Genomic DNA, 122,862 nt, shown 5'->3' on the forward strand with positions numbered 1-122,862 from the left:
GTAGTCTCAAGGTGGCCTTGAACCCACAGTGATCCTCCACACCTGGCTTAATTTCACAGTCCTTTATGATGGAAGTGGATCTAAGCACTTCAACACTCTTAAATCCATGGCTGAACCTATGAAAGGTGAAACCTTGTTTGTAGGGTTTTTTTCTTTTTTACTTGTATGGATGTGTGTATTTAATGTGGTGTGTGTGGTTGGTGGTATATGCATGCGTTTGTAGCTGGGTGGTACCCATGTGCTCATCTGGGGTGTAGGTAGGGAGGTGCCCACAGTGGCCAGAGCAGAACATCAAGTGTCCCACTCTATACCTCTACCACCTGGCCTTGTTTGAGCCAGTCTCTCCTTTTTTTTTTTTTTCCCCCTAGTTTTTGTAGCCCAAGCTGACCTGGAATTAGCTATGTGGTTTCATGGTGGCCTCATGGTGATCCTCTTACTTCTGCTTCTCAAATACTGGGATTAAAGGTATATGCCACCATGCCCAGCTTTGATTTTTCCAGAGAGAGAATTGGTATGCCAGGGCCTCAGCCACTGAAATCGAACTCCAGAAGCTTCTGCCACCTGGTGGGTATGTGCGAACTTGCGCTTGCCTCACCTTTGTGCACCTGGCTTACGTGGGATATAGGGAGAATCGAACATGGGTCCTTAGGCAAGTGCCTTAACTGTTAAATCATCCCTCCAGCCCATGCCCAGCTTTTTTCTTTTCTATTTTTTTTTAATTAATTGATGCCAGAGCTTGCTGCTTTTCAGTATTCTCTGGTCTCTGTCACAGGCACACATAGTCATGCCCAGCTGTTTACATGGATCCTGGAGACTCACACTGGGGAAGTTTCAGGCTCCCTCATGCATTAATACTTGTGCAGGAAGCATGCATAACCACTGAGTCATCTCACTAGCCCATAATTATTGTGAGCTTAGAATCTATCTCTTTTTTCTATTTAGACTTACTTTTTGACACATGACTGTATTCTCAGCCCTAAATCCATATGTTGCTGTCTCAGTGTGACCACACCTGTGATAAACACCTTTCCCGTGAACTTCCATCCCCGACTCCAGTACTACCCTATACCTAGATCCACTCTCAAATCATGCATCTTAGCTCTTTGGCCAAGACTCCCTCCCATGGTGTTTCCATGCCAATCCTGCACCACTGCTACTCATCCTGAATCCTCCCCCTCATTCCTGGAATTGTCAGGGTCAAAGTCTAGGCTCTGGCAGCGCTACAAGCAAGGCTTTGTCAACCCTCCCCAACATGCCAATGAAGCAGACAAGGTATAGTGACAGGTGGAGAAAGATCTTTTTTCAGCGTGGCCACACTGAAAGAAGAATCAGATAAAGGGGTCCAGTGACCCTCACATGACCAACTTCAGGGCACTAACCTAAGGTCTAGGCTTTAAACAGAGGGCCAGAGATACGCAGAGCTACTGGTCACGGGATGGACCTGCCCATCGTGGATCCATCCTTGTCTTGACTCCAGTCTGCACTGCAAAGTGTGCTAAGTTGCCAGAACCCTGTGAAACTTCTTCTTCAGAGAAAAACTTCCCTTCCAGCAGGCGCTGGGGCTTCAGTGTTTCCTCTCTCTTGTATGACATTGCTGGAGGCCCTGACACGCCCATTCTCTCTCTCTCTCTTCCTCTTTCTGTTAAATAAATAAAATGAAAAAGAAAGAGAAAGAATGAAAGAGAGAAAGAAAGGAGGGAACAAAGAAAAAGACCATTGTGTTGTCTTGCCTCAAAAAAATTTTTTTAAAGAATATTTTCACTCCTGCCAAGATGTTTCATATTCCCGCAAACATTTCATTCTTATTGAATCCTTTTTTTTCCCCTGACTTTACTGTTCCCCTCTCTCTCCTCCCAATTCCCACATCCAATCCAATAGGTCCTTTATCTCTGACCAAGCAATTAATTAAAAACAAAATAATACAATTTGGGCTCCAAACCCAAAGAATTAGTGGCTATTGTGTGCAAACAAATGCAATCCTCACTTTTCCTGACCACGTTGCTCGAGAGGTAGACAGGAAGGGTCTGGATAGCACTGAAGCAGTCCTGGAGAGTCGAGAGCAATGCCCTTCCACTAGGAGGAATTATTCCAGCCCCAAGTCCAAGGCCTTTCTCTTCACAGCTCCTCTGCACACCCACAGAGAATGCTCTAGCTTTAGAGTTTGGAGAGATTCCACAAAGCCATCTGTTCCTGCAAGTACTGAGCCACACATTCAACCAACTTGGATTGACAATATTTGGGGGTGAGGGGGTGAACAGGATCCATGCTTAACATCAACATACTTCTTCATTACTCCCCTGACAATATAATATACCAACAATCTATCACATTTACATTGTCTTACATATCAAGCTTTAAGCTTAATCAATCTGTTATGGTTTGAATCTGAAATGTGCCCCACAACAGGTACATGTTTTAAACACTGGTGCTATCGTGTTTAAATTTTTTTATTTTTAGAGAGCAAATGAGGGAGGCAGAGAGAGAGAGAGAGAGAGAGAGAGAGAGAGAGAGAGAGAGAGAGAGAGGGAGAGAGAATTGGTGTGCCAGGGCCTCAGCCACTAAAATCAAACTCCAGACGCTTTCGCCACCTAGTGGGCATGTGCGACATTGCACTTGCCTCACCTTTGTGCTTCTGGCTAACATGGATTCTGAAAAGTGGAATGTGGTTTCTGATGCTTCCCAGGCAAGTGCCTTAACTGCTAAACCATCTCTCCAGCCTGCTATTGTGTTTTAAACAGCTTGTAGTACTATCTGAAAGGCTATAGAACCTTCAGGAAGGTGGGTCAGGGCCTGGCTGGCAGAGGTGGGTCCCTAGAGATTGGCCTTTTAATATAGGCCAGCCTTGGTTCCAGTCAAGCTCTCTGCTTCCTGATGAGAGGTCTCCGCCACACACCCCCGCTGCCACGGGCAGCTCTGCTCTTCTGTGTCATAGTGGACAGAAGTCACAAGTCAAGACAAACCTTCCTCCCTCACGTTGTTTCTATCAGGTAGTCTGGTCAGTGACCCCAAAGTAATTAACACAGTATTAACCTTCTCGCTGCTTTCTCTGTAGAAGACGCGGGCCAAGTTCTTCCAAGGGAGATGCTGGGTCCTTTGAGAGGTACTATGCTCGAGGCCATTCCTGCTTTCCAGTCCACCAGGTCCTAAGGCCCAGTCTAACACCTTGGTTAGCTCTTGCCAGCATCTTCTTTGTTTTCTTTTTGTCACCAACAGTGAGGAAGCCACAGGATGTTGTTGCCAGTCATATAACTTGAGGAGTCCCTCCCCAGAGTCTGGGGGGGGGAGGGGTGGAGGAGGGGGGGGGATTCCTGACTTATGCCAAAGAAAAGAATTTCAGGATGAGTCAGTCTGAAAACAAGACTGTGAGTTTATTGGTTAGGAGGGAAAGGACAGATGAACTTGAAGAGGATCAGGCACAGTCATCAAGAGAGAAGTAAACATGCCCAAGTGCTTCAGCAACAGCTGTATAAAAGATTTGTGAGGTTTCGTTGTTACTTCAAGGAGGTAACGTGTCACTAAGTTAGAGGAGAAAAAAAAAATACATTGGCTATCTCATTTCCTTATTAGAAGAGTTTTTATAAGTTACAAGGTGATTTATGAGGGGACCAGGCAGCTTGTATATGAGAAAGGGATGTGGTTTATAAAAAACATGGATCAAAAAATTTTAAGTAATTTTATCTATTAATCACACAATGAGATTAAGACAAGGGTTTTTGGGGTGGAGAGATGGCTTGGCAGTTAAGCACTTGCCTGTGAAACCTAAGGACCCTGGCTCGAGGCTTGATTCCCCAGGACCCACGTTAGCCAGATTCACAAGGGGCGCACACGTCTGGAGTTCGTTTGCAGCTGCTGGAAGCCCTGGTGCGCCCATTCTCTCTCTCACTATCTGTCTCTCACTTGCGCTCTCTCTCTCTCTCTCTCTCTCTGTCACTCTCAAATAAATAAATAAAATTGACCTAAAATAAATAAATAAAAAGTCAAGGGTTTTTAATTTCTTTATCTTTTGGCTTTTTAATTTTTTTGTATCTTAGTTTTTTAAGAATATTTTTATGGGGCTGGAGAAATAGCTTAGTAGTTAAGGCACTTGCCTGTGAAGCCTAAGGACACATGTTCTAACTCTCCAGCTCCTACATAAGCCAGAAGCACAACGATGAGGCAAGTGCAAGGTTGCACATGACCACTAAGTGGTGCAAGTGTCTGGAGCTCAATTAAGAGAGAGGATAGGGGCTGGAGAGATGGCTTAGCGGTTAAGCGCTTGCCTGTGAAGCCTAAGGACTCCGGTTCGAGGCTCGGTTCCCCAGTTCCCACGTTAGCCAGATGCACAAGGGGGCGCACGCGTCTGGAGTTCGTTTGCAGAGGCTGGAAGCCCTGGCGCGCCCATTCTCTCTCTCTCCCTCTATCTGTCTTTCTCTCTCTGTGTCTATCACTCTCAAATAAATAAATAATAATAAAAAAAATTAAAAAGAAAAGAGAGAGGATAGTGGCTGGAGAGATGACTCAGCAGTTAAGACACTTGCCTGCATAGCCTAAGGACTCAGATTCAATTCCTCAGTACCCATGTAAAGCCAGATGAACACAGTGGTGCATGCATCTAGAGTTTGTGGTGGCTGGAGGCCCTGGCGTGCCCCTTCATTTTTTCCCTCTCTCTCCTTATAAATAAATAATTTTTTAAAAGGAGTGTATGGACACACCAAGACATCTTACCACTGCAAACTCCATATGTATGCATCTGGCTTTATGTGGGTTCTGAGGAATCAAACCCAGGCCAGCAGAGCAAGCACCTTTAATTTGAGCCATCTCTCCAGTCCCCTGTTTTGGCTTTCTGAGGTAGGCTCTCATACATCCCAGGGTGATCTTGAACTCTTGGTCCTTCTACATTGTCCCCACTTTCCAAGTGCTGGAATTACAGGCAGGTGTCATCCACTTGACCAAATGTATGTTTTTCTAGTTCAGTAGTCATCTTAATAATCGTGTTTGTGACACTTTTAGGAAAGGAGTATAATTTCTGCTCACAACTTCTATGCAGGGCAGCCTCTAGTCAGCTATCCCAAAGCTCTGGAGACAGCTAGCTTAGACAGAAGTCAGGTCCAGGTGGGTGATGGTTAGGGGCTCTTTCTCTTTCTGTGTTCTCTTTTCCTGTCTTTCTATCCTGCCTCACATGAAGTGACTCTTTTGGGCTGCTCTCCTGGGAAAGAGAGAACTCCTGGGAAGGTATCAGATTCTCTTCTCTGCACATACGTCTCCTAGACTGCCAGCCACTGTCAGACCCAAGTTAAGAGAGAAACAGTTGGTGAGACTTGGATTTGGGTTTTATTTAAAAAAAAAAACAACAACTCTGTTCTTTGCTTATTTATCTATCTAGCTGTGTTTGTGTATATGTGTGCATGGGGGAGAGAGAGGGAAAAGAGAGGCAGATAGACAGAGAATGGTGCACCAGGGCCTCCAGCTACTATAAATGAACTCCAGAAGCATGCACCAGCTTGTGCATTTTGTTTAGGTGGGTACTAGAGAATTGAGCCTATGTCTTTAGATTTTGAAGGCAAGCACCTTAACTGCTAAACCATCTCTCCAGCCCTGTTTTTTCTTTAAGTTAATTTTTTAAATTTATTGCAAGGAGGGAGAGAGAGGCAGGGAGGGAACATGGGCATGCCAGGGCCTCCAGCCGCTGCAAATGAATTCCTGACGCATGTGCCACTTTGTGTATGGGCGGAAAGTGCATGGGTGGGTACTGGGGAATCAAACTCAGGTCATTCGGCTTTACAGGCAAGTACCTCAACTGCTGACCCATCTCTCCAGGCCTTGTTTTGTTTTTTAAAATTTTTTTTGTTCATTTTTTATTTATTTATTTGAGAGTGACAGACATAGAGAGAAAGACAGATAGAGGGAGAGAGAGAGAATGGGCGCGCCAGGGCTTCCAGCCACTGCAAACGAACTCCAGACGCGTGCGCCATCTTATGCATCTGGCTAACGTGGGACCTGGGGAACCGAGCCTCAAACCAGGGTCCTTAGGCTTCACAGGCAAGCGCTTAACCGCTAAGCCATCTCTCCAGCCCCCTTGTTTTTGTTTTTTTTTTTTAATTTTATTTATTTATTTGAGAGCGACAGACACAGAAAGAAAGACAGATAGAGGGAGAGAGAGAGAACGGGCGCGCCAGGGCTTCCAGCCTCTGCAAACGAACTCCAGACGCGTGCGCCCCCTTGTGCATCTGGCTAACGTGGGACCTGGGGAACCGAGCCTTGAACTGGGGTCCTTAGGCTTCACAGGCAAGCGCTTAACCGCTAAGCCATCTCTCCAGCCCCTTGTTTTGTTTTTTAACGTCTACACTTCCATAATAATTCACTGGTTGAGATTCAGCACCACCATTATCCTCATGGAAAGACACTCTTTTTTGTTGTTGTTGTTGTTGTTAAATGCTTTTAGACAAGCCCAACAGACGGCAGACTGGCCCTTTTCTATGCAAGAGAGAGAAGGAGAGGGAGGGAGAGAATTGGCACACCAATGCCTCCAGCCACTGTAACCGAACTCCAGCAACGTGCACACCTGGTGCATCTGGCTTATGTGGGACCTGGAGAGTTGAACATGGGTCCTTAGGCTTTTTTAGGCAAGTGCCTTAACCACTAAGCCATCTCTCCAGCCCTGGAAGAGGCACTCTTCCGATGACTTCTTTTTCACGTTGCTCCGGGTAAACAACTCATATTTTGGTCCGCTCTGTTGCGTAGGCGTTGGCTCACTCCCCAGGAGAAGGATGGTAGGGTGAGCATACCCGCACAGCCAAGGCCCAAAGAGTGAAAGGAGGAAATGAGTCACGGTGAGACCCAAAGGTGAGGACGCGGGGAAGGATGTGGCCAAGTTCCTGAGTTGAGGTTGGGGGTAAAGTGGGCAGCTGCCTGTTGCTCTGTCAAGTAAGACCAGGAGTCTGCTCCCCACAGTTTCAGCACCCTGCAAGCAGAGAGAGCTTGAAGCTGGAAGGAGAAGCCCACCGTCTCCACTCCACTTTCTCCGTGTGCTGGGCTAAGGAGGGAAGTTACGGAGGGGCTTGGGAGTCAAGAGACTTAGTGAAGGAAACGGTCCCCACCGGCCTCGCCCATGCAGGGTGGAGGGTAAGGTCACAATTCCAGATGGGTGCCGCCATCTGAAACTTCAGCTGGCACCTACTAAGACACTGGAGCTGAGCATTTGCCCTCAGAAACAAACTTGACCCGTGGTGTGACCACATGAGTCTTGGGACCAGATCTTGTTCCCCAAACTCTAAGGGCAAATGAGAAATTGCTGGGGTATGGGATTTTATGGAGAGAAGCATCAAGCCCACATTAAGAGGGGCGAAGGCCAAGAGAAATGCCTTCGCTGAATTCTCTTCTTCCATCAACCCTCTGATACACGTATGCATCCTCCACCTAGAATGTTCTTTCTCCACAAATCTCTTACTCGATCCTTGTCACACACTTTCTTCTTGGCAAATAATATTGTCACATACTTCCTGGAAATAAAAAAAAAAAAAGCAGACATTGCCGGGCATGGTGGCTCACGCCTTTAATCCCAGCACCCGGGGAGGCAGAGGTAGGAGGATGGCCGTGAGTTCGAGGCCACCCTGAGACTATATAGTGAATTCCCAGGTCAGCCTGGGCTAGAGTGAGATCCTACCCCAAAACCAAAAAAAAAAAAAAAAAGCAGACATTGTCAATCAGTGACTCACTAACGCCCCCCCTACATATATACCTACCCGTCTTTCTTTCCTGTTACAAAGATGAGAATCCTGCTTCTGCAGGAGGCCAGCCCTTTGCTCTGTCCCTCCACCTCCATCTCAACCACCTCATCGTTTTAAAAATCATTTATTGGGCTGGAGAGATGGCTTAGCGGTTAAGCGCTTGCCTGTGAAGCCTAAGGACCCCGGTTCGAGGCTCGGCTCCCCAGGTCCCACGTTAGCCAGATGCACAAGGGGGCGCACGCGTCTGGAGTTCGTTTGCAGAGGCTGGAAGCCCTGGCGCGCCCATTCCCTCTCTCTCCCTCTATCTGTCTTTCTCTCTGTGTCTGTCACTCTCAAATAAATAAATAAATAAATTTTAAAAAATAAAAATCATTTATTTGCATCTAAATATTTACTTATTTATTTATTTGCAATCAGAGGGAGATTAGAGAGAAGAGATACAGACAGAATGGGCATGCCAGGGCCTCCAGCTGCTGCGAACAAACTCCAGATGCATGTGCCACTTTGTGCACCTGGCTTTCCACGGGCACTGGGGATTCCAGCTCCAGTAGTTAGGCTTGGCACGCAAGCACCTTAACCTCTAAGCCATTTCCCCAGCCCTCAACCATCTCATTCTTGCTTTTATCTGCTCTATTCCACTTTACTAATCTATTCTATAGTACCATTCTCAATATTCTATGGGCATGCATAATAATCTCTCATCAGGAAGCTCCCCACTGAGACAGTAAGCCAAAAAAAAAAAAAAAAAAAGATGACGACGAAGAAGAAACCGTCTCCCATCAGCTGCTTTTGGTCGGGTGTGTGTGGGTTATCACAGCAACATGAAGACAACAGAGATATTTATAAATAAAACCAGGAAGTGAGAGAGCTAGAAGAGAAAAACCCACCTCTATTTGTGCATTCCTAGAACGTGGCGCATGTTGGGAATGCGTTCGACCACTACACTCCATGCCTAGACCTTTTTACCTTTTTCTACTTTTTATTTTGAGACAGGCCCTCCCTTCCTATGTTGTCCAGACTGGCCTTGAACTTGCTCTGTCGGCAGCTCTTGAATTTGTAATCCTTCCACTTACGTTATTTTTTAAATTTAATTTAATTTAATTGAGAGAGGGGGAGAGGCAGGAGAGAGAGAATGGGCGTGCCAGGGCCTGCAAAGGGAACTCCAGATGCATGCGCCGCTTTGTGCCTCTGGCTTACATACTGGGCAATCAAACCTGTGGGTCCTGAGGCTTCACAGGCAGGAGCCTTAACCGCTGAGCCATCTCTCCAGCCCCGTCCCACACATTTTTATTGGAGTAAAGCAGGAGTCAACGATCGCTAGAGAAGGATCCAATCCGGTATCCCGCCCCGCCCCGGCCCGGCCCGGCCCCGCCTCGCCTCCCTCCCCGCCGCTGGGAGGCCGGCGCGCGGCGCGCACGCTGGGCGGCTGGGGACCGCGCGAAAGCCTGCGGCGAGCCCCGGACTCATCCCGCGGCCTCGCAGCCCGCTTTCGCCCCGGAGCAGCCTCGGTCGGCCCGGGTCCTGCAGGGTCGCCGGCCGCCACGGCCCAAGGGGTCTCCAGCAGCGCGGAGTCCGGCTTCGGGGTAGCGCCCGCTGGCGGGGAGCTGCGGGACGAGATGCCCAGGTAAGGTGAGGATGGCCCGGGGGCGGCGGGGCGGCGGGCCATCCGCGTCCCCGCTGACTGTAGGGCAGAGACCGCCAGTTCCCGGAATCCACCCCCGTCCTCCGCCCCCCGCCTCTCCTCCACCCCAGACTCCGCCTCTTCCTGCCTGGCTTCCCTTGTTCTGGGGACCATCCACCCGGCCCCCCGCGGGCTTGCGCCCACACCCTGCCCCGGGGGAGTCCTCCGTTCATCCGCCCTTGCGGCCCGGTGTCCCCATCTGCCCACATCCACCTGTCACCTGCGCAAGGGACACCTGGACGCTAGCCACTTGGCGAGATCAGGAGGTAGGCTGACCCGCTCGAGCCTAGGGAGGGTCAAGGTCTCCAGCCTGGCCTCCCCCACAAAGGGACGCCCCAGAACCGACCATCCTTGTTGGGGTGCGCGAGGTCACCGGAGGGCAACAGAGCCCCGAGCGCCCAGCGCCTTGGCACATCACCGCTGGGAAGGTGGGAGGGCCGAGGGAATCGAGGCAGCGGTGGCCGTGGGGTGGACGCGGGATGACAGTCACGAACACTGTCCCAATAAGCGTTTCTGTTCTGAGCAAACCAATCGGTTACGTGAAGGAGCGAGTTTGCTCCATCGACCCACGTTAGCATGCTAGCGGTGATTTTAGTGAAAAACTGCATGTCCTACCAAGTTTTGTGTTTTCATGTGTGTTTGATATCGTTGGCTTTTTGGCCAGAAGTCTTAGGAACTGATAGGCCTGAGCGTGGCTCTGAGCCTGGCAGAAGTGCTGGGACAAACATCAGTGGGTTTGTCCGCCCTGCGCGTTCCCAGGCCCCTGTCCGCCAGTCTGTCTGCACAGTGGCCCTTGTCTGTCTGCACAGCACTAGCAAATTGGGCTGTTTGATAAGGTTTAATCTGTTTGTGTCAGGAAGTGGCTTGAACTTTTTTTTTTTTTTTTAACTTTCATAGCTCACAAGTTGTTTTCTTTTCGGTTTTAAAACATCAGAAATAAATGGGCATGGGGCTGGAGAGAGGGCTCAGCAGTTAAAGGGCAACGTTGGTGTGCGCAGGTTCCATTCTCCAGCACCCATGCTAAGCCAGACCCACACTGTGGTGCATGCATCTGGGGTTTGTTTGCAGGGACAAGAGGTCCCAACCCCTCTTATTCTTTATCCCTCTCTGGTGGGTGGGTAGGTAGGTAGGTAGGTAGGTAGACAGACAGACAGACAGACAGACAAAAAAATGGGCATGACTTTATTCTTACCTGTCTTTCCTCTGAAGTTTTCCATGTTTTTTTTTAATTTTTTTTTTGTTCATTTTTTTATTTATTTATTTGAGAGCGACAGACATAGAGAGAAAGACAGATAGAGGGAGAGAGAGAGAATGGGCGCGCCAGGGCTTCCAGCCACTGCAAACGAACTCCAGACGCGGGCGCCCCCTTGTGCATCTGGCTAACGTGGGACCTGGGGAACTGAGCCTCGAACCGGGGTCCTTAGGCTTCACAAGCAAGCGCTTAACCGCTAAGCCATCTCTCCAGCCCATTCCATGTTTTTAAAAAATTTTTTTTTTTCTTGGTTTTTCATTCTAGCCCAGGCTGACCTGGAATTCACTCTGTAGTCTTAGTGTGGCCTCCAACTCAGTGATCCTCCTACCTCTGCCTCCCATGCACCGCCACACCTCTGTGTGTTTTAAAACTTAAAGAGAAGCTACAGAGATCTCTCAACAGTTAAGGCGCTTCCCTGCAAAGCCTAATGACTCTGGTTTGAATCCCCAGGACCCGCATAAAGCCAGATGCACAAAGTGGCACATGCATCTGGAGTTCATTTGCAGTGGCTAGAGGTCCCGCAACGCCCATGTTCATTCATTCATTCATTCATATTTTCTCTTTGTGTCTGTGTGCATGTGTGTGTTTATCTCTGCTTGCAAATAAAGTTAAAGAAGGGTTGGGAGGTGTAGTTTAGTATTAAACCAATTGACTTACTTACTGAAGGCCCCTGAGTTTGACTTCCAAGTCTGAACAACAAAAAGTTAAAAAAAAAAAAAAAAGTATATTCGGGTAACATAACAAAGGATGTTAACTTGAAAAAAAAACAAAACTAGGAAGGCCATCGTTGAAGCAGTACTGTCTTAGAACTGATACCTCTTTTTTATTTTTTTTTTTTCAAATGCTGAGTACCAAACCTCAGGGCCTCACATATACCAGATTAACACTTTATGACTGAGCTACATCCCCAGCCCAGAAGTAAAACTTTTATTCATATATATGTATATGCATATATACAAGTAGCCAGTGTGGTGGTCCAAACCTGTCATCCCAGCACTTAGGAGACTGAGACTGTAGGATCTTGAGCTAAAGGTCAACCTAGCCCGCAGCGGAAGATCCTGTCTCAAAAGAGCAAGAAGCAAACCGCAAAATCACAAAGCCCCACTGGTCTGTTTTCCTGTCGCCTTATAAGTCAACAACCTATTGAAATCAGTGATATATACTTTATCAGTCTTTGTGTTTTAACAAAACCAGCTCCCAAACTAAAACGCCATTGACTGTAAGGTGAATATCTGAAGTGTAGCTAAGAATGAAAGTCATTCATGTGGTCAGGCCTGACTTCAGAAATGCCCAACTGCCAAAAGAAAAAAAAATGCTTTTTGTTTGTTTGTTTTCTTTCTTTCTTCTTCTTCCTTTTTTTTTTTTTATTTTGTTTTAGTTTTTTGAGGTAAGGTCTCACTCTAATCCAGGCTGACCTGGTATTCACTATGTAGTCTCAGGCTATCCTCAAACTCATGGTGATCCTCCTACCTCTGCCTCCCAAGTGTTGGGATTAAAAGCATGCATCACCATGCCTGGCTTGAAAAATGCATTCTGTCATTCATGAAATACCAGTGAGCCAGAGCACAGCCTGATGGTTTAGTCGGTTCTTCTTATCTGTGGTCTTCACATCTGTAGACTTAACCAGCCATCTGTACTGAACATGAATAAGTATTTTTCCTTGTCACCATCTCCTATACAACACAGTACAGCAACTATCTATATTGCATGAGGTATCATAAGTAATTTAAAATGATTTAAAAATCTAAGGGAGGATGTATGTGGCCTTGCAAAAATATGCCATGTTGGGGCTAGAGAGATGGCTTAGTAGTTAAGGAACTTGCCTGCAAAGCCTAAGGACCCATGATTGACTCTCCAGGTCCCAGGTAATCCAGACACAAAAAAGTGAGGCAAACGCAAGGTCACACATGCCCACTAGGTGGCACAAGCATCTGGAGTGTGATTACAGTGGCCGAGGCCCTGACGTGCCAATTCTCTCTCTCTCTTCTCTCTTTCTCTAAAAAGAAACTTTAAAAATTAAATTTTTAAAAAATGCCATTTTGTGTAAGGGACTTGAGGGATTTTGGTTTCCTGGGGAAGTCCTAGAACAAACTTCCAAGGGATACCCGGTGACCACTGTCTTTTTTGAGGTCTTTTTCTTCCTTTGTTCTTAAAGAGTGAAGCTAAATGAGACTGGGTGCGGTGGTGCACACTTGGAATCACTGCACTCCCAAGAATGAAAGAAGGGGATTCCTTATAGTTTGAGCCCAGCCTGGGCTACCTATCAAGTCTACCAAATACCATGTCAGCTGGGGCTGGGGAGATGGCCCAGTGGTTAAGGTGCTTGCCTGGAAAAAACCTACGGACCTGACTTCAGTTTCTCCAGTTCCCACCTACCTAAAGCCAGATGCACAATGTGGCACATGCATCTGGAATGCATTTGCAGCAGCCCTGGTGCCCCCATTTTTTTCTCTCTCTCTTTCTCTGTCTGCTTGCAGATAAATAAATAAATAAATAAAATTATTTTTTTAAATGCTGGGTGTGGTGGTACACGCCTTTAATCCTAGCACTTGAGAGGCAGAGGTAGGAGGATCACCATGAGTTCAAGGCCACCGTAAGACTACATAGTGAATTCCAGGTCAGCCTGGGCTAGAGTGAAAAAAAAAAAACAAAAAACCCTACCTCAAAAAAAAGAATAAAACAAGTGCTGTGCAATCCAGGAAAAATAAAGAAAAGATAGAAGTTGGCTGAAGGGAGAGGTGGAGAACAGAGAAGTAAATGGACTGGAAAACAAGTGGCTGGTAGACACTGAAAGTTTTCTCTGTTGTCAGCAGGAAAATGAACACCCTCGTTTACGCAGAAGTCAGGGTTTTACACACTGGATATCCTTTAGGCTTTAAGTTGGTTTCGTTTTTATATTCTGAGGCTCTTAAAAATACCAGTAAATTTTAATCTTGCTTCGACCACTGGAAAGTAGTCTGGTAAGTCAACAAAAATTTCAAACATTTTCATAATCAACAGCAAAGAAGCTACGTTGAATCCCTTGCCAAGGGTAGGTAGCTGTCTCTTTTTCTGACAGGGGCAGTGGGCCTTTCATGCAGTGGATAGAAGTGAGGTGGTCTGCCTGGGAACCTCCAAATTCTTCAGGTCATAAGAACAGCCCAGAGAGATGGCTTAGCAGTTAAGGCACTTGCCTACAAAGCCTAAGGACCTAGGTTCGATTCCCCAGAACCCATGTTAAGTCAGATATACACAGTGGTGCATGTGTCTGGAGTTCATTTGCAGTTGCTGGGGGCCTTGGTGTGTCCATTCTCTTTCTTTCTCTCAATAAGTAAACAAATAACACCACTGGCCTCTGTCCTGGTGACTGTGCGTGCCAGACAACAAAATCTCACAGGAGAAAGCAGGCCCAGGTTCCGACAAAGACTGAGCTCGCTCTTTCCTCACCCTGTTCCCCCATCCCAGCACCAACCCTTTAGGGAGGCCCTAGAGGCTGCCCCAGTTTTGGTCAACAAAGTAGATGAAGGTCAAGTTGTAAAAAGGAAGTCATGATTTCAGTTCACTGTGTCGCAGGAGGAGATAGCAGATGCTGTCGGAGTACAGTAGAGCGCTGCCTTAACCCTGCACAGGGTCTGAGTTTGAGCCCCAGACAAGCATTGCATAAGCTGGGTGTATTAGTCAGGGTTCTCTAGAGGAATAGAACCGATGGAATGACTTGTATTAAAAGGGAGTTTATGGGACTGGTTTACGACAGTCCAACAACAGCAGGTTACAGGCCCAAGAGTCAAGGAACCTGGTAGCTGCTCAGTCCACGAGGCTGGATGCCTCAGCTGTCCCAATCCAGGAGGTCTGGAGGTGGCCTGGAGAGACGCTGCTCTTGCCACAAGCATCACCGGCAGCCAGGTGGGAAGAGAGGAGAATACCTTTCTCCCCAGAGCTTCCCTCTTTTTTTTTTTTTTTTTTTTGTTTTTCAAGGTAGGGTCTCACTCTATCCCAGGCTGACCTGGAATTCACTGTGGAGTCTCAGGGTGGCTTCGAACACACGGCAGTCCTCCTACCTCTGCCTCCCGAGTGCTGGGATTAAAGGCGTGCGCCACCACATCCGGCCTCTTTTTTTTAAAAAATATATTTTTTATTTATTTATTTGAGAGAGAAAAAGAGAGAGAGAGAATGGGCATGCTAGGTCCTCCAGCCACTGCAAACATACTCCAGATGCATGCACCCCCTTGCACATCTGGCTTATGTGGGTCTTGGAGAATCAAACCGGGGTCCTTTGGCTTTGCCATCCCCCCTCCCCCTCCCTGTCAGAGCTTCTTTTGCTAAAGCCTCCCCTCCGAGAGGGGCCGCCCACTCTGGGGGAAGGACTCACGCTGGGGAAAGGATTCCTCCTTTAGGTAATCCTTCCTGGAAGCAACCTCTGAGACCTACTTATTGAGGAATGTCTGTGGGTGGACTGGTGGATTCCTAAACAGATCAAGTTGACACAAATTTAACCATCACACTGAGCATGGTGCTGCCCCATATAATCACTCAGGAAGCAGAGGAGGCAGGATCAGAAATTCATGGTCTTTCTTAGCTATACAGCGAGTGCAAGGCCAGCCTAGGATACATGACAACCTGTGTCTCTGCCTGTCTGCCTGCCTTCCTGTCTGTCTGTCTGTCTATCTATATCTTATCATCTATCTATCTGTACATTTATGTATGTGCATATGTATATTTGCCCTATAGCTAGGACCTGGAGAGATGGCTTGGCAGTTAAAAGCACTTTCCTATATAAGCAAGTTCAAAACCCAGGACCCACATAAACAGCTGGGAAATGACCACACATTTCTGTAAGCTCAGTCCCACAGGACAGCAGAGACCGCAAAATCCAGGCTATTGAAAAGGCCCACGCTCCAGGATCAGTTAGAGTCACCAGCTCAGGTAAGAACAGGCAGAAAAGCCATGGAGTGGGACGCTGGCCACCACAGGCAAGTGAGCCCCACCTCAGGCAAGCGCGCAGGGTGCCACATGGGCGCACGCACCAGAACATCACCCAGTGAGGTTACACACGCACAAAACAGTTGATAGATATGTACATCTATGTATCTTGGACCAGAAGAAATTCCTTATACCTTACAACTTGATTAAAAAAAGAATTGAATTCAAAAAAGCCAGGCGTGGTGGCGCACGCCTTTAATCCCAGCACTCGGGAGGCAGAGGTAGGAGGATCGCCGTGAGTTCGAGGCCACCCTGAGACTAGATAGTGAATTCCAAGTCAGCCTGGGCTAGAGTGAGCCTCTACTTTGAAACCTGCCCCCCCCCCAAAAAATTGTATTCAACCCAACAAACAGATGAGAAAAAATTTAAATGGACATGAACATAGGGAAGGTAGAAGTAAGGGAGGAAGTTAAAAGCCATAAGGACACAATTACAGAAGCAGGAAGCCAAAGAAAAGAATAGGAATACTGATGAAAGTAAGAATATTTTAATAGCAGAAAGGCTTGATGTAAGCCCAAATAAAAACAGATGAAAGAAAGCCGGGCGTGATGGTGCACGCCTTTAATCCTAGCATTCGGGAGGCAGAGGTAGAAGGATTGCCTGCAAGTTCGAGGCCACCCTGAGAACACATAGTGAATTCCATCCAGGTCAGCCTGGGCTACTGCGAAACCCTACTTGAAAAATCAAGAAAGAAAAAAAAAAGCAGATGCAAGAGACAAAGATTAAATCAACTGGGGAGGGGGGCAGGAAATAACCTGGTACAGAAGACAAACAAAACACCATCAAGTGTTTAGGATAATTGGAATCAGATAGATAAAATAAGTGCAGCAGAAAATGAAAGTAAAGTAGGACAAAAGAAATACTATTTTTTTAAAAAAAAGAAGAAAACAAGCTCTGTAAGCCCTTAAAAAATACTGTGGGGGAAAAAAAAGTCAATGGGAATAGTCAGCTCCAAGATATCTTAAGTGATTTCAATTCTAAGAGAAATCATCTAATCAAGAATCCAGGAAGGAAAAATAAAAGCGGGGAGCGGGGGTTGTGAGACAAGCTGACCTCTGACCTAGCCAGAATCCAATTCTTCGGAGGGCCAAGTTCTAAGAGGAAGTACCCACTGGGGTACTTTGTACTGACTCTCAATATGTCCTTCAAGTTGAAAGTGGAGGGCAGACTTCCTCAAATGCGAAGAGCAAGGGGAAAAATATCTGGAAAACAAAAATCTAGGAAATAACAAATTATCATAAACAAGGTTAAAATAAAAGCAAGGGCATTTTGTTTGTTTATTTTTATTTATTTATTTGAGAGCAACAGAGAGAAGGAGGCAGAGAGAGAGAGAGAATGGGCATGCCAGGGCCTCCAGCCACCGCAAATGAACTCCAGATGCGTCTGCCCCTTGTGCATCTGGCTAACGTGGGTCCTGGGGAATCGAGCCTCCAACCTTAGGCTTCACAGGCAAGCGCTTAACCACTAAGCCATCTCTCCAACCCAAACAAGGGCATTTTAATCCAGGGTGCAGAAGAGATAAACCAGGTGGCCCCACCTAATGAAGTGGAAGCCTTTACAAGGAAGTGAGCATTCTTCAAAAGGCAGAAGCAAGATCCACAAATCTAGCAGTTGGAAACTGACAATCACCAACTTTTGTAAATATCCATGAGGCCTGCTTGGAGCTCCAGAGTGAGTCCCACATCAGCCTGGCCTAGACTGAGACCCTGCTTCAAGAAAAAAAAAGAACCAAAAACAAAAACTGGTCATTCCAGTATTTCTCAAACCTTGAAAGGTATTGTTAGATCCTAGACAATGGTTTTCTCCAGCGGGTTAAGTTACTGACATAATGTCTGGGTAGCAAGTTACTTCTAACAGAAAAATCTCCAAGGATCACAGAAGGGTTTGTGCTTTCTTTGCGACCATTTTGCAGCCATTTTGATTTTGCTAATATTTATTTATTTATGTACTTGAGACGGAGAGAACAAATGAGAATGGGCGCACCAGAGCCTCCTGCCCCTGCAAACGAACTGCAGCTGCATGTGCCACCTGTGTATCTGGCTGTACACAGGTGCTGGGGAATTGAACCCCGCCCCTCAGGATTTGCAAGCAAGCACTTTTAACCATTGAGATTTCTTTCCAACCCCCATGGTGATTTTTTTAAAATACTTTATTTATTTATTTATTTGACAGAGAAGGAGGGGGAGAGAGAGAGAGAAAAGAGAGATTAGGTGGACCAGGGCCTCCAGCCACTGCAAACTGGCTAATGTGGGTACTGGGTAATTGAACCAGGGTCCTTTGGCTTTGCAAGCAAACACCTTAGCCGCTAAGCCATCTCTCCAGCCACCTTTTTTTTTTTTTTTTTTTAGTTTTCCGAGGTAGGGTCTCACACTAGCTCAGGCTGTCCTGGAATTCACTATGTACTCTCAGGGTGGCCCCGAACTCACTGCAATCCTACCTCTGCCTCTGCTGGGATTAAAGGCGTGTGCCACCACACCCAGCTCCATTTTGATTTTTGTTGTTGTTGTTAAAGAGGATCCTGGGAGGGGTGGGTAGGCAGTACAGCTCTTCACAGGTGCCAAGGGCAGGGTGGAACTTCTGCCTTGGTGACTCTAGGCACGAACGCATGGGGGCTTCCCATGCTAGCTGCCCTCAACCCCATTCATAAGGAGCCACCATCCCATGGCGTCCTGGCCACGTCTCTAAATCGCTGTTCCAAACGTGCTGGTCCTGGGTTAGGGGTGACCTAGGGGCTTAGCCCCACCAAACTCAATTTGCGGCCAGCTGTGCCGTGGGATAGAAGAAACCCGGCCAGCCCAGAGAGGGAAGAGCCTGCGCCCACCCTTGTCCTCCATGGCAGGGCTGAAGCACCCAGCCACGACCTCCAGCACCCAGCGCCAGGAGGGCTCAGTGGAACACCGGGATGCTGCTGCTGTGACCTACTTGGTGCCCAACCGAAGGGCAGCAGCAGTCGCGGGGCCTTTCCCACTGGGGAGTGGGGATAGTCCAGGTATGACCTGGGCTTCCAGCGCAGAGAGCGCCTCTGCCCGTCAGCCTTCAGGAACAGAGCCCAGAGTCAAAGCTAAAACTGTTGAGAACGCTAAGCAGCCGCGAGAGAACTCGGAGCGAAGGTGGGACCCTAACGCGTGCAAGGCCCCGGGGACTGGGATGTCCCAGAGGAGCCACACTGAGTTCTTCAGGAAGATGAGCTGTTTGGCGTCAGGAGGAGTTTGTAGGGGTCCATTAGCAATTCAGGCAGGACTCCAAGACGGAAACTTAGATTTTACAGACAAGAATCTAGTCATTCATAAGGGGCTGGGGAGATGGCTTGGAGGTTAAAATGCACTTGTTTGCTTGCAAAGCCTGCCAGCTATGGCTTGATTCGCCAGCACCCATATAAAGCTGGACGCAAAGTGGTTCATTTGATGTTCGCAGGGACAAGAGACCCTGGTGTGTCCACACACCCCACACACGTGTAAATAAAGACATAAATTTTAATTGAATAAAAAGAGGACTGGCGGGCTGGAGAGGTGGCTTAAACAGTTAAGCGCTTGCCTGTGAAGCCTAAGGACCCCGGTTCAAGGCTTGATTCCCCAGGTCCCACGTTAGCCAAATGCACAAGGGGGCGCACATATCCGGAGTTCGTTTGCAGTGGCTGGAGGCCCTGGCGCACCCATTCTCTCTCTCTCTCTGCCTCCTCCTCTGTTGCTCTCAAATAAATAAATAAAAATAAACAAACAAAATGCCCTTGCTTTTATTTTATTTTTATTTAACCTTAATTGACTAAAAAGAGGACTGGCTCAATGATTAGAAGTGCTTGCTTGCAAGCCCAGGTTTGACTCCTAGTATGAAAAGCCAAATGCACAAAGTACTACGTGCATCTGGGGTCCATTTACAGAGGCAAGGGGCCCTAGCATGACCCACCTCTCTCAAATAAATAAACAAAACTATGTCTTAAAAAGAACCCAGGGGCTGGAGAGATGGCTTAGCGGTTAAGCCCTTGCCTGTGAAGCCTAAGGACCCTGTTTCAAGGCTTGATTCCCCAGTATTCACGTAAGCCAGATGCACAAGGTGGCACATGCATCTGGAGTTGGTTTGCAGAGGCTGTGGTATGCCCATTCTCTTTCTCTCTGTGTCTGTTGCTCTCAAATAAATAAATAAAAACAAAAGTTAAAAAAAAAAAAAAAAAAACCTAGGGCTGGAGAGATTGCTTAGCAGTTAAGGTGCTTGCCTTCAAAGCCTAAGGCCCTGGGTTCAATTCCCCAGTACCCACCTAAGCCAGATGCATAAGGTGGCTCATGCGTGTGGAGTTCATTTGAAGTGCTAGAGGCCCTGGCATGCCCATTCTCTCTCTATCTGCCTCTTTCTCTCAAATTAATTAATTAATTAATTAAGTTTTAAACATATTTTTTAAGCCGGGTGTCGTGGCACACACTTTTAATCCCAACACTCGGGAGGCAGAAGTAGGAGGCTCGCCATGAGTTCAAAGCTACCCTGAGACTACAGAGGGAATTCCAGGTCAGCCTGAGGTAGGGTAAGACTCTACCTTGAAAAACCAATATACATACATATACATATACATATACATATACATATACATATACATATACATATATATATGAATCTAGTGATAAGATATGTGACTCAAGGTAGAGTAAGGCTCACCAGGAACAACACAAGTAGAGGTGGTCTTCCCTAACCCCGAGTGGGAAGAGGTGCGTGTGCGCGCATGTTTAGGTCGACAATGAGAACAAAGATGCATCACCATCAGGAAAAAAAAATCAAAACATCAGAGGGACCAAGGGTTCCGGTCAGACATTCAGGTATGAGGGAGTCACCTCCGGTGCAGCGTTCTACCACGTGGGGTGTCCTGCACCTCGAGGCCTGCTCTGGCCTGCAGCGCCTCTGCAGCGGAGTCTTGCTGGGAGGCGACAGCACAGATCACCAGCTGCCCTGCCAGTTGCTCCCACGGGGTTCAGGATTGTAAGATACGCTGTGTGTTTGGGGAGGATCTAGATAATTCTGTAGCACAGGTGTGAGATTTGACTTGGAATCTCCTGAGTATCTCTAGGAGATTCCATGGGTGGACCAGACCCAAGGCAGTCAAAAGGACTTTCAAATTGCAGTCAGCTGTAACTTAAGCTCAGCCTGCCGTCTCATGGTCCTTTTTTGTTTCGACCTGGGGCTTAAAACTGCTCTAGTGTCTGGAGGGACAGAAGCTATCCAGAACCTATAAGCACCTGGCAGCAGACAGCTTCAGGTTCGCTGAGATGAACTTCCAGACGAGGCACAGTTATGGAGGAAAGGATATTCAGTGAAGTTTACAGATCCAGGGGAAGTTCCATAATGGCAGAAGCTGGCCCTGCTTTCATAGGTCCAAGCAGAGAGAGAGAGAGGAAGAGAGAGAGAGAGAGAGAGAGAGAGAGAGAGAGAGAGAGAGAGATAGAGAGAGAGAGAGGAGGCACAAGCCAAAAGCCACACGACACAGCATACTTCAGGATCTCCAGGCAGAACTAGGCACTTTGCATATTTTTAGACTGAATTTTAAACCCACCTCCACACCTGAAGATCTGCCCAGTGACACCTCCTCCAGCCAGCTGGCTGCACATCCAAACTATGAACTCATAAAACACTGAATATATTGGGGACCATCTATTCAAACTATCACAGACCTCATTGCTTGTATAAAGAAAAAAGTTTGAGAGAGAAAAAATAAAATCCAGTGGTGCTGCTGAAAATTCTTAAATTTTAAAATGTTGGAATCTTGGAGAATGTGTGAGCCAGATGAGCACACAGCGTTAGGGAGCACGCGTGCAGAGCGGGCGGGAAACCGTTCCCAGCGCAGGCTTGAGGAGGAAAAGGCAAAGACAGCGGTGAAGTCTGAAAGGGGAAAATGTCGTGTGAGGAGCTGTGACACAAAGCTCAAAGACACTTGCAGGCCTCGGGGAGGGAAGAATAAATATCTGCCCGCCTGCGCATCCTTCTCTTCTCGTACTCGGGGCTCCCATCAGCTCAACCCAACCAGAGGCCAAAAGGAATTAATTCCAGTAGTGGGGAGGCTGAGATAGGAGGATCGGTGTGAGTTCTAGGCCAGCCTGGGCTAGAGTAAGACCCTGCCTCGAAAAACCAAAACAAAGCAAAAAATTATGACCTTAATGAATTCTTGTCTTGGGGCTAGGGAGATGAAGTGGTTAAAGGTGTTTGCTTACACGGCCTGCCAATTCCCCAGCACCCACACAAACCAGATGCATAAAGTAGGGCATGTGCCTGGAGATTGTTTGCAGCAGCAAGAGGCTCTGGCATCTTCTCTCTCTCTCTCTCTCTCTCTCTCTCTCTCGCTTTCTCTCTCTCTCACTCGCTTGCTCAATCTCTTTTTTCTCTCTATTTCTCAATCTCTCTTTAATTAATTAATTAACTTTTAAGTTATTTAATATTTGACAGAGAGAGAGAGAATGAGAATGGGCATGCCAGGGCCAATAGCTGCTGCAAACGAACTCCTGATGCATGTGCCGCCTCGTGTATCTGGCTTAGATAGATCCTGGGGAATTGAAACTGGGTCCTTAACTTTGTGGGCAAGTGCCTTAACTGCTAATCCATCCCTCCAGCCCCTGATTAGTTATTATTATTTTGTTTGTTTGTTTTTTCAAGGTAGGGTCTCACTCTAGTTTAGGCTGACCTAGAATTCACTCTGTAGTCTCAGGGTGGCCTTGAACTCATGGTGATCCTCCTACCTCTGCCTCCCAAGTGCTGGGATTAAAGGTGTGTACCACCATGCCCTGCTAATGAATTAATTTTTTTTAAAAAAATTCTTGCTTAACTGGGCATGGTGGTTTATACCTTTAATTCCAACACTTGGGAAGCAGAGGTAGGAGAATTACTGTGAGTTCGAGGCCACCCTGAAACTATATAGTGAATTCCAGGTCAGCTATGCCAGAGACAGGTAGGGACTTTGAAAAACAAATAAACAAAAAACTCTTGTCTCATCTTGGAATGGGGACTTATAACCCAGAAGTTAAGAAAGTAAATACAGTTATCCTTTGACATCCTTGGGAATTTTCAAGAAGGCGTCTACAAGTCCAAGGCCAGCCGGAGTCTGCTAGTAAGATTGTATCTCAGAAGCCCAGAAATTTTTAAAGTGGCCCAATTTACACACATCCTGCTGTAAACTTAACTCATATCTAAAGGGTATTACACACCTACTACAGTGCAAATGTTATAAACAGTTATCATGTCTTTTTTAGGAAATGTTGAAAGAAAAAATACTGTATACAATCCAGTACATGCAATGCCTTTTGTAGTTTGTAGTACTTTTTTTGTTTGTTTGTTTTGTTTTTTGTTTTTCGAGGTAGGATCTCACTGTAGCCCAGGCTGACATTTGTAGTCTCAGGGTGGCCTCGAACTCATGGCGATCCTCCTACTTCTGTCTCCCGAGTGCCGGGCTTAAAGGCAAGCGCCACCACGCCCAGCTTGTAGTGCTTTTGTCACGTCAGCTAGTTGAGGTGACTGATGTGGAACCCACAGACCTGGAGTCCAGTGGCAGCTTTCTGTCTCAAAGCCTAGAACTCAGAAACTTGTGAAGTTGTTTGAAAACAAAACAAAACAGAAGCAAATCAAAAGGCAGGTGACAAATTGGAGAAGGCCAGTTTCCTCTTACTTAAAAATAAAAAAGTACCTGCAAAAGAAAAAAAAAATAACTCAGTACAAAAATGGTCAAAGACAGAAACAGACAGTTAACAGGAAGGAAATACGAATAGTAGGTGTCCCCCCACAAACTTAGGTGTTCTGAATGTGAGGTTCCCAGCTGATGGACATTTGAGCCTGAGTCCTTAGGCTTCACAGGCCTTAGCCTTAACCACTAAGCCTTCTTGCCAGCCCCAAATTCATGACTCTAAAAATAATTTATTTCTTTAGATTGTGTGGGGGGTGGGGGTGGCGTACGCATGTCCACGTGCCCTGGTGGCGTCCCACACACTCGCCTGTGGTGGCCAGAATGGATCATAGTAATGGGTCATTCTGGTGGGAATTTGGACAACCAGAATGCTGACAGATACACAAAATGTAAAGACTGTGCTCATGACATTTCAGAGGGGAACACGTACAATACTGGGAAGTTGGCTGGAGACCATACGTGTTATTTGCTGACAGGGGATCTAGCTGCATCCTGAGAACTTGAGTAAGGCTGGATTCAAAACCTTTTTTTTTTTTTTTTTTCTTTTTTGAGGTGGAGGTTTCAAGACGGGATAAAAATTTTAAATACCTTAAAAAATTCTCAACTCGTGCTTTGCTTCGGCAGCACATATACTAAAAAAATTCTCAACTTAAGGCCATGAATTTAGCATTCTAGATCTCCTGTAATCTAACATCTCTAAAATCTTAGCACACAAACCACATGCTCAAGTTTGCCATTTCTCAGTGCCAGTCTTCTTTATTTTTACTTCTCTTGTTACTGTGACTAATACTTGACAAGAAACAAGTCGCGGGAGGAGAGGTTCCCATTGGCTCACTGCAGGAGAAAGAATGGTAGGGTTCATGGCAGCCAGCGTCTTGGCCGAGAGTCTTCGCATCTCCCAGAAGCAGAGGGAAGAGAATACTGGCATTCTCCATTTCCCCTTATGATTCTGCCAGGGTACACAGCCCACTGGATTGGTCTTCCCTCCTTAGTTAAACCTCACTGAAAACATTCTCCCAGCCAAAGATGATCCTCAATTCCATCAAGTCAACAATGAAAACTAATCTTCACAGAACCATATTGATGCCTTCTTCCCACATCATAACATGCTGGGGAATGTCACATAGTGAAAAAGCTAGCCAGGGCCCAGACTTCCTTTTGTAATAACCCACTGTCTATAATGGACCTACTTCCTCCGTGCCCGTCTATATTCTCAAGGGTAGAACACTATGATCTAGCCAGTCTCTGTAGGTCCCACTTGTTAATATGCGAGAGAAAACATTCATGATCTAATCACATCTTCAAGGTCCCACCTCTCAGCATAGTTACGTTGGGGATGGAGTGTCCCACACATGACCTTTGTGGAGACTGTATTCAGACCATAGCACCTAGAGATCCTGCATCTGAAAATATGCTTACGTGTAGGCCTGTGCATATGCAAATTGATATATGCTCAAGAGAATGCCGTGCAGAAAATATTATAAACAATTCAGATGTCCACTACAGGCATTAGTTTCATAAATGATGCTATACTCACAGAAGGAAACACTATGTAACTATTTTATTTTTATTTTTTTGGTGTTTTCGAGGTAGGGTCTTACTCTAGCCCAGGCTGACCTGGAATTCACTATGTAGTCTCAGGGTGGCCTTGAACTCATGGCAATCCTCCTACTTCTGCTTCTCGAGGGCTGGGATTGAAGGCTTGTGCCACCACGCCTGGCTTATACAACTATTTTAAAGAAAATTTTCTTTTCATGGAGACAAAATGAAGGTCTCCCAATGTATTTTTATCTGGAAAGGCTCTCCCAAATAACAACTCTTGCCTAAAAGAAGAGGTAAATAATAAATGTTTGGCCTCAGGCTGGAGAGATGGCCTAACGGTTAAGGTGCTTGCCTGCAAAGCCAAAGGATCCCAGTTCGATTCTCCAGGACCTATGTAACCCAGATGCACAAGGGGGTGCATGCATCTGGAGTTTGTAGTGGCTGGATGCCCTGGCATGCCCATTCTCTCTCTCTCTCTCTCTCTCTCCCCTCTTTCTCTCTCCCAAATACATAAATAAAATACGTTAAAAAATAATGTTTGGTCAAGTATGGTGGAACATATTTGTAATCCCAGCATTTAGGAGGATGAGGCAGGAAGATCTCCTGAGTTCAAGCCATCTTGGGCTATATAGCCTGTCTCAAAATTTTTTTAAATTCAATTTAACCAAATGACAATTACCTATTCAAAGGTTAGATGTAACATTTCTCCATGACTAAGTAAGAGTTTGTTACAAGCAGCTGAATGAAGGCTGCTTGAGTTAATGGTCCAGCTCTAGGGAGGGCAAGATCAGGTTGGAACCAGAAATTTGACAATTCTTGCAGGATTTTTGTTGTCTGTTTTTCAGTGTTTTTTTTTTTTAATAACTTAATTAGGTACTTCAAAATTTTGATCACCTTGTACTAATTTCTTTCAGGTGTGAAAACAAAGAAAGGACTTAAATGCTGACGAAGATGCCTTTGAGCCTCAATGCTGTCGCCTTTGGGTTACTTAATTTGTGTTTTATGGGTAGGTGCTCCTTTTTCTCCCAGCCCCTAGAGGAGCAAGCCTGTGGGGCGGAACAGCAAACTATGTCCTCAGCTGCAGGACTCACATTATTCTGCCCAGTGTCAGATATGTCCCCTAGGAAGTAGATAGGAAGTCTGTGCCAATGATCAGAATTCAGTCTGGGTTTCTTTCTTTTTAGCTTTGCAAAAATAATATAAGGCACAAAAATGTTGGAAGAATATTCATGTGTGTAATTTAAAGAGTGACCGCTAATTCCCAGTCTAGTTTATCACCCTACTTCTATATAGAGTGTACGGGTGTTATATGTGTATACATGTCTGTATATGCATCCGTGCGTGTGTGCATGTGTGTGTGTCTCTCTCTCTCCCTCTTTCTCTCTCTCTCTCTGTATAGGCCAGAGGTTAACATGATAATCTTCTTCATTTGCTATCTACTTTATTTATTTATTTTTGTTTATTTATTTGAGAATGATAAACAAGAGAGAACGACGCAGGTAGAGAGGTGGAGAGAGAGAGAGAGAGAATGAGCACACCAGGACCTCCAGCCACTGCAAACGAACTCCAGACACGTGCGCCCCCTTGTGCATCTGGCTAACGTGGGTCCTGGGGAATAAAGCCTCGAACCGGGGTTCTTAGGCTTCACAGACAAGTACTTAACTGCTAAGCCATCTCTCCAGCTCCTATTTATTTATTTATTTATTTATTTATTTATTTATTTATTTATTTGGGAAAAGGGTCTCTCATTGAAGCTGAGATCACTGATTGGTTTAGACTAGCTAGCCAGCAAGGCCCAGGCCTCCTCCTATCTCCACCTCCCCAGTTCTAGAATTAAAAGTGCATGTCACCACACCTGGCTTTTTGCATAGGTGCTGGGGAATCCAAACTCAGGTCCTTATAGACAGAGTCACCTGCCCAGCCCATGCTGCAGAACTTGGGAAGAGGCCAAACTCCTTATGCACCAAGTTGAGAGTTTGTCCCTGAATTTTGGCTAATTCATTTCATTGACTCTTGGTCCTTTTCTCTCCTTGTTCCCTCTTCCTTCCTTTTGACTACATTTCAGTATCTCACTCTGTGTTACATTATATATTACACTACACATCACATCACTCTGTGTATCACACACCCCATGAGCCATACGATGCATCACATTACATATCACACTGTGCCTCACATATCACATTTCGCATCCCACTACGTACATTTCATACTGTGCGTCACGCTTGTGTATCCAGCTGCATACATATCACTACGTAACACTGTGCATCACACTACATGCATGTCACACTAAGTGTCACACTAGGCATTACCCTACATATCTCGCCACATACATACCACACTATGCAAACTACCACACTACGTACATGTCACTCTGCGCATCACACTTCGTATCGCGCTGCATACGTGACACAACGTGCATCACACCATGCGTCACATTACACACCTGTCATCTGGTCCAGTCTGTCAGGAGGGGAACAGACCCAGAGGTGGGAGCGTTGTCTCGGTGTAAGAATCCATGAATAATGTATAACAGCACCCTTGACCTCCACCTTCTAAAAACGTTGGGAATACTACCCTCCCTAAAGGCATTATGACATCCTGGAACAGATGTCCCCACCCATGCCTACTCCAAGAGGGTGAGCCTCACCAGTTTCCATCACAAATATTCATCCTTCCTCTGCCACCCTCAGCAAATGCCTTTCCCTTTAAAGAGTATTCATTGGCAACGTGCTTATTTATATACTGAGGAAGGTTTTTATTTTCTGGTAGACAACTGCTTCGTCCCCCAACCAACCCAACCCTTGCTGTAAGCACTAGTTCCCCAATAGATCTCATTTTTGATCCACTCAGAATACAATGCGGATGGCACCAGTGTCTACTAAAAGCGTCATTGTTCTGTGTGCATAGGGGTGAGGGCATACGTGGGTGGAGGTGAATATGCACGAGTCATCCATGTGAATGTGGAGGTTGGAGGTCGACTGTGGGTGTCCCCCTGCATCACTCTGCACATTATTCTCTGAGGCAAGGTGTGATGGTTGAATCCAGAGCTTGCTGATCGGGCTGGGCTGGCTAGCCTGCTTGCCATGGCTTCCCCACTTCACCTTGTGAGTGCTGAGATGATAGCCACAGCCTCCACCTGGCATGTATGTGGTGCTGGGGATCCAAACCTTGGTCTTCTGCTTGCATGGCAAGTGCTTTTCCACTGAGCATCTCTGCTTCCTAGAACGTTTTTGTTCTCAGCCTATCTTTGTTAGCACAAGAGAATCTCAATTCAGTGTTCATAACAGCAACAAAAAATCCTTGTTGCTTCTCTAACTTATTTTTTTTTCCTATAGTCAAGATACAATACTTTTTTATTTTATTTATTTTTTTCTCAATTTTTATTAACATTTTCCATGATTATAAAAAATATCCTATGGTAATACCCTCCCCCCCCACTTTCCCCTTTGAAACTCCATTCTCCATCATATTCCCTCCCCATCTCAATCAGTCTCTCTTTTATTTATTATTTTTTTTTTAATTTTTATTTATTTATTTATTTGAGAGCGACAGACACAGAGAGAAAGACAGATAGAGGGAGAGAGAGAGAATGGACGCGCCAGGGCTTCCAGCCTCTGCAAACAAACTCCAGACGCGTGCGCCCCCTTGTGCATCTGGCTAACATGGGACCTGGGGAACCGAGCCTCGAACCCGGGTCCTTAGGTTTCACAGGCAAGCACTTAACCACTAAGCCATCTCTCCAGCCCCTCTCTTTTATTTTGAAGTCATGATCTTTTCCTCCTCTTATGATGGTCTTGTGTAGGTAGTGTCATGAGGTCATGGATATCCAGGCCATTTTGTGTCTGGAGGGAGCACATTGTAAGGAGTCCTACCCTTCCTTTGGCTCTTATATTCTTTCCGCCACCTCTTCCGCATTAGACCCTGAGCCTTGGAAGTTGTGATTGAGATGTTACTCAGTATTCCAGTCACTTCTTTCCAGCAGTATGATACCTTTTGAGTTATCCCAAGTCAGTGCCATCTGAAAAGAGAAGATTCTCTACCCCAAGTGAGAGTAGCATTAATATAAGGGTATGAATATTAAGAGAAGTGCTTACTGGGCAGTTTGATAAGCATAGTATGTACATTTTTCCAGACATCAGCAGATGTTACACCCCTAGGGCTCATGACTACCCCTGTTTTAAGGTTTCAGTATCAGGGATGTATTCTCCCCCGTGGAGCAGCCCTCCAGTCCAATTGGAGGGCAGTTGGTTTCCACCATGACAGACGTGCCACTGTTGCACCTGTTGGCTCATCTGGCCTGGCTGGCCAGTTATGAGGCTTGCAGTGTCCACTGTTGAAAAATACAATGCTTTAAAAAAATATATTTTTTAAAAATGTTAACTTGAAAATATAATGTTTAATTTATTGTTAATTTGCCTGGCTTGACTCCTGAGGCCAGGCCATTTTTATTGGTTCTAACTTATTTTTCTTCCTCCTAGTGTACATAAGCCTACTTGGTGCTTCACCTGATTGTGATGGTAAGAGATGTTCTTAGTTTGACGAAATTCAATTCGAGGGTCAAAATATTAGGGTGAGCATTTATATAGGGAAATATAGGAAACTTGAATTCAAATCCCAAATCTGCTGGAATCCTTTGTAAAAGCAGCTAAGATTAGCTAACCCTGGTCTTCATTTTTTTTGTGTGTCTCACAAAACTATAAGAAATTAATACTAAAGATTGTGTTTAAACCTCTTGAAAGAATATTAGGACTCTTAATCTTCTCTGTCCCGGATAGAAGCATAAGGAGACGCTATGCCAGACAAAAAGTGGTCCAGAAATAATTACTCTGTCGTTCTTTTCTTTCCCCACATGTTGGTTTCAAATAAGGAGAAAATATTATTTTTTTTTTTTTGCTGATTTAAAAAAATATTTTATTTATTAATTTATTTTTAAAAAATATTTATTTATTTATTCAAGAGCAACAGAGAGAGAAAGAGGCAGATAGAAAGAGAGAGAGAGAGAGAGAATGAGTGTACCAGGGCTTCCAGCCACTGCTCACAAACTCCAGATGAGTGTACTCCCTTGTGCATCTGGCTAACGTGGGTCCTGGAGAATCAAGCCTCGAACCGGGGTCCTTAGGCTTCACAGGCAATTGCTTAACTGCTAAGCCATCTCTCCAGCCCTTATTTATTAATTTATTTGAGAGAGAGAGAGAATGGGCATGCCAGGGACCTCTAGGCACTGCAAACAAACTCCAGACACATGGTTGCCCCTTGTGCACCTGGCTTTTGTGGGTACTGGGGAATTGAACCTGGGTCCTTAGGCTTCACAGGCAAGCTCCTTAACTGATAAGCCATTTCTCCAGCCCTGAAAAATATTTTTTTAAATGAAACCTCCCACCTATGTGTGTGTGTGAATCTATCCACAAAACCTGACAAAACATTATTCAATGTGTCTTTGGCCTTCTGATGAACAGTGGGGGCGAGGAGCCAGCAGTAAAGAAGCAAAAATGAGTCTTAACCACGGGGAACGTAAATTGCCTTTAAATGATTAACAACTTAAGATAGGATTTTGACAAGTTGGACATTAGAACCTCATTTACCAAGGCCACTTGCCACAGTGTATAATCTCGTAGTCAGGGAAACTGGTGTACAGTACTGATCTCAGCGTTGTCAGGGGCTTGCTGCCCAGAAAGGGCCAGTCTGGATCCACTGCCACTCTTCTCCTTCGTGTGACCAGGGGAGTAAAAGTGAGCACTGTGGGGAATGAAAACAAGGCAAGTCTGCAGTCGGTGGAGCTGCCTTTGTAGCAGCCGAGAGAATGGGGTGTGGTGGAAGTATACCATGTTGCCCAGAATAAACTAGATTTTTTTTTTTTGAGTGAAAGATACAGAGTTGGGGGCTGGAGAGATGGCTTAGTAGTCAAGGTGCCTGCCTGCAAAGCTTAAGGACCCAGGTTTGATTCACCAGTACCCATGTAAAACCAGATGCACAAGGTAGCACATGCATCTATAGTTCATTTGCAGTGGCTGGAGGCTTAGAGCACCCATTCATGCTCTCCTCTCTCTCTCTCTCTCTCTCAAATTAATAAATAAATAACATACTTTAAAAGAACGAAATACACAGAGTTAATAATGATTGGGGAAGCCCTTTGGCCCAGGTATGTTTACAGGGTGCTGAGTTCCTATTTGCTAAACTTTCCTGCCCTGACAGTATGTTGTCATTAATTAACCAAATTACTTTATTTCCAGTAGACTTCCTGTGTTTTGCAGACCCTGGGCTCTCTAGGGTGCTTCTGTGCTGGACATGTGGGTCTAAGGTTCCTAGGGACAGATAAAACATGTAAAACAGATGTAAGCCTGGATTTCTGATGTCATTGCCTTTTCCCTCTCCTCCTATTCTCTTTAGACATTTCAGAAGAACCTTGCAATATACGTATGACATTACGAAACTTCCGGCTAATTTTATCATGGGAATTAAAAAACAAATCCATCACACCAAGCCACTATACATTATGGCAAACAATCATGAGGTTGGTTGTCGTTTCATTTTCCCCTTACTAAACACATTATCTTTCTTTTTTTAAAATATTTTCGTTTTATTTATTTATTTGAAAGAGAGAGGCAGACAGAGAAAGAGAGAATAGGTGTACTAGGGCCTTCAGCCACTGTAAACAAATTCCAAATGAATGTGCCACCTTGTGCATCTGGCTTATGTGGGTCCTGGGAATTGAACCTGGGTCCTTTGGCTTTGCAGGCAAGTACCTTCACCACTAAGCTATCTCTCCAATCCTCAAGCAGTCACTAAGAGTTATTAATAAGTCATTGCTTTAGCCTAGTAGATCCTTGGAGGGTGTGTGTGTGTGTGTGTGTGTGTGTGTGTGTGTGTGTGTGTGTGTGTTTTACTAGGTGTTGAACTCACAGCCTTGCACGTGTTAGGCAAGCACTCTATGACAGAGCTACATCCCTATCCCTGAGAAATCCTTTAGTTCATTGTTTATTTGGCCTCCAGCTATTGCCACTGACCAGGAGAGGGCTTCATGAGAGTTTCCCTTTGGCCCACTAAAATCTTAATGTTTCTCTTTACATTAAGTAGTCACATGTATCATCTTCTTACTTATCTTTCTTTCCCAAGCTTGGTAGACCAGATGTCTGTGTTGTCCCTAAAGTAGCACAGGGCTGGTTTGTAATTGGACCCTGTGGTTTTCAGTCAGAGGGAGAGGATATTTCAGGGGAGTTGGTCATGATAATGTTAGAGTGGGAGGAGAGCTGAGACCAGACCAGGAAAACCCATGGTTCATGGATCGATTCACCCAGAAGACACATACTGAGAACTAGCACGTGCCGAGGAATCCATCCATGACACAAAGACCCTGTATCTAGTAGCAGATGTTCTGGAAGTAGGTGAGGACATTGTTAAACAAATAAAGATACAATATAGTAGTTGGAGGTAAACCCTAGAAAGGAACAGGGATTGAGAGTGTGAGGGATAGGGAAGATGTGAAGTGTGCAATTTTAATGTGCAAAGATGAGGGAAGGCGATTGGATTTGGTGACATTTGGCCAGAGCCTAAAGGAAATGGGGAAGGGAGGCATAGAACATGGATTCTCATGGCATACATGCCGAAGTTTTCCCTTTTCCATTTCTTTCCAAAGTAAGCAGGAAGACCTGGAGATTGTTGAGAACTGTACAAATATCACAAGACCATTTTGTGACCTGACAGATGTGTGGGGAGAAATGCATGAGAACTACATCTCCGTCTTGGAAGTGTACAGAGAGAACTTGCTATTGTTCTGCTGTGGGAAATCTATCTTTGCCACACAAAGTGAGTAGGTCTCTGGGGTTTTTTTTGTTTGCTTGTTTGTTTTGTTTTGTTTGTTGTTGTTTTGGTTTAGTTTGGTTTTTTGAGGTAGGGTTTCACTCTAGTCTAGGCTGACCAGGAATTCACTTTGTATTCTCAGGGTGGCCTCGAACTCCCAGCGATCCTCTTACCTCTGCCTCCAGAGTGCTGGGATTAATGGCGTGCACCACCATGCCCAGCAGATCTCTGCTTTTTAGCCTTATTAGGACCATTCTTACTTGTTCGGTGATGAGCTAAGAAGGCCTGAAGAGGTGTTTAGTTTCAGAGCTGGGCTTACTCCTGGCCTAGCTGTATAAGAGGGTGTAGGTATTAGGCTGCCCTGAAGCTCAGTTTTTTGATCTGACTAGTGGAACCATACCCTGTTCTGTGCAGGCTAATGCTGAGTGCCTGTGCAAGACAGATGTTCAGACCTGAGTAGTTGGCTATTTTTTTAAATTTTTAATTTTATGTTACTTATTTGAGAGAAAGAGGCAGATAGATAGAGAATGAGCATGCCAGAGGCTTCAGCCACTGCAAATGAACTCCAGATGCATGCGCCACCTTGTGCATCTGGCTTACATGGGACCTGGGGAATCGAACCTGGGTCCTTCGGCTTTGCAGGCAAGCGCCTTAACCGCTAAGCCATCTCTCCAGCCCGAGTTGCTGTGTTTTGTTTGCTTTACAGCCTGACAGAAAGCAGTTAGTGGGCTGGAGAGATGGCTTAGCGGTTAAGCGCTTGCCTGTGAAGCCTAAGGACCCCGGTTCGAGGCTCGGTTCCCCAGGTCCCACGTTAGCCAGATGCACAAGGGGGCGCATGCGTCTGGAGTTCGTTTGCAGAGGCTGGAAGCCCTGGTGTGCCCATTCTCTCTCTCTCCCTCTATCTGTCTTTCTCTCTGTGTCTGTTGCTCTCAAATAAATAAATTTAAAAAAAAAAAAAAAAAAAAAGAAAGCAGTTAGTGAGGCCCTACATTTGTTTGGGCCACTGTTTCCATTACCACCAGAGAATATAGCCAGTGGCTTCACATGTGAGCTCTCAGGTGTACAGACACCTAGATCCTAAAGATCAGAGGCAGAAAACTGGAGCCCTGGAGTGGACTGACCCCTTTGACAGCCGCTTCTCCAGGCACTTGTTTTAACAGCATCAGTTCCAGCTCCATTACCCTTTCAGTTTCCCAGGAAATCATTGAGCTTCAGCGCCCTGTAATGTACTGTGTGGGTGTGCTCACATATAAACATCCTTTACAGTAATCGTGATAGCTGGATCCCACCATGACAGGTTTAAGATAAACACAGATGAAAAGTATGCTTGGAAGCCATTTTGGTGGTGCACATCTTTAATCCCAGCGTTTGGGAGGCAGAGGTAGGAGGAGCACCATGAGTTCGAGGCCTCCCTGAGACTGCATAGTGAATTCTAGGTCAGTCTGGGCTAGAGTGAGACCCTACCTCAAAACAAAAAAAAAAAAAATAAAAGTATACTTGGGGCTGGAGAGTTGGCTCAACAGTTAAGGCTCTTGCCTGCAGAGCCTAAGGGCCCAGGTCCGATTCCCCAGGACCCATGTGAAGCCAAATGCACAAAGCGGTGCCTGTGTTTGGTGTTCATTTGCAGTGTCTAGAGGCGATTCTCTCTCTATCTGCCTCTTCCTCCCTCTCTCTCAAATAAATAAATAAAAGTATATTTTTTAAAGTGTTTTTAAAAAGTAAGGGAGAGAGTTAGAAAGCATCTAACATGTGACAATGCAAAAATTTAGCTCTGAGAGCATTGAATGACATCATAAATATTTGGGGACATTAGATAGAGCAATTTAGTTTGTTTAAAACTGTGCTTCAGTTAAAGTGTAGGTCAGAGATGCAATAGATTTGAATTAACCATGAAGAAATCGTGAAGTAAGTCAGGGATCTATAAACACTCCAAAGTGATCCAGAGGGAAAAAAATCCTTTAGACTTTGTAGACCACATATGGTCTCTTTCCCATTTTATTCTTTATATTTTCTTTTAGAATCAACAAGCAAGTTGTGTAACAGTAGTTCAAGGGACATAATTTTGTAGCCCTTGAACAAGCCAGTTGTGCAACAGTCCAGTTCAAGGGCATAATTTTCTAGCCTGTGATGTAGTTAAGTATATAATTTTATCAAATGTAGTCAGATAAGCCAGTCATGGTGGCACATGCCTATAATCTTAGCACTCAAGAGGCAAAGGCAGGGAGATTGCAAATCGAGGCTATATAACAAGACCGTTCCAAAAAAATGTAGTCAAGTCGAGCCGTCAATCCCAGCACTTGGGAGGCAGAGGTAGGAGGACCGCCGTGATTTCAACGCCACTCTGAGACTACATAGTTAATTCCAGGTCAGCCTGGGCCAGAGTGAGACCCTACCTCAAAGAAAAAAAAAATGTAGTCAAGTAAAATTATATGCCATGCAGAAAACTGTGGTTTAGAAGGATTTAATTTCAGTTTGTGGCCAGACAGGGTAGTGTACACCTTTAATCCCAGCATTTGGGAGGCCAAGATAGGAGGATCGCCATGAGTTCAAGGCCACCCTGAGACTATACAGTGAATTCCAGGTCAGCCTGAGCTAGAATGAGACCCTAACCCCCGCAAAAAATAGTTTGTGTGTATATGTGTGTGCACACATGTAAATATGTGTGTGTGTGTATATATACCTATACATGTATATGCTGTATTTAGTATTTGTGAATATGTACTTATGTATAGTGTATAGGAAAGTTAATTATATTCAGGGAAAATTGCCTATTTTTCTACAATGATTGTGTATTATTATTATTACTATTATTATTATTACTATTGTAACATGAAAATAAGTCATTTTATATTTTATATTTAGGATCCAATCTGAAAATTGGAAAATTTCTTTCAACCCAAAATCTATCTTCAATGTGCCATAGAAATGTTAAATGAATCATTTAATTGTTTTTAATCTCAGTTTTTATTGAGCGTATATGACTGGAATTCCAAGCAGACTAAAAAGGAAGTTGTTTTTCTTTAAGAGAAATGAGACTATGTCTGACATGGAAGACATTATCATGTGTCATGGACTGACATTGGGGTTTGTTTCTCACTATGTTTGCTGAACAGTTCATCTTGAGCCACCAGAATTTGGCATCATTGGCTCGACAGACCACATCAATGTGACAGTGGGATTTCCACCAGTCACCCCCAAGCTATATGGGAAAGAAATGCAGTATTCTGTATCACTTGTCATCAAACAGCTGTCAGAGGGAATTATTAATGTGGTAAGTGTTCTCTAGTGCTTGGATGAAAACAGTTATGAATTGGCAGTGGATATACTTGACTCTTTTCAAGAAGAAATACATAGAGCCAGACATGGGCTACATGAGATACTATCTTAAAAGAGAGAGGCATGTAGGGTTAAGGACATAGCTTGGTAATAGAGCACTTGCATGTTCAAGTTCCTGGGTTGCATCCCCAATATTGAGGAAGAAAGGGAAAAGGAAGGAGGGTGGGAAAGAGAGAAGGAAAGGAGGAGAGAGGGAGAGAAGAAGGAGAGAGGGGAAAGGGAGGGATGAAACAAGGAAAAGAAATAAGAGAAAGGAGGGAGAGGAAGGGAGGGAAGGAAATGAGGGAAGAAACAAAAGAGGGAAGAAGAAAGAAAGGGAAACAGGAAAAGGATGAGAGGGAAGGAAGGAGAGGGAGAAAAAAGAGGAAAGAAGGAAGGAAAAGGAGAGATGGATAGAAGGAAGGAAAAGGAGGGGAAGAAGAAAAAGTAGGGGAGGAAAGAAAAGAGATAAGGAGGAAGGGGAAAAGGAAGGAGGGAATGAAAAGAGGGAGGTGTCGAACAGCTAAGAAGTCTGGGTTTTGCTGTGGCTTGAACTTAGGAAAGAAGTCTCTTTAGCCCACTCGTTGCAGAAATAATGTTGATTTAGATAGACATAACTGAACGTCAGTAACGTGAAGGTGACCCTGGTGTCATACAGGCTTGGCTCTTCAACTCCTTGTTGTCTGCAACCTTCAGAGTGCTGGAGCGTGTGGAAATGGGAAGCTACACTTACCAGTGGCCACCCACACTGAAACAGCCTTTTGTTTGTAGAATCCAATACCTTCCCGTTTGAAAACCCTTGCGTACCTGGCGTAAGGGCACGGGCATTCCACGCAGAGAGCCATGACGTCCGAGTGCACATGGCGGGTTCAAGAAACAGCAGAGAGGGAGAGGTGTCTGGAGCGCAGAAAGGCAGGAAGGGGAGCGAGCAGAGAGGGAATAAGGCCAGACATGTTTGGGTCTTGGTGGAAGCCACTGGAAGCCTGGCTAGTGTGTTACATAGACTAGAGGTAATGTTGAGAGGCCAGGTAGCACTATAAGAATGCTAATCACCTCATACTAGCATATTGTAGAATCATTACTAAAATGAAATACCTGAGGTCATATACTTTATAAAGGACATGTACTTTGGTTCAAGGTTCTGGAGGTCCAAGGCTAAAGGGTCATATCTAGTGATGGCATTCTTTTTTTTTTTTTCTTTTCTTTTTCTTTCTTTACTTCTTTCTTTCTTCTTTTTTTTTTTTTCTTTTTGCTTGTATGTGTGATTGGTGGATGTGCCTGTGCGCCTGCCTACAGGAGGGTGGTCAGGGGTCTTCCTCTTTCTGTCATCCATGTGTTTCCTTGAAACTACAAGAACTTTCTGGGGACACACTCAAGCGATATCCATATAGTGGGGGGAGGGGCTTGATGCAGTCTTTGCTTCATGAAACAGGACGTTAGCATTACTGGCTTGCACAAGACCCTGGGGATCCCAAACATTGTGCCTTCAATTGTCATACTGCCATTCAGCCATGAGGTAAAGGACTTCCTGCCATGCTCTGTCCTCACCTGTCCTCCTTCCTTCTTCGTCTGTTACTTTCACACAGGAGGTTCTATTTATTTATTTATTTATTTCGGGAGTTTCAAGGTAGGGACTCACTCTAGCCCATGCTAACCTAGAACTCACTCTCTAGTCCCAGGCTGGTCTCAAACTCAGTAATTCCTCCTGCCTCTGCCTCCCAAATGTTTGGATTAAAGGCATGTGCCACCACGCCCAGCTTCCTGAGCCTTTAGTCTGTTGGGTCGTGTGTTGGTTCTTTTAAGTGACGCCCCCTCCCCAAACTAAACTGGTAATGAAAGGCTATATTTGGACTGCCCGATATCCTAATCTAGAAAGTTGTTACTGAGGATGTATTTGGGACACTGTAAAAGGAGAATGGTTTTAAAGTTGTTAGTCAGGAAGAAGCTTCATCTGATCTTTTTGTTGTTGTTGTTTTCGAGGCAGGGTCTCACTGTAGCCCAGGCTGACTTGGAATTCACTGTGTGTTCTCAGGGTGGCCTTGAACTCACGGTGATCCTCCTACCTCTGCCTCCCGAGTGCTGGGACAAAAGGCATGCATCACCACGCCCAGCCATCTGATCTTCTTATCCCTGAAATGGAACAGAACTCCAATGGAAGGAGAGTTGGGCAGAGTATAACTAGCAGTCTAGCCTCTGCTTCAGACGAATTCTGTAGCCTTAGAGAAATTACTTGGTGGCTTGTACCTTCAGCTTCCTCTACTAGAGAAGAGAAATAATGCTACATGGTTTCAAAAGTCAAAGAGGCTAGTAGACATGAAAGCCTTTTTTCTGAATTGTCAACTAGATACATATTGTCAATGAGAAAGGATGGTTGTAGAGGTGACATCGGGGGGCTGGGGAGAGAGCTCAGTCAGTAAGCCGCTTGCCTCTCAAGCACGAGGATCTGAATTAGATCCTCGGAACCACGTAAAAATGATAGGCACAGGCTGGCAACATGGCTCCGGTTTTAAAGGTGTTTGCTTGCAAAGCCTGCTGGCCCAGGTTCAGTTCCCCAGTACCCATGTAAAGCCAGATGCACAGAGTGGTGCAAGCATCTGGAGTTTATTTGCAGCTGCAAGAGGCCCTGGTGTGCCCACATTCTTCCATCTCCCTCTCTCTCTCTCTCCTCCCAAACACTTTTTTTTTTTTCTTAATGGTTTTCAAGGTGGAGTCTCACTGTAGCCCAGGCTGACCTGGAATTCACTATGTAGTCTCAGGGTGGCCTCAAACTCACAGTGATCCTCCTACGTCTGCCTTCCAGGTGCTGTGATTAAAGGCGTGCCTGTAATCTCGGTGCTAGGGAGGCAAACAGGTGGATAGCTGGGACTTGCCAGTCAGCTAGTTTAGCCCAACTAGCAAGTTCCAGGCCAGTGAGAAACCCTGTCTCCAGAAAAGGTGGATGATGTTTCTGAGGAACAACACTGGAAGTTGTCCTCTGGATTCAGTATGTATGCACACACGCACACACACACGTAAAAGAAGATGGCATCCTGGAGACCTTGACTCGTCTTTGGAACTCTTTCTTCTCGCTTGTAAAATGGAGTTGATAGACTTTTGTAATGTGGGTACATATGTGTAATTGCTTATAGTCTTTTGATAAATTGCTTGGCCCAAGTGACTTATAAACGCTTTTGCTTGCCAAAGCCTGCAATACTTTTCACTGTGTTTAAGATTTGAAGAGAGGAGCTCGGTGAGGGTGACACACACCTTTAATCACAGCACTTGGGAGGCAGAAGTAGAAGGCTCACTGTGATTTTGAGGTCAGCCTGGGAGTGAGTTCCAGGTTAGCCTAGACTAGGTGAAAGACCCTGCCTCAAAAAAAAAATAAATAAATTTAAAGAGGGGATCCTTAGGGCCTACCTCTCATCAGTGTTACTGATTTTTTTTTTTTCTGCTTCTTTTCACAGCATAGAACTAAAATTCCAAGAGGCCTCCATGGAAATTTCACCTATGTCATTGACAATTTAATTCCAAACACAAACCACTGTATATCTGTTTCTTTTGATGGTGGTAATGTGGGAAAATCAATAGAGCCTCCCTTAAAATGCACACTTCTTCATCCTGAGCAGGAGTCAGGTACGGCTGGCTTTTAAAACGTCATGCTTTTACTTTGATGCAATGCCTATTGAAAGGAAAAGAATCTGAAATTCACGGTGCGCTAAATGTACTTCTTTCAATAAAGACACGTTACGGACATATTTCCTGCTGGCCTGTCTGTAAGATCTTGTGGTTGTGTTCTTGACAATCAGGTGTCTGTCATTTGGAAATGGAAATGCCTTTTATTTCAGGGGGCTGGGATGAAATTCAGCGCTGTGTGCGCTTTGGTTGGCCATTGTTTGTGTCTTTTGCTAGAAGCAGCAGTTACTTGAAGTCGCGGTGTGCAGGGGCCTGGCAGGGCATGTGGTGGGAGCTCGAGGGAGCATTGGCTCTCCTTGTAGATGAAAACAGCCTGTGAGTTTACTAATGAAGCAGAAAGCCCTTCCTTTGTGGTAAAGTCAGAAACACTCAACACTGTTCCTGAACCTTCTCTGTCTGCGCCAATGCGCGGCAAGGAAAGTTGAGCGTTAAGCTTGGTGGTGTTTGCTTGCCTATGTGCTCAGCCCTTTTGGGGGACCAAGGCAAAAGGATTGTGAGTTAAGAGGCCAGAGTGGGCTACATCATCAATTTCAAGTCCAGCACGAGCTATGGAAAGAAGGGGGAAAGGAGAAAGAGAGGGAAGGAGGGAGTAACAGAGATTGAGAGAGAGAGAGAAATTGAGTTTAAGGAGCCTTCCCTGATAAGTAATCTCCCAGAAAGTCACTAGATCTCTAGAGCTGTTTCTCCCTCAAAGAAGTCTTTCTTTCTTTTCTTTTCTTTTCTTTTTTCTTTTCTTTTCTTTTCTTTTCCTTTTTTCTCAACCCTGGAGGAACTGTCTTAAACATTTTCAGTCATAATAAAATTGAGGTTGGATTTACACGGACATGGCTTGAATCTGAATTGTCCTCCGCAGGCTCATTCTGAGCAGTTAGCCTCCAACTGGCAGTGCTGCGGTGGATCTTTCTGGAAACTCGGGCAGGTGGGCTTAACTGGTAGAAGTAGGTCACTGGGGATGGGCCTTTGAAGGCTACCCCTGGTCCCTGATTCCTGCTGTGCCCCATGTTTTCTGCTTCCTCATCCAATGTGATGCGGAGATGCTTCCAAGACACACTTCTGCCACCTTGAGCTGAACTGCTTCACCATAGCCTCCCCACCGCGATCATCTGGAACAGTGAGCCCAGGGAAACCCTTCCTCCACAGATTGCATCTGCCAGGCATTCTGTGCCAGAGGAACAAAAGTGGCACAGTTCCTTGTGAAGTCAGTGAGCTTCACCAGATAGCAGCAATGCTACTGGTGCTCAGTGACAGGGTGTGATTTCGTGTCTCCTGTTTCTCAACACCAAAGATGCACAGAACGATTTTCAAAGAAGAAGTATCCGCCACTGTTAGCACAAGGTGGCACATACATCTGGAGTTCATTTGCAGTAGCTAGAAGCCTTGGCACACCCATTCTCTATCTATCTCTCCCTCTTTCCCTCTCGCAAATCAATAAAATAAAATATAAAATACAATACGCAGGCTGAAGAGATGGCTTAGCAGGTAAGGCACTTGCCTGTCAAGCCTAAGGACACAAGTTCAATTCTTCAGTACCCACGTAAGCCAGATGCACAAAGCCGTGCATGCGTCTAAAGTTCGTTCGCAGTGGCTAGAGACCATGATGCGCCCATTCTCTCCCTCCCTCCTTTCCTCTCTCTCTCTCTCTCCCTCTCCCTCTGTCTGCCTGCCTCTCTCTCAAATAAATAAATAATACTTAAAATACAATATTCAAAGTAACAGTAAGATCTATGGAGAAGAATTAAGTGGGAAGGGAAGTGAGATGGCATGAGATGGAGGGGTACGTTCCTCACTATTTTAAATAGAGCCGTGTTTTGCACATTTTCTAGTTTACTGGAATGGGGATTCTTGCTCAGGTGTGACTTACTGGTGGGGCGGAAAGCCGCAGAAGAAGGGAGAGGAGGCAAGAAGTATACGTGAGGAAAGAAAGATTAAGCAAGTGAGTAGCCTCAGCTGAGCCTCACTGGAGCCTGTGGCCCTAAAGTCTTCTCTGGAAGGTGTCTGACCTTCAGTCAGTGTGGCAGTTATTAGCACTGGGTGGCATAACCTCCAGGCAGGGCAGCTCTGCCAGGGGCAAGTCCTTAGAGAAGGAGTAGCTCAGATGTACCAGTCAGCCACGCACAGCAGCCCTGTGGATGTGGGCAGGGCATGCAGTCCATCATAGATGGTTCTTCCCAAGAAAGGACCCAAAAGGAGTTATGATGGGCAGAATCATGGTACTCAAAGTTAGCACATCTTAATCCTGGGTGTGTGACCACGCTACTTTTGGTGACAGAAGAGACTTGATGGTTGTACCTTCAAGATAAAGATAGGGAGGTCAACCTAGATCTTCCACTAGGCCCTCCTGTGAGCACAAATGTCCTTTATAAAGCAAAGGAGACGGAGATTCTGGATGAGGAGAAGTAATGGCCCACAGAGACCAGAGCCTGAGAGACTGGGAGATAATTGGCTCTGAGGCTGAAGGAAGGGAAGCAACAAAGAGCAGAGAAATGGATCTTCCCTGAATTTCTGGAAGAGTTGTCATCCTGCCAACACCTTGATCTTTATCCCAGTGAAACTCATTTTGGATTTCTGACCTCCAGAATTGTAAGATATTCTAAGTTCCGGGACTAACTTTGTGGGCTTTTTGTCACAGAGATAATGGGGAAGGAACAAAGGAGAGCGGGCTAGTCTCGCAGATGTACCAGGGGAGAAAGTACCATGTGGCAGATCCAGTAATGCCAAGGCCCTGAGATAGGACTGGCTTGGTGAGGCATACCAGAGGTAACTGAGCAAAGAAGAAAATAACAGTTTATATCAGAGAGGTTGGAGGACCCTAGATGATATAAGAGCTTAAAAGCCATTAAGAGAGATGGGGACCCCAGTAGTCCCTAAGGAGCTCTGACTTAGGATCTGACATGGACATCTGTAGACCACAAGATGGTAGAGCCCAGTTACTCGTGAGCTGGCATGGCGGGACTCCAGAGGGAGAAGCAGGAGATGAATGCCAAGAAACTAACATTAATCATCATCAGTATTCTCACAGAGTTCTTGTTCTTGTCCATTAAAGATAATAGTGATCATGATCAGAAACGACTGTCCTTGCTGCTCAGCTCAACCGTCTGCTTGTGAGCGCCCATGTTTCAAAACTCTCAACAATGAATCAAGAGAAAGATGATGTTCATCTAAGACCAACTGAAGATAAAATCTAGTCCCAAGATGGTTGACCTGCCTGCTTTTATTAAAAAAAGCAAACAAACAAAAAGAAACCAACTAACTCCAGATGTGGTGGCACACGCGTTTAATCCCTTTAATCTACTTTCTGAGTTGGAATTTTGTTGCGACTCCACTCTTTCAAACAGGATTAAGTATCATATTAAATATTATGTATGTATCACATGACCCCCCCCAAGGAAATTCATGTTTGTTAAATTAACAGTAAGCTAAAACCAAACAAAAATGTCTTAGGTTTTTGTTTGGATTTAAAGACCTGTGAAACTGTTTACAGTTCCCCAGTGTGACCTTGTTGATTGTAATTTGCATACGTTGTTTTGTGGGGTGTTTCTTCTAAGTAGATTGCACGTAGAGGGAAGGGGCTTTTGTCTCTATTCTCTGGAAAGTTGGATGTGGCCTTGATTATCTCAGTGTCTGAAAGGTGTCCTCGTGTGGCTAGACCTGGTTTAAGAACTGTCATTCATTCACTCTGAATGGATGTGAAACTAGGCTCTTGGATCCTGTGGTACCCACCAATGCCAGGGTCTTGACTGCGTTTGTGTTTGTTCATTCCTACGTTTTAAAAAATATTTTATTTACTTATTTGTGTGTGTGTGTGTGTGTGTGTGTGAGAGAGAGAGAGAGAGAGAGAGAGAGGTAGATACAGAGAGAGAATGGGCATGCCAGGGCTTCTAGCCACTGCAAACGAACTCCAGATGCATGCACCACTTTGTGCATCTGGCTTGCATGGGTGCTAGGGAATTGAACCTGGGTCCTTCAGCTTCACAGGCAAGTGCCTTAACCATTAAGCCATCTCTCTAGTCCCATTTCTTAGCTTTTTAACAAACTTGAAAGTATGTAATCCACTACTGTTCCCATTTTTCTCTTCTAGGTCTGTTTTTCCTGAGACTTTGTTTTTTTTTTTTTTTTTTTTTTGGTTTTTCGAGGTAGGGTCTCACTCTGGCTCAGGCTGACCTGGAATTCACTATGTAGTCTCAGGGTGACCTTGAACTCACGGCGATCCTCCTACCTCTGCCTCCCGAGTGCTGGGATTAAAGGCGTGCGCCGCCACACCCAGCTTTTCCTGAGACTTTGGATAGAGTTACTGCTAATGAAGATATTTTTAGAAATTTAAGAGAATTTTATATGTAACTAACCATTTCTTTGCAGTCCAGATGTACTTATGGTGGGGCAGGGGAGAATATTTTTTGGCTCAAAGTTGAAATTTCACAAAAGGAATTTTAATAAGAGGCTGAAGGGACGTCCTCAACTCCTCTTACAGAACAAAGCCACTTTCAGAATTCCTGCTGTGTCCAAAGTTCAGCCTCAGAATGGCCCAGATGGTTTGTCAGATAGGCTGTTTTCCCTTCCTCCACCTCTTCCCCTTGTGTGTCACACAGGACAGGTGCCTGTGGGTATTTGTGACATGGCCCCATGGTGAAGACACTGGGCTGCTGGTTCTGTTTACTTTTTCTCATTTAATTAACATCCATAGCTGGTGACCAAAATATTGCAGTTCTAGAACATAAACTGATTTTTTTTCCACTTTGAAATTCTAAATATACTCAATTGTTTAAAATATACACACCTGGGCTGGAGAGATGGATCAACCCTTAAGGCACTTACTTGCAAAGCCTAATGACCAGAGTTCAGTTCCCCAATACCCACATAAAGCTGGATGTACAAAGTGACATTTGCATCTGGAGTTCATTTGCAATTGCTGGAGACCCTGGCCTTCCCTCCCTCCCTCCTTCCCCCCCTCCGTCTCTCTCTTTCTGTCTTCCTCTCTTTTTTTTCTCTTTCTCTGTCTGTTTGCAAATAAATAAAAATAAAAAATATTTTAAATATACACACTTGAGTTACTCTTTATTCTTTTGTACTTAGCAATATAACCTTTTCAAACTTTTGCTTCCTCAATACCAACTTCTGACACCAGACAAGTGTTCATTTTTTTCCCCCATCCGCCACCATTTTTTGGACTTTCATTTGAAATAAAGCCACTTATCTTTTCATTAACAGGATCATCAGACTCAACCATAATAGGAATAATTCCTGGATTTTTGATAGCAGTGATCTTCGTAATCATGCTCGCATTGAAACGGATTGGTTATATATGCTTAAAACACAATCTCCCCAAAGTCTTGGTATGTGGTTTTCATTTCTACATTTTTAATTTTAACTGAAGAATTTTTATTGTGTGCTTAAACATTTTTACAGAAGAGAATCTCATTTTGCAAAAACATCAATGAGTTTCATCACAGTGGTGTTTTTTGTTTGTTTTTTCTTCATCCATGTAGATGTATACTTGCCAGGCTTAAGTATAGCAGTGCATTCTGTAGTTCCTGTTTATAGACTGCCTACCTTTTACTTCTAATAGTTAAATAGAGTTCCATTATGATCAAGGTATCATTTTTAATCATTTCCCAGCTGTCAGACATTTGGAAGGTGGATTTCATTTTGCCTTTCTCTCTTTATTATGGATAGTGCAATGGGGATTTTTATATAGATTACTTTGGATTACTTCAGTGGAACATATCTACACAATAGATTTGTCTTATCAAATGGCATAGAGCTCACTTATAATGCTAATGGCAATCTGTGTATCTCCAGTGTGCCACAGACTGATTAATCATGTGGACTACTGTGCACTGTTGCATGTAGCGCTGATCACAGTTTGCTCACCTTTTGTTAGTGATGAAAACAGCCATTTTCATGTCTTGGTTTCTTCTGTGTTTCTGCCTGTGTGTTTACAGTCTGAGCATGGCTCTCACATCTTCCTAAAACGTCAAGCCTTGACTCAACTGCTCTTACCTGCCTTTTATCATTTTCCCGATGTCATTGTACTTTGTAGATTACTTCTGCATTTCATGTAGAAATTTCTTATTTTTTTAATTTTTACTCATTTATTTGAGAGAGAGAGAGAGAGAGACAGAGAGAGAATGGGTGCACCAGGGCCTCCAGCTACTGCAGACAAACTCCAGGTGCATGTACCACCTTGTGTATCTAGCTTACATGGGTCCTGGGGAATCAAACCCAGGTCCTTTGGCTTTGTGTCTATCTACTGTTTGTCTGTTAAAACTGCTGATAAAATATATAAAATAAGCCGGGCATGGTGGCGCACACCTTTAACCCCAGCACTCGGGAGGTAGAGGTAGGAGGATCGCCATGAGTTCAAGGCCACCCTGAGACTACATAGTGAATTCCAGGTCAGCCTGGACTAGAGTGAGACCCTACCTCGAAAAAACAAAAAACAAAAAAAAACTATATATATATATATATATATATATATATGTATGTATGTATGTATATATACATATATATGTATGTATTATATATATATAAAACAGCAGTTTTAACGGAAAAAATCAGGACACTCTAGACCTGGTATGTTTGTGTATGCTGGTTTAATCAAGAATAGATGTTTATGTTTAGGTTTTCTTTGTGTGTGTGTGTGTGTGTGATGCTGGGATCAAATTCAGGGTCTTGAGCATGCTAATAATTGTTTAAATATTCACGTGTGCTTTGTATGTGTGTGTTTATGATGTATGTATGGGCATGTGAATGCCACAGCACACACGTGAAAATCAGAGGACAAGCAGGGAGTGCTGTCCTCTCCTACCTTGTTTGAGACAAGCCCTCTCTTGTTTGCTGTGGGGAAGGCCAGAGTGGCTGGTTTGCAGCTTCGGGAGTCTCCTGACTCCTCTCATTGCTGTAGACACATTGGGTTACAGGTGTGTGCACCACATTGTGTCCATCTTCACATGGGTGCTGAAGATCTGAGCCTCAGTCAACAGCCTTGTGGAGCAAGCACCTTTAAGCACTGAGCAATCTCCAGAGCTCAAAACAGCTTATGTGGTGTCTTTTCTTTATTTAGTTTGGCAAGTATTCATTGAACATAAGTAAATATTATTGTCTACTACGTGTCCATACATTCTTGGTGTTAGCGATACAGGACATAAGAAACAAAAAGCCCTCCCCTCAAGGGCTTGAAGTTTGAGGCGTGGGCTAGAGAAAGTGCTAGATCAATAAAATTGGTACAATCATTGCATATATAATGAACAGCATTTAATTAGAAAACTAGGGGCTGGGGAGATGGCTCAGTGGCTGGGTTCAATTCCTTAGCACCCATGTACAGCATGTTTGTGCAAGGGGCCCAGTTGCACCCACGCCTCACACACACATGCAAACAAATAAATAAAATTTTAAAAGCAGAAAACTGGTGTAACATTTTTAACATCCAAATACAGTACGTACATTCTAAGTAAATTTTCCCAAACTGAACTCACCTCTGTAGTATGTCCAGCTCAAAAAAAAGAGAAAAAGAAAAAAGAAAAAGCCACCTTCAGGTGCTAATCCTCACCAAGGATGACCATTGTCCCAATTACTAACTGCACAGGTTAGTTTTTCCTGGTATTGAACTTTATACAAATGGAATAGCATTTACAATAGCAAAATGCAATTATAATAGCAACAAAATGTTTTTTATTAATATTTTGTTTTTTATTTATTTGAGAGAAAGAAAGAGGCAGATAGAAAGAGAGAGAGAGAGAGAGAGAGAGAGAGTGGGCACTTCAGTGCCTCTATCCACTGCAAATGTACTCCAGACACATGTCACATGTGCCACCTTGTGTATCTGTCTTACCTGGGCCCTGGGGAGTTGAACCTGGGTCCTTCGGCTTTGCAGGCAAGTGCATTAACTGCTAAGCCATCTCTCCAGCCCCAAAATGTTTTTGAAACATTTAAGGAATCAACAGATGATGACATGCCTGTCACTGAGGAAATCTTGTCAAATGAGAAGCCCATAAGCATGTCTATATGTATGGAAATGTGATGAATGACAGCAGGTGTTGCCAATTAATAGGGGAAAGATAGTGTTATCTGCACTGAAGAAAATGATAGTAGATCCCTACCACACACCACACAATACCACACACCACACAATACCACACACCACACAATACCACACACCACACAATGCCACACACCACACAATACCACACACCACACAATGTCACACACTACACAGTGCCACACACCACACAATGCCACACACCACACAGAATAGCCAGTTCCAGTTAAATTTAACTGTGGGGTGAAAGTCAAAACTAAAAGGTTTTAGGGCTGGAAAGGTGACTTAGCAGTTAAGTGCTTGCCTGTGAAGCCGAAGGACCCCAGTTTGAGGCTTGATTTCCCCAGAACCCACGTTAGCCAGATGAACAAGGGGGTGCATGCGTCTGGAGTTCGTTTGCAGTGGCTGGAGGCCCTGGCGCACCCATTCTGTCTCTCTGCCTCCTTCTCTCTCTGTCTGTCGCTCTCAACTAAATTAAATAAATAGATAAATAAATAAAAACAAAAAAATTTAAAAATAAAAAACTAAAAGGTTTTAGACAATGAACATGGGCCCCGACTAAATGAGGTTTCAACTAATGAATCTTTAAATATACAGTGGTGTGAAAATAAATAAGCATATAGCATAAACCATACTTCAGTTTTTAAACTGTGATTTTTTAAAAAGCACTTTATCATAGCATAGGCTATATGCTAGATGATTTTTCTTCACCTGTAAGCCAAAATGTTCAGAGCTAACTGAAGTTAGACTGAACTGTGATGCTCAGTTGATAAAGGGTGTTAACTGCACTTTCTTTCTTTTCTTTTGTTCATTTTTATTTATTTATTTGAGAGCTACAGACAGAGAAAGAGGCAGAGAGAGAGAGAATGGGCGTGCCAGGGTCTCCAGCCACTGCAAATGAACTCCAGACACGTACACCCCCTTGTGCATCTGGCTAATGTAGGTCCTGGGGAATCAAGCCTTGAACCAGGGTCCTTAGGCTTCACAGGCAAGCACTTAACCACTAAGCCATCTCTCCAGCCCTGTTAACTGCATTTTCAACTTACAGTGTTCTTAATTTTCTGTGTGTTTAGAAGGCTATAACTCCTCGATAAGTCAGAGTTGCGGATACCTTCCTGTTGTTGGGATAAAAAACCTGATCAAAAGCAGCTGATAGCGGGGAAAGATTTATTTTGGTTACAGCCTTGAAGAAAAGCTTCATGATGGCAGGGGAGTGCACAAGCAGAGGCTGATGTCACTCCTTGCAATAATAGGTGAAAACAGCAGCAGGAAAGTGAGGTAAACTCTGGCAAGGGAAAGCTGGCTATAACACCCCTAAGCCCACCCCAGAAACATACCTCCTCTGGCAAGGATCCGCCTCCCAAATGGCCACCAGCTAGGGTCCACCATTCAGAACACAGGAGTTTATGGCAGACATCTCATTCACACTACCATACTCAGTAAGCACCTGTATAAGAGATTCTGTATGACTTCGGAGTTAAGAAGGTTTTATAGAAAGACAAAGCAAAGACCATAACAGAATCATATTGATAAATTTTCTTACCCTATGTGCATATATTAAAGTTCCCAATAAAAAAATTAAATTTTTTTTATTATACTGAAATTCAGAACTTTTTAAAGTAAGTTTTTATTTATTTGTTTACTTGCAAGCAGACAGAGACAGAGAATGGGCACTCCAGGGCCTCCAACACTGCAAATGGACTCCGGGTGCATGCGCCGCTTTGTGCATTTGGCTTTACATGGGTCCTGGGGAATCAAACTCATGTCATTAGGTTCTGAAAGCAAGCATCTTAACCTCTGAGCCATCTCTCCAGCCCTAAAATCCAGAATTTTTTCATCACATGTCATCATAGAGTAAAATGATAGACCTCAGACTGTGGGAAACATGTGTGTAGTTGGCTACTTTGTGTGCCTGACATAATTACATGAAAAACTGAGTCACTAAGAAAGAAAAAATTAATTGACCAAAAGGCTGAGTCTGGGTAGAGTAAGGTAGGAGCAGTTTGCCACATGGACAGCTGGTGCAGGCGCAAGAGCAGAGAGCGAGACGACGCAGATAAGGACCCCAGGTCCCCAGGTCTAGAAAGTTGTCATGACTGTCATCTTCTCTGATGATTCCATTCTCTCCACCTGACCTCAGGATCCTTCGTGAGGGTGAGCCTTGGCCTGCGTCATTTTCTTGTTAGCTCACCCCACTTGGAGATGTTTTCTTCCAAAGACTTGGATGGGAAAAGACTGGGATGGCCATGTTTTCCCACCTCTGAATCTTCAGGGATCATCTGCATCTTTATGGGCCTCCAGTCCTAGGGGCTTTGTTTCCCAGAGCTTTGACCCTGAGACCATCAGCCCCCTAGCGTCTTTCCCAACCCACAGTCTCTTGACACCCTGTAGAAAGCCTTGGCACAGACCATGGTGGAAATCTGTGCAGCTGAATGGGTGACTTCCCCGGAAGGCAAGAAGCACTCAAGCAAGAGGAAATTAGGATGAGTGAGGCAGGAAATATAACCACTGCTGCAGGCTGCCTACCTGATTTGAAGTAGGGGCAAGTGTTTTAACCTCTCTGCACCTTACTTTCTCATCTGTAAAATGGGTCTAAGAACAGCACACAAATCCTAGGGGCCAAGGAGATGGCTCAATGGGTAAAGCATTTGTCACACAAGCGTGGATTTGGATCCCCAGCACTCACGTAAATGCCACACAGGTGTAGAGGCCCACTTGCAATCCCAGCACTCAGGAGATGGAGACAGGGTATTTCTAGGGCAAGTTGGCTAACTAGACTAGCCGAATCAGTGAAGTCTGGGTTAGAGTGAGACCCTGTGTCGATAAGTAAGATGGAGAGCGAACAAGGAAGACACCTGATGGCAACTCTGGCCTTCACACATGCGCACATGCATACAAATACATACTCACATGCATGCAAAAAAAATTTTAAAAAACTTAGCATGCCTAGGGGCTAAGTGTAGCTCAGTGGCATAAGATGTGCTTAGCACACACAAGGCCCTAAGTCCAATCCCCATGGCGCACGCAAGAACGCACGCACACGCAAAGTAAAACGAGCCAACTTCCTAGAGCATTTATGAGAATGAAGTGACTAACAATTGGTCTTCCACATCCACAAGTTCCATCCAAAATAGAGATCAGGGCTGGAGAGATGGCTTAGCAGTTAAGCGCTTGCCTGTGAAGCCTAAGGACCCCGGTTCGAGGCTCGGTTCCCCAGGTCCCACGTTAGCCAGATGCACAAGGGGGCGCACGCGTCTGGAGTTTGTTTGCAGTGGCTGGAGGCCCTGGCGCACCCATTCTCTCTCTCTCCCTCTATCTGTCTTTCTCTCTGTGTCTGTCCCTCTCAAATAAATAAATAAAATAAATAAACAAAATAGAGATCAAACTATGTGGGGGAAAAAATGTCTATCCAGACTTTTTCTTGTCATTATTCTATAAGCAATATAGTACCAACTATTTGCATTGCATTTATATTGCACTGGGTACTGTAAGTAATTGGGAGATGATGCGGGAGAAATAGCATAGGTTATATGCAAATGCTTTGTCATTTGATGCAAGGGACTTGAGAGTCCTTGCGTCTGCAGGCCAGCAACCTGTACATAGTGCTAAGAGCGGTCACCATACAACTGTCAGCGTCTGGAATTGTCATCACCACCTCCCTCATCAATTGCCTGTTTATAATAAGTTTTATTATCTCAAAACGAAGAGCTGATGCAAGTTGGTACGGCCTCCATTTCACTCTCCTCTCTCTATCTCTCTCTCTCTTCCTAGAATTTCCATAACTTTTTAGTTCGGATATTTCCAGAACCACCGTTGTCAGAAGTAGTGGATGTGGTAGAGGTCATTCACATCCACAGGAAGAAGAAGCTGTGGAATTACAATTATGATGATGAAAGTGACGGTGACAATGAAGATGTCCCCAGGGCAAGTGCCGCTGGTTATACCATGCATGGACTGACGAGCAGGCTTCTGAGCCAGACCCCTGCCTCCTCCTCGGCCAACTCGCAGGAGTCCCCGGATGAAGACGAGGAATCTGAGGGATCTGATGAGCCTCTGGTAGGGGCTGAGCCAGAGCCCCCCAGTACGTTGGAGCCCAGCCCCTGGCAGACAGAAGGCACCAGTGAACTCTATGAGAAGAGAGAGAGTCTGCCCCAGGACGCCTTTCCCAGGGATGACAGCGGCTCCACGGAAGGGCCTGGGGACAGAATCGCTTTCAATGTGGACTTGAAGTCTGTGTTTTTGAGAGCTCTCCACAGTGACTGGGAAGAGGCCTGTCAGGTATCTCCTGCAGAAGACACGGTGGGTCTCGAAGACCATCCCCGTAGAACAGAACCAGGCCTCCTGGTGGTCACTGAGGAAGGGACACAGCCGCTCCACCCAGGCCTCTCTGCTCACTGTCTGTGGACTGAAGATGACGTGTCATCTGATAAAACTGACACTTCGGACTCTGAGGCTGATGCTAACCTGGGAGATGGCTATATCATGAGATGACTCCAGAAGCAGTCCATTGACTTCTACTGAGAATCTACGGGGTTTTCTCCCGACGCCTTGACTTCACACCCTGTGGTCTGCAGGCATCTGTGGGGGAAGAGCCTAGAGAACTGTGGAACCCACCAATTCTCCCCGTGATCTTCCTATGCAGATCCCAGCAGGGGAGCATCGCATTGCTCAGTACACTGTTTACAAGCTCAAAGTAATTCACTTTGAAGGGAGCACACTCTGCTTGCCCCTCCCTTTCTGTGAATGGCCTGGGGTATACAGTTCGTGTTTCCTAGGGAGCTTGGGTTTGATGTGGCTTCCTGAAGCTGTTCCTGTGGTATTTCTAGGAAATGATTAAATTGAGCCAGCTGGGAGGTAAGGAGGGAAGAGGGATTCTAGAATGCAGTAGGAGCTGTGAGCTGTGTTTTGCAGGGAGACACCCTGCCTGAGTCAAGCAGGTTCAAGAAAGACCCTGCCATGAAGCAGGTGGAGAGCAGGAGACCAGCACACTAGGAAAGAACCTAGGAAGGAGCCAGCTAAATTTCCATGCTTTCTGAACCTCTCTCAGATGTCCGATTCTGTGGCCTCTGCTCTGAGAAGTCTACTCCCAGCTACTCCCCAGCTTAAGTGGGAAGACACCACATTAATAATTCCAGTATACGGCAGGTGGCTGATAGAGAATTGCCAGGACGGGAAGGAAGGGATAAAAAAGCAGTGCCATATTTTTAAAATTTTTTAATATTATTTTTTATTGACAACTTCCATAGTTGTAAACAATATCCCATGGTAATTCCCTCCCTCCTCCCCCCCCCCCACTTTCCCTTTGAAACTCCATTCTCCATCATATCCCCTCCCCATCTCAATCAGTCTTGTTTTGATGTCATGATCTTTTCCTCCTATTATGATGGTCTTGTGTAGGTGGTGTCAGGCACTGTGAGGTCATGGGTATCCAGGCCATTTTGTGTTTGGGGGAGCACGTCGTAAGGAGTCCTACCCTACCTTTGGCTCTTACATTCTTTCTGCCTCCTCTTCCGCAATGGACCCTGAACCTTGGAAGGTGTGATAGAGATATTGCAGTGCTGAGCACTCCTGTCACTTCTTCTCAGTACCATGGTGCCTTCTGAGTCATCCCAAGGTCACTGCCATTTGAAAAGAGAAGCTTCTCTAACCAAAAATGAGAGTAGCATTAATATATGGGTATGACCATTAAGAAATGTGTTTTCAGTACCATATTTTTAAGATTTAAAAAAAAAAAAAAAACAAAGAACAAAAGCAAGGGTGCTTTAAGGTCTTCAGAAGAAATAGTACATTCAAGTCTTAAAGTCCCTGCTTCACAGGTTTTCAAGTGCTTCATGTGCACATTCTCCAGTCCCTGTGTTACGGGATACTGAGGCATACACAACGGGCACCAGAGACTGAGTGGGGAATCGGGATAAAAGTTGATTTTTCACACCAGCGTGGGCCCCGGGGAATCTCTTCCAAAACCTGGACCCTGATTCTTGGTGGTGAAGAGCTTTATATACCTTAACTGCTCTCCTTATTGTTAAGTCTCAGAGCTCAGAGCTCTGGCCTAGTGCCCGAGACCTTGAGTATGTGATAAGCAAGTTTTACAGAAAACAGAAAAAAAAAAAAGAAAAAGAAAAAAGACTAGTTAGCAGACAGATGCCTGCAGCTGTGCTATGGTGATAAAAAGAAATACAAGATGATTTGTAAGCCTAACCAGTACAAAGGACTATACAGTACAATAGTCTTAGACATAATAATGCATACAAAAGTCTGTACAGGAGGTAACTTTGGGGCAGGGGCTTCTGATGTAAATCTCCTTAGCACAATTTCCATCTCGCCTATATGGGATTCCAGTTGCTATCGTATGTCTGGGGGGGGGGGGGGGAAGTAAGTTCCCACATGTCCCAGTGCAAGGCCTGGGAGCCAGGCATATGGTGCTGGCACTTGGCCCTGGACACTGGCTCGGCCTACCTGGACTTCAGCTGCTTTGTTTTTTGGAAATAAAATGGACTAGGTGGTCGCCATGGGAGCTAAGAAGATGCAGGGTTAGAGACTCTGGTAGAAGAGCCGCTGTTTGGGCAAAGTGTCCCCCCACCCCCCGGAGTTGGTAAGGTGTGGGACCCTCCCATCGTATTCCCCTCATCTCCTATGCCCACACACAAAGGGAAAACGGAAAATTATGTGAGTCCTAGTTCTAAGGCTTGAAGTAGATTCCTTGTGTAATTGCCCTACAGAGATGCAAGAGAAGCTGTGAGGCAAGAGGCCTTTGCTTAACGACCTGGCGAAATCCCATAAGAAAGACCTTATCACCCAGGAGCCATTTCTCTGACTTCTGAACGCATGTACCATAGAACCAGATCTTTTGGCGCTCACACACTTTTTTGACTTTTTGTACAATGGTTTGAGGTTGGCAAAGGATCATGCTAGAATGCTTTTTATTTTCATACTTACATGTTTTTAAATTTTGTATAATGTTTGCGGATGGTCAAAGGGTAATACAAGAATACTTTTTCTTACAAAAGCAACGTGGTCTTTCGAGGCGTTTCTCTCTAGAATGCGTCTATGCAGCAGATTTGTGGTTCCCCTGGCATTTCAGGATTGCACCAGCTTCCTGTGACTGCGGTGCCCCACAGACATGGGCGCCTCCGCCTCACGTGTGGCCTGTTCTAATGTATGTAGACATTTCCCCACATTTCGCCTGACCCTGGGTTTTCCCATGTCGCCTCCAGTTAAGTTTAAGAAGAGGAAGTTAAAGCTTTCTCAACCGAAAGAAACAAGGTACTGAAAAACGAGTGACTTGGGGGCAAAGGGAACGAAGACTCCTCCTCAAGTTTCCTGATGAGGTCCTTTAAATGCCCTTATATTTAGGGAGAAGGCATTATAGGCGTGCTGCTTTTATGAGGAAAATAAATGGTAATAGAAAAAAAAGTTACAACCAACTGGGTGTGGTGGCACCGGCCAGTGATCTCAAGAATAGGGAGGCAGAGGCAGGTGGATGGCTGTGAGTTCTGGGCCATCCAGGGCTACATAGCAAGACTTTGTTTCAACAAAAAAAAAAAAGAAAAAGAAAGAATGAAAGATGAGGAATTAAGGGAAGGAAGGAGGAGAAAGAGGGAAGGAAAGAAAAGATCACAGCCTATAACTCCATCATCCAGATAGAAGCCCCGGGCTGGCGATTTAGTGCATGTATTTAGCTTGAGGCCACCTTCAATGTCCAGGTCCTCCTACCGTACCCCCAAGCGGGCCTCCCGGGAGTTCCTGGGGTGCAAGGGGTGGGGGTGAGCCGGGCTGGGGGCGGGGCCTGCAGGGGGCGTGGCCACGCCGCTCGGGTTCCCGGAAGAGCGCTCGGGCTGGCTCCGGGGCGCCCGGGCGAGCGTCCCGCGCTGGCGCGGCCATGGCACGGAGCGTGGCGGGGTGGCTGGGCGGCTGCCTGCTGGTGTCCGGTGAGCGGAGGGCGGCAAGGGTCCGGGCAGGTTGGGCTGCAAGTCCCCGGAGCCGGGCTGCGGGGACCCGAACTCGGAGAGGGATCGGGCGTGATGTGCGGGGCGGTGACCTCTCCGGGAGGGGCAGAGTGGAAGCGTCTCCAGATGCCACCCCGTGGGCGCCCGGAAAGCGGAGGGGTACAGTGATTTGACGACCCGGGCCCACTGTGGATGGATAATCGTGCCACGAGGTAGGATCCCCCCCCCTCCCCACCACCACCACCACCCATCACCCGGGTGACCCGACTGTCTGGACGGTCAACCCAAGGCGGGGCTGGGGAGTGGCTTCGCGCATCTTTGCCCGGCCCCTCTCCGCAGCCTGGGGGCACGGGGGTGCCCTTACTGAGGGCGTTTTCCAGGAAGACCCGCCGCATAGCGACTGGGACTGGCTCCGACTCACCTGGAATTCCCCCCGCCCCCGGGTCTGGTGGAGGCTTTCACAGACCCTTCAATCACTAGCTCCCTCCCACCCATCCCACGCGGTCCTCCGTTCCCCTTCGCTGCCAGATGTTCCCCCCGAAGTCCCTCCGCCGCCACCGCCTCCACCTCCCCACACTTTTCAGACGCTGGCTCCTCTGCGCCCCAGCTCCAGGGCTTCTCGGATCTACATCCTGGGAGACTTTTCCTTATAGGGTGAACTCTGCACTGGCCCTGGGGTCTCCCATTCTCAGGGTTCACTCTCCCCCCCCCCCCCGCCCCGTCTCTCAGGCTGTTACTGCTTGAAATCCTCCTCTGCCTGGTCCTCTGATAGCTGAGTTCCCTTGAAAGCTTTCTTCTCTTCTTTCGTCACGCTGTGGCTTTGAGAGATTCGGCGGCAGTCTGACATCAAATAGGTCCAATGCTGTCATATGTCTGTCTGTCTCTCTTGGCACCAGATGAGTGATATAGGTGGTTTGTTATGCACTTCTTGTATATGCTTTCAGGTTTTTTTTAATATTTTAAAATGTTTTTTTTTTAATTTATTTGACAGAGAGAGAGAGAGAGAAAGAGGCAGAGAGAGAATGGGCGCGCCAGGGCCTCCAGCCACTGCAAATGAACTCCAGGTGCATGGGCCCACTTGTGCATCTGGCCTACGTGGGTCCTGGGGAATTAACCCAGGATCCTTTGGCTTCGTAGGCAAATGCCTTAACCGCTAAGCCATCTCTTCAGCCCCTGCTTGCAAATTTCTATTTAAAATCTGAAAAGGGGAGCTGGAGCAATGGCTCAGCAGTTAAGGCTCTTGCCTGCAAAGCCTACCTATCCAGAGTTCAATTCCCCAATACCTACACATAAAGCCAGATGCACCTGGAGTTCGTTTGCTGTGGAGACCCTGGTGCGCCCATTTTCTCTGTCTCCCTTCTATCTATCTCTGCTTGCAAATAAATAAATAATTTTAAAAAATAAAGCTTAAAAATAAGACTGGAGAGATGGCTTAGTGGGCAAAATGGCTTGCTGCAGGGCAGGCCTGGGTTCAAACCATGGAACCTATAGAGATAACAAGAGGATCCCCAAAGCTTGACAGGCTAATTAGTCTTAACAGGTTCAGTGAGATAGATAAATAGACAATAAAGCCGGGCGTGGTGGTGCACGCCTTTAATACCCAGCGCTTGGGAGGCAGAGGTAGAAGGATCACTGTGTGTTCAAGGCCACCTTGGGACTACATAGTGAATTCCAGGTCAGCCTGGGCTAGAGAGACACCTCACCTCAAAATTAATTAATTAATTAATTTAAAACTAGATACTAAGATAGATAGGATTGAGAAAAATTTGCATTTCTGCCTGTACACATAGGAACGTGTATACTTGCTTACCACATACACATGCAAAATTTAAAAAAAAAAACTTAAAAATAATTTCTATCTATAGCTCAAATCTGTCCGTCTGTGTGACCTCCCGTTCCATGGTCCATCTTCATGTCTGTCCAGCATCTCCAGACTTCTGCAGCTGTAACAGGTCTCCTGGGTTACCTGTCTCAGCCTCAGTGAGGGCAACAGGTGCTTAAGCCTGAAATAGACATTAACCTGGACTGCTTCAAGTCTATAGAGAAGTGGAGAGTTGAGACGTTTGGAAATGTATCTGAAATCTTCACGGCCCCCTCCCCCCCTCTCACCTTCCTGCTTCTGCTAGCGCTGCGCTATAGTTATCTTCTCCTGTCCCCAATTCACTCTCGCTTCTCACCTCCAAAATTTCTTCTCATGGTGCTTCAGACAAACTCCAGGTTCCTCAGAACAGCTAATGTGTCCCGTGTATGTGTGTGTGTGTGTGTGTGTGTATGCATACAGTGTTGGATGTGGACATTTTCTCCAGCAATCTTTTTTTTAGACTTTTTGATTCTTTTTTATTTTATTTCTTTATTTGAGAGAAGCAGAGAGAGAATGAGCACACCAGGGCTTTCAGCCACTGCAAACGAATTCCAGACGCACGCACCACCTTACGCATCTGATTTATGTGGGTCCTGGGGAACTGACCCCAGGTCTTTTGGCTTTGCAGGCAAGCGCCTTAACCACTAAGCCATCTCTCCAGTCCATCCAGCAATCGTTTTGAAGTAAAAAAAATTGCAATTCCCCCCCCCCTTTTATTGTTACAGCATTGGGAATGGTACCACCTCCTGAAAATGTTCGGATGAATTCAGTTAATTTCAAGAACATTCTACAGTGGGAGCCACCTGCTTTCCCCAGAAAGAATCTGACTTTCACAGCCGAGTACCTAAGGTGGGTCTAATGGCTCTTGACAGGAAGGTGCCAGAGAAAGGTGATGCTGGGTTGGACTCACCACAGGAGGGAGGGAGTCTTGACTGCTTGCATGATCATGACCGCCTCTCTGCTGCTCCTGTGCTTTCCGTGCAGGGAGTTCTTGTGGTCATCTCTTCCTCTGGATGAACGATTCCTCCCTTTCCCTCTTTCTCTGCCTGCTTTTGCAGGTAGAGGGACACCCGTGCCACCATACCGCCTGATCTGCCCCTATGGGTTCTAGTAGCCTCTACTTGCCCTACCTGCCTCTTGCCCTGTCCCTGGTGAAGGAAGTACATGCCAGCCCTCTCCTGGCAGCCTGCCCTCACTGGCCACAGTCATCCTTGACTCCAGCAGCAGAAGGCCCAAGGCTGATAAGCTGGCACACCTGCTTCCCATATGATTCAGAAACAGGACAGACAAGCCCTTCAGTGAGGAAGGGGCATTCCCTTCCCAATCTCACTGACCCCACCCTCTTTCACATGCAATGCTTGTCTTACATATGTACCCAGCGTCTGAGAAGTAGAAAGAAGAATAAAATAATCCTCGCCCACACATTGGGCTTCTTAAATGTTTTTCTTCAGCTTGAAATCATTTCACACAAACCTAACATTCCGAGAATTTGAGGATAATAGTAAGAATTTCCAAAGAGTGCCTACATTGAGATTCACCAGTGTTTGCAAGCAAGTACCTTAACTGCTGAGCCATCTCTCTAGCCCCTCTCCAGTTTGTAATATTTACCTTGTTTCATTTCTCCCTACTTTCTTTCTTTTATTTTGGTTTTTCCAAGGTAGGGTCTCACTCTAGCCCAGGCTGGCCCGGAATTCACTATGGAGTCTCAGGCTGGCCTCGAACTCACAGCAATCCTTCTACCTCTGCCTCCCAAGTGCTGGGATTAAAGGCATGCGCCACCACGCCCGGCTCTTTCTTTTTTTTTAATTTTTTTTTTTTTTTTTTAATGAGAGAGAGAGAGGAGAGAGAATTGACACGCCAGGACCTTGAGCCACTGCAGTCAAGCTCCAGATGCGTGCACTACCTTGTGTGTGGGCCTGATCTCGTGCGCATGCATCCCTTTGTGCATTTGGCTTACGTGGATTCTGGAGAGTTGAACCTGGGTCATTAGGCTCTGCAGGCAAGCACCTTGACCACAAAGCCATCTCTCCAGCCCACCTGCTGCCTTTTTTTTTTAAATTTTTTTTTTAATTTATTTAAGAGTGACAGACACAGAGAGAAAGACAGATAGAGGGAGAGAGAGAGAGAATGGGCGCGCCAGGGCTTCCAGCCTCTGCAAACGAACTCCAGACGCGTGCACCCCCTTGTGCATCTGGCTAACGTGGGACCTGGGCAACCAAGCCTCGAACCGGGGTCCTTAGGCTTCACAGGCAAGCGCTTAACCGCTAAGCCATCTCTCCAGCCCCACCTGCTGCCTTTCTTTGCCTATGAATCTTTCAGTGTGTGTTTCACAAGAACAGTGTAACCTTTGCATCACTGTACACGTACATGAGCACTAATACAGTACTTTCTTCCCACCGATAGTCTAGAGTACAGTGATTAAAGAAGGGTCATTCTGCAACAGCTTTTCCTCAGATGTATTCCAGTTACTGTCTGGTTGTGTTATTTCATCTCGAGGAAACAAACAAACATCTTTTTCACTGAAGGGGGGGATATCTTCTTTCTTGTATCAATCAGTGTTTTGTTGTTATAATAGAATACCTGAGGCTGGGAATTTTATAAAGGAAGTTGGTTCATTTTGGCTCACAATTGTGGAGGTCCAAGGCTGCATGGGTTGATGCTGGCCTCCTTGTTGGCATAGCCCTGAGACACACACAGTATCACAAGGTCAATGTTTAAATTTTTTTTCTTTTTTTTTTTTTTGTTTATTTTTATTTATTTGAGAGCTACAGAAAGTGAGAGAGAAACAGAAAGAGTGAGAGAGAGAGAGAATGGGCGCTCCAGGGCTTCCAGCCTCTGCAAACAAACTCCAGACATGTGCGCCCCCTTGTGCATCTGGCTAACGTGGGTCCTGGGGAATCGAGCCTCGAAGCAGAGCCCTTACGCTTCACAGGCAAGCGCTTAACCACTAAGCCATCTCTCAAGATCAATGTTTATATTGGTCCCTCTATTCTAATAAAGCCAACAGTACTAAGTGACAGGCTCCACCCTCATCTAAACCTGTTCACCTTTGGACTGCTCCACCTCCAAACACCATAGTCAATTAAGTTTCCACCCTCTTACCCTCTATAATTGCCCACAGTGAGATTAAATTCCAACCTGAGTTTTAGAGGAGACTGACCTCACTTTTGGTCTCTCTCCCCTGTCATTTCTTTGCTCTATGCTGAGCTTTCTTACCATTGTAGCAGGGATGGTTGATACTAGGTGACAGTCTTTTACCTGTGAGTTCCTGGTAGCCTTGTGAAGGTAGAGTGTGAGGGGTAGTTTTTACCTGTGTTGTTTGAACGTGTGTCTGCCGTAGACCCAGATGTTGAAATTGAACTTGTAACTTGGATCTCTAGCTACCTGGCTGGAGGAAGTGTCTCTGGGGACAGATCCTGGAGTCCAGTCCTTAAGGTATCACTGAGGGTAGATCTGAGTTCTAGCCTAAAGGTGTAAGAGAGAAGTGGGGGAGGGGTCTGATTGCTGTTGGCTCATGATTGTTGCGTGTGTGTGTGTGTGTGTGTGTGTGTGTGTGTGTGTGTGTGTGTCACTGGCTGCTGGTGGTTTTTCTCTCCGCTTGGATCTGTGAAAGGGAGCCAGCTTCTTCTGCCATTGATGAAACTTCCCTTGGATCTATAAACTGAAATAAATCCCATTCCTCCCCCCAAACCGTGTCTGGTTTGGATGTTCATCCCAGCATTGTGGAACTGAGTGCTATAAAAGGTGCCCTCTCTGCAGAGCTATAGATGGGGAGCATGCATGTCCTTAGGGAAGAGATGGATCTTGCAAGATCTGCTTATCTGGCTCCATAAAAAGCCCATTTTGAGTTCAACCCAAGCAGGCACATTGCATCAGCTCTCTGTTATACGGGTGCTCTGGGTTCAGAGTATCCAGAAGTAGAGCACTTCGAAGGGTAAATTGATGGAAACACCGAAAATTTGATGCAAAAAGGACAGTGATTACATTGTCTATTGAAAAGGGAGAAATTATTTGTCAATAAAAATAAACAGGGAGTTGGGCGTGGTATAATAGTCATCAAAATTAATGATTAAAATTTTACCTGGTGCCATAGTGGACACTGAAATCCCAGCACTTAGGAGGCAGAGGTAGGAGGATTGCTGAGAGTTCAAGGCCAGCCTGGGACTACATAGTGAATTCCAGGTCAGCCTGGGCTAGAGTGAGACCCTACCTCAAAAAACCAAAACAACAGCAACAACAACAAAAAAAAAAAAAAGTGAAAGAGAAGTTTTATTTCAAAACAACTTTTGAAATACAGTGCGTCAGCCAACTGATGTATTCATTTAAGTGAAGGAAATGGTCACATATAAGAAACCTCCTTAACGAAATGACCCCAGATTTCCAAATAATAGAATGTGAGCCATCCATGAAGCATTGATTGATTAACAAAATATTTGGTGCTGGAGAGGGTGGCTTAGCAGTGAAGGTGATTGCTTGTGAAGCCTAAGGACCCAGGTTTGATTCCCAGCACCCATATAAGCCAGGTGCACAAGGTAGCACACATGTCTGGAGTTCATTTGCAGTGGCTAAAGGCCCTGGCATGCCCATCCTCTCTCTGGGTCTCTCTCTGTCTCTCAAATAAAAATAAACTATTTATTTATTTATTTATTTATTTATTTATTTAAGAGCGACAGACACAGAGAGAAAGACAGATAGAGGGAGAGAGAGAGAATGGGCGCGCCAGGGCTTCCAGCCTCTGCAAACGAACTCCAGATGCGTGCGCCCCCTTGTGCATCTGGCTAACGTGGGACCTGGGGAACCGAGCCTCGAACCGGGGTCCTTAGGCTTCACAGGCAAGCGCTTAACCGCTAAGCCATCTCTCCAGCCCAATAAACTATTTTTTAAAAAAATTGTGGTATTCTAAGTAGAAAAGGGACACTGTAAAATACTGTGATCTCACTTGTCTCTTCCTACTTTTTGCAAAGCTCTGGACAAAGTGACGAAGGGCAGTGTGGTCCCTAAGAGTCACCAGGCATAAGTGTGTCTGGGCAGGTTTCCTAGGCTCCAGGCCTAACCCCAGGCTCTGTTGTTGTTGCTTTTATTATTACCATTATCATCATACCATCATCACTTCTGAGGACTGCCAAATTGGCTTTGACACCTAGATGGGAAGGAGGAGTGGGAACCAGTCAGACAGCCTCCTCACTTACTGGAAGGAGTATTTCCTTCAGCCAGGTGGAGCTAATTACCCCTCCTAGGGCTGTTGTGGTAAGCTACAGGAATTCTTCAACTTGCTTCAGCCATCTCCAGCAGTTGTCATTGGAGCTGGGTTTCGACTGAGATGAATGGGTTGTTTCATGAAATTTCCAGAATCGCAGTGCTCGTCATTTTGTGTGAAGTCATCTTAGATCTTAATCTAGTTATTCTGTGTGTGTCAATATCTCACAAGTCAAGCCTTGCTGCTTTCAAAAATACATAGTGAAGGGCTGGAGAGATGGCTTAGCGGTTAAGTGCTTGCCTGTGAAGCCTAAGGACTCCATTCAAGGATCGATTCCCCAGAACCCACGTTAGCCAGATGCACAAAGGGGTGCATATGTCTGGAGTTCATTTGCAGTGGCTGGAGGCCCTGGAGCACCCATTCTCTCTCTCTCTCTCTGTTGCTCTCAAATAAGTAAATAAAAATAAACAACAAAAACATAGTGAAGGAAGGAAGCTTTCTCGGTCAAGTATGTTGAATATCCAACCCCAGTTTGAGAGCATTGCATGCTTATTAAGGCATTAAAATCTATGTTGCTAAGAGACCTAATCTTGTTTGACTAAGTATCCTTCTCCAAATTACTGGACCATTGGGTGAATTGTTTTTGACATGCCTTGTGATATCCCAGGGATCATTAAGGTCTCAGGAAGTAGTTTGAAAAATGCTAATATTAATTGTGTATACTAGTCATGAAAATTGATGATCAAAAATTTACATCATGGGCTGGAGAGATGGCTAAGTGGCTTAGGCAGTTGCCTGTGAAGCCTAAGGATTTATGTTCGACTCCCCAGGTCCCACATAAGCCAGATGCACAGTGATGCAAGTGCATGAAATCACACATGCGCGCAAGGGGGCGCACACGTCTGGCGTTCGATTGCAGTGGCTGACGGCTGTGGTGCGCCAATTCCCTCTCTCATTCTCCCTCTCTCTCTCACTCTCTTTTGCATTAAAAAAAAAATGCGGTCTGTTGGGCTTGTTGCACAAAAAGACATTTACCCTGTGCGGTAGTGCATGCTGAAATCCCATGCTTGAGAGGGTGAAGCAAGAGGATCTTGAATTAGAGGCTGCTTGGGCAACAGAGGAGGAGCCCATCTCAAAAACAAAGCAAGATTAGCTTTTTTTCTCTTCATCACCCTCCATTCCTATGTGGGAGCAGTAGCGGGCAGCCTCACGCTGCTGGGATGACCCTCCAAACCAGGCACAGTTTATGAGAGGAGGAAGGGATTTATTTGAAGCTTGCAGATCCAGGGGAAGTTCCATAATGGCAGAAGGAGTTGCCCTGCCCCCCCCCCACTCTTTCACAGGTCTGAACAGAGAGAAAAAGCCACCACCCACACCAAAAGCAAGCACCCTTCAGGACCTCCAGCACTTTGCATATCTTAGGCTGGAACTCAGGTCCACCCCCAGTGACACCTCCTTCAGATCTAAATTACACCTCCTCCAGATCTACATTACAAGCTTTAATAAACTCCTGAAATCAGTGGAGGGACATCCATTCAAACTACCAACCACAGTAGCAGAGGGAATGAAGTACCAGCCAGCCTCAACGGCTGAAGATAGTCAGAACTCTGACCATTTTTGTCTTTCTGATCATGTAGTTATAGGAAATTCCAGGAAGTATGCAAGAACACTGCCGCCACGGAATGTGACTTCTCAGTTCTCTCTAAGTACGGCGACCACATCTTGAGAGTCAGGGCTGAGTTTGCAGATGAACATTCAGACTGGGTAAAGATCACCTTCTGTCCTGTGGACGATAGTAAGCCATTTGTTTTCCATTTTGTTGTAAACGTTGTCATCTTGCCTTGGTTTTTCCCCATTGGTTGGTCCATCGACAGGAATTCTTTTGAGTGCCCACAAATGAATGGCCTTGCACATGAAGCGTGGGGGATATAATAAAGAGGTTGTAGCCTTAAAGAAATCCATGGGTGAGGAGCTAGCAGGATAGCTCAGTGGGTAAAGTGCTTCCTCACCAGCATGAGGATCTGAGTTCAATCCTCAGGGCCCACATAAAACAGTGTGTGAATGCTAATAATCCCTGTGCTGGGGAGGCAGAGATGGGAGGATCTCTGGAGGCAGCTACTCTAGCCAGAAAGAGACTCTGTCTCCAAAAACGAAAAGCTGTCTGGGCTTCCTGAGGATGACAGCCAAGCTTATCTTCTGACCTCCATGAACACATATGGGTACACGTGTGTGTGTACATGTGTGTGTGGCTGAGACAGGAGAGAATGTACATGCCTCTAGTAAAATAAATTGTTTAATTAAACTTCATTGTCACAAACTGGTGAATGAGTTGGGGGTGGGCCCCCCACTCTTAAGGACAACTGGAAGTTTAAGAGCAACCACTAAAAATATTAGTGATATCACCTGTAGCTTTCAGCCTGGAAAATCCAATTCAATAGACAGCAGAAAACAGAGAAAGGAAAGAAAACAATTAAGTGAAAAAATATTAAAGTCATTAGGGCTGTGGAGACGGCTCTGTCAGTGGCATGTGTGCCACACAAGTATAAAAAGCTAAGTCCAAGCCGGGCGTGGTGGCGCACACCTTTAATCCCAGCACTCGGGAGGCCAAGGTAGGAGGATCTCTGTGAGTTCGAGGCCACCCTGAGACTGCATAGTGAATTCCAAGGTCAGCCTGGGCCAGAGTGAGACCCTACCTTAAAAAAAAAAAAAACCACCTGCGTTCAGATCCCCCCAGAACCCACATAAAAGCTGTAGTTGTGGTATAGACACGTAATTCAGCTCTGGAGAGGCAGAGACAGGAGGATCCCAGGGACTTGTAGCCAGTTTATCTAGCGGAATAGGGAGAACTCTGGATTTAGTGAGAGACTCTGCCTCAAAAAAAAATATAATAATAATAATTGAAGAAGACACCTGACATTGACCTATGGCCTCCACCCACATGCGCACCCACACACCTACGAACATGTATACTTACACACATGCCACACACTTACACATTTGCAAAAAGCAAGTAGTCTTTATGCCAAGCATGGTGGCACATGCCTATAATCCCAATACTTGCAAAGCTGATGGAAGAAGATCACAAGTTCACGGCCAGGCTAGACTACATACTGAAACCCTGTCCCTCTCCCATTTCACCCCCCTCAAAAAGAAAAAGAAAAGGAGGGATGGCTCAGAGGTTATGGCGGTTGCCTGCAAAGCCTAATGACCCAGGTTTGATTCTCCAGTACCCATGTAAGCCAGACACACTAAGCAGTGCATGAGTCTGTAGTTGGTTTGCAGTGGCAGGAAGTCCTGGTGTGCCCATACTCATTCTCTCTCTCTCTGATGAGTTATAAATAAAATGTTTTTAAGAATTAAAAACAAACTGGATGTGGTGGTGCACGCCTTTAATCCCAGCACTCGGGAGGCAGAGCTAGGAGGATCGCCATGAATTCAAGGCCACCCTGAGACTACATAGTGAATTCTAGGTCAGCCTGAGGTAGTGTGAAACTCTACCTTGAAAAAAATAATAATAATAATTTTAAATGAAAAGAAAGATAATGTTGGCAAATAATGTAAAATAATAAAGTTGGAATAATTCTAAATATGTGGGAAATTACAGTAAATATGAATGAGTAGCTTAATCGAGACAAAGGTTATCAGATATTTTTAAAAGAAACAAAATCTTTCTTAACCATGTCAGTCAGTATCATAACAATGCCTGCCAGAGAGCAGTACTATTCAATAGACTAGTTGTTCCACATACTATCAAAGATTAATGGTCAAGTAAAGTTTTTAAAATGTGATTTGTAATGATACATTTGTTTTGTTCTTACTCAGCTATTATTGGGCCTCCTAGAGTGCAGATAGAACCGCTTGCTGATTCCTTACACCTGCGTTTCTTAGCCCCCCACATTGAGGGTGAACCTGAGACGTGGACCATGAAGAACATCTATAACTCTTGGGCTTACAATGTACAGTGTTGGAAAAACGGGACTGATGAAAAGGTAAGCTTGGCTTATCATGTGCGTTTCATGTGTGCGCCCACGTTCTGTGCTCCATTTTGGTTGGCCATGACGCTAGAGAAAAAAGACCTTACCAGGTGAGGGCACGTAGGATCCATAGGGTCTAAGGTCTGCTCCTCTGCAATCCAGAAGCCCCCCACCCCAGGGCAATTATAAGGAGTAGACCTCCAGGGTGAAGTCCAGGGAGTGATAGAGACCTTCCTGTCCCTGAAGAGAAGTTACCGGAGAAGCAGAGCTGTGTCAGTAGCTGGTTGGGGGAAGTTGGAGTCAACTGAAGCAGGTGATCATCTAAATGACACTGTGTCCTGGCAGCCTCGTTCCCTGGCCCACACATATGCAGATCAGCGGAGGCTGAGTCTGAGTTGAAGGCACGACCCCCACTGCCCCTCCAGAGGAGCTGTGGGAACAGTGCCAATTTTGTTCATATTTCTTACCCCAGCTTTGGCTGTTCCTCTCATCTTCAGGGGAACAATTATTTTACAAACATGTCTCGAAGCCAGAAATATATGGTTGGAATATTGCCCCTGCCATCATGTGGCTGTGGTCAGACCCATGACCTTAACTTCCTCAGACCCACAAAATGGACACCATAACCTGCTTCACTCACAAAACAGGGTGGGTAAGCCATTTTGCAGGTGTGTTGGGGAATTTAATGACAAAAAGAAAAACATAAACTTGTCCCATTGCCTGGAAGTACATGAGATTCTGTTCCCTTGTTGTAGACATTTTCATTCATCCCTCATCCAACGGAATGCTTCTGCACTGAATGTTGTTTGTGGTCCTACGTAGATTCACATGAATGCTCTATCTAAATTACATTATTTACTGCTTAATCCCCAAAAGTTGGAAAGGAAGAAATCACTCATGTTTATTGGCTTAGGATAATATAATTAAGTGTGTGTGTGTGTGTGTAAGTGTGTGTATGTACACTGCAGAGCCGAAAACAGATCTCAAGTTAAATTTTTTACCCAAATAATGAGTAGTGAATAATGATGATGTCGTGCATTAGGCTGCCCCTGATGCTGTAGCAGAACATTACAGACGAGGTAGTTTGTAAACAGTCGTCTGGAGGCTGGGTAGTCCAGGGGAAGGTGCAGCAGCAGAGCCAGCGTCTGGAGAGCATCTCTAGACAGACTGAGGTGAAGGGCAAGGGGGGAGGAGCCCCCTCCACCTCTTTGGCTCAATCGCTGATGGTATTCATGGGGCTCTTGCTCATGACCTAAAGACCCCTCCTCTCAGAGCCGGGAAAATGGCTCCGAGAGAAAAAACACTTGTTGTGCAAGTGAGACAACCTAAGTTCAGACCCCAGAACCCACATAAAGCCAGACATGGCGGCAAGTGTCTATGATACCAGCGCGTCCATGACAAGATAGAAGGCAGGGACAGGAGGGTCCCTGGAAGTTTGTGGGACAAGGATCGACGCTCAAGATTGTCTTCTTGGGCTGGAGAGATGGCTCAGTGGTCAGGCACTTGCCTGTGAAGCCTAAGGACCCCGTTTCAAGGCTCGATTCCCCAGGTCCCACGTTAGCCAGATGCACAAGGGGGCGCACGTGTCTGGAGTTCGTTTGCAGTGGCTGGAGGCCCTGGCACGCCCATTCTCTCTCTCTTATCTGCCTCCTTCTCTCTCTGTCTGTTGCTCTCTAATAAATAAATAAAGATCATCTTCTTGCCAGGTGTGGTGGCGCACGCCTTTAATCCCAGCACTGCAGAGGCAGAGGTAGGAGGAGCACCTTGAGTTCAGGGCCACTTTGAGATCACATAATGAGTTCCAGCTCATCCTGGACTTGAGTGAGATGCTACCTCGGGGGGGAAAAAAAGATTGTCATCTTACCTCCACATACAAGCTGGGACTCATGCATGCCCCCCCCACACACACACACAAAGAAAAAAAAGATTACAACTCTTCATACTGCCACTATTAAGTTTTTACACAGGCATCTCAGAAGACAAATATGTTTAAACACAGTTTATAGGCAATCTGATGTCACAGAGGAGTCAATTTTGTTTACAGTCAAGACCTCAGGAAATGTATGTATACCTGAAAAGCGAAACACAACATCGAGTTTCATAATCACTCATCAGTGCAAACGTCTCTGCTAACGTCTGGAACCCAAAGCTAATACCCCAGAGGTTAGTAGCACCCGCTCATTAAAGACCCAGCTCCAGGCTGGAGGGTTGGCTTAGCAGTTAAGGCGTTTGCCTGCAAAGCCAAAGGACCCAGGTTCAATTCTCTAGGACCCACGTTAGCCAGATGCACAAGGGGGCGCACACGTCTGGAGTTCGTGCCCTGGCACACCCATCCTCCCTCCCTCCCTCCCTCCCTCCCTCCCTTCCTCTCTCTCTCTCTCTCTCCTTTCTTTCTCTCCTTTCTTTCTCTGTCAAATAAATAAATGAAATTTTCTATTAAGAAAAAAAAAAAAAGACCCAGTTCTACAATCACCAGGGGCTGAGTGTCTCCATCGCCAAGCATGACATGCAAACCCATTTTACATTTAGCTTATCTAGAATATGTCCCCAGCACTGGCATCTGGCCTCTTGCTTCACTCTGGGAGCTCCCCCTTCACAGATGTCACCCTCGCACCAATTGATATCATTCCCTTCCAAGCAACATCCCTGAGATTACCGGAATAGTTCCCAAAAATAGTAGCACGAAGGACTATTGGAAATTCTATCTCCTGATGGGAGAATGAAACCAGGAATTTCCCAGAAGTGAAAAAGACAGGGGCTAGAGAAATGGCTTAGCAGTTAACTGTTTGCCTGCAAAGCCGAAAGACCCAGGTTCAATTCCCCAGGACCCACCTAAGCCAGATGCAAAAGATGGTGCATGCGTCTAGAGTTCATTTGCAGTGGCTGCAGCCCCTGGTATACCCATCTCCCTCCCTCCCTCTCTCTCTCTCTCTGTCTCTCTCTCTCAAATAAATAAATAAATTAAAAATTTCAAAACAATAAAAAAAAAAGAGAGAGAAAACCCCTAAAGAGATTTGTGACAGACCCTTCACGTCTGCCAGTACCTTGCCCCTTACTGTCTGAGCTGCGACAGGAAAAGAAGGTCCCACTGTAAGGTGTTAGAGGCCTTAGACTCTTAGACTTTTAGAAGTAAAAGGTAGTAAAAGGTAGGAGTTTCTGTTGGCTTTGTTTGGGGCACTTGTTTGTTTTATTTACGAAGAGTGACATGAGTCTCTGCTTGCATTCAGTAGGCATTCTCTACTTCTTGCCTTCAATGAGGCTAACCTCTCATGTAGGAAAAGGAATATTGACAAGCTATAGACAACCCCAACCCCTCAGGAAAAATCAACAATTAAGAAAGTAAAACTTCAGGGCTGGAGAGATGGCTTAGCAGTTTAGGCACTTGCCTGCAAAGCCGAAGAACCCAGGTTCAATCCCCAGGACCCACGTAAGCCAGATGCACAAGGTGGCACATGCACCTGGAGTTCGTTTGCAGCAGCTAGAGGCCCTGGTGTGCCCATTCTCTCCCTCTCCCTCCCTTCCTCTCTCTCTCTCCCTCTCTCTCTTTAACCCCCTCTAATAAATAAAAATTTAAAAAGTGAAAATTCAGCACTCACTTTAAATGCTCTTTTATTTCCCTTTATTTTGCCAGGAACAATTTCAGTTTCTCAATTTTAGAAAAATATCATTAACTATGATATCTTTTGTTGTTGTTGTTTGTTTTTGTTTTTCAAGGCAGAGTCTGGCTTTATCCGAGGCTGATCTGGAGTCCACTATGTAGTCTCAGGGTGGCCTCAAACTTACTGTGATCCTCCTACCTCTGCCTCCCTAGTGCTGGGACTAAAGGTATGCACCACCATACCCAGCATAATTATGATATCTTATATTCAGATTAAAATGGCTTGAGGAACTCCAGCTGCCAGAGCAGAGGCAGACCATAATATGTGCCCTAAAGAGAGGGAGCAAGGGCTGGAGAGATGGCTTAGCGGTTAAGCTCTTGCCTGTGAAGCCTAAGGACCCCGGTTTGAGGCTCGATTCTCCAGGACCCATGTTAGCCAGATGCACAAGGGGGCACGCACACGTCTAAAGTTCGTTTGCACAAGGTGGTGCCTGCATCTGGAGTTTGTTTGCAGCAGCTAGAATCCCTGGTGCATCCATTTCTTTCTGTTTGCCTCTTTCTCAAAAAAAAAAAAAAATGAAAATAATAAATAAATACATCAAATGTATTGTCTTAACATCTCTGGAGCCTTGAGAGTCCAAGATCCATGGGACTGCCAGGCCGCACTGCTTCTAACGATGGGAGATTCACTCGCTCTGTGCCTCTTCCCCCAGATCCTGTGGGCTTGCTGGCAGCCCTTAGTTTTTTTTGGCTTTCAAAAGCATCTCTCAGATCTCTCTGCCTTCCTCTTCACATGGCTTTCCCCCAGCCAGCTGCCCATCCATGTCTAAATTTATCTTCTTCCTTATGAGGACATCAGACATTGGATTAGGGTCTCATTCTCTAAATCTTATTTTAAATTGATTACCTTTATAAAGATCCTACCTCTAAATAAGGTAACATGGACATTACCTGGAGATAGGACCCTTTAACATATGAATTTTTATGCAGTACAATTTAATCCATTAAAACATTTCTCTCTCTCTCTCTCTTTGTCGAGGTAGGGTTTTACTCTGGCCCAGGCTGACTTGGAACTCACTATGTAATCTCAGGGTAACCTTGAACACATGGTGATCCTTCTACCTCTGCCTCGTGAGTGATGGCATTAAAGGCATGTGCCACCATAGCCAGCTAAATATTTTTCTGGGGGGGAAGGGTTCTTTTTCTTTTTCTTTCTTTTTCTTTTTATTTATTTTTAATTTTTTTATTTTTCTGAGGTAGAATCTCCCTCAAGCCTAGGCTGTCCTGGAATTCACTATGTAGTCTCGGGGTGGTATTGAACTCACAGTAATCCTTCTACCTCTGGCTCCCTAGTGCTGGGATTAAAGGCATGTACCCAGCTTTTTTGTTTAGTTTTTCTTGAGGTAACATCTCACTGTAGCCCAGGCTGACCTGGAATTCACTATGTAGTCTCAGGCTAGCCCTGAACTCATAGTAATCCTCCTACCTCTGACTCCTGAGTGCTGGGATTAAAGAAGCGTGCCACCATGCCCAACCCTTCCCCCTTCTTTATTTTATTTATTTATTTATTGTTTTTTCCAGGTAGGGTTTCACTCTAGCCCAGGCTATTCATTCTATTCTCAGGGTGGCCTCGAATTCACAATGATCCTCCTACCTCTGCCTCCTGAGTGCTGGGATTAAAGGCGTGTGCCACCACTCCCTGCTCCCTCTTTTTTAAGGAATGCATGATAGTGTAGATGTCAGAATTTAGGTAATGGGATCACTTCTCTTATTGTTGTTTTGGTTTTTGTTTTTCAAGATAGGGTCTCGCTCTAGCCCAGGCTGACCTGGAATTCACTGTGTAGTCTCAGGGTGGCCTTGAGCTCATGACAGTCCTTCTACTTCTGCCTCCCAAATGCTGAGATTGTAGGCATGCACCTCCATGCCCAGCAAGATCATTTTTTGACATCACAGTAAGTCTTACCTCGTCCCCTAGGACAGTGTCAGGATCCTCAGGAGAGACTGGGAGAAATTCTGGCCACCTGTTCTTTCCTATTTTAAGTCTGAAGCAGAAATTCTAACTGGTAGGGTAAAAGGAAAAGAAGAAAAGATGATGCTCTTTCTCTGCTGAGCCATGTTCCTATGTGTGTCTCGTTACCAGTTTCAAGTTACTTCTCAGTATGACTTTGAGGTCTTCAAAGACCTGGAGCCATGGACAACTTACTGCATTCAGGTCCAAGGGTTTCTTCCTGACCGAAACAAAACCGGAAGGTGGAGTGAGCCTGTCTGTGCCCAAACAACCGAAGACGGTGAGTGGGTTGGTACGCAACCTGTGATTCTGCTAGCTGTGTGAGCCCACCCATGGGTCCTGGTCATCATGGTCCTCATGTTTGGAGTACAAGCAAGGGAGAGAGGCAGGCGAAAGACGTGTAATTTCTCCCTAGCTTCTCCCTAAATACAGACACCCTATTCATCCACCCGCCCATTTATCCATCCATCATGGAGCCAGGCACTGTGACAGATGCATTCACATGCCTACAGATGGCTGCAGTTGATGGTGCCCAGGCCCAGCACACTGGTCAGGGATCTCTGACCTTCTGTGTCTGTGAGTTGGCATCCCCCGCTCCACCCTGCAAACAGTCCCTTTCAAAATGATTTGCTCTGAACAGGCAGGGTTGGTTTTGTAGCCTCTCTGGCTAGCACATGCAGAGGGCTTTGTTCATGAGGGTATGTGCTTGGCAGGGTTGAGCCCAGGCAGCCAGGGCAGCTGGTGTGAATGAGGGGTTGGGGGCTGGGGCCCCAACTGCCCAGGGTGACCTCCAGGATGTTGTTAGGAAAACAAAGCAGGATTGTTGGTTAAAGCAGTGTAAAACCAGGCTTTGGGCTGGAGAGATGGCTTAGTGGTTAAGTGCTTGCCTGTGAAGCCTGAGGACCCCGGTTCGAGGCTCAACTCCCCAGGACCCACGTTAGCCAGATGCACAAGGGGGCGCAAGCATCTGGAGTTCGTCTGCAGTGGCTGGAGGCCCTGGCGCGCCCATTCTCTCTCCTTCTCTCTATCTGCCTCTTTCTCTGTCTGTCACTCTCAAATAAATAAATAAAAATATTTTAAAAAAATTAAAACCAGGTTTTGCTCAGTATGTAGCGGCTGAAGGACGGAGAAAGCTCCACTTGCAGAGTCTGGGTCCGAGAGGAGAAAGAACCGAGTCAGAGATTGGGTGGGGGGGAGAATGACTCAATTCGAGTAAATGCTATTGCCATTCGGTCATCCGGAACTTCCAGTGACATTAGTCAGTCAGCCTGCTGCTGTTCTCTGGGAGAGACTGTCTTTGCTGGTGACTTCAAAGGACTGGCTCTTGGTCCTGGAGGAAGACAGGCTGGGGTGTAAAGTGACGTGTATTTCCCAAAGAGACAGAGGAAACTTCACAGTGGGAAGATTCTTTTAGAAAGTGATCAGGGGCTTGTGGCCAGATGTTGGCTGGTGAGCACACTGTGTACCCCACGCTTGGCTCTAGTCAGGGCCCTCCCAGGAAGCTGAATTGTCCCCAAAGACAGCCTCAAGGGGCTAGTAGCCCCAGCTGGCTCTCAGATTGCTCAGCCCAGGGATTTGCATGGAGTCATTCATGTGAAAGTTCTTTCCCTTTTCTTTTTTTCGGGGTGGGGGTGTTGAGGGGTTTCTGTGTGTGTGTTCAAGGTAGGGTCATGCTCTAGCCCAGACTGACCTGGAATTCACTACCTACGTAGTCTCAGGCTCACCTAGAACTCACAGCATCTTCCTACCTCTGCCTCCCACGTGCTGGGATTAAAGGTGTGCGCCACCACGTCCAGGATTTTCCCTTTTCAGTACCAAACACTGCTGTCCACTTCCTTCCAGCTCTGTCTGCTGCTCCAAGGCCAAAGAAAGTGCTCAGAACAGGGAGGCTCATTGTCACTCTACAGGCAGCTAAGCTGGGTCAGAACTCCTGTTTAGTATTCAGTTGATGTACTCCATCAACAGTGCTGGAAACTGCTGGGGATGGGTGGAGCAATATGTCTCCTTCCACATTCCCTCTAATCCACAGCAGATCTTGATTCTTACACTCCCAAATAAGAATTCCCATCCAGAGGCTGAAGAGATGGTTCAGCCCTTAAGGCGTTTACCTGCAAAGCCAAAGGATCCTGGTTCCATTCTCCAGGAAACATGTGAGCCAGAGGCACAAGGGGGCGCATGCATCTGGAGTTTGTTTGCAGTGGCTGGAAGCCCTGGCACGCCCATTCTCTCTCTCTCAAATAAATAAATAAAATATTATTTTTTAAAAATTTCCCACACAGGGGCTGGAGAGATGGCTTAGCGGTTAAGCGCTTGCCTGAGAAGCCTAAGGACCCCGGTTCGAGGCTCGGTTCCCCAGGTCCCACGTTAGCCAGATGCACAAGGGGGCGCACGTGTCTGGAGTTCGTTTGCAGAGGCTGGAAGCCCTGGCGCGCCCATTCTCTCTCTCTCTCTCCCTCTATCTGTCTTTCTCTCTGTGTCTGTCGCTCTCAAATAAATAAATAAAATTAAAAAAAAAATTTCCCACCCAGGGCACAGGGAGAGCAACAAGGTTTGTTTTAACAAGCAAAAGCAGAGAGTCAGTATGTCCTCTAGAATGGGGGGCACGCTGAGCCCAGGTGCAACAGCAAAGGGTTACCTCTGCTGTCTGGACTTACAATGCTGGCTCGACCACTTATCTTACTCTTGCCTACTTCTGGGGTGGTCCGTGGTGGTCCCTTCCTGCAGTAGGTAGACATGTTCTCATAAGCCCTTTGAGGGCTGGAGAGATGGCTTAGCGGTTAAGCGCTTGCCTGTGAAGCCTAAGGACCCCGGTTCGAGGCTCGGTTCCCCAGGTCCCACGTTAGCTAGATGCACAAGGGGGTGCATGCGTCTGGAGTTCGTTTGCAGAGGCTGGAAGCCTTGGCGCGCCCATTCTCTCTCTCCCTCTATCTGTCTTTCTCTCTGTGTCTGTCGCTCTCAAATAAATAAATAAATAATAAAAATTAAAAATAATAAGCCCTTTGAATTCCCAACTGAGCAGGAATACATGATAGATAGATAGATAGATAGATAGATAGATAGATAGATAGATGGATGGATGGATGGATGGATGGATGGATGGATGGATGGATGGATGGATGGATGGAAGTATGCATACAGTTGAGAAGTTTATTAGGGAAAGGGCAGCAGAGACTTGAGCATGCCCCTCAAGGGGCCTTCACGAATGTTGGCTATGGAGACTGGATTTGTGGTTTTTCCCAGAGCCCTGTTCTTATTTACCTTCCCAGTGTTCTCCAGTCCCACTGTTTTAACCATAACAAAACTACACTGCAAGCTGGGCATGGTGGTGCACGCCTTTAATCCCAGCAGTCAGGAGGCAGAGGTAGGATTGCCAAGAGTTCGAGGCCACCCTGAGACAATATAGTGAATTCCAGGTCAGCCTGGGCTAGTGCGAGACCCTACCTAGGAAAAATAAAACCTACACTTTAGGACTAGAGAGAGGGCTCAATGGTTAAAGGTGCTTGCTTGCAAAGCCTGACTTCCTGGGTTCAATTCCTCAGTACCTACATAAAGCCAAATGGACAAAATGGCACATCTGTCTAGAATTCACTTGCAGTGGCGGGAGACCCTAGCACTCCCATATTTACTCTCTCTCTCTCTCTGTATGCCTCATTCGCTCTTGAATGAATAGGGTTGGAGAGATGGATTCATGGTTAAGGTGCTTGCCTATGAAGCCTAAGGACCCAGGTTCAATTCCCTGGTACCTACATAATTAAGCCAGATGCACAAGATAGTGTATGCCTCTGGAGTTCATTTGCAGTGGCTAGAGGCCCTGGTGTGCCCATTCTTTCTGCATCTGCCACTTTCTCTGTCTCTCTCTGTGTGTCTCAAATAAATAAATAAAATATTTTAAAATAAAATAAATGTTTTTAATACCACACTCTGAAGAAGATTCAGGAAAGCGGTGAAGCTCACTGGAAACCCTTGGGTCTTCCAGCCAGCTGCTGTGTTTCGGGCTGCTATGAACAGATGGGCCTGTTTTTAGAGATTGCTGCGGGAGCACAAAAGCTATAATGGAATAAGACCGCTGTGACTCGACTTGTGGGTGGCAAGGATCTAACCCCGCGTTGTCCCCGGCAGAAACAACCCCTTCCTGGATGGTGGCCCTCATGCTCATTGGTTCGGTCTTTGCCGTCTTCCTGGCCCTGGTCGGATGCTTCGCCTTGTTGTGGGGCATTTATAAGAAGACCAAGGACACCTTCTCCTCTGGGACTTCGCTTCCTCAGCACCTGAAAGAGGTAGGCGGGATGGCATGCGATGTGAGTTCGAAAACCCCTGTCGGAAAGAGCCTCTGTCCACGGTCAGGACTGCACAGTGCCAGGCAGCATGTTGTTCTGGGAGAAGGAGACATGGATCGTATGCCGGTCCATACCCATGCACCAACGCAGCCAAGGTCTCTTCCAAATTCCCCCTTTCTACACAGATCAAGTCCTCTTGGCTTAGAAACGCACTGTTCTCCAGAACAATCTCATCTTAAATAATTGCATCTGCACTGATCTTATGTCCAAATAATATCCCATTCTGAAATAAAGAAGGTTAAAAGTTCAACATATAGTCAGGAATGGTGGTAAACACCCATAATCCCAGCACTCAGGAGGTGGAGGCCGGAGGATCAAGAGTTCAAGGCCATCCATGGTTACATATTTACAGGCCAGCCTGGGCTACATGACACTCTGTCTCAAAAAAAAAATTTTCAGCCGGGCATGGTGGCACATGCCTTTAATCCCAGCACTCTGGAGGCAGAGGTAGGAGGATTGCCATGAGTTCGAGGCCACCCTAAGACTACATAGTGAACTCCAGGTCAGCCTGAGCTAGAGTGAGACCCTACCTCAAGAAATGACACAATAAGAATTTAAGATTTTTTTTTTTTTGAGGTAGGGTCTCACTCTATCCCAGGCTGACCTGGAGTTCACTATGTAGTCACAGGGTGGCCTTGAACTCACTACAATCTTCCTACCTCTGCTTCCCAAGTACTAGGAGTATAAACATGTGCCACCACACCCAGCTTATGTAAAATCCTTTTCAGCACAGAAAGTAGAAAGGAGAGAACTCGGTAACTAAGTGTCCTTTCATTCCTGCCGCAGTTTCTTGGCCACCCTCACCACAACACGCTACTGTTCCTGTCCTTCCCACTGTCTGATGAAAGCGAAGTGTTCGATAAACTAAGTGTCGTCACAGAAGACTCTGAGGGCAGCAAGCGGGATCCTGGTGACCGCAGCAGCCTTGGGGCCCCCTCTGAGCCAGGACTGTCAGAGCTCTGTTCCAAGGATGAAACCCAGTCAGCTGGACAGAGTGACCCCTGCTTCTCACATCTGCCTCAGGAGTGTTATAAGAATGCCCACTTGTGAGAAAAAAGCAACAAGTCTAGGACTTTCTGGCACTGGATTTATCGAGGCAACAAAGGAGCTAGTTTTTAAAGACTCAGATGATAAAATTCCTCCATGTGGGGAGCTCACTGCTTTATAAAGACTTCCATCATTTAGAGGCTGGGCTTGGGGCTCAGCTGGCCCCTGCCTACTATGCCCAAAGCCCTTGGTTCTACAGCTAGCACACTTGTAACCTCAGCATCCAGGAGGCGGAGGCAGGAGGATCCGGAGCTCAGCAGCATCCTCCGTTACATAACTGGTTCTCAGGTAACCTGGGCTACATGAGACCCTGTCTCAGAAAAAGAGACTTTAATGCTTTTTTTTTTTTTTAATGGCAACAGAAAAATAAATGGCTTCTGAGAGTGTAATTTTGAGCCTTTGTGCTCACAAAAATAAGGATCATGTTTTAAATTGTGAGAAACAAACATTTTAGGTAAGGGATAAGTGTAGAGATTCCATGAAATCCTAAGAGTGCCCACAGTCCAGAAAATCCAGCGTCATCTCAGAAGTGGTCAGCACGCTACCTACACAGGACGTGCGTCATAGGAGGGAGAAACGGACACCAACATAGAAGAGTAGGAAAGAAGGGATTTAATGGAGGGGGAATTCAGGAGGGAGGAAAAGAAGAGTGATGGGAGACGATTATGGTCTTTGTATGCGCTACTTTGAATTAAGTATCCCCCATAAACTCATGTGTTTTTGAATACTTGATCCCTAACTGATGGCGTTTTGGGAGCTGGAGCCTTGCTAGAAGGGGTGGGCTTATGGGGGTTAGAGGCAGCTCCCCTTGGCTGGAATCCAGCTCACTCCCCTCTACTCTTTGCCACCTGCTGTGGCAAGGAGGTGATGCCCAGCTTCTGCTCTGCTGCCTTTCAGTGCCCCTTGAGGCTGTAAGCCAAAATGAACAACTTTCCTCCACCAGTTGTGCCCGCAACAAGAAGGTAACTGTAACGCGGTATATTGTCTTTCTGTATATCTAGGCTGTCAATAGGTATATTTTTTTAAGTGGTCAGCACCACACTGGACAGGAATGGACTTTTTGGACTCTCAGACTTCAAAAGGATTTATTTTCCATGAACCTCTGGTGTCCTCTGGAAGCTTTACCCTCTACTCAGTCTGTGTGTGTGTGTGTGTGTGTGTGTGTGTGTGTGTGTGTGTGTGACAGCTTTCCACTGTTGCGACAGAGTGCCTGACATAAATAAAAGGAAGAAAGGTTAATACAGGCTTGTGGCTTCAGGTTTCTTCAGTTTTGGGCCTGGGGTGGCACCATACATCATGGTGGGAGTGTGTGGCAGACACGTGTTTACCTCATGGTGGCCAGGAAAAAAGAAGTCATGATATTATATATAATAATAATAATTGTAAATAATATGCAATATTGTGACATTTACTGAGCTGAAGTCCCAATATCTCCTCAGGCAGGGGGACTCCTCCTTTGACGTAACTTCTTCCAGCTAGGTTCCATTGCCTTCCATTAGCACCACCAGCTGACCACCGAGCCTCTAGTATACGGACTTCAGGGGACATTCAAGATGCAAGCCATTGGAGTGCCCCACTTGGGTAATTATTAAAGTAGTGCCTGAGGCTGTAGTTTGCCACTTGATGCCCATTCCTTTGACAAGTCCTCACTGCTGCTCAGAGTGTGGGCACGTGCTGGGGCCAGCCTCCTACCGTTGGATCCGAACTCACATTCCAAGAAGTCTCAAAGAACATTAACGCCCTGAGCTCTATCCAGCTCAGACACTGGTCTGTAAGCATCTTCGTTTTAAGGAATGGACATACAGATATAAGGAATGCCTAACTCAGAGCCAGCATGGAGCAGTCAATTAATGGTAGCTGTACTTACCGACCACGGTGTCTCATACTTAAGACATCCACAAACATAAGCCTGTACCACAGTCCCTTCCCTCTGGGACACAGTGCCCATAACGCCTATCCATCAAAGGCCTCCAAATAGAAAAAAAGAAAAAGAAAACACACCATTTTACTTTTTATTTTATTATTTTATTTTTTTTTAATTTATTTTATTTTTGAGAGACAGAGGAAGAAAAAGGCAGAGAGAGAGACAGTGGGCACACTGGGGCCTTTCAGCTGCTGTGAACAAAATCCAGATGTGTGCGCCCCCTTGTGCACATGTGCAGCATTGCGTGCTTGCATCACTTTCCCGTCTGGCTATGTGGGACCTGGAGACTTGAACATGCATTCTTTGGCTTTGCAGGCAAGCACCTTAACCACTAAGACATCTCTCCAGCCCAAAGAACCCTTTTTGGAATTGTTTGACATTGTACGGGAGATGTAGCTCAGTGGCAAAGCACTTGCTGACCATGATCAAGACCAAAAAAAGAAGTGACTACGTTAAAACATTGAACTTTGTTTTTCCTTAAAATATCCAGCTTAGGGGCTGGGGAGATGTCCTAGTGGTTAAAGGCATTTTCTTGTAAAAAGCCTGTTGGCCTGGGTTCACTTCCCCATTCCCATATAAGCCAAGTGCACAAAGTGGCTCATGCATCTGCAGTTCATTTACAGTGGCAAGAGGCCCTGGTACACCTATACATTCTCTCTCTCCCTCTCTCTCCCCCCACCTCTCTCTCTCTCACACACACACACACTAATTAAGTAAGAAAACATCCAGGCCACACTGCTGGGGATAGGCCTTCAGGGTGGCAACTTAATTACCAAGACTAATGACCACTTGGGCAATGTGCTCTCTTTGGTCTGTTCACCTCCCATCTGCACACATACCTGGCTCCCACCCCTGACCAGTGTTTGCCTCATGCTAGAAACTACATATTCATCACCTCGCTACAAGGATGACCACTCTGAGGCAGTAACAAAATAACTGAGGCTGGGTACTTTAAGGAGTGAAAGAAGCTTCTTTAATTCAATGTTCTACTGTTTCGAGATCAGTTCTGGTGCCATCATCTTCCTGGCTCTGGTGAGGACCACATAGCAGATGGCATCTCAGTGGCTAGAAAATGGGAAGAAGGGAGAGTCAGGGAAGGTATCAGGCTCACTTTTTAAAAAAAAAATTTATTTATTTATTTATTTGAGAGAGGGAAAGAGGAAGAGTGAGTGAGAGAGAGAATGAGCACACCAGGGCTTCCAGCCACTGCAAATGAACTCCAGACACATGCACCACCTTGTACATCTGGCTTACGTGGGTCCTGGGGAATCAAACCAAGGTCCTTTGGCTTTGCAGGCAAGCATCTTAACCACTAAGCAATCTCTCCAGCCCCCATCACGCTCACTTTTAACATCCCACTCTGGTGGAGGTGAATCCATATGCTTGACCCAGTTCCACAAACCAACATTAGCCAATTCATGAGGGCGGAGTGCCCATGGCCTAATTACCTCCCACTAGACTCTGCCTCTTAAACCTCCCACTTCAACATTGCCTTAGCAGAGAGCAAGCTTCCAGCACGTGAAGCTTGGGGAGCAAACCACATTTAAGTCACAGCATCCTTTCAGCAAGTCAGCTCCTGGACCAACTCTTCAGCAGTGGATCTCTGTGCTCCGGCATGTACGTGCTAAGAGGATGCTGCTATCATTTGCTTGGCAAACCCCTGAAATGTTAATGACCGAACACAGGCCTGCATGTTCTGCAATATGACTGACAGGCAAATCGCTGGCCCCCAGAGGAAATAAACTGAAGTGCTGGATATAACAACTTTTAAGATGTTTCATAGGACGGGCATGGTGGTGCATGCCTTTAATCTCAGCACTTGGGAGTCAGAGGTAGGTGGATCACTGTGAGTTCAAGGCCAGCCTGAGACTAATTCCTGCTCAGTCTAGGCTAGGGTGAGACCCTACCTCAAAAAAAAAATAAATAAATAAAACAGGGCTGTGGAGATGGCTTAGCAGTTAAGGCGTTTGCCTATGAAACCTGAGGACCTAGGTTCGATTCCCGACCACCCATGAAAGCCAGGCAGCACATGTGTCTGGAATTTGTTTGCAGTGGCAGGAGTCTCTGGTGTCCCCATTTGCTCTGTCTCTCTATCTGCCTCTTTCTCTCCCTGTCTTTCTCTCAGATAAATAAGTAAAAATATTTTAAAACAAAAAGCGAAGGATATTCAGTAAAATAAATAAATAAACAACAAAACACAGAAATTGACAAGGGCCACCTTTCACCTCAGAGGTATTTGAGACTTCAGCCATTCACGGGGCCCAAGGACTACCTAGGTGGAGCCTAACAGAGACCCCAAAGAGCAAGGCTGTCTCTAAAGGGTGAGCCGGGAATAGATGAGTCTCCTTTCCCTAGATACCCATTTCCTAGGGCTGCTAGAGTCCGTTGTCACTTGCTTGTCAATTTAAAGCAGCAAAATATATTTTCAGAGTTTGAGAATCCAGAAGTCAAAAGTCAGTATCACTGGGTAGAAATCCCAGAGCACAAAGAATCCACTCCTGGCCTGTTCCAGACATCATTATTCTTTGACCTGTAGCCACAGCAGCCCCTTCCTCTGCCTCTGTGTTTACGTCCACCTCTCCTGTTCCTGTACCCCTCTGCCTCTCCCTTATAAGGACGCTTATGACTGCGTGAAGGCTCACCCGCCTGATCCAGGGTAACTCAGGGTGGCCTCGAACTCGCGGTGATCCTCCTACCTCTGCCTCCCGAGTGCTGGGATTAAAGGCGTGCGCCACCATGCCCAGCTCCAAGATTCTTAATCACATTTGCAAAAACCCTGTTCCCTGAAATAGTCACAGGTGCCTGGCTCACAGACCTTATTATCTTTGGACTCGTACCGCCCACCCAACTGTAAGGAAATCATTTTGATTTTGGTTTTGGTTTCTGAATCAAAGGACAGAAATCTATCTTTCCCAAGATGCTATAACCTCAGGATGGGCCTTAAGCTGGTTTTCAGTCCCAAATCACCCTTCCTAGGTGGCCAAACAGAACTTCTGGGTTAACCTTGGAGGTCACAAAGCCTAAAGCAACCATGAGCAAGTATCCATCCAGACCCACAGAGACTCCAAGGGGTGGCGCAAGTTCTCAGAGGATGGGCAGAGCATGTGTTCAGTACCTTTCTGTGGAAAGAGGCACTGATAGTGTGAAGAAGACAAAGACAGCATTGTCCAGCCCTGCCAGGCTAACAACAGACCCTGACTCTTGGTGGCTTTCGACAACGAAGCCTTGTTCCTTGCTCACGTTAGGACATGAGCCGGAGGACAGCTGGGGGGGGGGGGGGTCTTCACTAAGCTCAGTAGCGTCATTCCAAGATCTAGGTTCCTCAAAGGGAAAATGAATGTCACTTCCTGCAGTGGTCATTTGTATTGTTTGTACTTCTGCTTTATAGAGTCAATGACATCTGTCCTCATACCTCCAGGGTCAGAAATGCAGCCGAGTTCAACGTGAATAGAACGGGGAAGCCTGTTCCTCCCCAGGGAAGAACGGCAAGTCCCACAGCAACAACAGGAATGTGTAACTTCTATACAAGGAAGCAGAAAATAATTACAATCTTCTACACTAAGAAATGATTGAACAGATGGTTGGGGCTAGGACTGCACCCAGAAATTCTGTGTGTGTGTGTGTGTGTGTGTGTGTGTGTGTGTGTGTGTGTGTGTATTCAAAACCTCAGAGGACAGAGTTAGAGGCAGGTTGGACAGAGCTAAGAGAGAATGCAAGGCCTGAGTAGAACGGGGAGTGTAGTGTACTGGTCACAGTACCCCCACAGTAACGTTCAGACTAGTATTCGCTGTGTGTGTATAGAAATACAGTTGTTTTGGGCCGGAGGGATGGCTTAGCCATTAAGGCGTTTGCCTGCAAAGCCAAAGGACCCTGGTTCGATTCCCCAGGACCCACGTTAGCCAGATGCACAAGGGGGCGCACGCATCTGGAGTTCGTTGACAGTGGCTGGAGGCCCTGGCATGCCCATTCTCTCTATCTCTCTCTCCCTCTTTCTCTGCCAAATAAATAAATAAAATATTTTAATTTTTTGTTTATTATTTTTATTTATTTATTTGAGAGTGACCGACAGAGAGAGAAAGAGGCAGGTAGAGCGAGAGAGAAAGAATGGGTGTGCCAGGGCCTCCAGCCACTGTAAACGAACTCCAGATGCAACCCCTTGTGCATCTGGCTAACGTTGGGTCCTAAGGAATTGAGCTTCGAACCAGGGTCCTTAGGCTTCACAGGCAAGCTTAACTGCTAAGCCATCTCTCCAGCCCAAATAAAATATTTTTTAATGAAAAGAAATACAGTTGTTTTAAAATTGTTTCTTAACCACGTGTGGTGGCACACGCCTTTAATCCCAGCATTTGGGAGACAGAGGTAGGACGATCACCGTGAATTAGGCCAGGCTGAGACTACATAGTGAATTCCAGGTCAACCTAAGCTAGAGCAAGACTCTACCTCAAAAAAAAAATAATAATTTATTAAGACCTTATTAAACTTAGTGGGTTTTTCTTTGTGGGGGGGTGTTCTTTTTGTTTTGTTTTGGTTTGGTTTGGTTTTGGTTTTGCGAGGTCACTATGTAGTCTCAGGGTAGCTTTTAACTCACAAGAATCCTCCTAGCTCTGCCTCCCAAGTGCTGGGATTAAAGGTGTGTGCCGCCACGCCTGAAAAATTTTGTTTTTATACAATCCTTAGAGTTTCTGTGCAAAAATTACATTGTCTGAATAAACACCATTTTATTTTCAAAAAGTGATTTTTCCAGGGCTAGGAAGATTGCTTAATGATTAAAGGTATTTGCTTACAAAGTCTGTTGGCCTGGATCCAATACCCTACCCCATGTAAAGCCAAAAAGCCACAAAAAAAAAAAGTGCCCCATGAAGCCGGGCATGGTGGCACACACCTTTAATCCCAGCACTAGGGAGGCAGAGGTAGGAGGAACACCATGAGTTTGAGGCCATCCTGAGACTACATAGTTAATTCCAGGTTAGCCTGGGCCAGAGTGAGACCCTACCTGAAAAAAAAAAAAGTGCCCCATGAAGGCTGGAAAGTTTGCTTAGTGGCTAAGGCACTTGCCTGCAAAACCAAAGGACCCAGGTTTGAGTCCCCAGGACCCACATAAGCCAGATGCACAAAGTGGCACATTCATCTGGAGTTCATTTGCGGTGGCTGAGGTGTGCCCATTCTCTCTCTCCCTCCCTCCCTCCCTCCCTCCCTCCCTCCCTCCCTCCCTCCCTCCCTCCCTTCTTCCTTTCTTCTCTCTCTCTCTGTCTCTCTCAAATAAACAAATAAACAATATATTTTTTTAAAGTGGCCCATGAATCTGGCATTTATTTGCAGTGGCAAGAAACCTTGGCACACACCCATGGGCACACACACAATAAGTAAGTAAGTAAATAAGCAAACAAATAAAGTGAAAATTTTAAAAATGATTTTCCATGGCAAAGTACAGAAAAACAAAAAGATGGAAACCATGACTAGTTAAAATCCAAGTCACATAAAAGACAGAATGAGAAGATCTGCTCTGTCCCTGAAGGAGAGGTAAGAAGGAATATAGCAAAAGTAAAATGGCGCCAGGCATGGTGGCGCACGCCTTTAATTCCAGCACTCGGGAGGCAGAGGCAGGAGGATCACCATGAGTTCGAGGCCACCCTGAGGCGACGTAGTGAATTCCAGGTCAGCCTGCGCTAGAGCGAGACCCTACCTCAAAAATGGTGGCGTACACCTTTAATTCCAGCACTCAGTAGGCTCAGGTAGAAGGTTCTCTGTGAGTTCAAGGCCAGTCTGAGGTAACAGAATGAGTTCCAAGTCAGCCTCAGCTAGAGTGAGACCCTACCTGAGGGGAAGGAGGGGACAAACAAATAAACAGAATGTAGTGAAACAGTGTTTGAATAATAAAGATGAGTGACGATTAAAAACACTCACCTACAGATTTAGGAATCTCATGTCTCAATTTGTCCAATGTGTAAAAATAAAGAAGCCACTTCAAGAGTGAAACTGCAGAACACCAAAACAGAGAATATGGATTATCTTCAAAGAAGATAGAATCTCACAGATGTCAGGAAGGAGTGGAATGCCTTCCACATACTGTTGACACTGAAAAACAAAAAAAGAAAAAAAGAAAAATCTTTCAGGAAAAGCAATAAAATAAAGACTCAAACAAACAAAGCTGAGATAGTTGGCTATCAAAAGACTGTTATTAAAGATCTTAGGGATTGCTTTGGGCAGAAGGAAACCCTCACAGATGGAAGTCTTGGTAATAAAAACACAGGAAAAGGGCTGGGTAAGAGTGCTTCCCACAGGAAAGCATGAGGGCCTAAGACTGCCTGACTTCAATTCCCCAAGACCCACATAAACAGTCCTGTGGGAAGCAGAGACCAGAGAATCACTGAGGCTCCCAGCAACTGAAACCTTATGTTCAGAGAGAAACTCTGGCTTATGGAATAAGTGGATGAGTGATAGAGGAAGGACCCCTGACGTTCCCCTCTGGTCTCTGAATGCCCATGAATGCATCTGTGCAAATGCCATACACACACATTGCAAACACATACACACACACACACACACACACACACACAGAAAAAAAGCCATGCTGCATGCATTTCAATGGGAGAGAGAGAAATTACCAGTGAAGATACCCAACAGTTGACACTGCAAGCCTTATATTTGGCCAGCCAGGCCAAATGAGCCAACAGGTGCAATAGTGGCATGTCTGTCATGGTGGAAATCAACTGCCCTCTAATTGGACTGGAGGCCTGCTCCATAGGAGGAACACATCCCTGATACTGAAAACTTAAAACAGGGGTGGTCATGAGCCCTAGGAGCATAACATCTGCTGCTATCTGGCTAAATGTATATACTATGCTCACCAAACTGCCCAGTAAGCACTTCTCTTAATGTTCTTACCCTTATATTAATGCTACTGTCACTTTTGGTAGAGAATCTTATTTTTTTCACATGGCAGTAACCTTGGGATGACTTACAAGGCATCATGGTGCTAGAAAGAAGTGACTGCAGTGCTCAGTACTGTAATATCTTTATCACACCTTCCAAGGCTCAGGGTCTAATGCGGAAGAAGTGGCAGAAAGAATGTAAGAGCCAAAGGAAGGGTAGGACTCTTTATAATGTGCTCCCCCCAGACACAAAATGGCCTGGATATCCATGACCTCACAGTGCCCTACATAAGACTGTCATAATAGGAGGAAAAGATCATGGCATCAAAATAAAAGAGAGACTGAGATGGGTAGGAATATGATGGAGAATGGAGTTTCTAAGAGGAAAGTGGGGGGAGGGAGGGTATTACCATGGGATTTTTTTTTTTTTTTTTTTTTTTTTTTTGGTTTTTCGAGGTAGGGTCTCACTCTGGTCCAGGCTGACCTGGAATTAACTCTGTAGTCTCAGGGTGGCCTTGAACTCATGGCGATCCTCCTACCTCTGCCTCCCGAGTGCTGGGATTAAAGGCATGTGCCACCACGCCCGGCTTACCATGGGATATTTTTTATAATCATGGAAGTTGTTAATAAAAATTTGAAAAGAGAAAAGAAAAGAAAAATGGGAAGCATGGAAAGCTCTTAATGACTCAAGCCCCCACAAGCAACAAGTTAGAAAATCAGATCCAGAAAATGGTGGTGTAGGAACCACTCCAAAGGGGAGAAAAGAAATAATAATAATAATAATTGCAAAAAACACTCTTCCACTGAAAAGTGAAGCTGTATAAGAAATTATCAACCAGCCAGGCATGGTGGCGCACACCTTTCATCTCAGCACTTGGGAGGCAGAGGTAGGAGGATCACCATGAGTTCAAGGCCACCCTGAGACTCCATCGTGAATTCCAGGTCAGCCTGGGCTAGAGTGAGCCCTTACCTCGAAAAAAAACAAAACAAGAAATTATCAAGCACAACAGAGAAGTAGGAGACATCCAGATCTAGAGACCACAGAGGCAGGTACAAGCAGCTCCAGCCACAGGGGCACCGGGTTCACGCAACAGTGAGGCTCGGCCTGAGACGCAGGAAAAGCCAGGTGAAGGGATTTTCTGCTGACACAGGCCTGCTCACAAACTCAAGAAATGTGAAGAGGAGGGCAGCAGGGACCAGCTGAGCAGCTAGTGAGGAGGAGGATCATGAGGACCAGCAGGAAAACTTCAGCCACCATCCACAGCCTCCCCTCCCCCACCACCAGCACAAGCGCCAGAGACCTGGGGAAGGGAGCTTGCCTACTCAGCACCTGGCACAGGCGATCAGAACAGTGACCCAGCCAGCCTACCTGAAAGCTGGAAGAAGCAAAGAGCGCAGCAAAGAGGGACCCAAGTGGGCACAGAGCATAATGGAGACCAAAGCCATCCCAAAAGGTAACTGGGATTATACCAGGTCAGTACCTGCCAAATAAGCCTGGTGTATAGGCTTGCATCGGAAGTGCTAACTGCACCTTCCATGTCAGGGTCAATTGTATGTTAAATCTGATGGATGGTCGGATTTGCCATTCTTAAATAAGCTATATTTTGTCATTTGTTGCTTCCTGATTTATGGTGCCTTTGTCTCCTCTTCTGGAGAAGGGAAGGGTCTCAGGTGGTCACAAGTTGACTTCGGAACCCTCTGCAGAGATCTCAGCCTCCCAGTTCACAGGATTAAGGGCCTGGGGCAACACACATCCTTAGGGACTGTGACTTTGTTAGAGGATCTGTTTATTGTAATACCTACTCTTGCATAAATACTCTGCTGTTTTTCATTGAATGTGTATATTGTGTAGTTAAATTTTAGAAGTTGCCTGTATTTTGTTCCACCCAGCTACCAGAACACTCTCATAGCAGGCAAACTCAACACCTAGGGTCACTTTTGTTTTGTTTTGTTTTTTGAGGTAGGGTCTCACTCTAGCCCAGGCTGACCTGGAATTCACTCTATTCTCAGGGTGGCCTTGAACTCAGGGTGATCCTCCTACCTCTGCCTCTTGAGTGCTGGGATTAAAGGTGTGTGCCACCATGCCTGGCTACTCTGAGAGTCTTAAGTGCCACACCTGCCACTTAAGATCCTATTCTGAAGATATATAACATAAGATTGATTGATACATCTAACAATACTGCAGATAATTAGAAAATCTAAGCATTAAATTAATCCAAGATGCAAAAATCTCTATATTATAATACAAGAAACACAAAAAACCAAGACAAGGAAAAATTAGGGTAGACACTTCAATATATTGGTCTTGGCAAAGACTTTCTTTATATAACCCCAATTGCTCAGGAAATAAAACCACAGATCAACCACTGGGACCTTATGAAATTACAAAGTTTTTGTACAGCAAAGGACATTGTGGATAGAACAAAGAAGCAACCTACAGAATGAGAGAAAATCTTTTCCAGCTATACATCTGATAGAGGATTAATATCTGGAATATACAAAGAACTCAGAATATTAAATAATAAGAAATCAAACAACCCAATTAAAAAATGGGCTATGGAACTAGAGAGTTCTCAAAAGAAGAAATACAGATGGCATATAAACATCTAAAAAAAATGTTATACATCCCTAGCCATCAGGGAAATGGAGATTAAAACTATGTTGAGATTCCATCTCACTCCTGTCAGATTAGCTACCATTATGAAAACAAATGACCATGAATGCTGGCGAGAATGTGGAAAAAGAAGAACTCTTCTACATTGCTGGTGGGAATGCAACCTGGTCCAGCCATTGTGAAAATCACTGTGGAGGTTCCTGAGACAGCTAAAAATAGATTTACTATATGACCCAGCTATACTGCCCCTAGGCATATATCCTAAGGACTCGTCTCAGGACCTTAGACTCAAACATGTTTATTGCCACTCTATTCACAATAGCTAGGAAATGGAACCAGCCTAGATGTCCCTCAACTGATGAGTGGATAATAAAGATGTGGAACACTTACACAATGGAGTTATACTGAGTGGTAAAGAAAAATGAAATCATAAAATTGGCAGGAAAATGGATGGATCTGAAAAGGATTTTACTTAGTGAGGTAACCCAGCCCCAGAAAGCTAAATGTCACATGTTCTCTCTCATATGTGGATTCTAGCTACAAATGGTTAGACTTCTATGAGACTAGGAATAAACTTCAGTAGCAGAGGGCAGTAAGTTCGAAAGGGGATATAAAGGGAATACAAGGGGGGGGGAGAGACTTAATAGGATGGTATTGTATATATGTAAGTAGAAGAACAGATTAATGGGTGTTAAAAGGCCCAAAGTGAGGTCAGGGGAAGAGACTGAGTAAAGGAAAGGTGGAGGGAGGGCTAATCAAAATCTAAGAGGATATAAATAAGTCATATGGAAACCTACTTTTTTGGACAATAGAACACTCAGAAGCCATAGATTGTTCCTAGAAAATTTTCAGTGCCAGGGATGGGATGCCTGCCAGTGAGTTGTTGGCCAGGGAGGTCACTAATATCCCCAAAACATTACAGGCCATTGCCAAGGCTCTGGTTTCCCACCAGGAATAGATGGTAAAACCCGATTGCTGAAGATTCCACATACTTGGCTGCAAGGTCACTGATAAATCTTGCTGGAGCTGAGCTGAAAACCTCCTCCATGTAGACCAGTTTACAGAAAGCTGGAAAAAAGCTACACTGAATGCAGTTTGATGGGAGAGAGAGAAATTGCCAGTGGAGATACTCAACAGTGGACACTGCAAGCCTTAAATTTGTCCAACCAGGCCAAATAAGCCAATAGGTGCAATGGTGGTATGTCTGTTATGGAGGAAACCAACTGCTATCTAAGTGGACTGGAAACCCACTCCATGTGGGGGAATACATCCCTGATAGTGAAAACCTACAACAGGGGTAGTCATGAGCCCTAAGGGTGTAACATCTGCTGCTATCTAGCTAAATGTATATATTATGCTCACCAAACTGCCCAGTAAGCACTTCTCTCAATGTACATACCCATATATTAATGCTACTCTCACTTATGGTAGAGAATCTTCTCTTTTCAGATGGCAGTGACCTTGGGATGACTCAGAAGGCATCATGGTGCTGAGAAGAAGTGACAGAGGAGAGCTCAGCAATGAAATATCTCCAGCACATCTTCCAAGGCTCAGGGTCCATTGCAGAAGAGGTGGCGTAAAGAATGTAAGAGTCAAAGGAAGGGTAGGACTCCTTGTGCTCCTCCAGACACAAAATGGCCTGGATATCCATGATCTCACAGTACCTGACACTACTTACATGCAACAGACAGCTTCAGGTTCGCTGAGATGAACTTCCAGACCAGGCACAGTTATGGAGGAAGGGATATTTACTGAAGTTTACAGATCCAGGGGAAGTTTCATAATGTCAGAAGAAGCTGGCCTGACTTCACAGGTCCAAGCAGAGAGAGAAGCACAAGTCAGAAGCCAGGTAGCGCAGCACACTTTGCACATCTTTAGATTGAAATCTTAAAACCATCACCACACCTTAAGATCCGCCCAATAACACTGCCTCCAGCCAGGTGGCTACAGAGGCAAATTACAAAATAATAAAAAACTGAATATATTGGGGGCCATCTATTCAAACACCACATTCCGCCCCTGGCCCCCCAATAGATTTATAACCATCACACATTATAAATTATACTCAGTTTAATTTCAAAGGTCCCCACAGTCTTGACTAATTTAAAATAGTAAGTCCTGTAAAATCAAATAAGTTAAATACTTCCAACATATAAAGGCACAAAATAAACATTTTCAACCAGCATAAGGCATAGCAAGGAGAGAGTAAAACAATGCAAACTCATCCAACATCAAACTTCACAGTTCAAGTTCAATATAACCAGAGACTGCCAGTCTCCAGATTTTCCAATTCTGCCCCTCCAGCTGGGCAGAGTAGCCAGGGAATACTTCCATCCTAGGCCAACAGTGCACTCCATGGTAGTGAAAGGCCCAAGAAGCCAGGAGCCTAGAAATACTATCACGCTCCAAAAGGAGCTTTAGCGGGGCCCTGCATACCTCAAATTCCAGGCCCTACTCTCTGCTAGAAAGTCAGTAAAAAGTCACTCTTCTCATTGTGTTAGAGTCCACCTTCGCTATAAAACTAGGTAAAAGGGCATAAGATAGGCCCTTGAGGATGGGAAGTGAGTAACGGATTAAACCGCTTATCTGGCTTCTGTAAACTGCTTGCACCATAAGCCCTAATAGCCTGTCTTAACCACACTTTGTCACCCCCACCCAGGAGCCCAAGCAAATGCTGACCTCCGAGGTTATAGGAAACTGATTGGTCCACAGAGCGTGGGCTTAAGTAATTTAAAATGATTGGCTTAGAAACTATGGAGTGGCATAAATTGACTGGCCCGCACTGCGCAGGCTCCTGATGCTAAGAGATGATTGGTTTAATGCACAGGCTTTGTTAGAAATCATATAAAAGTTGTCCCGCTCCTGCATTCGGGGCTCTGCAGTCCTATACCCCTGCGTGGTGTACGACTGTGGGCCCCAGCACGTTTGGAATAAAAATCCTCTTGCTGTTTGCATCAACACCATTTCTCGTGAGTGATTTGGGGTGTCACCATTTCCGGGCGGAGCATGGGGTCCTCGTTCTGGGGGTCTTACAGTAGCCCTTGCATAGTCCTGATATATCCAAAATGTCTTCAGGTCTTCATGCAAACCACGGTCCATCTTCCAAAGGCTCTTTCAGCCTATCAGGGCATCAGGCCCTGCCTCATGCCACATCTCAGCAGCAGCTCCTTGAACCGTGTGCAATTCACGGGCACTCCTTGCATTTTGTATGCTTCTGAAACCAATACCAAGTGTGCAGGACACAGCCATATTCTTAATCCAGGGATGAAATAAATCCTTGAAAAGCAGGTTCCTTCTCCAGTCAATTCTTTCCAAAAGAGTTTGCATTTATATGATAGTCTTTCCTCAGGCATCTTTCCATTATTGTAATCTAAAGGAGTCAGGCCATTTTCTTTAAGATTCCTAATGTGTTTGACAATAGCAGGTTCAGTAACTTAAGACCAGATTCAGTGCCTGTAATTTTAACTTGTTTGAGGTTTTCCAGCTTAAAACTCTTAAATCTCTCAGTCCAATTATTCTTAGCCAAGCATATCAGTCCATTACTAATTTAACCTTGATTGAACTCTATGGGCCTGGGCAGCAGGATGCAGGCAGCCCTTATACCAGCAACCCAGTTTCAAAAGTTCTCTGCAGTCTTTCCTTCCCCTTAGAAAGTTCACAAGCCAAGTCTCGAAGTTCAATACTGTCTGCACTTAGCATTTTCAAACTCTCATCAGAATAGTCCATAAAATGTGGCTTACCACTCCAGAAGGCATCTTCAGTTGCAAGCACCAAGTCCATGACTACTCCTCCAAAACAAAAGCTCCAAAAGATCAACATCCACATGGTCAGGTTCATCTCAGCCCACTCCTCAGTACCAACTTCTGTAGCAGACAGCTGCAGGTTCCCTGAGATAAACTTCCAGATCAGGCACAGTTATGGAGGAAGGGATATTCATTGAAGCTTACAGATACAGGGAAGTTCCAATTTGGCAGAAGAAGCTGCCTTCTTTTACAAGACCAAACACACAGAGAGAAGCACAAACCTAAAAGTCAAAAGCTACACAGCACACTTCAGGAACTCTAGCTAGGCATACTTTGCATATCTTTAGACTGAAATCTGAAACCCACCACCACACCTTAAGATCCACCCAGTGACACTGCCTCTACCCAAGTGGCTGCAGATGCAAACTCCAAACTAATTAAAAAAAACCCTGAATATATTGGAAGCCATCTATTCAAACTGCCACCCTACACTAGACCATCATAATAGGAGGAAAAGATCATGACATCAAAATAAAAGAGAGACTGATTGAGAGGGTGCAGGGATATGGTGGAGAATGGAGTTTCAAAGGGGAAAGTGGGGGGAGGGAGGGAATTACCATGGGTTATTGTCTACAATTATGGAAGTTGTCAATAAAAAATAAAATAAATTAGATTCAGGGCTGGAGAGATGGCTTACTAGTTAAGGAGCTTGCCTACAAAGCCAAAGGACCTAGGTTGAATTCTTCAGGACCCTTGTAAGCCAAGTGCCCATTATGTATCTTATATATCATATATATGAAATAATAATAAATATATAATTAGATCCTGCTTGAAATCCTCAGACACCAGAGATGAAAAAGAAGCAAATAGTCATCTTGGTGGGCAAGTTGTTAGCTCTTTATATTTGATAATTGCAGGGAAAACAACATGGACCATATAACCAAAGCCATCAAATCAAAAATGTGGAAGTGAATATGAAAGATGAAGAGGGCCAAGCTCCACCCCGCGGGGCATGTGACTGGGGACATAAGGAACCAGCCACAGTCCCTCTATACTATACGCGGACATTAACTGTCAGGACAGTGACGCTCAGACGGCTCTTCACCATGCCACTGCCTGCGAGTTCGCGGGATCCATGGAGCTCCTGCTGCAGTCTGGCGGTGACCCCACTCTGAGCCCAACACGGCTGCCTGCTGGAAGAGGCGACAGAGCCAGCAAGCTCATTAGTAAGGAGACCTGAAACCAGGGCTTCAGGGATGAGAGAAACAGCAAAAATAATAATACTTTTTTTTTTTTTTTTTTTTGGTTTTTTGAGGTAGGGTCTCACTCTAGCCCAGGCTGACCTGGAATTCACTATGTAGTCTCAGAGCGTTCTCGAACTCATGGCAATCCTCCTTCCTCTGCCTCCCAAGTGCTGAGGCTAAAGGCGTGCACCACCATACCGGGCTCATAAAATAATGCTGCTTTCGCCGTATCTTTGGTATGCATTGGCTAATAAAATCAGTTCTGAGGAACTGGAAAAGAAAGAAATGAAAGCCCCAGGCTATGGAGATTGCTTAGTCAGTAAAGTGCTTGCCAAGCAAGAGTGAGAACAGGAGTTTGAGCCCCTGTCATGTATATAAACAGCACCAAAGTCCAAAGTAAACAGACCACAGGACCCAGCAAGCGACAGGATTGTCAGACCATGTGTTTTTAAATAATCATGACATTTTACCTTTTTTTTTTTTCAGAAGACCTACCCAAAAGATAAGGATACCAAAAACTTGGAAGTGAAAATGGGGTAAAAGACACAAGAAAAAAGTTAATCCTTATACACTCATTGCTTCAAAGTAGCTCAAAATTAACAAACCCATGATGAGAACTAGAAAGTTCACCGTCATCTTAACGCAACAATAACTGAAATGTATGTGTCAATGATGGTGTGGTAGACACCAGCCCCCATATTTACAGTCCTGTTACCTATTGACTAGAGATGGCATCAGTTATAAAATATATTGCTAGTATCATCACCACTGGGGAAAAAGAAAATGTTAGCATGTATTGCTGGGTATCCACTGGGAGACACGTCTAAATGTCAGATTATTCAGGTGTTTATGTGCGTGTGCATGCGTGTGTCATGTGTGCTCAAAGGACAATGTGGGGTGTTGGTCCTCACCATCCACCTTGTTTCAGGCAGGGTCTCCCATTGGATCCCATGAGTTTGCCAGGCTAGCTGGTCTGCAGGCTCCCGGGGACTTCCCCATCTCCACCTTGCATCTTGCCATAGGTGTGCTGGGATTACAGCTGCTTCCAGCTCCTTACACGGGTTCTGGGGAGCTGAGTGTGGGTCCTCATGCTTGCATGGCAAGTACTTTATACACTGAGCCATCGCCCCAGCCCCAGAGAAGTTTGTGTGTGTGAGGGCAAAGTAAATACTACAGAGTGTTAACGGCAATGCAGATGAAGGGGTTAGCTCTAGAGGGTTCAACATTTTTCAGTGTAAAAAAACAGGGAGAAAAGGCATAATTAAAAGGCAAATGCCGAGGGCTGAAGAAATGGCTAAAGGGTTAAAGGCACTAACTTGCAAAGCTTGACTGTCCGATCCCCACGTAAAGCAAGATGCACAAAGTGGTGCAGGCATCTGGTGTTCGTTTCCAGTGGCAACAGGCTCCAGAATGCCCATTCTCACTCTCTCTTTCATCTCTGCTCATGCCTTTAATCCCAGCACTCCGGAGGCAGAGGTAGGAGAATCGCCATGAGTTTGAGGCCACCCTGAGACTACATAGTGAATTCCAGGTCAGCCTGGGCTACAGTGAGACCCTACCTTGAAAAACCAAAAGAAAAAAAAAAGTACATACACATAGGAGGAGTCAAACGCGTATTGGAACGATGACTATCTGTAAACATTTGCATTTTATTTATTTAAAAATGGCTTTAATTGATTTATTAATATTATTATTATTAGTTTTTTGAGGTAGGGTTTCACTCTATCCCAGGCAGACCTAGAATTCACTATGTAGTCTCAGGATGGTCTCAAACTCATGGTGATATTCTTACCTCTGGCTCCTGAGTGCTGGGATTAAAGGCATGCGCCACCACAATTGGCTGGCCTATTGTCGTTTTTATAAGTATTTATTTTGTTTTTATTTTTATTTATTTATTTGAGAGCAACAGACAGAGAAAGAGGCAGATAAGAGAGAATGGGCACGCCAGGGCTTCCAGCCACTGCAAACGAACTCCAGACACGTGCGTCCCCTTGTGCATCTGGCTGACGTGGGTCCTGGAGAATCGAGCCTGGAGCCAGGGTTCTTAGGCTTCACAGGCAAGCACTTAACCGCTAAGCCATCTCTCCAGCCCCTTTTGTACTTTTTTTTGAGGGGGTGGGGGTTCGAGGTAGTGTCTTACTCTAGCCCAGGCTGACCTGGAATTCACTATAGAGCCTCAGGGTGGCCTCAAACTCATGGTGATCCTCCTACCTCTGTCTCCCGAGTGCTGGGATTAAAGGCGTGCGCCACCACGCCCGGCCCTGCTGTACTTTTTAATAACTGGATATTAGGTCTTCATGTCACATGAAAACTTGTTCAAGCTTTCCACATTTGTTGTGCTGCTTACCCTAAGGAATTGTTTGTCCCAGTAGTTTTCCAATAGGTAACATTTCTACCCCAGAATGACCAGGAAGTGTTGGGAGGGGGTCATCCTCTTGAGACCGACATTGCCTGCGCTAATAAACAGCTCTGCAAATAGCTCAGAAACTGTCTGCATCTGTGCCAGTACTGGGAGACCTGCCTTCTTGGGGCTCACTTAGAGACACAGAACGGGGGTGGGGGGCTGATGGCATTCACTTACTCTACATCAGGAGGACGGTGGAGACCTGGACTCTGTTGTGTGGTGGCTTGACTTAGGTGTCCTCCATAAACTCATGTGTTCCGAATGCTGGGTTCCCAGCTGATGGTACTTTGATAATTGGGTGCTTCCTGGACGAAGTGTTTTTTGTGGGTGGGGAAGGGTGGGCATGAATCATATGACCAGCTTCCCTTTGCCAGTGTTTGGCACATGCTCCTGCTGGTATTGTCCACCTGATGTTGGCCAGGAGGTGATGTCCAGCCTCTGCTCATGCCATGGGCTCCCATGGAATCATGAGGCTTCCCCTCGAGTCTGTAAGCCAAAATTAACCGTTTCCTCCCACAAGCTGCTTGGTTAGGGGCTTTGTGCCCACAACAAGAAGGTGACCACGACAAGTTGATTCACTATCCCAATGACTTCCTTTGCAATTCACAAAGCCAGGTCAGACACTTAAAAGCCTTCTGTCCCCAGAACTGCTCAAATCTCTGTTTCTATACCCGCAGGCCCTCTGAGGTCTCAGAAATTAAGACAGGAGTTGATTTCCTCATGTATGCACTTGGATTTTTTTATTTTCTTATTTTTTGGCTTTTTGAGGCAGGGAGGTAGGGTCTCACTCTAGCCCAGGCTGACCAGGAATTCACTATGTAGTCTCATTGTGGCCTTGAACTCACGGTGATCCTCCGACCTCTGCCTCCCAAGTGTTGGGATTAAAGGTGTATGCTACCATGCCCTGCTTGAGTCTTTTTTTTTTTTTAAAGAATTTCCCAAAGCATCATGCATTACATATTTGTTATGTACTGGACTTTGAGGTAAAGGCATCCTGTATATGACCTCATTTATTCTGCATGGTTGACCCTCCAACGTTTATAACAATAGACAAGGTAGCCTGCCCTGCGAGCCACACCAAGAGTTCATCACATGTGGCAAAAGCTAAGGAGGATGTGGCACCCAGGTGGCGAGGCTGCAGGCTTTGCAAGGAGGAAGTGAAGGAAGAACTCCATGTACAAAACAATGCTCAAGCACTCCAGGACCAGAGGAGCTACAGCTGGTCATCCTGTGAGCCACCAGTAAGATTCTCCAGCAGAAAACTTGTCCCATTGCTGAAGTTCCCGTGAGCGGGAGCGAGCAGGAGCCATATGCATCCTCACCCCCTCCTTCCCTCTGGCTGGCTTGAGACCCTGCCTCAAACAAAGTAGAAAGTGAGTTCTCACACCCGAAGTTGCCCACTGACTTCCATATTCACAGACAGCATGGTACATACATGCCCACAGTCACAAACATGAGCACACACACACACATCATCATCATCATCATCTGCACATACATGTTCACCAAACAAATAAGGTAAAGAGTAATCAAAGATACCTGAAATTGACCTTTGACCTCCACATACATGTGCATACACATGCACACACACATATACACACATATGCTCATAACCCGCAATAACAGATATGCACACGATCAGTGTGCCTTTGTCTAGAATCACAGCACTCCAGTCTAGACAGTATTAGTATTATTGTTTTGTTTTGTTTTTCGAGATAGGGTCTCACTATATCTCAGGCTGACCTGGAATTCACTCTGTAGTCTCAGGGTGTCCTCGAACTCACAGCGATCCTCCTGCCTCTGCCTCCCGAGTGTTGGGATTAAAGGTGTGCGCCACCACGCCCGGCTTAGACGGTATTACTATTATTTTTAATGACAAGAAATCACACTTGTCAAATCAAATGAAAGGATCCATTCTTGGCTGCTTTCCCAAAGCAGCTTCAAGGCTGATCTCAATGCGCAGCCCCTGCACAAACCAGACACCACAGCCTCCAGGAAGCTCACCCCGAATGCTCAAGCTACATTATCATTCTCCCCCCTCAGACCTGCTCTGGCATCCTGTGACAAAGTCAATTTTAGCATCTGAGAAAAAAAAAAAAAAAAAACCACAGTAACAGCTTTACTAGGAAATAAATCAAAAGCTGCACAACTCACCCATGCACAGCATATAACCTGTTCTTAGTCCATTTACAAAGTTACAGAGCCATCACCTCTATCTCCTTGCAGAACCTTCGTCACCCCAAGGAAAAACCTCTACACATGAGCATCCTCTGTCCACACACTTCTCACTCCTTCGAGCCCCAGAACCACCAGGCTACTGAATTTGCCTCTTCCGGACAGTTGGTATAAAGTGGAACTAAGCAAAATGAGTTCCTTCATGCCTGGTTTCTTTCACAAAGCAACGTCTTTGAGATTCATTGGCAGTAGCATATGTCAGCGGTGTGTTTGTCTCTATTGCTATATGATATTCCAGTCTACAGATGAGTCACACTTTTATTTTAATTTTTTGTTTATTTTTTTAATTTTTTATTTATTTATTTGAGAGCGACAGACACAGAGAGAAAGACAGATAGAGGGAGGGAGAGAGAATGGGCGCGCCAGGGCTTCCAGCCTCTGCAAACGAACTCCAGACGCGTGCGCCCCCTGGTGCATCTGGCTAACGTGGGACCTGGGGAACCGAGCCTCGAGCCGGGGTCCTTAGGCTTCACAGGCAAGTGCTTAACCGCTAAGCCATCTCTCCAGCCCTTTTTTTGTTTATTTTTATTTATTTATTTGAAAGTGACACAGAGAGAAAGAGGCAGATAGAGAGAGAGAGAGAGTGGGCATGCCAGGGCTTCCAGCCACTGCAAACGAACTCCAGACGCATGTGCCCCCTTGTGCATCTGGCTAACGTGGGTCCTGGGGAATCAAGCCTCGAACTGGGGTCCTTAGGCTTCACAGGTAAGCACTTAACCACTAAGCCATCTCTCCAACCCATGCACTTTTATTTTTTTAACTCATCAGGCAGTTGTTTTTATTTTTATTTTTATTTTCATTTTTATTTATTCATTTTCTTTTTAAATTTTTTTTAAAATTATTTTTATTTATTTGGGAGTCAGAGAAAGAGGCAGGTAGAGAGAGAGAGTGAATGGGCACACCAGGGCTTCCAGCCACTGCCAATGAACTCCAGATGCATGTGCCACATTGTACATCTGGCTTACATGGGTAGTGGGGAATTGAACCTAGATCCTTGGGCTTTGCAAGCAAGTGCCTTAACCTCTAAGTCATCTTTCCAGCCCTATTTATTCATTTTCAATACAGAGAGGTACACACACACACACATAGAGAGAGAGAGAGAAAATGGGCATTCCAGAGCCTCTAGCCGCTGCAAATGAACTCTAGATATATGTGCCACTTTGTGCATCTGGCTTTATGTGGGTACTGGGGAATTGAACCTAGGTCATAAGACTTTACAGGCAAGCACCTTAACCACTGAGCCATCTCTCCAGCCCAGTTGTTTTCATTTTTAATGAGTAAGATGATGACTGATGTTACCTCCAGGCTTTGGTTGGCTGGTTGGTTGGTTTGGTTTTTCAGTGCTACAGAGGATTGAATTCAGGGTCTTAGTGCATGCTAGGCAAGTGCTGTACCACTGAGCTATACCCAGCCCCTCGTATACAGGTTCGGGTGTGGATATATGTCTTCATCTCATGAGTATATACTAGGACCAGAATTTGTGACTCACACAGCAATCTTCTATTGAACTGTTGAGGAACATCCAGGCTGTTTTCAATGGCAGTTTTGCACCTTTCAACACTGTTTTCAAAGCATCTCATCCCATGCTTATTCACCAGAGCAGTGGGATCATATTCCAGGCCTATCCTTGCCTCCCCAACACTTGCAAGGACAAAAATACTGACGTGTCTGTACAGACTCTGCCAGCTTCAAATTCCCCATTCCTCTGACTTTAATATCCTCTGTGAGGCAGGCCTTTCCTATTAACGTTTGAACTGCCATGACTGCCCACACCCAAGCCACATCTAGTCATCTATTCCTGAACAAGTCTCCTCGGTCACCATCTCTGTTGTCACACGTGGTAGTTTGAGCAGATGGCCCCCAATATATTCAGTGTTTTATTAGTTTGCATCTGCAGCCACCTGGCTGGAGGCGGTGTCACTGGGTGTATCTTAAGGTGTGGTGGTGGGTTTCAGATTTCAGTCTAAAGATATGCAAAGTGTGCCTAGCTAGAGTTCCTGAAGTGTGCTGTGTGGCTTTTGACTTTTAGGCTTGGCTTCTCTCTTTGTGTTTGGTCTTGTAAAAGAAGGCAGCTTCTTCTGCCAATTTGGAACTTCCCCTGAATCTGTAAGCTTCAATAAATCCCTTCCTCCACACCTGGGCCTGATCTGAAAGTTTATCTCAGGGAACCTGCAGCTGTCTGCTACAGAAGTTGGTACTAAGGAGTGGGCTGAGATGAACCTGACCATGTGGATGTTGATCTTTTGGAACCTTGTTTTGGAGGAGTAGTCATGGACTTGGTGCTTGCAACTGAAGATGCCTTCTGGAGTGGTAAGCCACATTTTATGGACTATTCTGATGAGAGTTTGAAAATACTAAGTGCAGACAGTATTGAACTTTGAGACTTGGCTTATGAGCTTTCTAAGGGGAAGGAAAGACTGCAGAGGACTTTGTTGGAACTGGGCTACTGGCATAAGGGCTGGCTGCGTCCTGCTGCCTAGACCCAGAGAGTTTGATCAAGGTTAAATTAGTAATGGCCTGATGTGCTTGGCTGAAGATAATTGGACTGGGAGTTTTAAGATTTTTAAACTGGAAACCTCAAGTAAGTTAAAATTACAGGAACTGAGACTGGTCTTACCCTGCTATTGTCAAACACATTAGCAATCTTAAGGAAAATGACCCAACTGCTTTACATTAAAACAATGGAAAGGATGTCTGAGGAAAGACTATCATAGAAATTCAAACTCTTTTGGGAACAGTTGACTGGAAAAGGAACATGCTTTTCAAGGTTCTGATTTATTTCGTCCCTGAATTAAGAATATGGCTGTGCCCTGCACACTTGGTATTGGTTTCAGAAGCATGCAAAATGAAAGGAGTGGTCATGAATTACACATAGTTCCAGGAGCCGCTGCTGAGATGTGGCTTGAGGCAGGGCCTGATGCCCTGATAAGCTGAAAGAGCCTTTGGAAGATGGACCATGGTTTGCATGAAGACCTAAAGACATTTGGATATACAAGGTCTATTCAAGGGCTACCATGGAGAGCATTGTTGGTCTAGGATGGAAGTGTTCCTGGCTACTCTGCCCAGCTGGAGGGGTGGAATTGGAAAATCTGGAGACTGGCAGTCTCTGGTTATATTGAACTTGAACTACAGAAGTTTGATGATTGCTTGATGGTGGCTGAGTTTGCATTGTTTTAGTCTCTCCTTGTTATGTATTATACCATGTTTGATTTTATAGGACTTACTATCTTAAATTGGTCAAGACTGTGGGGACCCTTGAAATTGAACTGTGTACAATTTAAAATGTGTGATTGCTATGAATGTATTGGGGGCCAGGGATGGAATGTGGTAGTTTGAATAGATGGTCCCCAAAATATTCAGTGTTTTATTAGTTTGTAGTTTACATCTGCAGCCACCTGGCTGGAGGCAGTGTCACTGGGTGGATCCTAAGGTGTGGTAATAGGTATGAGATTTCAATCTAAAGATATGCAAATGTGCCTAGCTGGAGTTCCTGAAGTGTGCTGTGCTGTGTGGCTTTTGGCTTTCAAGCTTGTGCTTCTCTCTCTCTGCTTGGACCTGTGAAGACAGACAGCTTCTTCTGTCATTATGGAACTTCCCCTGGATCTGTAAGCCTCAATAAGTATCCCTTCCTCCATAACTGTGCCTGGTCTGGAAGTTCATCTCAGCGAACCTGAAGCTGTCTGCTATACCAGTCCTTGGGCTACATCTGCATCTGCCTAATTTGCATCTGATCACTAGAGAGATGCCCTGGAAGGTTGCTTTAGTCAGCTTTCTGTGACTGTCACAAATATCTGAGATAATTAACTTCTAAAGACAAAAGGGTGATTTGGGCACACAGCTTTTGAGATTTCAGTCCAGTGATGGTTAGCCCTGTTGCTTTGGGGCCTGCTACCAGGCAGCACATCATGGTGGGAGTGTGGTGAAGAAAAATGCTCACCTCATAGCTGGAAAGAGGAAGGAAAAAGGAAAAGACTCATTGTCCCTTGTCTTAAATTTTATTACATTTATTATTTATTTGCAAAGAGGGAAGGAGAGAGAGAGAGTAGGTGTGCCAGGGCCTCTTGCCACTGAAAATGAACTTCAGATGTATGCATCACTTTGCATCTGGCTTTATGTAGGTACTAGGACTTCAAACCTGGGCCATCAGGCTTTACAAGCAAGTGCAAGTGCCTTTAACTGCTAAACCATCTCTCCAGCCTCCCCGCCCCCCCAATCCCTTTTAAGGGCACATTCACAATTCCCTAAAGATGTCCCACTAGGCTCCACCACACCCAATAGCACCAAGCCAGCACCAAACTTTTTAAAAAGTGTTTTGTTCATTTTTATTTATTTGAGAGTGACACAGAGAAAGAGGCAGAGAGAGAGAGAGAGAATGGGTGCACCAGGGCTTCCAGCCACTGCAAACGAGCTCCAGATGCATGCGCCCCCCCACCCCCCTTGTGTATCTGGCTAACACGGGTCCTGGGGAACTGAGCCTTGAACCGAGTTTCTTAGGCTTCACAGGCAAGCGCTTAACTGCTAAGCCTTCTCTCAGCCCGAGCACCAAACTTTTAACACATGGGCCTTTAGGAGCATTCCAGGTCCAAACTCAGCAGAGGTGTAGGTAAAAAGATCTATGTCCAGATTCCTTAGAGAAATAAGGAAGAGAAGGAAGGGATGAAAGAATGTTCAAAGATTGAGTCTAGTCGATTCAAGAGATAGAAACTTATATAGCCATGCATAGTGGCGCATGCTTGTAATCCCAGCACTTGGAAGGATAAGAGGACTGCCATGAGTTCATAAGTTCTAGTGTTAGCTACAGTGTGAGATATTGTCTCAAAAATAAGCAGAGACTGACTTATGATTCTCCTCTAAAAGGACAGAGGGGGAGACATTCAGAGAGGAGTGGATGGTTGGATGTTTGAAAAGGTCAGTGTTTGCCAAACCTCCCTATGGCCTTTCATTGCACAGCCTCCTGCCCCAGAAAATCTGCCTACTGTTCAACATTATCCTCTGGGCTGCGTTTAACAAGTTTCATACATTATGAGTCAAAGTAGAAGATTTAGTGATGAGGGACCCCGATCTGCTCTACGGTTTTTGGAACTTTGATTACCCTCACACTTCTTGGCACCATGACCCCTGTTTTGATTTCCCACTCAGCATGTGGTTTTGTGTGTGTTTTTTTTTTTTTTTTTTTTTTTTTGGTTCCTTTCCACCTGACCAATTCCTTTGATGGGGAAGCCAAGAGCAAAAATAGCAAGAGAATGGTTTCCTTTTAGCTCTCAGTTCACAGAACAACTTCTACCCAAAGTGGAAGGCCTGCACCTTTGTTCCCCCCGCCCCAGCTGTGGCTTCCCAGACTTGACCAGCGCCGGCTGTTGGCATGTACTGAGCTGTCGCACCGCACCCCGGCAGCATGTCCTGTACAGGTGAGCAAAACAAGCTCGCACGCAGTCTCTGTGGTAGCCCTCTTTGATTTTTCTACCTGCTCTGAGCTCTGAGTCTTGCCTTTTGCTGTGTGCCCACTTTCTTTCCTTTAGAACAGATCTCTCTTTCTGTTTTAAACTTTTTATTGACAACTTACATAAATACAGACAATACACCGTGATCACAAGCCCCTCTCAATATTCCCCTTTCCCAGTCCCCAATTCCACCTCCATTGAACCCAATCTTCGTTCCAACTAGTTAGAATGTATCTTTTTGTTTGTTTTTTTATTTATTTATCTAACAGCGACAGACAGACAGAGAAAGAGGCAGATGGAGAATGAATGGGCGCACCAGGGCCCCCAGCCACTGCAAACGAACTCAAGATGCATGCGCCACCTTGTGCATCTGGCTTACATGGGTCATGCCTATTCCTTTTGCTATTACTAGTTAAAATTTAATGCCTTCCTCTTTATTATCTTTACTCTGGGTAGGCTGCCTTTATTTGACAAGCCGTAGTGGGGCACTAAGCTAACAAGTTCTTACATCAGAGCTGCCTCCCAGGACTGAGCCTTTAGGGAGGAGAAGGTAAAAAGATGGCATATGACCCCAGTGCTGCCCATAGGAACACGGAGACTTGCGAGATCCAGAAGTTTGCCAAGGATCTGCGAGGTTAAAGGCACTTGCTTGCATAGCCCGCCCAGGTTCAATGGCTAAGCCACCCATATGCCCAATGCAAAAAGTGGTGCAAGTGCCTGGCATTTGTTTGGAGCAGAAAGAGGCCCTTGTTCACCCAGCCCCCAACCCCCCCCCCACACGTAAATAAATACAATTTAAAAATAAAAAAAGAGGGCTGGAGAGATGGCTTAGTGGTTAAGGGCTTGCCTGTGAAGCCTAAGGACCCCGGTTCAAGGCTTGATTCCCCAGGACCCACGTTAGCCAGATGCACAAGGGGGCGCACGCATCTGGAGTTCGTTTGCAGTGGCTGGAAGCCCTGGTGCGCCCATTCTCTCTCTCTCTCTCTCTCTCTCTCTCTCTCTCTCTATCTATCTATCTATCTGCCTCTTTCTCTCTCTGTCACTCTCAAATAAATAAATAAAAATGAAAAAAAGTTTTAAATAAAATAAAATAAAAAAAGAAAAGGACATGCCCATAAGAGCTTGGAGGTGGCCCACAACGATGGCATGAGCATCCAACCCAAGGACCACGCCCATTGCGGAACCCACAGATCTCTGCCTTACAATTGGGACATTGGCAGAACTTACTCCATGAGCATTAGATATTGAAAAGAAACGTGAAAGAAAAACCAGATCCAGCCATACACTTTATTTTGCCATGATTTCAGCTCAGCGGCCTACCACTAAGTCCTGAGACAGATGACATTTATGCCACTTTGGACGAGTTAAAAACTTTAAATAGGGCTGGAGAAGTGGCTTAGCGGTTAAGCGCTTGCCTGTGAAGCCTAAGGACCCGGGTTTGAGGCTCTATTCCCCAGGACCCATGTTAGCCAGATGCACAAGGGGGCACACGCATCTGGAGTTTGTTTGCAGTGAGTGGAGACCCTGCTGATCCCAATTTCTCTCTCTCTCTCTTTCTGTCCGTCTGTCTTTCTCTCTGTGTCTGTCGCTCTCAAATAAATAAAAAATGAACAAAAAAAGTTAAAAAAAAATAAAAACTTTAAATAATAAAAATCGTAAAAAGAGGAAGAGGCTAATTTTCTGACCTGAGGTGAGGCTGAGCTGCCTGTGATGATGTCCAGGACCCATGGATGGGATCCACACAGCTACCCACACTCCAGAGAGGCAGAATTACAGGATATGCATCTCCCTACGTGGCTGTGCGCTCACAGACAGGCTGGCTGCACTCCTTGGCGCTGTGCTGATCAAGAAGAAGCCCTCAAGGCTGGGGAGATGCCTCAGCAGCTAAGGGCACTTGTTTGCAAAGCCTGATGGCCTAGGTTTGATTTCCCAGTATCCACATAAAGCCAGATACACAAAGTGGCACGTGCATCTGGAGTTTGTTTGCAGTGGCAGGAGCTCTGGTGAACCCATTCTCTCTCTCCCTCCGTCCCTCCCCTCTCTCTCAAATAAAGAAATGACAATCATTCATGTTGTGTTATTTATTGATTTATTTATTTATTTATTTATTTATTTATTTATTTATTTGAGAGAGATAGACATACAGACAGACAGAGCATGTCAGGGTCTCCTCCCACTGCAAACGAACTTCAGACAAATGCTTTGTGCCTCTGGCTTTATGTGGGTAATGGGGAATTGAATCATGGCCGTCGGGCTTTACAAGCAAGTGCCTTTAACCACTCTCCAGCCCACTATTAAAAAGAAGAAGAAGAAACCCTTGAACTTGAATATAGTAAGTTGGCTCCAGGTGCCTGAGGACCTCAAAGTCACACCGACAATTGACTTGAAACTAATAGTGAGACCCATGTAAGACAGCTCAGCAATGATGGACACCATCTTTTCTTCTTTTCCTTTTTCACTTATCAGTTACAGTTTCTGCTTCAGACTTGAAATAGGAAGATGTAGGTTGCAGGTGCTCTTCTTGGCTCTTCCAGGAAACCCTGACACTGTTCTAAGGGTGTAGCGAGACACCACCATGTGCACAAACCATCTCCTTTTGAGAAAAAGCTCTAAGGCGTACAGCGTGGACCATTCCTGTAATACCAGTACTCAGGAGGCAGAGGCAGCATTGTGCATTTGAGTTCACCTGGGTTACATAATGAGACCCTGTCTGGAAAAAATAAATAAATAAATTCTAGAACTGGGCACAATAAGTTCTCTCTGGATCTAAATTTCTGATGACTTCAGAGACTTTCATGAGAAAAGATGTACACCTATAAAGATGAAGTTGTGAAAATGTTTCATAGTTGTACTGGTTTATATAGTAACCCCATCAATCATTTCTACCTGAAACCTCAGAATAGGATATCATGTGAAAATGGGTATTTGACTGACATAGTTAATTTAAGGTGCAGTTATAATAAGCTAGGGTGAACTCTAATTGGGTGACTAGTCTGTGTGTATCTGTTTGTTTGTCTGTTTATTTTTAGGTAGGGCCTCACTCACTATGTAGTCCAGGCAGGTCTCAAACTCTCAATTCTCATGCCTCAACCTCCTGGGTGCTGGGATGACACATTCATCGGACTGGCATCTTTATCAGAAGAGAAACAAGGCTAGAGAGACAGCTCTGCAGTTGAAGGTGCTTGTTTGCAAAGCCTGCCAGTCTGGGCTCAATGGATTCCCCAGTACCCATGTACAGCCAGCAGTACAAAGTGGCACATTCATCTGGAATTAGTTTGCAGCAGCAAGAGGCTGTGGCACACCCATAGTCTTATTCAACTTTCTCTTTCTCTCTCCCTCTCCCTCTCCTTCCTCTCTTTCTCTAGCTGTCCAATAAGTAAAAAGTTTAACTTTTTATACAGCTTCCATAAATATAGACAATATATCATGACCATAACCCCTTTTAATCACTATGCTTTTCCTGTTCTCATACCCCTCTCCAGTGAATCCCTTTTTTCCCCCACTAGCCTCTCTTCTATTTTAATGTCATCATTTCTTTTCCTCCTGGTATGGTCTTGTGTAGGTAGCATCAGCCACCGTGAGATCAGAAATATCAAGGCCACTCTGTGTCTGGAAGACAGTATTGTAAGCGCTCCTCCCCTTTCTTGGGCTCTCACATTCCTTCCTCCACCTCTTCTTCAATAGTCTCTGAGCCTTGAAGGGTGTGGCAGAGATGTCAGTGCTGAACACTCCACTGTCACTTCTCAGCACTACAGTGAGTTTTGAGTCACCATAGTGGTCACCACTATCTGAAAAGAGAAGCTTCTCTAACCAACAATGAGAGTAGCATTAATATATTGGCATAATCATAAGTGTACACCGGACAGTTTGGTTGGCATAATATATCCATTCAGCCAAACAACAGGAGTAGTTTCCCCTCTAGGGCTTTTGACCTCCACAGCCATAGGCTCTTGACTAGGTTTTCAGTACCAGTCATGAATTCCCACCCATGGAATGGGCCTCAAATCCAATCAGAGAGCTATTGGTTTACCCCAGTTGGCCTGGTTGACCAGCAATAAAGCCTGCAAAGTCCACTGCTGGCTAAGAGCACTGAGGAATTTTCTTGTTCCAAAGGTTTTGTGCTGCATCGCTCTTCCCAGCATCCTGACAGCTACTTAACAGGAAGGAGGCTTCCAGCTCAGCTCCAGCTCAGTTTCTCAATGTTCTGCAGCCCAAGCACATGGAGTTTTCAGCAATAGGGTTTTACCATCTAGTTCTGGTTAGTGGGGCTGGAGAGATGGCTTAGCGGTTAAGTGCTTGCCTGTGAAGCCTAAGGACACTGGTTCGAGGCTCGGTTCCCCAGGTCCCACGTTAGCCAGATGCACAAGGGGACGCACGCGTCTGGAGTTCGTTTGCAGAGGCTGGAAGCCCTGGCTCGCCCATTCTCTCTCTCTCCCTCTATCTGTCTTTCTCTCTGTGTCTGTCGCTCTCAAATAAATAAATTAAAAAAAAATTTAGTTCTGGTTAGTAACCAAGAACCTTGGAAATAACCTGTAATGTTTTGGGTCCATCAGAGGCTTCCCTAACCAACAACTCACTGGATGCTATGTCCCCCGTAGCACTGAGATTTTTCTAGTAATAATGTATGGACTCTGGGTACAATAATTTCCACACTCACAGGATACTTCTGCCCAGACTCTTTCTTTTTTAACATATATATTATTATGTAGTAAAGAAGTAGGTTTCCACATGGCTTATTTGTAACTCCTTAATTTGTTTTTCTTTTTTTGCTGGCCATGGTGGCACATACCTTTGTGTGTGTAAGAGAGAGAGAGAGAGAGAGAGAGAGAGAGAACTGGTGCACCAGCGTCTCCAGCCACTACAATCGAACTCCAGATGCCTGTGTTCCCTTGTGCGCATGCACAACCTTGCACATGTGTCACCTTGTGTATCTGGCTTATGTGGGATCTGGGGAGTTGAACATGGTTCCTTAGGCTTCGCAGGCAAGTGTCTGAACCGCTAAACCATCTCTCCAGCCCACATCTTAAATCTTGATTAACCCTCCTCCCACCTCCTCCTCTCTCCCATCCCCTCCCCTGACCCCACTTAGACCATTCCACCCCCATAATTCTGCCCCTCTCCTTACATATCTGCTATATACGCCCCTGAAGGTCTCCCCTCTCCACCCTCCCTCATAGCTTCCCTTTCCTCTACTACTGACTTTCATTCCGACTCACATACAGATCAAAAGTATTTTTTTTAATTTTTTTTATTTGAGAGTGACAGAGAGAAGGAGGCAGAGAGAGAGAGAAAGAGAATGGGCGTGCCAGGGCTTCCAGCCACTGTAAAGGAACTCCAGACGCATGCATATCTACATAACGTGGGTCCTGGGGAATCGAGCCTTGAACCAGGGTCCTTAGGCTTCACAGGCATGCGCTTAACCGCTACGCCATCTCTCCAGCCCCAAAAGTATTTTTTTAAGAAGAGAAACTAAGATAGAGACGCAGGCAAACAGACACACACGCAGGAGGAACTTAGAGCTGCAGAGATGGGAGCAACTCATCGAGCCAAGGAATGCAAGGTTGGCACATCAGTGCCAGAAGCTGGGAGAGGAATGGAAAATCCCTCCCTTAGAGCCTGGAAGGCATTGTGGCCATGGGGCTACCTTGATTTGTGGCTTTTGGCATTAAGAACTGAGAGAATAAATTTCTGTTGGATTAGATCATTAATTTTCAGTTAATTTGTTAGAGTTCCTCTGAGAAATTTAAAATAGCAGTGGAAAAATCCATTGTTTTCTCCTAACTAGTTACAATCCCTTCTAGGTGTCTGAAACAGGAAGGAAGAACCTGGACTAGCCTGTCCTCAGCCAGGGACTTACCTGCAGGGTCTATTCCCCTGTGTGTTGACCCAGTCTCATTTCCTGAACTCTAGTTCAGAAAATTAGGGGGAAAAAAATCTGTCCTGCAACCAAGATTTTAAGTGGATTCCTTCCTCAGTTAAGTTCATGGTTCCATCACCTGGCTCCCGCATCACTCTTGGTGGGACCAAACAGACACTACACCGTGCTTTTGTTTCTGTGCCTCTCCAAAACCTTCATTAAAAGCTACCAACTAATGGGCTAGCACTTTATGTGGCCAGTTTTATTGCACTTGGTTTTGAATTAAAACATCCCCAGGGAGACCTGTGGGAGTTTTATCTATGAGCAGGAGAAATCATGACAAGGGCATATTTTGAAATTGGATGGCAATTCCATTAAAAAAAAAAAAAAATCTAGCAACCACCGGGCCTGGGGGCGCACACCCTTAGTCCCAGCAATTGGGAGGCAGAGGTAATAGGGTCTCTATGAGTTCAAAGCCTGCCTGGGACTACAGAATGAGTTCCAGGTCAGCCTGGGCTAGAGCAAGACTCTTCCTCAAAAAAAATAAAAATAAAAATAAAAATAAACCCAGCAACCATGAGTAGCTACAACCATGAGTAGCTACAACCCTTCTCATGTCTTGAGTCTTCTCTTCTGTCTTGGGTTTGTACCATTGGCAGAGCTACCATAGAAGGATGCCATAGTCAACCTTTATTTGTGCTACTTTCTATGTGCAAGTCCTATCCAAAACACGTTTGCAGTTTTATTTTTTTCTCCAACAACCCCAGCAAAGCAGATTCTATTATCTTTTTTGCTCTCTCTCTTTTTTTTTTTTTTTTTTTTTTTTGAGATAGGGTCTCACTCTAGCCCAGGCTGACCTGGAACTCACTCTGTAGTCCAAGGCTGGCCTCCAACTCATAGAGATCCTCCTACCTCTGCCTCCCAGTTGCAGGGGTTAAAGGCATGCACCGCCACGCCAAAGTATATTCTTTGTTCTCCACAGAAGGAAATAAAGGGACAGAAAGGGAAGTAATTTACACACAGGCAATAAGTGATGATGAAGACGAGGGACTTCTGGCCAAGATGGCGTCTGTCTAGCTGCGCTGCAGATCCTGGGGAAAGAAAGATAGATGTAGATCCTAAGGAGAGAGCCACCTCATCACACCTCAAAAGGGCCCCGGCTGAAACTAAGAAAAATTGGTGAAACAAGCAAGGGTGCTGTTTTCCTGATGAACCAGATACCAGCACAAAGGTGAAGGAGATCAACACAGAGAAAAATCAACTCCTACCAAATCAGAGAGCCAGAGACCCAGAGGCCTCCAACACCTCAACACTGAAGCAGACCCAAAATGAACCCAACATGGCTTACGGAAATTTCGCAGAAGAGGGGGTGGAAAGAATGTCAGAGCCACATGTTGGGTCATGATATGCAGAGACATTTATCCTACCCATAACTGAGGGCTAACCCCACAATGCATGACCCATATACATCAACAAGGAGGGGCCAAGGGGAGGGGATAAGTCACGGATGAGCCTAATAATGGTAGAAAACTGACGTGTATTTGCTGAATACAAAACTAATTAATAAAAAAAAAGAAGTGATGAAGACAAGGTCAGACCAAGTGGTTTGGCTCCAGCATATGTGACAGACGGGATTTAAGATGGCCACCCCTGATACCCCCCACCCGGTAGACATACCTCTTGAGAAACCTCCCTTTGACTCGCTTCCAACCTATGGAATGGAGCGAATGTGCTGGAATGGAACATGCATGTTTAGTTTGCTATGAGGTGCACCTTGCTAGAAGACTGTTCCCGTCTTGGGTAGCATACTTATGGCATACTGGCAAAGCAAACTGCTGTGTTAGAGAACCTGAAAATGCCTCTAGCTAACAGACAGCAAAAAATAAAAAATAAAAAAATAACCTGAGGTCTTCCATCCAACAACCATCAAGGAACCAAATTCTGCCAGCAACCACACGAGCTTACAAGTCGATTCTTTCCCGGGTCAGCCTTCACATGAGATCCTACCACTGGCCAACACCTTGAACATAGTCTTGGGGATGACCCTAAACTGAGGGATCAGCTAAGTGTCTCTGGACTGCTTACACCCCAGAAACTATCAGGTAATGAATGTGTGTGTGGTTGCAGAGAAGTTTGGGACTAATTGTTACACAGAAATAGATGGCTAAGACATCCCCAGTAGGGTTTGAGTTCCAGCTTGGCCACCAACTTGCTCATCAGATCCCATCCTGGGCTTCAAGTTCTGTGTCAACTTGAGATGGATTTGCTTCATGCAATCACTTGATAACTTTTCTTTCAATTTTTTCTTTCTTTCTTCCTGTTTTCTTTTCTTTTTTTCTAAGACATTCTCAGGCTGGAGTGATGGCTTAGTGGTTAAAGGCACTTGCTTGCCAAGTCTGAAGGCCTGAGCTCAATTCACCAGTACTTATATAAGCCAGATGCATAAAGTGAACCATGAGTCTGGAATTCGTTTCCAGCACCAGGAGGCCTTGGTGTGCTCATCCACTCTCTCTCTCTCCCTCCCCCTCTCTCTCTCCCTTGTGTGCTCTCTCTCTCTCTCTCATAAATAAATAAATAAATATTTTTAACAGATATTCTCTAAGCCAGTGTGGTGGTGCATGCCTTTAATCCCAGCACTTGGGAGGCAGAGGCAGGAAGATCCCCATGAGTTCGAGGCCACCCTGAGACTAAAGAGTGAATTTCAGGTCAGCCTGAACTGGAGTGAGACCCTACCTCAAAAAAAAAGATATTCTCTAGATCCACAAGAGAATGAGACAAAGAGTACTTGCCCTCTTGGGTCTTATGTTATGTTATATTTTGTTTTGTTTTTTCAAGGTGGGGTCTCACTCTAGCTCAAGCTGACCTGGAATTCACTATGTAGTCTCAGGGTGGCCTCAGACTCATGGGGATCCTTCTGCCTCTGCCTCCTGGGATTACAGTTATGCCACCACCAGGCCTTGCCTCTGGGTCTTTATTTTAATGACAGGAAGTAGACAATAGGTCAACATGCAAATGTTGGATGGTATGAAGAGCTTTTAACCTATTAAGATAGGGACTTACCAAGAAGCAAGAAAGGGGTCAGAGGTAAAAAAGAAATTAAAGAAAATCAGAAAGGAATATGAAAAAACAAAAACTTACAGACTCAGAACTCATCAAAGTGCTAAGAACAGGTGACTGTGGAGCACTCAGTGATAAATGGGACATCTCTATCATGCCCTCCCAAGGCCCAGGACCACTGTGGAAGTGATGATGGAAAGAATATAAAAGCCAAAGGATGGGGATGAGTGTTTTGCAATGTTGTCTTATAGACATGATGTGGCTATAGCATTCATAACTTCACAGTAACTATAATTATTTGTACAAGACTAGCACAATATTGGGCCCATCAATATTCCATCATGGATGGCAGAAGGCAAAAAAAAAAAAAAAAAAAGGAAAAGTAGAAGAAGAGGACTGATTGGATTGAAAAAGAGATGGAGGACCCAGGAGTGGGGACACCAGAAGGTAATGACAGGAAATTATTATCAAAAGCATTTTAGCCAGGCATGGTGGCACACACCCTTAATCCCAGCACTCGGGAGGTAGAGGTAGGAGGAACACCATGAGTTCAAGGCCACCCTAAGACTACCTAGTAAATTCCAGGTCAGCCTGGGATAGATTGAAACCCTACCTCGGAAAACAAAACAAAAAATCCAGTTTAGGGCTGGAGAGATGGCTTAGCGGTTAAGTGCTTGCCTGTGAAACCTAAGGACCCCGATTCGAGGCTAGGTTCCCCAGGTCCCACGTTAGCCAGATGCACAAGGGGGCGCACGCGTCTGGAGTTCATTTGCAGAGGCTGGAGGCCCTGGCACGCCCATTCTCTCTCTTTCCCTCTATCTATCTTTCTCTCTGTGTCTGTCGCTCTCAAATAAAAAAAAAAAATCCAGTTTATACATCTATGAAAATTGCCAATAAAGGGCTGGAGGGATGGCTTAGTGATTAAGGCTCTTGCCTGCAAATCCAGAGGACCCAGGTTCAATTCCCCAGGACCCACATTAGCCAGATGTACAAGGGGGCACAGGTGTCTGGAGTTTGTTTGCAGTGGCTGGAAGCCCTGGTGTGCCCATTCTCACTCTCTCTCCCTCTCTCTCTGACTCTAATAAATAAATAAAAAGAAAAAGAAAATCTTAAAAAAAAAAAAGGACATAGAAAATTGCCAATAAAAATGTTAGGGGACTGGAGAAATGGTTTAGTGGTTAAATGGACTTGTTTTCAAGGCCTGATGGCCTAGGTCCAATTCCCAAGGACCCACATAAAGCCAGATGCACAACATGGCACATGCATCTGGAGTTCATTTGCAGTGGCAAAAGGCCCTGACATGTCCATTTTCTCTTTCTCTTTGCTCTCTCTGTCTCTCTCTGTCTCTCTCTCTTTCTCTCAGATTGCCCAGAAGTAAATAAAAAATATTTTTTTTTTTTAAGTTAGGACCAGGTGCTGGAGAGATAGCTTAGCAGTTAAGGCAGTTAAGGCAGTTGCCTATGAAGGCTAAGGACCCATGTTCAACTCTCCAGATCCCACGTAAGCCAGATGCAGGTGAGGCAAGCACAAGGTTGCACATGCCCATTAAGTAGCACAAGCATCTGGAGTTCGATTGCAGTGGTTGAGGCCCTAGCATGCCAATTCTCTTTCTCTCTCTCCATCTCTTTCTCTGTCTGTTGCTCTAAAAAGAGCTAGGACTGGAGAGATGCCTCAGTGTGTAGAGTTCTTCCCATACAAGCAAGAGGGTTGAGGGCCTGAGAATGCACACTTAGTTTGATTCCCTAGCACCCGTGAGTGCGAACTTTTGCTTTTGTAAAATTTCCTCCCTTCTTTCTTTATCTCATCTTTGAATTCTTTCTCTGGTGGTGATGATAACTTGGCAACACTGAGTGAAGGCATCTGTCTTCTCTCTCCCTCAATCAACCAACAGCTCTCTCCTCCATTCTCTTTCTAGCTGTCATCCCACCAACAATACAAGGAAGCATAAAACAAAGGTTAAAGATTTTTAAAAATATACTGGGGAGAGGTCAGGAAAAGGATCAAAGGGATAGCATTGGTAAAAATAACAAAAAATAAATAAACCAACCAAACAAACAAGACCTGTCCAAAAGACCTGAAGTGGGTGAAGGAGCAAGATTGCAGATATGTGGGGAACCTCATTTTCAACAGAGGGGGGGCTCAGACACTATATGGGGTCATGGCTTGCAATGATCCTGGACTGACACAGGATCCAGTATGGCTACAGTAGAGGACTTGGGAAGAGAGGGACAAGAGACAAAGAAGGTTTTCAATGGGGCTGGAGAGATGGCCTACCAGTAAAAGACTCTTGCCTGCAAAGCCAAAGGACCCAGGTTCTGTTCCCCAGGACCCATGTAAGCCAGATGCACAAGGTGGTACATGTGTCTCAAGTTCATTTGTGGTGGCCAAAGGCTCTGGCGCACCCATTCTCGCTCTCACCCATAGTCCTGGCAACTCCGCTGGGTCTCTGTCGCAACCCACAGCTCATCCTTATGGTTCTATCAGGTCTCTACACAGGTAACCCAACAAGTCTGCTTTACACTGCCCATGGCCATTTCCAAAATACAAGACTGTGTTGCAAATTCAATGACCTTCTCTTTCTTGCATTTCTTATATATACTCCATAATACCAGGTGGGCTGCCAATTTATTAATCTAAAGGGAATAAAGCAGACTTTGAAGAGTGGGACACATCTTGAGCATTCAGGCCCTTTCAAAAGACCCTGCATTATTCCTGTTGTCTCAATGCAGGTCAGCTGGCCCAATCTCAAAGGTTGTAATTTCTCAAACAATTGCAGTTGAGCAGGCAGCAGTTTCAGCCCAAATATTTTATTTTTTATGTACCATATTTATCTGTTCACACCAGTCAGTTTCTATGCAATGTAACCCTGCACAAAGTCTCAGGACACAGGCATAACAGCAAGCCTCTCACATAAACTGCTTCTAGCCCAGTCCAGGCAAAGCTCTTTCTCACCCTCATAAGTCATACCTCACAATCCATAGTTCTTACTTCATTCAGGTCCTTCAACTCTGACCAGAATAGTCCATCAATCTGTACTTACAGCACTACAAGGCATCTCTTATACCAAGGTTTAAAATCCTTCCACATTCCTCTCAAAAATCAGGTCCAAAGCCAAACAGTCAGGTATCTAGTAGCAAGAACCCTATTCTTGGTACCAACTTTACTGTTGTAGTCAGGTTCACATTGCTGGCAGAAATCATCAGACCAAGAGCAGCTTGTGGGGAGAAAAGGGGGTTTATTTTGGCTTACACACTCAGGGGGAGGCTCCATGATAGCAGGAGGAAATGATGGCATGAGCAGAAAGTGGAAATCACTTCCTGACCAACATAAGGTGGACAATAGCAAGAGGAGAGTGTGCTAAATACTGGCAAGAGGAAGCTGGCTACAACCCTCTAACAGCCCTTCCCCAACAATACACTGTCTCCAGGAGGCATTAATTCCCAAATTACCATCAGTTGGAAACCTAGCATTCAGAATACCTAAGTTTATGGGGGACACCTGAATCAAACCACCACACGTTGTTGTTGTTGTTTTTCTTTTTTGCAGGAGAATGTTCGGGACTGATCTTTTTAAAAAATAAAAATAAAAACTTTATTTATTTGAGAGTGAGGAAGAGAGAGGAAGAGGGAAATAGAGAGAGAGAGAATGAGTGTGGATATGCCAAGACCTCCTGCCACTGAATATAAACTCCAGACACATGCATCACTTTGTTCATCTGGCTTTACATGGGTACTGATGAATCAAACCTGGGCCATCACTTTGCAAGCAAGTGCCTTTAACCACTGACCCATCCCTACAGCCCCTGGGACAGATCTTTATTTGGACTTCTCACAGTGGTTAGAGCCACTCTAAGAACAGGCAGAGCACAGGAAATGTCCCTGAGACTGCCCAGAAAAGTCTTAGCAGCTGAATATTGTTGCTTAAAATACATATATTCACAATAACTGGCAAACGGTGATGTGTCTCACAGAGGACTGTGTCGGTATTTGCAAATCTCCCACTTACAGCACAAACCCCTTCCTTCTAGCTCACCTGGAGCAATAGACTCAGTCAAGTCTCCCTGAACCCAACTCTTCTTTCAGCTCTCTATTTCCCATGCTCTCTCTGAGCAGGAAGGTAGCCTAAAGCAGCAGAGTCCAGACTGTGGCTTGGCCATCACAGTCGGACACTGCTGTAAATCAACAGTTAACTCTCAGGCCAGCTCCCCACTCTACCTGGGGAAAGAAAATTGAAAGGGTCTAACCTCCTCTCTTTACATTTTTTTGATTCATTAAAAAAAGAAAAGAGGGCTGGAGAAGTGCTTTAGTGGTTAAGATACTTGCCTGCAAAGCCAAAGGACACAGGTTGGATTCCTTATTTCTCTTATCTTAAAGATTTTCCTTTTTTAATTTTAATTTTATTTATCTTTTATATGAAAGAGAGGATGAAAGAGGCAGATAAAGGAACTGAAGAGATTGCTTAGTGGTTAAGGCGTTTATCTGCAAAGCTAAAGGACTCAGGTTCAATTCCCCAATTCCCATGTGAGCCAGATGCACAAGGTGGCACATGCATCTGGAGTTTGTGTGCAGTGGCTAGAGGCCCTGGAATGCCCATTATTTCCCTCTCTCTCTCTCTTTCTATCTGTTACTCTGCCTCTCTTAAATAAATAAGCAATAAATAAATATACCCCCCCCAAAAAAAAAAGAAGGAAAAGAAAAGAAAGAGGCTGTTCCTCTCCATTCTTCTGGGTCCTGTGTGTGCACCATGTGGTTAGGCTTAGCTGATGGTCTTCTGGGACATTCATGCTGAACACATCTGCCTTGGCCTCTATCCTTTCCTTTCTCCAGAGCACTCTGATATTAATGTTTCCACTTCCCAGGAACTCTTCAGCCTGTGAATTCCTCCGGAGACCTCGTTGGTCATTCAGCTGCATGTGCTACCTTGTGCATCTAGCTTTACACAGGTACTGGGGAATCAAACCTGGGTCATTTGGCAGGCAAGTGCCTTAACCACTAAGCAATCTTTCCAGCCCCCATAGTTGAACTTTTAACCTACACTACTCCTGCCTTGCTGGCACAATGCTAATCCCCCACAGTAGGTACATTTTATTCATCTTATGCATATTATCTTCATATATTCACTGCTGTTCTGCCTTCTTTTGAAGCCAACATGTCTGCCGCCTCTGCACACGCTATGGGCATCTCTAACTCTAACTCCTCTCTGCTCTTTCCCCAGATAGGATAAGTTCAATATTCTCTGTCAAGTGTAAACTCCTTTGATGATTAGACTTTACACATGGTCATCAGATGTGCTTTCTTTAAATTCCTTAATTAGTTACCTACTACTTGAACTTTTTTTTGTTTTGTTTTGTTTGTTTTTTTTTTTTTTTTTTTTTGAGGTAGGGTCTCACTCTGGCTCAGGCTGACCTGGAATTCATTATGTAGTCTCAGGATGGCCTTGAACTCTTGGCGATCCTCCTACCTCTGCCTCCCGAGCGCTGGGATTAAAGGCGTGTGCCACCACGCCCGGCTGCTTGAACTTTTTTAACCTATAACCTTGAAAGTAAATTTTTTTCCTAATAAATTTTTTTTCCCCTTTCAGCTGTATGCTCCGGATGGAGTTCACCCTGTGAGGTTGCTCAGTTACAAACTCTGTTTGTTTGAGATTGTGTTTTTGCGTCACTGTCCCATAAATCACTCCCAGGTAACTGCCGGGAATCCCTCTTCTTCTGTAGCTGAGGCTCACTCATCAGCCAATCTGAGGAAAAAAACAAACAAACAACAACAAAAAAATACAGTGAGCTCCAGGTTCAATGAGAGTCTCTATGAAGGAAATAAGATGGAATAGCTACAAAAGAGGTCAATCGGTGTCTTCCTAGAGGCTACCACATATGTGCATATAAACACCACATACTACTCACCCAGAAAATCCAAAGAGGCTGGGCTTGATGGCACATGCCTGGGACTCCAGAATCCAGGAGGCCAAGGCAGGAAAATGACTGTAAGTTTGAGGCTAGTCTTTCTACATAGTGAGCTCCAGGTCATTCAGCATTGAGGCTTTATCTCAAAAAAAAAAAAATTAAAATTTTTTGAAAAGAAAAGAAAGGAGGTTTAATTGGCCCACATGTTTGAAGTTTGAAAGCCCAAGACCAGGTATTCCACTGGCCTGGCCTCTGGTGAGTGGTGGGTGTCTCGATGGCAGGAGGGGGCATGGAAGAACAGCTCGCACGGACACCCAGGAGGCTTTAGAGCCACGTGAGCTAGGGCAAGGCTTCTATAACAATCCTCCCTGAAGACAACTAACTCAGGGTCCCACGAGGCCCTCCTTAGCCTCTGTTAGAGCAGTGTCTTCAGTGACACTGACCTCCCACTAGCCCCCACCTCTTGAAGGTCCCTCTAGCACACTGGACAAAGCCTCTGTATTCATTACTTTCATCATTTCCGTGACCAAAGACCTGTCAAGAATCAGCTGAAGGGGCTGCAGAGATGACTTAGCTGTTAAAACGCTTGCCTGCAAATCCCAAGAGCCCAGGTTCAATTCCCCAGAACCCACATAAGCCAGATGCACATGATGGCACATGCATCTGGAGTTCATTTGCAGTGGTTGAAGACCCTGACACACCCATTATCTCTCTCTTTCTCTCTCTCTCTCTCTCTCTCTCATAAAGAAATAACTACTTTAGAAAAAAGCCAGCCATGGTGGCGCACACCTTTAATCCCAGCGCTCAGGAGGCAGAGGTAGGAGGATTGCTGTGAGTTCGAGGCCACCCTGAGATTCCATAGTGAATTCCAGGCCAGCCTGGGCTAGAGTGAGACCCTACCTTGAACTCCCCCCCCAAAAAAAGAATCATCTTGGGCTGGAGAGATGGCTTAGCGGTTAAGCGCTTGCCTGTGAAGCCTAAGGACCCGGGTTCGAGGCTCGGTTCCCCAGGTCCCACGTTAGCCAGATGCACAAGGGGGCACATGCGTCTGGAGTTCGTTTGCAGAGGCTGGAAGCCCTGGCGTGCCCATTCTCTCTCTCTCCCTCTACCTGTCTTTCTCTCTGTGTCTGTCGCTCTCAAAAAAAAAAAAAAAAAAATTAAAAAAAAAAAGAATCATCTTAAGGAAGGAAACAGTTTATTCTAGATTAACAATTTTTTTTTGTTTGTTTTTCTAGGTAGGGTCAATATATTTGGATGTGTTAAGTATTATATCTGAAAAGAACAAGACACTTGCTTCTGCTTAAAATGAAGTAAGTTAATATTTTATAATTGAAGCTGGAAACATGGCTTAGCAGTTAAGGTGCTTGCCTGCAAAGCCAAAGGACCCAGGTTCAACTCCCCAGAACCGACATAAGCCAAATGCCCAAGGTGGCATATGTGTCTGGAGTTCACCTGCAGTGGCTGGAGGCCCTGGTGTGCCCATTCTCTCTCTATCTGGCTCTTTCTCTATCCCTCCCTTTCAATAAATAAATAATAAAACAACTTTTTTAAAATAAATTAACATTTTATAACTAAGTAAAGAAACTGCTTGTGTGACATCTACTAGTTAAGACACTAACCAGGTAGAAAATTCTAAATATCCTAGCAACACTAATGAGAAACATTGTGTACACGTTACAATGTAATGACATGTAAACCTTTGTGTAATACATTAGATCACATGAAAGGAACAGTGACTTTAAGAGTTACAATTGTCGGGCTGGAGAGATGGCTTAGCCACTAAGCACTTGCCTGTGAAGCCTAAGGACCCGGGTTTGAGGCTGATTCTCCAGGACCCACGTTAGCCAGATGCACAAGGGGGCACACGCATCTGGAGTTCGTTTGCAGTGGCTGTTAGCACTGGCGTGCCCATTCTCTCTCTCTGCCTCTTTCTCTCTCTGTCTGTCACTCTCAAATAAATAAAAATAAAGAAACTGAAAAAAAAAGTTACAATTGTCTAAGCTGGTAATGGGAAAAATAATTTTTCTTCAAGCAGTGGTTCCCAAAGTGTGTTCCCTGGACCCGCAAACTCAGTACCACCTGGAAAGTTGTTAGGAATATAAACTCTGGGAGCCTGGGGAGCCTGAGTAAAGTGCTTGCTGTGCAAATATGAGGATATGGGTTCTAGGACCCATGTAAAATGCTAAACGATGTGGCATACAACTACTATGGAAGTAGAGACAGGAGGGCTTGCCAGATAGCCTGCCCAGCTCCATCAGTGAGCTACAGGTCCAGTGAGAGATCCTGTCACAAAAAGTTGGGCGGAGAGCCATGAAGTAAGACACCTGACATTGACCTCTGGCCTCCACGTGCTTATACACGTGCACTCCACACATACAAACATGCATGCTCACACTCAGGCACACACCACGCGCATTCAAAGAGAAGAAAAGAAATGTAAACTCTTTGGTCCTAGCCCAGACTTGGCTCAGAACAACTGGGTCTACATTCTGCTCTGTAATATAGCAGGTCTGTGATTCTGATGAACATTAATTAACTTTGGAGAACTTGGGCTGGGGAGATGGTTTAGTGGTTAAGGCACCTGCCTGCAAAGCCAAAGGAATTAGGTTCCATTCCCCAGAACCCACATAAGCCAGATGCACAAGGTGGTGCATGTGTCTGGAGTTCATTTTCAGCAGCTGGAGGCCTTGGCATGCCCATTCTCTCTCTCTCTCTGTCTCTCTCTCTTTCTGCTTCTCTCTCTCTCAAATAAATAAAAATATTTTTTTAATTGAAGAACCATTGTCTTAAGTCATTAAGTACAAAATGTGCACACTGACTCTGGTTATTGGAGTTACTGCAACCCTATTTCTGTAGAAGTAGAAAAGTGCCCTACATAAGCAGATACAAAACTCCAACGCCAGCACAAGAGGCTCTTTATAGCAGGCGGAACATGTTCATACAGGCTTGTTGTCCAACAGCCTTAGAGACAAATCTGTCACCTTCTAGGTCTCTGGTTTCTACCCAAATTCTGAAAAGGATAAAAAAGCACATGTTAGGGCTGGAGAAATGGCTTAGTGGTTAAGCACTTGCCTGTGAAGCCTAAGGACCCCCGTTCAAGGCTCGATTCCCCAGGACCCCCGTTAGCCAGATGTACAAGGGGGTGCATGCGTCTGGATTTCGCTTGCAGTGGCTGGAGGCCCTCTCTCTCTCTCATTCTCTCTATCTGCCTTTCTCTCTCTATCTGTTGCTCTCAAATAAATAAATAAAAATGAACAAAAAAATTTAAAAACACTTTTATTTTATTATTATTTTTGTTTTGTTTTGTTTTTTTGAGGTAGGGTCTCACTCTAGCTCAGGCTGACCTGGAATTCACTATGTAGTCTCAGGGTGGCCTTGAACTCACGGTGATCCTCCTACCTCTGCTTCCCAAGTGCTGGGATTAAAGGCGTGCGCCACCATGCCCGGCTTAAAAACACTTTTAAAAAGCACATGTTAGGAAACAGAGGAGCAGAAATTTGCCCCTCCTCACTAGATTCTCTTATTGACTTTTTAAAGGTGGAAGTGGGCCTTTTGATGTGAGGAGAGGGTGACAGAGGTGTCCCTTTGGATCCATATTGCTATCTATTGTCATTTGATTCCCCGTCCAGGAGATTCTAAGTGAGGCTCAGAGAGAAAGGACAACACCAGGGCACAGGGGAGATGGCACAGGAAGAAGAGCTTTCTGATAAGCAGCTCCCAAGAGTGGGTGAATAACTCATCATCCTATGGGAGGTTTCAAGAAGACTGACATGTGTAGTCACATAAAGGAGATCAGGAGGGTCATGGAGGGTGCCCTGGTGGCATTGTTATATTCAAGGCCAGATAGCCATGTCTGCTCCAAGTCTTTTTTTATATATATGTAATTTTTTTTTTAATTTTACAGAGAGCAAGCAAGAGAGAGAAGGAGAATGGCATGCCAAGACCTCAGCCACTGCAATCGAATACCAGATGCTTGTGCCCCTTAATGGGC

General features: G+C 45.4%; 2 protein-coding genes across 3 annotated transcripts; both read left to right on the forward strand.

Annotated features, from left to right (window-relative positions):
* The first annotated feature begins 9,246 nt into the window (after positions 1-9,246).
* On the forward strand, positions 9,247-52,328 carry Ifnar2 (interferon alpha and beta receptor subunit 2). 2 transcript variants are annotated; one of them, XM_045151092.1, is made up of 9 exons: positions 9,247-9,330; positions 25,703-25,794; positions 29,270-29,308; positions 31,179-31,302; positions 32,425-32,594; positions 35,702-35,859; positions 39,350-39,518; positions 44,784-44,908; positions 51,385-52,328. In XM_045151092.1, exons 2-9 carry the CDS (start codon positions 25,728-25,730, stop codon positions 52,102-52,104), a joined length of 1,572 nt encoding a protein of 523 aa, XP_045007027.1. In that variant the 5' UTR covers positions 9,247-9,330; positions 25,703-25,727; the 3' UTR covers positions 52,105-52,328. The 2 variants fall into 2 exon arrangements, with proteins under 2 accessions (XP_045007027.1, XP_045007026.1); XM_045151091.1 differs by lacking the exon at positions 9,247-9,330 and adding an exon at positions 9,472-9,653.
* A 3,119-nt stretch (positions 52,329-55,447) lies between these two features.
* Positions 55,448-78,820, forward strand: Il10rb (interleukin 10 receptor subunit beta). The gene is made up of 7 exons (XM_004654575.2): positions 55,448-55,541; positions 58,146-58,269; positions 64,255-64,412; positions 66,440-66,606; positions 72,330-72,477; positions 76,317-76,474; positions 77,321-78,820. The coding sequence occupies exons 1-7, from the start codon at positions 55,493-55,495 to the stop codon at positions 77,582-77,584; spliced, it is 1,068 nt and encodes a 355-aa protein (XP_004654632.2). The 5' UTR covers positions 55,448-55,492; the 3' UTR covers positions 77,585-78,820.
* Positions 78,821-122,862: the final 44,042 nt, after the last annotated feature.

This window comes from Jaculus jaculus, chromosome 5 (assembly GCF_020740685.1).
Source record: "Jaculus jaculus isolate mJacJac1 chromosome 5, mJacJac1.mat.Y.cur, whole genome shotgun sequence".
In the NCBI taxonomy this organism is placed as follows: domain Eukaryota; kingdom Metazoa; phylum Chordata; class Mammalia; order Rodentia; family Dipodidae; genus Jaculus; species Jaculus jaculus.

Bases quoted from the DNA above. Each gene is read 5' to 3' on its own strand.
- Ifnar2 (XM_045151092.1), top strand. From the start codon at position 25,728: ATGCTGACGAAGATGCCTTTGAGCCTCAATGCTGTCGCCTTTGGGTTA. The intron at 32,595-35,701 runs GTGAGTAGGTCT...TTTGCTGAACAG, and splicing joins ATCTATCTTTGCCACACAAA to TTCATCTTGAGCCACCAGAA. The intron at 44,909-51,384 runs GTATGTGGTTTT...CTCTCTTCCTAG, and splicing joins ACAATCTCCCCAAAGTCTTG to AATTTCCATAACTTTTTAGT.
- Il10rb (XM_004654575.2), top strand. From the start codon at position 55,493: ATGGCACGGAGCGTGGCGGGGTGGCTGGGCGGCTGCCTGCTGGTGTCC. The intron at 55,542-58,145 runs GTGAGCGGAGGG...TTATTGTTACAG, and splicing joins CGGCTGCCTGCTGGTGTCCG to CATTGGGAATGGTACCACCT. The intron at 58,270-64,254 runs GTGGGTCTAATG...CTGATCATGTAG, and splicing joins TTCACAGCCGAGTACCTAAG to TTATAGGAAATTCCAGGAAG.